This window comes from Hydra vulgaris, chromosome 06, assembly GCF_038396675.1.
Source record: "Hydra vulgaris chromosome 06, alternate assembly HydraT2T_AEP".
In the NCBI taxonomy this organism is placed as follows: Eukaryota; Metazoa; Cnidaria; class Hydrozoa; order Anthoathecata; family Hydridae; genus Hydra; species Hydra vulgaris.
This window is the reverse complement of record NC_088925.1, coordinates 19,998,895-20,143,073: the sequence shown is the minus strand read 5'-3', so window position 1 is coordinate 20,143,073 and position 144,179 is coordinate 19,998,895. Positions and strand designations below refer to the sequence as shown.

Sequence of the window (144,179 nt, the reverse complement as noted above, 5' to 3'; positions counted from 1 at the left end):
TATTTTCCTGCATCCATCCAAATAAATTAATGGTAATGAAAGAACGTGAGATCATAAGCTGTGCAGAAGCCATTCAGAGAAAATATAGTGAAGATATAACAACTGAATTTCCGCTGCAAATGGTTATGGTAAAGTCAATGCTACACAATGAAATCTCAAAAATATCATCTATACGTGAATTGGCTGACCTTTTAATAGTAAAATTGTCAACTATAGCTGCAAGCATTCCACAAGTGATAACAGCATTGTTATTGTTTCTTACATTACCTGTTACTGTTGCATCAGCTGAACGTTCTTTTTCGAAACTTAAAATAATAAAAAAATTATTTACGAAATACCATTGGTAAAGAACGTTTAAGCGACCTTGCAATAGTTTCTATTGAGGCAAAAGCGGCTGGAAAAATGGAAATGAAAAACATCATTACCGATTTTGCCAATATGAAATCAAGGAGGAAAGTTTTCACTATTTAAGTTCGGTTAAGTTTTAGTTTCGTTTTGAAGTTATCTTTATCTTTATTTAATTTTTTGTTTTTAAATATGATATATGAAATAAATATCTATTTAATATGTGAAGCTTTATTTTTTTTAAAAAAAAACATTCTTTGGCGGGGGGGGGCCCAAATTTTGAAGTTCCGCCACTGAGTATATATATATATATATATATATATATATATATATATATATATATATATATATATATATATATATATATATATATATATATATATATATATATTCTTTTTCCTGTCTATATTTATCTAACATTTTTAAAACCTCCAAATTAACTTTAGGACTATCCATTGATACTTGAATTAGTTTTCTAAGATCAAACACCTCTGTTGCTTTAATGAGTTTGTCAAATAAATTTTGTGACTCGGAAATCTATTTGTTCATTTTTGAAGATAATACTCATACTCTCATCATATGACAAAATAAAGATTGGTTATGCTCTGATATTAGAGAAAAGCTGTTCTCGATAGTATGGTGCTAATCCAAAATAATGTAACCCCATTTTGTTTCGCTTAATGCAAACTTTGATGCTATTGTGTTGTCAGAGAATATGATTTTGAATATTTCATTTATATTTAAGCACGATCTTAAAGAAAAATGTGACATTACTACATTCAAGCTCCATATCATTTCTGCCTTGGTAACCAGAGCTGGAGATTGAAGATCCTCAATAGCAGGCTGTGCTGATTTTACCTAAGAAGAATACTTTTTGTTATATAGCTATTCTGTATGAAAATGACAGTTCTTTGTTTTAGGCATTATATTAGTTATATGTTACATTTTTTAAATAATTACTAGATGTTAATAATACTGAAAGTAACAGTTAACAAATTTTATTTCAGAAAATGCATAATTAATTCAGAAGAAATTTACTATTATATATCTATTATAGAAATCTAATATTAATAACATTTCTGTAAAAGATAAAAACATGATAACGAAATATCAAACTTTTTTAAAAAAAAGTTCAAGGATTTCCAGGTTTTATTGCTAAAAAGGGTGTTTTCCCAGGACCTCTCAAATTCCAGGACATATCCAGGTTTTCAAGGACCGCTGGCCACCCTGGCTAATGGATTAAGACATTTTATCAAAAAACTTATTTGCAAAGATTCGATGTGACCCCCTGTTTAAAAACGTGAATATATTACTAGATTTTGGGGCAAAACCAAATCTTGCTTGGCGTTGCTAAGCGAATAAAATTATACTTGATTTTTAAAAAACCTTAAATCTCCTAATATTAATAACAAAAGATATCAAAGTTATACATATTTAAATCAGAATTAAATTTTAGATATATTAAATAAAAAACCCCAAATCGTTTTTTTTAATGATTTTAATGCTTTAGTACCACCTTAACAACTTTTTGCAAAGCATCCTTATTTGAAATAAATATAAATGTTTGAAGTTTGCTCCATGTCTGAAAGTTAGCTATCTTAAACATAAAAAAATGCTGCATCCACCTCAGTATACCTAGCCTTTATTTTTATTCACCGCGTTACAAGTCACCGAATTTACGGTATGTAATAGCTCTTTACAAACGCGGGACGAAAAAAAGAGTTGAAAGCCTAATGTGATGATTATAACGTTGTGTTTTTAAAATATAAAACTAACTTAATAATAAAATTGTCTCAGAAATTATCCCTAGCATATTAAACAAATCATACATCCATAAAATGTTTTTATATAAATAATGTATGTTTAATTAACTAAAAGCATTTAAAGTAAATGGAAGTTTTTCAGAACATGATATAGAACCACAAAAGCATTTTTTTCTGATTTCTATCTCTTCGACATCTGCACTTTCGGGTACATTTCCTGCATAACTAAATGTCAATTCTTCACCAGCCTCAATATTGTGCAAAGAGAATAACGCTGCATGTGGAATCGAATTGTTAAATCTCACAGGAACAATGGACAAATTAGGCTCACATGAATGATTTATAAAACGAGCATAATTGCCATAACGACCTGCATCGATACATGTTTTTAGAACTTTTTCTCCAAAGTGCTCTCTTAGTACAAGTATGTAGTTCGACTCAGTTGGTTTCATGTTTGCTGATCTAAATCGGGCTTCTGCATCGCACAAAAGTTCACCAATGTATTCTATAACAAACGCACCTTTTTTAATAAACTCTACAGTTCTTAATCCCATACCACGATTTTGTGTAGTAAAAACCTCATATACTCCTTTTGAACCCTGTTGAAAAATACGATTTCCACAAGATGAGCCGCAAGAACAGCAATCATTACACTCATACAAAGGCTCACTACCTGCAAATATATAGCTCAATTTATTTTAAATAGCATTTAATATAATCTCTCATCTTTCTAATTAAAGATATAAGAACAAAATAAGAATATAAAAAATAAAGCGATAAAAAAAGTTAATTATATGGAGTGTTTTTCTAATAATGATTTCTAAATTTAGTGAAGTATTTTTAATAATATTTCTTTAACTTAAAAACCCCACTTAACACAAAATTTTCTAAACTTTTTAAATCTCTTCTATTTAATAATCCCATGACAGCTTCTTAAATTAAAAACTTCAAATTGAACTAGAAAAATGAACTGAGATTAAGCACTGGCGTTACCGCATTAGCGATTAGAAAAGCGATTATGCGATAAAAAGCAGTAAAAAATCGCATTAAATCGCACTCAACTTTTCGATAAAAGTCAACTCACAATAAACCGCCTAACGATTCACTCCATAAAAATGACAGCATCGCGATTACCAAACTAAATATCGCATTTGTAACTGAGCGCCCCCGATTTCTCATCTAATTATCGGAATTTAACGCATTGCCGAAATTTATCGAATTACGGTAACGCTTGTGCTTAACTGAGATACTTACAAGGTTAAAATTTAGACTTTACTAAAAATCTGTTATAAAATCGTTCTATGAGAATTGACTTAAAACGTATACAACTAAGTTCTTATTTGTATAAAGGGTAATAAAACTATAATGTCCTTAAATTTTCAGCAATATTTTTTCGTGTAGTTAAACTTTCCCTTGTAGTTGAATAAAAATCCCTTGCCTTGGGGCTTTAGTTAGGTAAAGACTAGAGATAGTGTCTCGATAAAAATACTAATTTTAAGCATGCTGATTGCATCCAGCTTACTATTTCTCTACTGTAGAAGGACTCCTAGGCAAAAACTTTAAGGAAAAGCATTTTTGTGTTCCAGTTTTTCAACCCTTCTTCACCTACTAGGCTAGCATAGATGTAAACATGTGTTACATTTTTTCCTGTTCAGAATGATGAATGCTGGATCTTTTTAAATTTACTCATAAATTTTTGCCTCTTTGATAGTGACTATGCAACTCTTCCTGTTATATACTAATGAGGGCACAGTTCTAAAACTCAGTTAAATAGTTCTGAGGCTGGTAGTAAGGTTTCCAAAACTCTGTAGTAGCTTTCAGAAAGACTGATTCTACCAACAGCTGTAAAATATCAGAGTATTAACAGTGCTATGTTTCACATTTTGGTGTCTCTGTTAGTGCTTTTGGTGTACTTTGTTGAAGCCACATAACGAACACTTAGTTACAACTTTGGATTAATTAGCAGAACTGAGACAATTGCATAGCTATGACGTATTCTTGTTTTAAATAAAAACGGCCAAGCCCTTGAGCTCGTTGTGATTTTGACGTCAAAAAATTATCTTTATTATTTTTATTAAAGACATTAACTATCGTAATAAAATAAATTACCGCAAAACAAGAATATGTTACTAATTAAGAAAAACAATTCTTGCAGTGTTATTTTGTAAATGTACATATTGTGGAATGCCTATTTTGTTTCAACTTTTTTTTTTAATTTTAAATAATTAAATTTACTATTACATTTTTTGTTATCATTTAACATAAATTAATTTCTTTCTTTTCTCGACATTTCTACAACTGAATTAAAATACGCTTTTTTTTTTCATTATTTTTTTAAAACTGCGACTTCGCGAATGACTTTTTACTTTTAAAAAGTTATTAACAAACAAAAAATATTACTAGTTGCAAAGAAAAAAACTCAAGTTAATTACTTTACTAGTGTTTTTTTTGTTGTGACAAACAAAGATTTAAGTTTCCAAGTATCATTTATTAAAAAATATATACCGTTGCGCTTTCGCTTGCCTTAAGACCAGGGCCGCCATAAGGGAGGGGCAAAAGGGGCTTACGTGCCCTGGGTACCAAGATAATAGAGGCGCCAGATCACGAAGGACAAAAAAAAATTGTACATTGCCTAATATTAAAATTTTTTCTTTTTTAAATGATTATACAGTTTCTTTAAGTGTCTATTTAGCATCTATATAGCTAAGCTATTTTTGTAAAATAGCTTAGCTATATATAAAAAAAATAATTTGCAGTTTATTAGCCAACATCTATGTAAACTTAAATATCATAATGAGATTTTAATTACTAAAAGTTTTAAAAAACTGCTTTTGTTGATTAGATGTAAGATTTAATTGATGATGAGAGTAGCAATTAAATAGCGTTATTTATATTACCAAAGATAAAAAATGTTAAATAGTTTATCTCATTTCGATGGCCAACCAAATAGAAAAATTGAGGACCAACCAAAGAGAAAAAATGTTGACTTGTTTTTTATATTGACAACATTAAAGTAGACGCTAGATCTTATCCGAAGAAAATGTTTTATTATTATAAACTTTTTCATGACACTATATTGTCATTTTCGATGGGATGATAGATGTATTATGTTGGCACAACACCAAGTAAAAGATCATCTTTAATTTCAAACTCTGGGTTAGTTACAGATAACGATAATCTGCAGTAGTTACCTGTCTAGTGTCCTGCTCAATATGCTATAAAATTTTACTATCAAAATGAAAAATAACATCTTAATAGCCATTAAATCAATATATTCATTACGTATCTGGCCTCCTTCCTCTTCTAAAAATCTGTAACATCGCCTTCTGACAGATTCTCTGCTTAACTTTAGTTGTTTAACATCTCTTCCTAAATAGTTTATTATGCTTGCAATAAAAAGGGTTTGATCTCGAATGCTGAGACCAGCCCTTATACTAGTGAAAGTTGTTGCTGCAATGACACCCTCACTGGTTATCTCCTTTTCTACTCTGAAGTATGCTGGTCTAAACTGATGCCTACTTTTTGAGCTTCCTTCGTGAAAGTTAACATTTTTATTTGGGAAAAAACTTCTGACTCGGCAATTACGTTTCCAGCATCTGAGGAAATGTAATTGCTCATCATCTTAATATAAAGATTTTTAGCTCAGTTATACATTTACTTCAAAAAATTAATAATTTTACCTAAAATGCCTGTGCATTATTAGAAAAAATTGTTTATATTCTATCTTTTTATCTAATCAGAAGTTTAAATCTGCGAAATCGAAATCTATACCATTGTCAGGAAAAAAAGTTATGGTTCCATTGTCTTTTTTCACCAATGTCCTCTTTATTATCCTGAATTATTGAATCGTTGCTCTTCTGTGCTCAATATTTGTACTCTTCTTTCCTCTTGCATCTATCAATCTTTCTCTGAAACCTTGCTTCAAGCTCTGTGTCAATTTTAGAAGATATGGTGATATATAGAAAATATCTTTGTTAGTTCTGTGCAAAAAGTTGTTAAAACACTTAGCATATAAATTTTAATAAAAAAAAAAATTTCTCAAAAAAAAGATTTTTTTATATTTGGGAAAAATCAGAAGATATGTCATTTCAATAGGTTAAATCTTCGCAAAAAAATTTAAGCAAAAAATACCTTTGAACATCTAAGAAGGCCAAATCCTCTTGTAAAGCAGAAGTATTACGAAGCATTGATTCATTGTGTCTCAACTTCTTCTCAAAGTCTTTTGCACTGATGTCAAACAATTGCTCTACCATATTGTCATTTTTGTAGCATTCGGAAATTTGCTTTTTGATTTAAAAGATTTTACTGTTGCACAAAATTTTGTATTTGCTGTATAGAGATTTAATCTTTTCCACTATACTTCTCTCAGAAATCAAGTAATTACTGAAACCAGCAGACTTCTAAATATTTACAATTTGTTGGAGTAAACAGTTTTTTTTGGTGATTGAATTACAAAACTCGTCTTTCCCTTTGCATATAACATCCTCTCGTGCTCAAGAACATGAAAAATTTGTTTTTATAGGTTTGAATTGTTTATTTCTAGCTGAAGTTAGGAACAAGTAATATCGAAGAACAATTCTATTCGATGGAAGTTGGTTTCTAGGTAGATAGCTTAAAGACGAGTTTAGCAGGTAAAAAGACCTATGAGTGTTATAGCTAATTTCTTTTGTTTTTGTTTCTATGGTTTTCAACATATTGTACGGATATGTAAATAGTAAAAACAAATCAAAGTTTAAAGCAAGATAATTAATAAATCAAAAGTTGCCAAGTGATTAAACACAAACCAAAAAATTTATGCTGCAATTAAACTTTTTTTAAAATAATTGTGAATGATCACAAATGTTTTAGAAACATCTTGAGTTTTTGACACATATTTTAAAAACTTGCTGAATGATGTGAAGATAATAAAATAATGCGAAGAAATAAAAAATGCTTGGAATGTAAAATTTTCAAATTTACATGTAGCTCTTCCTGATCAATAAGGAATCTGAAAATTTTTTTGTAGACTTCCTAAGTTTGGTAGAACTGGAAAATGTACTGCAGTTTTTTTTATTTTGTGTCACCCTAGTATCCATATCAGAAATTTTTTTTTTTAATTGTAAAAAAATAAACTCTTTAAAAGATATCGTTTAAAGATTGTAATAATTGTTTTTTCATTTTTTTGATAAAATCAATCATTATAACAAATAAACAAAACTTAAAATATTAAGAGTGGCGCTAATATAAAATAAAATTTAACGTGTATTATTATATTATAACGTATAACATGTAATTTATTATAAATAATTTTTAGCTAACAATTTTTTTTTTTTTTTCTAAATTGGGTAATTATTTTTGTTATTGTTTGTTATGAGAAATTGTCTAAATAAATATTCTTGGTCTTGCAAAATGATAAATAAAAAACTTTTTATTATGTTTATTTTATGATTTGTGATCCATAAATTACGCAATGCAAAATAAATTTAAAAAACTGAAGCAGGAGATATTAAGCTTTTTTACACAGCAATTTTCATTAAACTTAATACTCTATTTTGATTTTTTATTTAAATCAAGACAATGTGAGGGAAAACTTGATCTTTTTTGTTTTGTTTATTGTGAAAGTTTGTGTTACGTAATTTATGGACGATCCCTTTCTTTTTTATGCGCCTATCTTTTTTTTTACTTTCAAAATAAAATTTTGTTATGTCTATTTTATGATTTCTTTTTTTAACCGTCTATAACATCTTTTTTTTTACTTTTACTAAACATTTTTTGATGGAAAAGTTACGTTTATAAAAATAAAATTTGCTTCATTTTTTCTTTATTTTGTAAATAGCGGGAATATCAAATGTAATTGTCATGCAAACTTTTTTAGGCAACCGTCATTCAAATTTCATAAGTGGTTTTTACAACATTAACTACTTCTTTTATCTTACCCCCTAAATGATTTCTTTAGACTTGTTTAAATATTAAAAAATGATAACAAAATGGCTTATGTGAAATGGCTTTTAAAACAAGGCCTGTCGTGTTAATATATATGTGGATCTTATAGATCGGTTCCTGATTTTCCAAGAAGATATATTATTATGAACACAAAATGGTGCTATGAGTATATAAATAAACGTGTAAAAAAAGTTTTTTAGTATTTACTGATTATTATGTTTAATCTTGTATAAAAAATAACAGAACTAAGGTAAAGGTGGTGTTTCTCCCCCAATGTTAGATTTGGTAATTATTTCGCTCATTTTGAATGTTTTGACAAAATATTCTTGACATAAATAAAATTATTAAGTAAAAACGGAAACTTTTATAATACAGCAGATTGTCTTGGCAATTTATTAAGAGAAAAATTGTGTCTGAGATAGGATGTGACAATTTTTTTTTTAATACTCATCTTCCCAAGGCAGAAAAGGCCACTACAGTCAAGGAGACTACTTTTGTGGTTACAACCCTCTTTAACTCTATAACTACAAAACACAAACCTTGACAAACAAGGCTGCTGCGTGGAGAAACAAGTTGAGCACGGTACTACCAGGGACGTGGTGGGGATTGAATTCAGATCTTCTTGCTTATGAGGCGAGTGCTCGACCACTACACCACTACCACAAATTACGAGAGAAATTACTTTCTGAAAAGTCATAAAGCAGTGGAAATTTGTTGTTTTACAAAAAAAAAAAAAGCACAATATGTTGTATCTCAATTACAAAACAATAAAAGTGAGAGTGTAGAACAGATTGGATAACAATTAAACAGTAAAACAAAATTTAATTCACAGACACAGAACACTGGCAATAAAAGAAACATGAATTAAAATTTATTAGCATGTAAATTCTGTTTAAAAAAATATCCCTTTAGTCGAAGATCATGTCCAGCATGGGGTAAAAAATGTAGAAACTGTAATACTATGAATCACTTCTGAAGTAGTTCAGTTTACTTAAAAATAAAATCAAATATTACTAATAGATATACTGATCAGTAAAAACGAAATGAAAAAATTATTTTGTAAAATTATTTGCATTGCCAAGTAATTTTAAGGAACATGAAGTTACCCTAAATTTAGAAAAGTGTGTGTTTAATCAAAGTGAAGTGGAATTTTTAGGACATTAAATTTCAGCAGAGGGAGTAAAATCTCAGAGCAAAAAATTTGATGCAATACAAATGTTTCCCAGACCAACAAATATTACGTCTTTGTGCAGTTTTCTAGGTATGACTAAGTTATTAAAATTTAATCTATTACTCTCTAAATAAACTTTGAGAGATCTTTAAATATGGACTGAAAATCAAACTAAAGCATTCAATGAGGTAAATAATAGCTTGAGAAATCCACCAATTTTGGCGCACTACAATGTGACAAATCCAGAGAACAGATGGAAGTTTCTTAAATGAACTTAGTGTTGTTGTTTACCAGAACTACGATAAGTATATAAACCAATTAATTATGCATCCAGATTTTTAACAACAATAGAAAAAAATATTATTTAATTGAAATGGAAATACTTGTTGTAACACCAAGGGACACCGAGTTTTATATTGGAAACAGATCAAAAACCTTTAATTCCAATATTAAATTATCATTCACTTATTAATATGACACCAAGAATTCAACATTTAAGAATAAATTTATTAAGATTTTCATTTAATGCAGTGATGATATGTCAATACCAAGATGCAATGTCTCATAAACATCTATTTCAATCTACAAATGACAAAGAAATTGCAGAAAATGATCTTAACATATAGGTTAATTCAATAATTAAAAGTATGCCGGCAACAGTTAGTAGGTTAAAAGAAAATAGGCAGAAAAGTGAGGATAAACTTTTAAAACAATTGCAAAAAAGTATAGTTTCCGGATGACCGAATTTAAAAAAAATATTGCCAAACAAATATTCAGCTTTCTTAAGATTTTAAAGATGAAATATTTAAAACTCATAGACTAATGATGTATCAATTGAATAATTATCCCAGTTATTATGTGTAAAGAAATACTTTCAAAATTGCATGAAAGTCACTTAAAAATGGAGAGGTGCAAGCGTCACACACATGAGGCTGTTTTCTGGCCAGGTTTAAACAACTAAATTGAACAGTTAATACATAAGTGCAAAGCATATATGAGATATCTACCATCAAAGCCAAAAGAACCTCTGTTAGCTCTTAACATTCCAACTAGACCATGGCGAAATGTTGAAGCTGATTTGTTTAAGTGGGTTAATAAAAACTATTTAATTATTGAAGTTTTTCTGCTTTCAAATACCAATTCAATGAAAGTAATACAAACATGCAATAAATCACTACCCACAATCAAATGTCTTAAAGGTGAAACCACTGTGAAATTAAGTAAAAATTATGATGAAAAAGTATCATATGTCAAACGAGGAAATTTTCAAAGGTATCCTAATATTACATAATACTCCAATAGAATGTGGAATATCTCTAGCAGAACTTCTACATCGACAATAACTGAGGGATAAATTATCTGAATTTCAAAATCAAATTGAGGAGTTATGTAAAAAATCTAGAGAGTTTAATCTAAAAACAACCATAATAAAAATATTTATACTGTTGCACTATCCTTCTTAAAGCAAATTAAAAAGTGGCAAATCAAAAATAACTTGCATACAAATCAAAATAACTTGCATACAAATCAAAAATAACTTGCAAATGGAGTCTTACAGATAAAATAATGAATTCTGTTCATATCATATGAAGTCAAATTAAATCCCAATAAACATAATTTCAGCTGAAATTAAATTCATCTTAGAAAATTTGTGCCATGTATGCATGACTCAAGATAATGTGGAGATGATGCACAGGAGAAATCTTCCTTTCAAAAAGATTATGGCAGAAGCAAAAAATATACCAGATGAGATAAATGAGAAACAAATAAATAAGTATCAGGTTGTGAATGAAAAAATAAAGAGTAAAAAGCCACTTGATTATGAGGATTTATAAACTAGGTTGACTTTTTAACAACAGTTATATTTGGTTTGTTTTATTCGGAACATGATATATTTTATCACAACTTGATCTTATCAATCAGCGCCAGACTATTAAAAGATATATTATGAACACAACAATAGTTTAAAGCTTCTGTTTTATTTATAATTGAGTCAAGGTCTCTTTAACTTAAACATGACGAAATTACACAAAAATATTAAACATAAAAAAACCATCACCACCACCTAACTATTTTAAACTGCCTCTTATAAATATTTATGGTCTCACAAAGAGCATGTAAGTGTGATTGATTTTTCTAGAGTTAAAATTCAAATAATGAAAAGTTACTACAAAGACTTAACCTTACTAAAATAGCTGTCTGAAGATCATCATATACATCATAATACTGCTGTATACATAACTTACTCTTTTATTTTTTTGTCTTACAAGAAAATGCAATTATATTTAAATGTATTTATAATGTGCATAAAGCATGTTTATATGTGCATAAATATTTTTTTTATTGACAAAAATATGAGGTTAACATAGAAGCTAGCTTCTCAATAACATTTCAATTTCAATAAAAAAAATCTAGTTAGATCAATTAGAGTGATACTAATTAGTGATCACTTAGAGTGATACTACTTAGTTAGGTCTACTTAGAGTGCGTACTAACTACCTTTAATGCTATTGACATTATAAAAATTCATCTTTTTTCAAAATATTATTAATTTAAAAATATATTACTTAAAGTGAGATAGATAGCTAGCAAATAAATTTTTTTAAGATCTGTATCAATCAAGAAAGTAGAAAAGTATATGAAAATATATTTTTGATGAAAAACTAAACTATACATACAACTTTCACTAATTAGTCACTAAACAACTGTCACAGTACTCAGAGGCTAACTGTATTTCAATAAATAAATATATGAGAAACAGTAAAAAAATAAGTTAATTTCTTACTCTGCAAATTTTTTAATGTTCCATCATTGTTATATGCTACAAAATATTGATCAAAGCAAAAACAATCATTTTGATTCAAACAATCTCCTTCACAACTGCATCCAAACCAAAAATTATTTATTGGACTTTCTTTAGCAAAAGAATCTGTAATAATGCATTCATCTATATGCTAAATAAACAATGACTTTATGATAATGTAAAATTACAGTCCCCTATACGACAAGATAAATAAAAAATGTTAAAGATATGCAAATTAAAATTTTATATATTATTAAATTAAATTAACAATGCCTTTATATGTATTCCAAATTCAAAGTTTAAAAATGCTGACTAATATCAAAATGGTGTTTTAGAAAAAAAAAAAAAAAGAACAATTAAAAAAAGTAAAAAGTTTTTTTTGAGCCTAATTTAAATCCTTTAACATTTAGATATCTACACAAACCCTCTGTCAATTAATGTATTGAAGCCCCCACAACTCACTAAATGAGCATGACATCAATAATATTTTATGCTAAGTACATAAAGGTGTGTCTATGTGCATGTGTTTGTGTGTAAATATATATTCGAATATAACAGAGGTTAATAAATCTTTTAGTATTACTTAATAAAATTTAAACAAAGTTGTCTTGAATAAAAACTCTCAAGTTCAATAGAAAGCACTGTTATAAATATGAATTACCAGAAATTGAGAAAATTAGTCGAAATCAACCCAACCTATTGAAGCAGGAGTTGAAGCTCCTTTAAGTAACATTTTTTATATATGAGCATTTATCTATATAATAATTCAATTTCAATAAAGTAAATTTGAAACTTTCATTACACCTCTAATACATCCCTAATATATATATATATATATATATATATATATATATAATATATATATATATATATATATATATATATATATATATATATATATATATATATATATATATATATATATATATATATGTAATGAAATGAACTAATGAAAAGAGCAAACTATACTTGATAAACTGCATTTAGATTTTTTTTATACATTTCTAACAAAGTTGCAAGAAGACATTCAAGATGAGTTTGTTTCAGTTCACTAAACAAAACAGAACAAATTTATTTTAAACATTTTTTATATTTAAAACAACTTATATTTAATATTTTGTAATTGAGAGCTTTTTAATATAGACTTGTTTTTATATTTAAAACAACTGTATACTAAAAAGCACTCAATTACAAAAGTTCTAATAGGGAGGGAAAAAAAAATCTAAGTAACAAAAATAAAACGCTCGAAAATTAAACTAAAAAATTTATTGTTTTAGCATTTAATTTATAGTACTTTTTTTATTTTGTAATGACAACACTGAATATTATTTTTCATAAAAATGTTTGCTTTTAGCTGGGAAAATTAAAAACTGGTTTTTGAGAGCACAGAATGCAACTTGGTGAATGAAACTACTTACTATCTCAAGATACAATTAAAAATTAATTGAATTTATACAACTTATTTAAATAATTTTAATTTAAATAGATTAAATGAAAATAACTGTCATAACAATGTATGATAGTTTAAATGCTATATACAAAAATGTAAGCGTGTGTGTTTGTTATTTATGCATTCTTACATCCTGAAGATGGTACCCTGAAACTTTTTGAGATGCCTGCTCTTAAACCAGAAAACATTTAGAGTTTTTTAAACAAATGAGGTTTTGAATTGTCTAGAGGACTTATTACTAAATTGAACTTTTCTAAACTTAAATTTGACTGTAAAAAGTCATCAATAGACTGAGCTGGTTAGGGATAGAAAGTTTCAGTTTGCATTTTACTACCCAATTACTCAAAGTAAGGTAAGAAAAGACAGTTACTTTTTTTTTGTAGTAAAATCAAAAACATCAATGTCCTCAAAATAACAATTTTTTAAATGATTATTTTGCTCCCTCAATACAACAGAACTGCAAACTTAAAAAATTATACCATTTTTATAAGATAGGAATTTTCTTTATTTAAAGTACGCTGTGTTGAGAATAACTCAGCATACTTTAAGAAGAACTTGAGATAATTTTATTGTGAACCTTTTGAAAAACCCTGAAGAATTTATTGTAAACCTAACAATATTTGAACAATACTAAAATGCAAGATATTAGCAAAACTTTTTAGTCACTATGCTCTGAATCATTTAACACAGGAATTAGGTGAATAAGGAATTAGGAATCTACTGAAAAAGTTTTTTCATCACTGCACTGTGTAACTAAACATAATCGTTGTTTTAATAGTTTTATTATCAAAACAAAACAAAAAATGTTTAGCAAAACAAGAAGCAAAAATTTCCTTTTCTTTTTGCTTAAATTTTGATCAAATAAGTCAGCTACAATCATGGCTGTAAACAAATCTATCAAAATAAAAATTTAATAGTAAAAAATTATGCAAATCACATTTTGTCTGTGGACCAAAAAGTAGAAGAGATCTCTTTCTTCAGAATAGTGTATGCAATATAAATACATTATATATGAATAATTTTTTAAATTTTTTACTTCATTATAAATTACATATAAATTCTTTTTTAACATAGTGTATATGTATTGCACTATTCATTATTTATTTTTATTTCTATACATGACATCATCTGTTGACCATAAATCTATGATACTTAAAACTGTAATATGCTTAACAACAAAAAAAAATAAAAATAAAAAATGAGTAAAATTAAATATACAATTATTTTGACTATTCATACTGGTAAACAGAAGAAAATTATTTGCAATATAATCAAAATTAAAAATAAAATAAAAAAATAGATAAAAATTTTTTATCATATACATATAACATAACATATATTTCAATCATTTTTCACACAGGTAATTATTCTTGCTCTTGGTTATAGTTAAAATTATAGAAAAAATCTGAAATAAAACTAGTTAAATATAACTCAAGGTCATACACACAACTTGCTTATAATATTTGTATGAAAATAATAAAAAACTAAATCAATTCAAAACTTGAACGAGCTTTCTCCATTTCATGCAAAAATGTATAAAACTGTGGCAATGTCAACTCCATGTTAAGACTTTCTGTTTGTTTGTTCCCTTTGTCTAAGACAAGTTTTAATTGCAAGAATGATTGACCTGTTAAATTGTTTTCTGATGTTGCTGCTGTTACACCAAACTTCCATTCCATATCCACAAGTTGATTAGTTGCAAATATTTTGTCTACAGCGTGAAAAAGCAAAGTAAACTTCTCTTTCCACACTTCACAAACTGCTATTGATTTTTCTTCGGATAAACCTAAACAAAATATTTTGATAATTTATTACTAAATATTTACAATGGTTCTATTTGTTGAAAAGCAACTAAAGATTTACTTGGAAAAATAAAAAATAAAGAAATACTTGAAAAAAGTAAATCTAAAAAAGTATTAAATAAAAAAGGTGTGGTAATATAAAAAAAAAGAGGATTTTTTGAACTTTTAGATATGGAGCAAACTCAACATTTATATGTTTATTTTATATTGAGGATGACTTGCAAATATAACTACCAAGAACAAATTGATAAAACATTTTTCTTGCTATTCTTAACTAAATTTATATTTATTGATAAACTTTTAATTTCAAAAAATAATCTTTAAGTGTTCAACATTTATGATCTTATAAAATTTGTAACGCCCTCAATTTATGGGTGGTTCAAACTTTATAATGTCAATTTTTTGAATGCTAAGAGATTATTGTATGAATTTTAAAATTTATCGATGTTATAATCTATAAACAAAATTTTAGATTTCATCAAAAAATGCTGCATCTGCAAATTTGTGTTAAACTGAATACCTAGATAATGAAAACTTTTTTTTTTTTTTTAATATTTCACATCCATGATTTTATACTTTGCATAATGTCATTTTGTTATTTAAATACTTAAAAACAACATTATTTTAGTTTGCATAATGCCATTTTGTTATTTAAATATTCAAAAACAACATTATATTAGAGTTGAAATATTACCATTTAAAGTTTTTTTATCTCTTCTTAAGTTGAATTAAAACTGATGACTAAAAACTGTCTATCAAACACAAAAATAAAGTGTTTAAAAAATATATACAATCTAAGAACCCTGTAAATAAAACTATTTATCATAATGAGTACAAAAAGTACAGAAATACTTTAAATTTACTACTTAAGGAAAAAAGTTATATTATACTACCTAATTTACTAAGAATATCAAAAATATTAAATCAATTTGGAAGGGTATCTCCAGTATTATTAATCTCAATCCAAATAATCACACTGCACCAACTATTTTACAACAAAACAAGGATTCAATATCTAATGCAAAGGATATTGGCAATGCTTTTAACATTTATTTCACAACTGTTGGTAAAGACATCCAATCTAAAGTTCCTACATCCCAAAATCACTTCTCAGATTATCTATCCAATCCCAATCCAAGGGATTGGATAGATAATGAAATCTCTATGATTTTTTCTAATATCTTTAATATTTCATTCTCCAAAGGTATATTTTCTAACATCCTAAAGACTGCTAAAGTTATACCTATCTTCAAAAAAGATTCTAAATTACTTGTATCTAACTATAGGCCGATATCTTTATTATCAAACATTGACAAAATCTTGGAAAGGCTTATGTTCAATCGAATATATGACTTTCTTAAGCAAGCCAATATCCTCTCCGATCTTCAATTTGGTTTCAGGTCAAGTTATTCAACATTTCTTGCATTAATTAATTTCACTGAGTAAATTAGAGGTGCCCTTGATAAAGGAATGCTTGGGTGTGGTGTATTTATTGACCTCCAAAAAGCATTTGACACGTAGATTTATATATTCTTCTCAGAAAACTATCTTATTAGGGTATAAGAGGTGTCTCAAATTTATGGCTTAAGTCATTTCTCACTAATACAAATCAATTTGTTTCTATAAATGGAACAAACTCGAATACTTGAGAAATTATTATAGGTGTACCACAAGGGTCTGTACTGGGACCATTATAATTTATAATCTACATAAATGATCTATTTAAAGCAATTAAATTCTCTAGAGTCCAGCACTTTGCTGATGACACAAATCTTGTTTATCTCAGTAAATCTATTTAAAAAATGAACAAATATGTCAACTATGACCTCAAAAAACTTTGCAACTGGTTAAATGCCAATAAAATATCTCTTAACAGTAACAAAACTGAGCTAATAGTTTTTAAACCAAGGTCCAATAATATAGATAGTCAACTCAAGATTAAATTAAATGGTAATAAACTAATCCCTCAAAAGAATATAAACTATCTTGGAGTAAAAATAGATGAAAGCTTAACTTGGAAATGCCATATAAATGAATTATCAATTAAACTAAACAGATCCAATGCTATCTTATCTAAACTAAGATATTATGTTAATGAAAAAACTTTAAAATCTATTTATTTTGCTATATTCAACTCTTACCTAACATATTGCTGCCTATCTTGGGGACAAAAGTCCTTTCTAAAACAACTAAATATTATTCAAAAAAGAGCTATAAGAATAATTAAATTCCTTCCTTATAATTCTCATACTAAGAGTTCTTACAAAGATCTTCAAATCTTAAGTTTTTATGACCGCATCAAATTTGATAATTGCCTGTTTATACATGGCTGCCTAAATAAGTCGCTTCCATCTATTTTTAGTGAATGGTTCTTTAATAAAAAAGTTGCATACTAAATCAACAAGAATCTCACATAGAGGTGGATTATTTGCTCCATCATATAATACTAAATTCTATGGCAAATCTTCCCTTATGCACTCTGCAATAAATGACTGAAATTACCTTCAAACTAAGCTTAATAACTGTCCATTTTACGAGTTAAAAAAACACGAATTAAAAAACAAACTCAAATCCTATTTATAAATCAAAAATTTTTATGAGTCAACAATTTTATTGGTTGCTATGTTGAAATTTAAACTTTTATTTTTATTTTTTTAAGTTGCATAAATCATATTTTAAATGTTTTATAACTTACCGCATTTTCGAAGACGGTCAAAAATAATATCATAAGACAAGCATCGTTTTGTTGCGTCCTGAAGAAAGGATAAAAAAGAGGTGACCAAGCTTTTTGTTGCCCCAAAATTTGCCCCAATATCGCTGCAAAAATTTTCAAGATCACATAAGATTTTTTCTGAATCCTTCGCATTTATAAAAAGTTCAAATATATATAGAACAAAACTTTTGAAAGAAGCTTGAGGAAATTTATTCAATGCAACAATTTCTGCATCTGATAATTGAACATGTTCATCCATTTTCGGACTATTGCGAAAACATTCATAACAAAGGCAATAACAATTAACGGATGTTACGTCTTAGCAGGCAAATTACCTTCAAACTGTGGTAATCGGTTAAATATCATAGTACTTTGAGATCAGTGGGTTAAACTGAAAGGAGTTAAATAATTTTTTAAACCGTTCGTCATTTTCTCCCTCACTTATTTTTTGTGATAACAAATATAAAATATTTTCGGTGTTGCAGCCTAAAGTGACTCTTCGTAATTAAATACTCCCAAAGCATTTATTTCCTCGTAATAAAATACTTATTACATAAGTCATTTTAGGCTAGCAAATAAGTACTCTAGTTAGTAAATGAGTACTACCCAGGAGTGGATCTAGGTCGCAGCAATTGCAAAGTGAAGCAATTGCTACAGTTAGCTCAGTTTTTTTCTCTTTTTATTTGTTACATACATATGTATGTAGTTTTCATTTATTAACTAGAGTATTTATTTGCTAGCCTAAAAAGACTCGGGTTATGTAATAAGTATTTTATTACGAAATAAAAAAGAAATAAAAAAGTAATTTCTTTTTTATTTCATTTTAATGCAAAAGAGAAAATAATTCAAACAAGATATGGAGGTTAATTGTATTCAAAACGCAGCGTTTCAAAAATTTATTCAAAATTGTAGCTGAGCCAAGTTGACTATGTTACAGAAATATTTCATTCTGAAAAAAGAAATGCTTCACTGAAATACCCTTGTTATAAATGGGTTTTGTCCCACAAGCCCATACATTTTTGAAAGAATGTCAAACACTTTGCGGCTTATTAACTTAAATCAAAGTTATATAAAATGGTAAATTGACTCTTGCAACTTTAGCAAAAGTCAATTTGTCATGTTTTGAAACAACTTTATGCATACCCCCAATAATTTATTATATATTGAAGCTATTTAACTGCAATCTTTTTATTAACAAGAAGGTCTTACGTAGTGACTAAAAGTCATCAATCAAGAACCTGAATCAAAACAAACTTTGTGTTGCAAAGGCAGAAACTTTGTTAGATATCCACTCTCCATTTATAAAACTTTTTTTAATGAAGTGGATAGCAATCATTAAATGAAAACGATAATGTTTTAATTACAAATGGAACTCATTCGTTGTTTGACTTTTGTAAACGTTATCAAAAACATATGAAATAATGGATTCAGAAAGCAAAAGTTTTTTTCTGATAAGGGATCTTCCATAAATTATGCCACGCTAAATTTCACAAGTAAACAAAACAAAAAAGGTCAAATGTTTTCCCTCGGAGAGCCTTAAGTTAATAAAAAATCAAAAGAGCGCCGCGTAAAAGAGCTTAAGACCTCCTACTCCTGTTTTATAAATTTCTGTAAGTAAATTTAGCGTTGCGTAATTTATGGACGATCCCTAATACTTACAATTTATGGACGATCCCTAATACTTAAACGAAGGATTAAATTTATGGACGATCCCTAATACTTACAATGCTCTTTTTAATCACCCTGAAACCTCTAACATCTCAAACGTTAGCAAGAAAGGTGATTTTATTAGACTTGCTGTCACATAATTTTTTGTATATTATTTGGCATAAATATATTGAGTGGCAATAGGAATACCAAGAACTAAATTTAAATACATCGACTGAGGATAAGGGTTCGTTTAGGGTTTTAGTCATGATTAAAAGTCATAAAAGACAAGTAAACTATCATTTCGTTAAAAAAGTATTCAGCTTAACTGGAAGGTTTTGACGTCGACTAAATCAAGTAAAGTTCTTCCGCTCTAAACGGACGGGTGAAGAGAGCAGTGGTAGGACCTCATGTATCACTATAAGTCACTGTAAATCCAAAGCTGGCGCGAATGGTGTATGACCTACCCTCCCCCTCCCTCCCCCTATCAATGAATTTTAACATTAAGTCTGCAAATTTATATGTAAACCATATAGTACAGTTAGCAAACTTGGACTTTTAGTACTGACTTAAAAAGTGGGGGGCTGTAATATCAAAAGTTTTTAAACTTTTCAAAGTAAGGGGGCTGAAGCCTTCAAAGTCCTGATGTTCCGCTTTCCTTTAACTACGAAAATACGAAAGCAAAATTTATTGGAATTCGAATTTACCGGTTTCCGGCGCCGGAAAAAAAAAACATCCGGTCAATCCTAAATGTAGTACACGTTTTTGTTTATGGAATGAAAAATACATAAGCTGATCAAATCTCAAATCTATTTTATTATTATGATCATTGAAGTAAATTCAAAGTCATGGTTTTATTAGAGAATGAAGGGGTTAGTTGAATGAAAATTTTATTGACTTTTTTGGCTTTTTTAAAATGCTTGCATAATAAATATTTTGATAATAAAAAAAATTTAGTAATAAATATTATTTTAAAACTTCAAAGTACTTTAAATTTTTTCAGATAAAAGTTACCTTATAAGAAAAAAATTACATGAGAGATATTTAATAAAATCATAGTATGATGTAAAATATATCTTTGTTACAACTTCTTGTCATCTTGATTTTTAGACTTGATAGCAATGATAATGACACTGAATGTCATTGAAGTTTAGATTAAGTTTTTCACTGTCACTGAAGTTCATCTCTTTAAATATTTCTCATATTTAATTTAATGCTCAAGTTTAACCTGCTTGATTTTGAATTTTAGCACAACAGTTATAAATTGTTCAAAAAGCAACACTTAGCTTTTTTAAAAAAATGCAGAAGCTAAGTGTTAACATATTAAAAAAATTTACATATGCTAAATTAGAATGCATGTTTTTCAGCATTAATAGAATTAAATCTATTGAAGAAACCAACTATCATGCGATCTCTTGAATCCTTTTTATGAATAGGAAAAAAAGGATACAGCTTGAATAAATTTTACCCAAATTCTGCACTGGATGCATGATATAAATATAAAATAAAAAGTCTTTATGCTGTACTTCATTGCTATTTAGATATTTTTAAAAAATCTACTGATGCAAAATGTGTTGTTGACCTTTCTGTATTGATAATATCAGATTTAGAAAGAGAAAGTAATAATGATAACTCTGGTGTATAATGTTTATTTGCTTTATCTTTTTTAAATGAAGTTTTCTATTGACTAACTTTATTATTCATTTATATTTTATAATTAAAGTTGTCATCAAATTGCTTATTAGTGTAGAAGAAACATAAAAAATCTTTAAAAACTTGGTTTGCATGACAAAATGTTTTGAAAATTTTTGTTAAGCAACTTTTTATCATTTTTATAACTTTTCTGAGCAGTAAGATCAAAGCTTTAAGCAGTAAGATAAAAGAAGTAATTAATTTTATTAAAAACCACTTTGATGATTATGTAAAAAAGTTTGTTACAAAAGTTTGAATGGCAATTGTTGGATATAACTGCTATCCAAAAAAAAAATCAAATTAAATTAAAACAAGAAAAAACTAAAGCCTTGTGAAGCTTTTTATTAAAATCTATAAGAATATCAAAATTTTTTTGTATATGAAGTTATTAAACAAACTTAAAAACAACCCATAAAAAAAATATTTATGATAAAAAAATTTATTTATCATCTTGCAACCTCAAGAATATTTATACAAGTTTCTATAGAAATAAAAAAAGTTTACTTAAATTTCTATTTAATAATAAAAATATGTTAATAACAAAAAGACACTCTTAGTGATATAATTATTTGATTATCCAGCATATGAAATTTGAAGAATTTCAGGTCGGCATGGGAGTACTGTTCTGACGTTAGTTAGTGACAGCTAAAAATGAAAGTTATTTCATTCCCGGCGCTGGCTAAACTATAAGATTAAGCAGGGTTAATAGCTGGGGCTAGAAAAAAAATTTATACTATTTTATATATTATAATTTTATGCTTACATTTACTATTTATTAAATACTGGCATATAATTATATATTTCAAACTCTAATTTACTTCCAACAAGATTGCAAGCAACCACTATTAAGTTATGAGATACTTTAAAATAGAGAATAAGTAAAAATACTAGGAAATGTTAAATGAAGACTTAAAAAGTTGTAGGTTGTATATAAATGAAAAACATGAAGATGGCTAATAGTTATAAGGTTTTTTTTAAGTGCAAGGAAAAAAACTGGAATAATAAAAGTTTATATAGTATGAAAGGACCGATACAATAAAAGGATGCAACTTGTTGAATAAGTAACAAGCAAGAATGAGTTTTGGTTTATCGTAATAGAGATAATAGTTTGAACATTCAACATGATTGTATTTGTAGAAAAAGAAAGAAATGCAAGCTTACTACAATGGGAGCTTGGCAGATAAAGTAGGTCTAATTTGTTATTATTATTTTTTTATGTTCATTCACCTCCCCAAGGCTGAAAATGCCACTACAGGCAAGGAGGCTACATAATTGTGGTTATAATTCTCTCTGAACTATATAACTCTGAAACACGAACCTTGACAACCAAGTCCGCTGCGCAGAGAAGCAAGTTGAGTGCGGTACTACCAGGGACGTGGTGGGGATCAAACTCAGTATGATATGAGCGCTCTACCACTATACCACGACCGCATTACATTTACAATGTGCTTTTAGACTTTGTCTTAGAGTAAGAGGGTTGTTATTAAATGAGTTTTGTTGTCTTACAAAAATTACAGATTTTAAGTTCAGAGTTTGCCCAAAAATTACAGATTTTAAGTCTATAAGCCACAGCAAGCCTTAGGGTGTTACAGAAAAGTGATCAGATTAAAAGTCAGCTGCTTGTTCTAAGCAATCAAAAAGTGAGGATTTTTTCTCAAGATAAGAGTATAAAGTTGAGTCGTCAACAAATAGAGCCACTTTAGATGTTTTTCACAAAGATTGATTTTGTAGATAAGAAACGATACAGGAGCAAAGATTTAAGGGTACAACAAGATACCTTATGGTACCCTTAAAGTTATTTGAAATAAAGAAGAGTGTAGGCCTTCAAGAATAACTTTATTACTGCAGTTAGTAAGAATTAATTTAATAATCTCAAAACCTTTACATAAAGAAACTAATAATAGAGTGAAGACTATTCGTAGGATAGTTAGAGAGGTCAAAGTGATTTCTAAAGTTTTGAAAAATTGGAACCACTGATTTAGCACTTTTTAAAAATTAAATATTATATAGTTAATAAGATTAAATGTTAGACTTACTTTAGTTAATGACATTGTCATTAACTAAAGTAAGTCTAACCAAAAGTCTCTAGAACCTAACATCTGATATAAGATACAGGATTTAGTAAACTGCGAATAACAGAGCTTAATGAGACTTTTTTACATTGGCTTCTTGAAATAATAAAAGGACATTTGTTCTTAAGTGAGATGTTTTTGTAAAAAAGATGCAATAAATGATTAATAAAGCAACTGTTCAAGATGGTGAAAAATATGTTGTAGAATGAGGTTTGAAGAGTAGTAATAAAAGCTTCTAAATTTTTAGTTCAGAAGGAATAAAAGCTTCTGAGTTCCACTTTATGCATACATGTTATGGACATAAACATATATGTTTCCTATTTATTTAGATGCTGGCATACAATATCCTTTCATATTTGTATAAACTTTAGTATTTATATGGTGTAGCATTTGCAGAAAGAGAAGAAGATGATGATGATAATGATGATGATGGTAATGATGATTATGATGATCATGTTGATCATAATGATGTTTATATATGCATATATATATATACAAAATATAACATGAATTTTGAATAAAAAGAATATACTTTAGGATGTATAAATGTTTATGCAGCCCCAGTCACAAATTTTATCAAACCTGGCACTGGCCCCGAAAATTTATTTGGATTTTATTTGCTTTTTGTTACAAAAAGGGTTATGATTATTTGATTATAAAAGCATTGCTTTATAAGAGCATAGCTATAGACAATAGTATTTTTAAAAATGTAGCAGTTAGACTTTATGTAAGTATATTAAATTATAAATTACTGATCTTTTAGTTTCCAAGTTGCTTTTTAACAAAAAACTTTGAATGGATTTGATGAAAACCTTAACTTGTATCCAATTTTAAAAAAGAATAATGTTTTTTAATTAATATGTTACTTCTCCACATGTGTTTAACATAACTAAATCAAGGCTAAACTTAATAGACTTTCTTAAATATTTAAAAAACTATAAACATGTAAATGTTTATGGTTTGTTTATTATTATTTAAGATCAAATGTAAATTATTTAAGATCAAATATGGTTATGTTTAAATTTTAACTAATAAAATAAATTATTAGATTTTAAAACTTAATAAAATACAGTTATATAATTTCTGTATTTTGCACTATAATTTCGAATAAAATGGCGTTAGAACAACAGACATTTGAAAAATAATTTTTATCAACTTTGAAATAAATTAATAACCTTGCTATGCTTGAATAACTTTAAGAAAGAAAAAAAAAAGAATTAAAAATAAATATTTTTTTTTATAACAAAACTTGTTAAACTTGAAAAAAAAACTACAAAAAATAAACTTGAAAAAAGAAAAAATTGTTAAAAATTACAATAAATAAATTATGAACTTATAATGAACGAATATTACATATTTTTTATGTATATTTATTTTTGCATGCCAGCACTTTAAGAGATTTAGGTCTGCAGCTGAATGCTGTCAAGCAAAGATAGGTCAGCTTTTGAATTGGTATTGCCCAATGCCGACCTGAATTTTGCAGGCTGATTATATACATACATTCATATATATATATATATATATATATATATATATATATATATATATATATATATATATATATATATATATATATATATATATATACATATATATATTGTAATATTATTCTCAATCTATATAAGGACATAATTTCAAAATATCATTTTTAAGCTCTTAATATAAAAATGTGCATTTTATTTTTTCAGAAAAATAAGAAAAGAATAAAGAATTATGAAAAAAAAGATTGCTGCCCTATGACAAACTCTCGGTCGATATAGCAGCACTCCTTTGAGGCAACAGGCTATAAGATAGTCGATGTATGTACTGAAACCCCTGCAACTTTCTGTTGCTTTTATATATGTGTATATAAGTCATATAATATATCAATATAATATATCAAGCCTTCCCAGGAAACACCTGTGGTCGCACACCTTATTCATTCATATTTAAAGTAATTTTTTTTTATAATAAAGCTATAAAAACTTTATTATTCCGCTTTATTATAAAAAATTTTATAATAAAGCTATAAGAAACTACAGAAAATAAAACAGCAATACTCGAAGAAAGGAAACAAATACTATACGAAAAAACAGCAATACTCGAAGAAAGGAAACAAATACTATACAAAAAAACAGCAATACTCGAAGAAAGGAAACAAATACGAAAAAGAAAATCTAAATAAAATAATCTATAAAAAATTGAAAATTAAAAAAAGAAAAATTTTGTCAAAATAATATACCTAAATAATTTACTGCTTTTGTTTTCTTTTTTTTAGGGCGTTTGTTTTTTTCACAATTAAAAAAGTAGAGGAAAAAACATATAAGAATATTCGTTATTAAACAAAAATATTTTTAAAACTATTAATTAAAGTCCTTTTTTTATTAATCACTTTTAAATCTTTGTTCATAAAACAACATATTTTGATAATTATTTTTCATTGAGGTTTCAACACTCCTTAAGAAGTTGTTGAATTTTAACTATGTAAATTAATTACCATTAAAATTGTAATTAAATTTGCTTTTAAAAAAATTATAAAAGTATTTATCTAAATCTTATTTTTTTCTAAAATAACCTTATCAAAGTTTAATTTTCACAATAATATTTTCAATGACTCTCTCTCTTTATATATATATATATATATATATATATATATATATATATATATATATATATATATATATATATATATATATATATATATATATATGTATATATATATATATATATATATATATATATTTTATATATATATATATATATATATATATATATATATATATATATATATATATATATATATATTAGGGTGGAGCGGTTTTCATAGCAAAAAAAAAAGAGTTTAAAAACCAATATTACTGAGACACAAATCAATGTCTATTAATTATAAGATAAAAGTAAAAAATTATTTTTTGATTTTGATGAGATCTTGAGGGTCCTCTTTGGAATTTAAATTCTTGACAGGTCCTAATATTTTTGAATTTTTTTTTTTCTAAACCATATCAACCTTGGACTCAAAAAAAGCAGAAAAAAATGCTTGTTTCATAAATAATAATTCTATTAAAAAAATTTTTTAGTGAAAAAAATACTTGCAAAAATATACCCTAAAACCCCCGTTTTGTTGAGGACGGGGGTTTTTAATGAAAAAAACAACTCTACTTTTTTAATTTTTTAATTAAATTAAATATTATTTTTAAAATCAGCATATTATTTTGCTTCTTTTAAGTATCAAGTTGATATAGTTTAGAAAAAAAAAATTTAAACAATATTAGGACCCATCAAAAATTTAGAATCCAAAGAGGAACCTCAAGAACTCATCTAAGCTAAAAAAAAAAAGAGTAAGATTCTTTTTTCACCAAAAGATATTGATTTGCTGCTCAGGCAAATCAAATTTCAAAAATTTTCAAAATCGCTCCACCCTAATATATACAGAGGCGTGGTGGCCCCAGAAGCTAAGCGGGATTCCCGCATGGGCTTTTCACTTTTTCATCTAAATATGGGCCTTTTGGCAAATTTTAATTTTTTCTACATTTTAAAGAAATTCCAGAATCATTTAAAATATTTATGTTAGCACAAATTAAATTTAATTAATCACTTGATTTTTAACTTGATTTCAACTTTGAGCGCAATTATATTAGTATTTTGCATAATAATAATATTGCTCTGAAAACAAAGTAGATGTTTTAAAATGTATTATGATATTTTTTTCATGAGAAAAATAATGAACCCATAAACGGTTTTTAACGATCATAATGTTGACAAAATAAATTTAAGAAAGTCCGCAGACCCAACAATAATAATAGCTATTATTATTGTTGGACTTGAATTATTAATTCAATTATTAAATGAATTAAAACGCAATACAATTACTATAAAGTAATTGTATTGCGTTTTAATTTATTTAAGAAAAATATTTTGGTGTTAAATTTTAAATTAAGTTTTATATAAATAAGGATCGAACTCATGTTTTGCATTTTTGTAAACTTTTGAAACTGATATAAACTTCTTTAATAATAAATAAAGTTTTTTATTTTTATACAGTTTATATTATTGTATGTAGATAAAGAAATCACTCTGTAATATCCTGTCCTCAGACAGATTTAAAATAGGATGATGAACTGCTAAATGAAACTACATTATAAAAACTTTTATGTTTAAACTATGTCAATAACGGCACCATTTTTAGAGAGGGCATTTTAGCTGTTGCGAGTTTATCCTAAAATGTTAAAAAAAGTTAAAACACCGAATTAAACCAAGAGCATAAACTAAAAAGAATTTTCTCATAAAATAAAAAGAATTTTTTAATTTTCAAGATTTTGGATATTTATTTTAGAAAAAAAATTATATATAGTTTAAAAAAATTTATATTATTGTACAATAAAATAAATATCATTATATAGTAATAAAAAAATTAAAATCTTTGATTTTTAATTTTGTGTTAAGCTATGTTCTTCGAACAATAAAATACTAATTGTATTTGCTTGCGGTAAAGTTGTGTTTTAAGAAAATCAAAACAAAAACGTGGTCGCTGCATCGTGTTGTTACCATTTTTTATTTTGAAGTATTACAAACAATATTATTAATTACAAATAGTATTATCACAACTTGTTGGTTTTTATTAAGGATTTATTAGAATAAGGTCAGTTATTTATATATATATATATATATATATATATATATATATATATATATATATATATATATATTATATATTTTCGTATGGGCCTTTCCATAAAGCATATATGGTGAAATCCCGCATATATAGGCCTTTTTATAAAAATTCTGCATGGGCTTTTTAGAGCCACCACGCCCCTGAATATATATATATATATATATATATATATATATATATATATATATATATATATATATATATATATATACATATATATGTACAGTGATCAACCCTTTTTATTATATTTGGGGTACTGTTTTTTTTTTGTACAATTTTTAATTTATATTTACAAATAACACAGTATTTTCAAAATTAAATTTAAGGTATTTCAGTGGTGTACACCTGATTTTTAGATGTTTGAGTTTGGACACCTACAAGCATTGTGCAAACTCCAAACTTTTGTATGTTTATGCTTATATCAAAAAGAATGTTTTGCAAAGAATTAGGGTGATTCAGGGCTTGTGATGAAGAAAATCGTCAAGCGTGTTATATCGTGCTCGTAAAATTAGAATATGTTTTCATCGAGCGTGATTATGTGCGCTCGAGATATCGTCGGCGAGCGCGATCATGAAAATTGCTGAAGGTGATGCTCATAAAAGCTTTTTATTTTTTATATCTTTTTTTATTTGCTACATAATTTTTTCGTCAAAAAATGTTTGAATTAGTATCACACTCATGAAACTACTACAACGAAGTAGATTTTTATATTTCCAAACTTCTTGTATATTGTCAGATTGCGATTTTATTTTTAACTATTTATGTTATAAAAACATAATATCAAACAAAAACGCAACTTCTTATTGATTTAATATGGAAGTATTATTTAGTGACTTAGTTTCGCTTTGTTGTTTTGACATATGTATTTTAAAATGTTACGCTGTAAACTTAGTTAACGGTTAATGGTTTTTATATTTCTTGATATTTTTTATTCAAATTAATTATTTAATTTTTTTCTAAAATTTCTTTTTTAAATTATGTTTTTTTTTATCTTAAAAAAATAACACAAGAATAATTTGATAATATTCTTTTTCAAAAACTATTCATTATAAGTTAAATAACAGATTTTCCCCTCAACTTTTGTCAACGGTGTTTCCTCTTCTACATTGTCGAAACTGAATGCAGCTAATTCATCAGTCATGTCTTTATCAGCACTGTCTATTTCATCTTCGTCATCAAAAATTTGATTTGTAATCAATGTTGTTGCTGTTGTCATATAGTCAACTGGATCATCATCAACTTGAACCACTCGTCTCTTATTCAAATAAATTTCTTTTGCTTGCTTTTTAATCAGGATTATTTCTTCTTTTGACCAGCTTCCATGGTTTCCTAATATCATAATGCTATCATTTAGAGTGTCGTGATTCATAGATAAACGTTGATCTGATAATATGCTAGTTACTGTGCTAAACATTCGCTACACACTTGAGTTTGATCCGGAAATTGCGAAGATAATCGATATAACTTTTAATAAATTAGGAAACTTTGACTTTTTGTTCAAGAACGTCGACCTCCAAATTTCTCCTGTCTTGCGATTGCGTACCATTGCTTCAAAATTGGTTCTTGAATGAATCAAAAAATGTTTCCTATCCTGGAAAACTAATTTTTCATTAAAATTGGAATGTTCCAATGGTGTTTTAAAATGCATGGATAAAAACTTTATTTCTTCTAAGCCAAACTAGTTAATAAATGTTGACATCATTACTTTGTTTCTTTTTCGAATGTCCTTGATTGTGAACATTCTAAACAATAGAATTGTTTTAAATTTGAGTTAAAATAAATAATAGTTGATAAAAAACCTATACTATGAACAAAAACTAATTTTAAAAGTTACTCTAATATTAATATTTATTCTTATTATTAACGATGTGTGGAATATTACAAACAATAAATCAAATAAATCTTACTTGATATTTTCACAAGATTAAAAATACTCTGCAGTTTCAATTTTCTTATAATGGTTTTCTAATTTTCTATTCTTATTTTATTGCACATTTTTGTATTCACATTGTGTTTCCATGTGCACATTCCATTATTGAAATTAGTGGCTATTAACGACTTCAAACTGCTCATTCATTACGTTATTGCAAAAGAGAACGACTTAGTGCTTTTTATATTTTATATTAGTGCTTTTGATAATAAGAATATCTTTAATAAAAAATATTTTAAATATTTTATGAAAATAAAAAAATAATCCCGAACTATTGGACGAGCGTTATTTTATACGCTCGTTATAAGCTGAACAAGCGTTGTTTATCGCGCCTAGAGCGTTTGAAAATACCGTTTTCGGGCGCATTTTACGAGCAGAGCGCGATCGCGCTCGCTTAATCGCAAGCCCTGGTGATTGGAGCTTGGGAACAAAAAACCCTAATTTTTGGGCCCACCCAGGCCTTAACGCGGAGCAATGAGTTTATATAATATTTTCTTTACTATTTTTATCTAAATTTATATTCATCAACAAATTTCAAATTTCATGCAATAATCTCTTATTTTAAAAAAAAATATGACCATATAAAGTTTTAACCCCTCTCAATTTGAGGGGGCTGTAAACATTGCAAGGTCATAAAAACTGAACACTAAGAGATTATTGCATGAAACTTGAAATTTGTTGATGAATATGAATTTAGATAAAAATATTTTATAAACTCGTTGCTCCCATGTTAAGGGCTGGGTGGGCCCAAAAATTAGGGTTTTTTTGTTCCCAAGCTCCAATCACCCCAATTCTTTGCAAAACATTCTTTTTAGATATAAGCATAAACATACAAAAGTTTGGAGTTTGCACAATGCCTGCAAGTGTCAAAACTCAAACATCTAAAAATCCAGTGTACACCACTGAGGTATTTACACTTATACAAGGCTTATGTCTTGTTGTCAAATAATAATTGTCTACATAAAATATATAATACAGACATTAACTATTTGAATACAAAACATAAGCCCGTAATAAACTTTACTTTTATTTCAATTTACTATTATTTTAATTTTCATTTCGATTCTGTTTACACGATAATTTTTTTTCATGATAATTTTCACTGCTTTAAGGCACCTTTTAATTAAAAGAGATAATTGCGATAAACTTAACAATTAAAATATATGAACCTGTCATTTCAAAGACACAACCCTATTTATTAAAACTTTTCAAAATCAACAAAAAAATTATTTTTATTGAAAAAATGTCTACACTGCTAAACAAATTAAACATAGTAGATAAATAAAGAACATATATAACTTATGTAAGTTTTATTTATTATTAAAAAAAAAAACATTATACAGGAATTTTTAATTAAAATTTATAAATTAACTGTTAAAAGTTTTAGACTTGTGTCCTTTTCGAAATGGCGGGTTTATATATATATATAACTTTAAAAATGCGTACATTGAATAAGTTGCATTTAAAAATTAAAAACTATGAAGTTTAAAAAGAAATAATAAATATAAAGAATTTTATACATAATAATGAAATTACATAATATAATAATGAAATTAATAATAATGAAATACATGATATAATTAAATATCATATTATTATAATATATTATTATAAATAAATATATATTTGATATAATAATGAAATTACATACATAATAATGAAAAAGTTTTTGTTTTATTTTTTTTCTAAAGTAAAATAAAATAGTGAGCTATAGATCAAATGTTCATTTATTCAAAAATTAAAATTACTGTATTGTTTTTGAGACTGAAGTATTTACTTGTTCATTTATTATTAAAGATAGTTAACTCCTAATTGTCAACTAGCAAAAGTTAACATTACTCTTGAATATTTTGAAATCGCTCTATCTTTCGAAAAAATAATTTTTTCATGCATTCAATTGTCTTTAAATTAAGATTCAAGTTTGATTAGTAATTAAACGACTGTTTTTGCAATTAAATCAAAATTAAATATTAATTTGTATTGATTTTTATTATTATTATTATTTTTTTTTTCATGATAATTGTTAGTATTGTTTTGATAGTATCATTTATAAATAATGGTTTCATTTGTTGTTCAATGCATTAATGGTTTTATTTAATGACATTTTATCTCACACAGAAACTCAAAACTAGTTTTATGATGAACAAAATGAAAACTTTTCTTTAGTTTGTTAACTTTGATAAGTTCATAAAGTATTATACTTTATGACTAACGATTGCACCATATACTGAAATGAAGTTTCCTATTTTTAATTTTTGATGCTAATTACTCGGAGTTAAGGCAGTGTCTTGATAAAAATGATCATCTTAGAGAAAAAACAAATATTATTTGTTGTTGCTTTAATTTGTTCAAAATTAAATTACCAAAGTATTTTATACTTCAGTACTATTTGAACTTGAACTTAAAAATTAAAGGTGTCTTAAATGGTTTAATTTAATTCCTAGTTATAAAATTTGTTTTGTAACCATGTTCTATTTTCTATCTATTTATCAATTATAAAAATTGTTCTACTCAGCAATCATTTATTAAATGTAAAAAACTTTTTTGAGACATTTTAGTGACCAGCCGAAAGATATATCTTGTGTTTTCCATGATGGGATGAGATTAATTTAAAGGGGCTTGAAAACAATATGGCCACAAATGATTTACAAAAGGTTTTTTAATCAAATTTAAAATTTATTTTAGTTTTTTGTCTTTATATTTTATGAACATTAAGGCCAAATTAGATCCATTTTTTTCATATGGTAAATAGAACAGTTAGAATCAACTTTTGGAGTTTAGGAAAAACCGTTGATTGTGCTTAAAGGATAAGACAGTGATTTTTTCTTCTGTTTATGTTAAATGTTGCAAAATAGCATAATTTGCATGTTGAAAGTCTGAGTTGAGTTGAAGTGTTCACTTGCTTCATTTGGTATTTAATTCCAATGTTAAATTGTTAAACACTGGTAAACTTTATTTGTAAAACAGAGGATAGCAGTCATACTTATGTACTTTTTTTTTAAAAATCTTTTAAACTTAGTTTAACAGATTCACTTTAAAATAACTTTTGATGTGTGCAATCCTATTAACTTGAAACAAATTAATCAATCTCTTAACCTCTACATTGCAACCTTTTCTTTATCCCAAAGATGAAGTAGTTGAAGCTGGATAACTTTGTAAGCTTATTAAAGATCCTTAAAGTTTTAATGATTGGGGGAAACAACAGAGCTGTTAAAGGAAAGCTCTATAAAAGCTTTGTTAAATTCAAGTCCTTCATTAAACCTGTCTCTGATGCAGTTCAGACTAATAAATGCGCTTTTATTTGAAGCAAACCTTTTTTTTTTTTTTTTTTCAAAAAAAGCATCCTTGTTATTTCCAAATAAGGAGGATGCTTAAAATAAAAGTAAAAATTTTGTAGTGTTACAAATTAAAAAAAGCAAACATTAAAGTAAAAAAATAATTTTTTTTTACACTTTTATAAAAAAAGGTATTTTTAAGAAACCTCTATAAAAATCTTTTTTTAATTGTTTTAGTTTCTCCTCCAACTGGCCAATCTCTATTCAAAAACTAAAATCCAAGGGAGTGTTTTAGTTACTTTGAAACAATGTAAGTGTTTGTTCCAATCTTGTTAATAAACTGAAACTGTTTGTAATATTAAACAAAAAAATCATCATTTTTGTCTTGTTTTATATTATTTACTGATAAAGATGAAAGTAGTTTGCTGTGAAATATTTGTGCTCATTCACTTTTCTTATCATTGCTTCTTATGCTTTATAGATCATGGTGAAACCAAACCCAAGCCGCGTGATCTAAAATCTACAGATCCAAATCCTCATGCAAACGGTGAACCAAGATGTCTATTCAGAGCAACAAATGGCAAAAAGAAGTACAGTACAATTGTAAGTACTTAATATATACTTAATAAATACTTAGTAATACTTAAATAGCTAATTTAAGCTGATTAAATTAGGTGTGGTGATCGCATGTATTGATGTCAATTTACTGGTAAAATATAAATTTGAATTAAAATGTTTAGAAATTGTAAGAAAATTTTCAATTTTCCGGAAATACCTGAATTTATGGTTATTGATACTAAAATAATGACTTTGAAATAAGTGTTATAAAATTTTGTATTTCAAGTTATTTAAAGTTTCACGAAATTAACCAGAAAATTTTGGAAGTTTCCAAAAGTTTAGACAAAGTTTCAGATTGTGGATGGGTCTGGAAAGTACCAGAGCACTCTGGAGGATTCCAGAACCTTTTGAAAAGTTCTAAAATATACTGTGAGTTTCTAGAATATTTACATATTTTAACTTGTAAGTTATATTTTTGTAAAAATATTTTGTTTCTTTTAATGAAACAATACAGTTTTGAGTTATGCCCGGTCAATTAAAGGTGTTATTTCGTTAGTCGAGAACCAAGAGGCCTTATATCCATTTTTTGTGTTTCCAAGAAAATCAAGTTTTAAAATTTAAATTGTAAAACTTACTGCCAGAATAAACTTTAGCTATGTTGAGAGGATGTTAAGGTTAGATATATCACAGAAAAGCCTCGACATTTAAGTACAAGAACATTTTTTCGAAACAACCCTAATGGTTTGGACATGATAACTGTGTTTTTGCAGGGCAGGAGTAAATTTAGTAAAATTAAATATTTTGCATCTGTATCTGTACTTAAGCTAGGCAATCTATATGATTGGTTTATTTTTGAGGACAAATTTTTATTTGTGTTTCAAGATTTTCATGACTGTGTTTTAAGCAGTTTTATGTTGTTTATAAATAAATCAGAATATTTATAATAAAGCAGAAAATGTCAAAAAATGACATTTTGTTTAGAAAAATCATTTTTTATCATTTATAAGTGTCATATATACCCGTTAGGCTGTTAGGACATTTTGAACGTTTTTAATGGTGCACTTTTTATTTTTTTTAATTTTTTAGACCATTATGGCTTAAATTTTGATTGTTAAAAGATAAAAAAAAAGTTCAAATTATAAGGAAAAGAGACACATAAATCAACAAGAAAGATATAAATAATGCTGTTCTCTAAGTTGTAAATAGCTTTATGAAGCAGAATCAAGTTGCTAATATTTATAATATAAAATGCAATACTTTATATTACTAAATAAAGAAATTTTAAAAAGATGTGTTATACAAGACCAATTTTTGGGTTCACAACAAAGTATACTGTTTCACAAGTATTTTATAAGGGTGAGGAGAGGATATTGAAAGACTACCTTATAAAAAAGCTCAAAAAATAATTACGGCTTACATATAAACAAGCAACATTTCAACTTGTTTCTCTGCACAGTAGCCTTGTTTGTCAAGGTACGTGTTTCAGAGTTATAGATAAAAAGCGAGGGTTGTAACCACAGTTAATGGAGTTTCCTCAACTATAGTGGCCTTTTTGGCCTTGGGATGTAAATTGTAATGAAAATATATTTATAGTAAAACTTTCATTTTACTATAAAAATCAGCAAATGGATAAAAATGTAGAGTGGTTAAAACAAGCAGGTATAGAGTGGTTAAAACAAGCAGGTATAGAGTGGTTAAAACAAGCAGGTATAGAGTGGTTAAAGATTTTCCTGAAAATCCAAGAGAACTTTCATTTTGAAAGCATAAAAATACAAGTTTATCTTGCTCAACAAGTTTTAATCAGCACAATGTAAATCAATTGGCAATTAAGTATGAAATTTAAAATTTTACTTCTAATGAAATTTATTGATAAAACCAACATAGTGACAGTACAATAATTATTAAATGTTATGTTGCCACATGAAACAAAAAGAGTAGGATAAGCTGTGTCCGCTTAATATTTCTCATAGCTAGATTTTATGACGCCATAATTATAGGATGACCACCTGTATAGGTAATGCAAACAGCCCAACAATTTATTGTATCACTGTGTTCTTATTTTTAAAATTTCTAGAGCATATAAAAGCAATAGCCAAAAGATGATATACTTTCATCCTTAACAATAAAATTTTATTCCTAATCATAAAAGTTGTTCTACATTAGATGCCATCAATTATTGTTTTAAAAGTATTATGATAGTTTTAACATTTCCATTGCACTGCACCCCTTGCATGCAATTTTCAACCTGTCTTCTTTTTAAGCAAAAGTTGTCAATGTGATGGAATGATTAGCTTTCATCCAATCAGAAAACAGTATAAAATTAATTGTCATATTGACACCAACATATACCACAACATATTGTCAAGAATGTTTCTTTTTGGAAGATATCTTTTTTTTGCAAAAAAATATATATTTCTTATTGAAACAACTATATAACAAATTATTCTAATATTCCTTATTGGAATAAAAGCAGCCTCCGAAGTAACTAATCGTTCTCTGACAGAAACATTCTTTATCTATACTATAACACTTAAATCTGTTAGACAAAAAATGCTTTGATTTTTGTAGACTTAAATTAGCTTTAAATTATTTTTATTTTTAATACAGTTCTTAAAAGTTCACACGATGTAAATGTATACACGATTTCTACTTTTTAACAAAAACATTAAATTTCACGAGTTTAAAAAATCAAAATTCTGTTATGTAACAGAGATATGTCGTATTAACATAAAGTTTTCTTGTTTTTAATGTTTTAAAAAATTTATGCGTTGGGGATAAAAGGGGCTTGATTTTGTAACAAATAATGCATACCTAAACAGAAGGAGGGGGGATGTTAAATGCATACAGGTGCATTATAAGGGCGGAGGGTCCCAAATCAGTGGCTTTACTGTGTACATACTTTATGGATGCCCTCTTCTAGATTTATTTTATGTCTTTCATTTCATTAAACTACTCATGTTTAAATGTTTGTTTTTTAGGTAATGCATAAAGATGTAAACAAATTTCAATTGGTAAGTTAATTCTATATCCTAGTTATAACAAGTGGTAGTATTGCAGTTTGTTTTTTTTGACAGGCAAGGCCAGTTTATAAACAAACAAAGACTTGTTCCCCTTTTTTTAATAGAGAGGGCTATTATGTTCAATTTAATCATGCTTTTAGTTTACAAAAAATGATAATCTTTTGTGTAAAAATAAGTTTACAAAATGTTTTGTGATGAATAGTTTTGTTCTTTTTAAGCTATTCTATATGCCGTTTTCTTTTTCATCATCACTCACAAACTTAACTGCCTAAATTAATGCAGATGCTCAAACTGAAATTTTAAAATTTACTCGTATTCTCAAACACTAAATTTCAAAACTATGTGTTTTTTTTATTAAAAAAAGGAGAAAATCTGAAATTAGTTTAATTCTAAAAATAAAATTTTATTTTTAAGGTGGAAGATCCCTGAAAATTATTTTGTGAATAATTTATGAGTAAATCAATATTAATTTATAATTATTATAATTGTTTTAATATTTTATAAATTTAACTTAATATAATTAAAGTAATTAACAAAATTAACTAAAAAAAACCAACAAAATTTTTTTCTTGGTAAAATGGCAGGTGTAAAAACACCAAAGTATTGAAAAATCCTGGCCAAAGCATCTAAAGATGTACATAATTATAACAAGATCTTTTTTGAATACTTGTTCTTGCAAGGTTGTTCTGTGAGCGGAACAGATTTTTCACTATATTTTTTAATAGGCTAATGTATTGGGCCAAGTGGGGGTAAAAATTTGGACTAAATTTTGTGACTTAGTTGACCTTTTAAAGGGGTGGTTTCATTTTTAAAAAAAATCTGTCACGCTTAAATTACAGAAGACAACAAAATGAGTTCATAGCAAAAATTTCATTTTACACCACTTTTAGTTTTTCAGATATGCTGGCTTAAAAACCCTTTATCCGAGAAAAACAACTTTTAAAAATCCCTACATAAAAAAACGTCAAAGTAGTGTAGATAAATATGCAAATCATCATAGAATAAAAAAGTTAAATAATACTATGCACCAGTTTGGGATGGGTTTCCCTCTCTTTCAAAGGATTTGTCATATCCATTCTTCATTTTTCCACAAATTACATTTTTACGTTTTTTTGCAAGTTCTGTATTTTTATATCTGACCAAGTATAATCGTTTTTGATTAATTTTTCTACATTCTTCTAACAAATACTTTCCAGGTCTCACTTTCATTTTTTTATAAAACTAAAACACTAGCTTGCCTACCAATGTTAAAATGAACAACTGTATTATTTAAGTTGCCAAATTTAAGTTGTATAAGCTTGAAATAATAGCCTTTTGGTATACTCTCTATATTGTCATGTTAAAAGATTCATTGTTATTTTGGGGAAGGTCATAAAGACATTCATTTAAAAGTCACAACTTAATTCACCATAAAATGGCTTATTATGATAAAAATATGATTTTGGCTTTATTATTATGTAAAAGTAAAAAATAGTGCCGTTTCTATGGCGATTGTTAAGGAAGCTAAAAATAGGGTTTAATAAAATTCAATTTCGCGTCAAAGTTCAATTGTCATAATGCTGGACATTAAATCCAAGGGTATGACTTCAAAGCTTTATCAAATGATTTTCCTTGTAATGCTTCGCTGCTTGTAAACCGTTACTGTCTTCTTGAAGTTTCTTTGTTAATTAAAATATGTCGGCACCCTGGTATACAAGTATCTAGATAAAATTGTTTAACTTTCTCACATAATCGTACTTGAGTTCTTTTCTTCGGTTTTATTGTAGCATTGTTTATTTCTTTTTAAATTTCAGGCCTATGCTGCTGTGCTACGACAAAATATAGACAATATGAAGAAAAGAGACAAGAAGTCAAAGAAAAATAAAAAAGCCAAAGCAACCCAATAATTATTTTTAATGTCATCAAATGTTATACGATAACTAAAAATATATATTTATGTTTAGAATTTATTCGATCAATAGAATAAATAACAGTTTTAATCGAACAATAGAATAAATAAATAAAATGTGTAAATAATATTTAAATTATATATACATATATTTTCCACTAATTTACTCCCAACAAGGCTGCAAGGAACCACTATTTAAGTTGGGAGTTATATTGGGAGAATATTGATAAAAAGCAAAGTAAACGGGTTGACAGAAGTCTTAAAAAACTGTAAACTATGAGTCGGGAAAATATAAAAATTGGAGAGAGTTCCAATGCATTGATATGCAAAGAAAAAACTAGACGAATAAAAGTTTTTGGAGCATGAAAGGGACAGATACAGTAAAGAATGCAACTTTGGTGATTGACAAGTCCCGCAAGAATGAATTTTAGTTTATGGAACTAGAGATAGTTCGTTTGAGCAGCGACCATAGTAGAAAGAGACCTTAGGGGTTATCCATAAATTACGTCGCGCAGTCTTAGACATTTGTTTTGACAAAAATAGTTATTTATAAATATAATTTTTTATAACTAGCAAAGTTAGCGTGGCCGAGTGGATTCCGCTTCAGGCTGCTAAACGGAAGGTGCCAGGTTCGCCTCTCGATATCGATTTTTTTTAAAAAAAAAAATTAGTGCACAAACGTTTTTTTGTTGCTGCACACTTTTGTGCACTAACTAAATAAAGTTCTTACCATATAAAGACAAAGCGCAGAACGTGCACTGCACATAGACTGTTACAGCTGTAACTAGTCTGTTAACGGAGTGTACGCATCGATTAAGTAAGATTTAGGCGTAGTTGATTTTACAATAAGCATGTAGATGCATCAACTGAGGGATTTGATTTGGTTAGATACTCTTAATTAAAAGTAAGTCTTCTCTAGATTTAAAATTAGAAAAAAAAACTGTTGCGGCACAAAATCGAGACCCACCCCCCGTCTCCCCCTCGTAACAAATAGCCACAAAATTCCCTACCCCTAAAGCGTGACGTAACTTATGGACGACCCCCTACGACGATGGGGCAGTGACTAAAGTTTGGCGGGTAGGGTTTGTCCATAAATTATACCACACTCTTGGGGGAGGGGTTTACGGTTTTGTGATGACTCTTACGGGACTTATTAATAAAGAGTTACGATGTTGCACAGTGATTTAGAAACACTTGAAATTTGGCCAAAATATAGCTTTTTGAGTAGCGAAATTTATACAATGTTATTAGCTAACTATTTTCTACAATTTATTATATTTCTAACGGTATAAAAAAAGGTACTGAAATTATAGATTTAATTGTTAATTTTTGTTTGAAAATGATCGAAAACAGCTCTTTTTTATCGTTAAAATTTTATTAAAACTTAATTTTCTCCCTAAATACAAAACCTTTCACTTTAATTTTCATTATACACAAAGATAGTAGATAAATTTATTTTAATTTATAAAAAAATGTAAATATGTATTGATACATCTTATAAAAAATGCAATTTTTATGAGTTTATACTGATTTTTATAGTGCTAGGACTTTTTACCTTAGAATTCCTTCGCGAAGCGAAGGAAGTCTAAGGTAAAAAGTAAATAAGGTAAATAGTTTCTAACAGAATGATACAAACTCTCTTTAAAAAATTTCAATCTTACTGTAATTTGTTAACATTTAAAACAGTTATTTCTAGTTAAAAAAGACATATAGTGATAAAATATTAGCAAATATGCAAGTACAATTGCAAGGGATATGAGAATTTATAAATGCAAACCAGGTTGCAGAAGCCATGCAAAATGACTTGTTAGATATCTCAACGAACAGAATCTTCAAGGCATCAATGCTGTATGGTATACTATATGGTACTCTGCACAACAAGAGCAAGCTAAGACATATAAAAAAACCTGAAGGCAGACTAGATTAAAGCCCAATACCAAAAAAATATAGTACAAACTCTAACCATTTTGACAGATTAAAAAATACTTTTGGATTGAATGGCTATACGTGTGCTAGTGAAAGGCTATTTGAACAAGAGAAGTGTTACTGATTTAAATTTAAAAACAACTTCCATACCCTTGATTGGATGAAATTTTTTATTATTTGCAACAATCTAATAACCAAAATTTTTGACAACGTAAACCCAGTAAAAGCCAAAATTGATAGAGGTTTAGTTAGTTCATATTTTTATGAGTTACCCATTACACTACAAAATGTTCCTTATACTAGTATATTCAAAAAAGATAAGACAATTGTAAGCGATAACCCAGGCAAGTAAAAAAGTAATTTATAAACCTGGCCTTAAACTGTAGAATGAAAAGTGCAGCATTCTTAATGAACTGTTAGTATTATGCACTGCAGGAGTGCGATTCTGCAGAGTCCGATTCCTACTCCCATGGTTGTTTATAAAGCAAGCTGTTACATAGAGTGGACACGTGGTGGCTATCCTAAAAGTATATTCGACAGCTCTAAATCTGGTTGGTTCATCCTTAGAACAATAGAACATTTGTTAACTGAAATTTGTATATTTGAAGCAGTAACTTTTATAGAAATAAAGGTTATTATTGAAGATAATTTAACTTCACATTTTTTATCTGATATCATCAAAGTATGCTCGGAAAATAATATCCGTTTTAAATTCTCAAAATTTTTAAATTCCAGTTCCAGAAGGTGTTGTTGGTGGTGTACTTTTCTAATACATATTGCACTATCTTTAAACGCTAAAGATAAATAATAGATAATTATAGATAAGAACAAATAATAGATATTAGCTACAATTCGCAAACATAATAAATATTGATACTTTTCATTATGCGCGTGAATCAGATATCAGCAGATATCAGTAATATTTAGTAAGTAGTTAAATTTAGAGCATTTGCTTTAAGAACATTGACATCGAGACTTTCAAACATTTATTTTTATAATTATAGTTATAAAAAAGTACAAGTTGTTAGGTTATTTTTGTTTTGTAAATGTCTCTCAAAAATGTGCCTAGCTATACAAAATGTTCGTTTTTAATTTTTAAACGTGGGTAAACAACTAAAGGACATTATTATAAGCGTTAGTATTATTTTATAATTGCTATTTATGCTAATTATGATTTTCTTCTATAATGATGCTATTGATATAATAAATTGCTATGTTTAATATATTAACATAAAAAACAATTTTTTTTTTAAATTTTAATATTTACTTCAATAGGGTTTATAAATTAATTAAATTTATATAAAATAATTAGTAAGTTAAATTACACTGGATTTTTAGATGAAAGAGTCAAAATAATTCTAATAAATTATGTTTAAGTAAGCGCGTACAAATAAGAAAAAATTATTTGTACGCTCGTACAAATAGGCCAACCAAAAAAAAAATTTGATTGATCAATTATGTAATTTTTAGCTGTTTGTTAAGTATTGGTTTTACGTTACCAGATTTCTGATATTTTCTGACAAGAAGGGGTATTACATGTTTGATTTAAAATTTTCTTTTAAAAAAAATAAACATGAACTTTTACGAAGATTTTAACAAAAAGAAATTTAAACCTAAACTTGCTTTTAGAAGAATGTGACTAATTATTCAAATTACTAATATAATTCGTGTGATATTAGTTTAGCCATTTTAGAATATCTAAATAAAAACATACTGCATAAGAACTATAATAATAATTGCGGAACAGTCAAGAGGCTAGTTTCTTAAAATTTAAAGCCGAGAAAAACTAGCGGCTCCGGCTATCAAAAAAAATAAGAACAAACTGAAAGCAAAACTTTAAACTTCCATAATTGCTTGACAAGTGTAAGATTGAGAATTAGCGTTGTGAGGAATGAATAGGGGGCTACAGGTTTTGGGGATGGCACATTAAACCCCAGGAATATTTTTTTTTCGAAAATCGCACTTGTGATAAATATATTTTATCGATGCTTTTATGTGCCTTTTATCATAATTATTAGGTATGTCTAAGAAACAAGAAGACACTAAACAATCTAAAGCTCGAGTTATCTAAGTTTGCTTTGATTAACACTTATCGTTAAAAAAACGTTAAATATTGTAATTTTTTGGTTGCTTAATAATATATTTACACTACACTTATTACCAGAGTCGTACCAAGGGCGGGGCCGGCCGGGCCGCGGCCTGAGGCGCCAAAATTGGGAGGGCGCAAACGTCGTATTAGTTTTTATGTCGCTAATTTTTTTATAAAATGAGCTTTTTAAAACCACATTATTTCGAAATGGGGCAAGTTGGGGCAGCTAACTTTTTTAGTTTCTTATAGAATGATACAAACTCTCTTTAAAAAAAGAAACAGCTTCGCAAAGGAAGTCTAAGGTAAAAAGTCCTAGCACTATAAAAATCAGTTTAAACTCGTTACAACTGCATTTTTAAAATACATTTCTCGCAACGTGTATAAATACATATTTCAAATATTTTCATAATTTAAGATAAAGTTATCTATTATCTTTTTATATGTAAAAAATTAAATTGAAAGGTTTTGTATTTAGGGAGAAAATCAAGATTTAAAAATGATAAAATTTTATGGATAAAAAAAGCTGTTTTCGGTCACTTTCAAACATAAATTAACGTTTGAATCTTTTATTTCAGAACTTATTTTTTATACCGTTAAAATCATGAGAAGCTGTAGAAAATAGTTAGCTAATAACATTATTTAAATTGTGCCACTCAAAAAACTGTATTTTGGCCAAATTTTAAGAGTTTCTAAATCACTGTGCAATGGTGAATTTTTTCGCACTTGGCTGCAGTACAGCAATGAAAAAGATTCTTTATTTTGTTTTTGCTGTTTGTTATTTTCAACAACAAAAACCAACAATTTCTCAGAAATTTCTAAAGGGTTTTGTGACTGGAAAAAACTAAACCCAAGAATTGCTGAGCATGACAACAACAATGAACACCAAAGATGCTATTCTGATTGGAAAACTCTTCAAAAAAACCTCAAGGAAGGAAAAACCCTGGATTCTGATCTGCAGAGAGTTACCAGTGGAGAGATGAAAAAGCGGAGAGACATTTTGAAAGTGATTGTTGATGCAATTTTGTTCTGAGCCAAGAACAATCTTGCCCTTCGGAGAACAACAGAAAACATCGGTCAACAAAACAGTGGCATTTTTCTGAGCTTAATTAAGTTGGTTAGCCATTATTATCCGTTAAAGCAAAAAAAACTACAACATCCTACTTTTCTCCTTGAATTCATAATGAGCTGATTGAGTTACTTGGGCAGAAAGTCAGGAAAGAAATTTTGTCAAACATCAAAGAAGCTAAATACTACTCTGTTCTGTTACCTCTCACAAAGAGCAGATGACTCAGATCATCAGATATGTCCGCATCAGTGATGAAACTTGCACAATTAAGGAAAGCTATGTGGACTTCATTGAATCTCACCAAAAAACCGGAAAAGGTCTTGCAACAGAGATAACTGAACAATCGGAGAAGGATGGTATAAGCATTTCCAAATGTCGGGACCGAGGCTATGACAATGGTCTGGAAAATACAATGGCGTCAAAGCTCACATCCATTCTCTTAATGAGTTAGCAAAATTTGTTTCATGCACAGCTCACACTTTAAATCTTGTTGGTGTTCATGCTGCTGAGGTTTCCCCACTCATGATTACTTTTTTTGGAAAGGTTCAAACCATCTTTAACTTTTTTTCAAGCTTCACGTCAAGATGGGAAAAACTGATGAAAATGCTGACCATCTCATTAAAGGGAAATAGTGACACAAGATGGTCTACCAAAAAAGAAGCAATCACACAATTGCACAGACAAATCAAAGATATTCTTCAAGTTTTGGAATACATTATCCACAATCCCATGACAAATGCTGTCACAATTAGCAGTGCAAAAGAACTTCTTATTCATATTGATTTCAGTTTTTAGTGTTTGTTGAATTTCTGGTGTCAAATTCTTTCTCTAATTAACCGGGAAAACAAACTGCTTCAGTCAAAAACCATTTCAATTGATATTGCCGCAAAAAAAATGAAATGGTTGAAGGCTTCCATTCAGAATTTTTGAGATGTTGGGGTGGACAATATTATCAAAGATGCCACAGAAAAAGCTAACCAGAGCGGAACTGATGGTGGCTTTCCAATTAAGAGGAAGTGCAACCTTGTGTTTGACATTATTACACAAATAGAGTGGCGGTTTGAGGCTGATGTCTGCTGTATCCTCTGATTTTGACTACCTCAGTGGGCATTCACTCTCTAAAAGTTCAGTGGATGAACTCAAGAAAAAAGCTGCAAATTTATCTCAAATTTACAAGGCAGATTTAGATTCTTCCGATTTCCAGTCAGAAGTGGCAAGCTTTGAATATCAAGCTGCCGCAATGATGGACAACTTTAAAAAATCTAGCTCGATCGACATTTTGCAGGTCATTCATAAATATTCTTTGACCGATGCTTATCCCAACACAACAAATGCTATTCGCATCTTCCTCACCTACCAGTCACAGTTGCTTCGTGTAAGAGAAGTTTCAGTAAACTTAAGCCCATAAAACACTACATGAGGTCAACAATGGGCCAAGAACGTTCGTCTAGTTTGGCTATAATTTCAATTGAAAATGAAGTGGCAAACAACATTGATTTTAATGATGTCATTAGTGAATTTGCCTCAAGAAAAGCCAGAAAAGTGGCATTGAACTAAAGTTTGTGCAACCTTAATGACAAATTTTACTTATAATTTGATGTGATAAATTTTGTGATCAATAAATCATTTTTTTCGTTTAATTTTCTGCTTTTTTTTTTTTTAAGGAGGGGGAGGGGAAAGGGAGGGGAAGAGGGAGCGCAATTTTCTTTTTTTGCCCGAAGCGCAATATTGGCTCGGTACGGCCCTGCTTATTACTAAAAGTAAGCATTAAGAAAAAAATTTACTTTCCTACTAGTTTATACAAATTTTTTCTTGTGAGATTTCAATTCCAGCGGGCACAGAACGTTCATTGGACGTCTTAAGAATATCATACGGACTTGTGACGACTTTAAGACGTTGTAAAGACGTCTTACAAACGTCTGTGCCCGCTGGGTTGAAGCAAAATGCTTTATTGATTACTTAAAATCAAAACTCTCAACAAGCTCACATTTAATTAAAAATAATGTTAATCCAAAAAGACATTGTTTTGTCATTGTTGATCACAGATAATTTTTGATAACTTTAGTCTACTTCATAATATAAAAAAAATAAAATTGAAAAAAAAATTACTTTAGTCATACTACTTTCATTATAAGCAGATATAAAAGGATGAGTCGAGTCGATTTTGTAGAGTATAGACAAGTTAGGAAAAATTGATTTAATCTATATCTTTATAAAGAATGGATGTATGTCTTCCATTTTTAGTTCAGTCGTCATTGTTGGAGTTATTGATGCATACACATTTTTAAAAGTTGGGCTGGCGCGAGTAGGTTTCAAGTGGAGAGTGGGTGCTATACGGGTTTCGCCAAATTTATTTTTAACTTGTTTTTATTTATATCATAAAAACAAATTTAAATTGCTCCACAATGTTGAAAATCAGTTAATTTATAATTTTTTGGTTTTTCTCCTTTAAAAAAAAATGTCGTTTTAATACGATTTGAAATATAATAGGTGCATTGCGTATGTTTCCGACGATGATAAAGACGTCACAACTTACTTTTACCTGTACTTCCCCAAGTCTTCTGTATTTCCTACACCTGTACTTTCTTCCAGTAACATCTTCTATTCATCCAGTAACATGTGATTACACAAAAGTAAAAACCTTTAATGCAGTCACACAGCCGCATTTGAGAGACATTAAAGCAACCCTTAATGAAAACAAAAAAGGTTTACTATGCGAAATAATATGCACCGATATGACGTATATAAAAGCAGTCTATTAAGACGAATAATGATTTTATTGTCCAGTATAAGTTTTTCAGCAAAGTTAAAAGAAATAATCAAAAATGTTCAGTACATCGGAAAATTAAGTAAGCTTATCAAAGTAGAAACTCTTGTTGTTGAAAAAAAGATGGGACAAGCTTTCCGTTTACTACAAATCAAAGCATTGTTATGACAATTCCATGTTTAGAGGATATTGAATTGAAGTTAAATCTTTTGCTAATTGTAAACTTAGTGGGTCTCCTACAAAAAAAGAGAAGAAAAATTATTTGACATGACAAAAATGAAAGTTAAAAAGTTGATTGTACAATTTAATAAAACATTTAAAACATCATTTTTTTTTTTTAAATACATGCTGATCTCCTGGAAATCGGATATGCAAAGCCATTAGAAATTAAAAAAACACGAAAACTAATAATAAAAAGTACAAAAAATTGAAATTGAAAAACAATGAAAATCGACTTTCTGTGGAAAGGTAAATAAGTGAAGAAAGGTAAAAATAGTGTGAAAAGTGTAGTGTGGGTAGTGTGGAAAGGTAAACAAAAAAAAAAAGAATGTTTCTTTCATTTTTAAATTAAATTTTTTATGATTTATAAATATATCTATCAATGTAATATTTATATTTCACTTGTCTATATCTTAGAGTTTATGATACAAATCTTTTACTTCCAATAAAAAACAAGAATTTCATCAAGTTATGGAGTCATGTCATGAAGCTAAAGACAGAAAAATAGAAACTGAGAACCAAATTAAAAAAAGTATACTACATTTATGGATAATATTGAAAAATGTTAAAGTTCCATAAAAATCAATAACCATATATAATATCAAAATCCCACAAAAAACATCCTAATTTAAGTTAAGAAATGAAAATCTATTATATTTTTTAGATTTCAGCCAAGTTACTAAAAAAAAAAAGTCGTTTACCGTTTACAAAGACAATATAGTTTTATGAATATCTGTCATTATACAGTCATAGTAGTTTTGATACGACAAATTATGTTAAAAATGCATCGACTGTGTACATTATGATTATAAGAGGTATTTTCTTTAAATAAAATGTCTCCGTTTTGTTTTTTTCAATAAATAGGGGTAAATTTAAAAAGCAGCTATTTAAGCGATGGTTTATTGTTGTCTAGTTTTTTATTTCCGTTTAAAAGAAAAACCCAGAATTTTGTAATGAGAAACTTATATTTAAGGGGGTCCCTAAGTCACTTAGGAGGGGGATATGCTTAGGGAGTGCGGGGAGGGCAGTTTTCCCCTCCCCAGGCCTTATGCTGAATCCGCCACTGCGTTTGACTGTTGCTTTAATTATTTTTTGAACTGTTAAAAAAAGTATATATTTATTTATTTTTTGAACTGTTTGTAATAAAAAAAAAATACATATATTTAAAAACTAAATCTTTAGAAACAAAGTGAATTTTATTTGAATTGTCTATAAAAATACCCATTTGTCTTTTTGGTCTTAAGGTGGTACATAACTTTTGGTTTACAGAAATTAAAAAAAAATCAAAAAAAATTAATATTATCTTATTTGACGTAAAATTTAATGAGGAATACGTATTAAAAGTTATTTTTCGAATATTTTTAACAGAAAAACTGATTTAGGTACTCTTTTTTCATTCCTGAACTAAAAAGAGATTGATAGAGCTACACCTTTCATGTATTTGAAATTCTTGTCAATGGCATCAAACATTCGAAACTTACAAGAGTCCTATTGCTTATATATAAATAAAAAAATACTTTGGCAAAAGGTTCTTTGCTACTAATGACTAAATAGTGATAGCATTTAGAGAAGATTATAGAGTTCATAGAGCTATAAAATCTTTTACTTCAATATTTGCTATTCTTTTTGCTACCTTCTTTTTTTTTAAAGCTTACAACAATATTACTAATGTTTAGCATGGTATATATACTAGTGTTTGTAAAGCATTTATAACTAAAATAGCCGTGGAAACAGCAAAAATAAGGAAGCAGAAGAGTGAAGAAACAATGACCTGTATAGTTTCTGTTGATGGGTAATGACAGAAGAGAGGACACAACTTACAAAATATCCAAAGGAGATTTTTGTATCAAGAAAACTTTTCAAAATGAGCATTTGTGAATTTAATGATGATAAATCTGTGTTAAGAACAATAATACAAAAACTTGGATTGCCAGTTTCACAGTTTATGCTTAATGCGTTTACCTAAAGTTATAAAGAGAGCATAAAGAGCATTCATAAAATTCATAAATCAAAGGCGTAAATGTTAGAAGATTTTAACATAAAGAGAGAGAGTATGAAGAGACTTATGTCTATTTTTCAGGCTTATATTAATGAATTCATAGTATTTTTGTCAGGTTAACTTTATTTTTATATTTTTCTCAGAGTTTAATATTTAGCGACTTTGTTAATTTTAAAACACGATATTTCAAGATCAATATAGGCAAGCTAACTCCAAGGGCCGACTGACCAGGGCGGAAATGCGTAGAAGTCCACCGGCCGGTCAATATAGGGGCTCTAAATTTAATTTATAAATTTGTGTATTAGGGTAAATTGGCTGTCTATCATGCAGCTTAGTCTATTATTTTAGTTTCGTATCCGCTATAATCATCAATCATATAATAATACGAATATAATTCTTTATATAGTGTTATATTATTCAGTTATCAGCTTTGTGTGTTGGCATTGTTGTCAATAAGTATATTTAGATAATAATAGCTCTTGATATCTACCTTATATAATATTGTTATTGTATTAGCCGCCACTCAATAGCCAATACACATACACACAAATGCATGTAAATATACTAGGCACTTCAATTTCTGAGAGCGTGATATCGAAAATTGATAAAACACGGCTAAAGATAAAAGATCTGACGTTTTATGCCGACAAAATAGTTTGAGGTGTATGTATACCATGTGCGCACGCGAATACTTAAAATAAAACAAATTATTTTTTGTTTATTGTAAAAAATAGAGCCGTAGCTTAAAAATAGTAACAAAAATTATTTTTTAAGATTTTTATTTTTATATATAATTTGATTAAAAAAAAAAGGTCGTTTCATAACCTTAATAACTTTGAAAATACTCGGTGTTTTCTTGATTTTATAAATTAATCAACTATAGCTATGTTGATTAATTTATATATGTTGATTATGTTGATCTTGAGCTAGCTTAGCTCAAGATCAACATAAGCTTTTAGATTGAAATTTTCACAGTATATTCTTTATTTATGACAGGAGGTGAAGCAAAACTGATCTTTTAAACCAAAAGATTGTTAATTTATGTTGTTAAAAAATATCAATTTTTTTTTAATTATTATCTATTTTATGACTTAATTTTGGATCAACTACTGCTTTACTATAAATGAAAAATTGGTGAAAACTCTGTTTTAGTATTTTATATATTTTGTTTACTTAAATTCACCTTAAATTGATTGGATAGAAATAAAAATGTTGATGATATTACCTGTTTATTACTCTCTAAGATTTACGATTTGCAATCATTGCAAGATTGCTTTCAACATTCAATTGCCAACTTTTCCACTACAAAAGAAGAAACTGAAGAACAAAAGCATATTTTTCACTGCAAAAATTTGGAGGATTTAACTAACAAGGTGCTGTTGGACATAGATTAAAGCAACAACCATTTTGTCAAACTAAAATTGATGGCGGAGGATCAGTTTCAAAAATGAGCTCGGCTATTTTTAAGGTAACTGCCAAGTGTGACGAAACTAGCAGTTTTCATCAAAAAAAACGTCTTATCCTAACAGATTCAATAGCTCGAGACACAGGAGTTAAACGTCAACTCATTGCTGCCATTGTTGAAAATCTACTTGAAACATATAAGAACGTCAAAGCATTGTTGAGTATTATTCAATTAAATAACGTGGCATTTTACATTTCATGTCATCTAAAAATTTTCAAAATTATTTGTGGGAATTAACCCCATTCAAGCAAGCATTCTTGCTACTGGTGCAATGTCAGCTTTGACAACTGCACCAGCAGCCATAAGCACATGCTTGTTCAGAATGTCATTGTTTTTAAAAATGCTTTTTAAAAACATTGACATTCTCCAGCGAATGGCTGAACAAGCATGTGCTTATGACGTCATTGGTTTTATTGAAACTCTAAGAAACTATAAAGAAGCCGTTTTTAATTTTTTGGAACAGCGCTAAAAAAAGCTTTAAACAAGCAACTGAAACGTTGCACTCAAAACTCATTTCTCATTGGAAATAATACAAGCACTTCTCTGATCATCCAGAACATGGAAAACAACTTTTTAATTGTGTTTTAAAAGTATTTTATGAAAAAATAGAATTAAAAACTAAAATAGTTAATTTGAATCTGTAAAAAATACTACTTATTTCTAATCTCTAATATCGCACACCAAGGTATCTGTATATTTTTGGCTATATGTAATATACATACATACATACATACATATATATATATATATATATATATATATATATATATATATATATATATATATATATATATATATGTATATATATATATATATATATATATATATATATATATATATATATATATATATATATATATATATATATACATTAAGTAATTCAAGTATTCCACATTAGGAGACGAAAAATTCAGAATTGAACTAGGCAATTTAAAAAAAAAATTGCCTAGTTCAGTTCACAGGAACTTTTTACGCTTCAAATTGTCCTAAATAAAAAACTATGTTATAAAGGGTACTTTCAAAATGACGTGTTCGTCTAAGAAAAGAACAAAACTTTGCTTTATTGTTTTTTCCTTTTTTTACATTTTTGATAAAATAAAATTGGTATTCCACAATCGACATATTTACTCTAATAATAATAATTTATAAATAAGTTTTAAGGTTTATAAATAAGTTCTTTTGCAATTCTTTATGTTTGGCTACGGTCTAATAAATGTAAAAACAGTATACCGTGAAATCGTCTGAGTTCGGTCACCATGTAACTTTGATCATTTTTTTTGCTGACTCAGCATTTTTTTGTGACAAATAAGTAAAAAAAATGGTGTTTATTATATTCAGTTTTTTAACTACTATCGAAAAATATTTATCATTTTAAGAAAAAAAAAAATTATTTTGGAAAATAAAGTTTGCAGGGTAGTACCACCTTAAGATTATAGTAAACTGGGGTAAGTGTCAACGGTTTTGCCTCAAATTCAAAAATTTTTTTAAAGAAAAAATATTTTTTATTTTTTTTTTGTTTTAAAGAGAATTTTTTACATTATACAAATGTATAAAAACTAAGAAAAAGTATTTTGTTAATCTTTAAAAAAAGTTTAATTTTTCTCTTATAATTGGGGAAAAGTAAACTAGTTAATTTTTAATAACAATTTTTTAAGATTTTAAGAAAATCAAAACTAAAAATAAGGATATAAAGAAAACCAAGCAAAATTAATTAAGAATAAAATGAAAACTAATCTTATAAGAAATTAAGTTTACAAAAAACTATTTTAATCAAATATACGAAAAAAATATTTATTAATATAGAAAACAACTCTGATTAAATATTAGCTTTTATAAGGATGGGGAAGGGATGGGAAATATAAGCTCTTATTATTACAGATCAAACGTTTCAACACTAACTGATAACATAGATGATAATGCACTATCCACCCTGCATCTAAATAGAATATAAATACAAAAAAAAATTTATACATTTAAGGAATTTTTATTTAGCGTCAAAATAAATTTTCAAATTATATGCCTTACAGAACATGATGCCGAAATAAAGAAATTAAAAATAACTCTAACTTTCAATTAATAATGATAAAGTTATTCATCAAATGAGAGAATCTGAAAAAGCAGGAGAAGGAGTGTGCATTTTCATACACAATTCTTTAGATTTTAAACTTCGTAATGAATTGTGCTCAAAAATAAAAGATGAGTTATTAACCATCGAGATGTTAAATAACACCAGCGAAAACATAGTTTTGCACACCACATATAGACCGCCGTCAAATAATAATTACAAAAAATGATATTTTTGGTAAACTAATTTATTTTGTAGGCAATCTCAGTTTAGACTTGCTCGATTATGAAAAAAATAAAAGTTTATTAAAAAAAGAACTTATGAAAACGGAACAAAATATAAAAACTGCAAATGACTCTTCGAAACAGTTATAATGTATTCAAAAAGGCAATATTATACTAATCAGTTACTTAACTGCAAAATTGATATACAAAAATGTGGCGCATAATGAAAAAGGTGATAGGTAAAAAAAATCATAGGCACTAATGGATTTCCAAAAAAACTCATTATAAATAATCGTGAAATTACTAATGATTCTTTAATCGCTAATTCTTTCAATCATGCGTTTGTTATTACGGGCCCGAGTTTGGCCTCAAAAATATTAAATAGTAAAACTAGCTCTGAATCATACTTAATCTTTAATAATAATCTTATGTAAAATAATAAGTTATCTGAAAAAGAACTACTTGGTGCTGTAAATTTATTAAAATCAAATAAAGGTAATGGAGTTGATGCTGTAAGTAGTAATATAGTAATTAAATCAATATTTTATTTAAAAACTCCGCTTTTGCGCATTTTCAGTCTTTCTTTAGAACAAGGAATCTTTCCTGACAAATTAAAAGTTGCAAGGGTGATACCAGTTCTAAAATCTGGAGATGCAACTTGTATTGCAAATTATAGACCTATTTCAATACAACCATGCTTCTCAAAAATATTTGAACATATTATGTATAAAAGACTGTACTATTTCTTAGATATTAATAACATTCTTTATAATAAACAATTTGGGTTCAAAAAGATCAATCTACTGACCAGGCAATTGTTCATTTTGTTCATGGTATTCTTAAATCTTTTGATAAAACAAATATACTTTAGGCGTTTTTATCGATCTCAGCAAGGCTTTTGACACTGTAAATCATTATATTTTATTGACTAAATTAAAAAACTACGGTATTAAACACTCAAACCTTAAATGGTTTAAAAGCTACTTGTCAAATAGGCAGCAATGTATTTCTCATAATTACGGAAAAACTAACAACATGAATATATCTTGTGGAGTACCACAAGGATCTATATTAAGACAGCCCTTATTTCTAGTATATTTGAATGATATAAGCAAATCTTTAATGTATTAAACACAATCTTGTTTGCAGATGATACTAATTTATTTTATGGTCACAATGATATAAAAATGTAAATTAAAACTGTAAAACAGAACTACTATACCTTGGTGAATGGTTTACAGCAAACAAGTTATCTCTAAATTTAACTAAAATAAAATATACTTTTTTCCATTGCTTTCATGAACGAGACAAAACTCCATTAAAACTTCCAAATCTTTGTATTAACAATTGCGAAATAAAAAGAGAAGTATCATTAAAATTTCTAGGAGTACTTCTTGACGAAAATGTAACATGGAGAGATCATATAAAATATATTGAAGGTAAAACACCAAGGAGCATTGGCCTACTTTATAGGGCAAAACCTTTTTTAAATTCAAGTTGTTTAAAACTCTTATATTTTAATCTCTTATTTAAAACTAATGAGAATAAATTCTTAACTAGATATTCAAGTAACACCTATATACAACCCAAAAGTTATTTTGCGGCAACTGAGTTTTCAATTTCAATTAGAGAACCAAAGGCATGGAATAAAATACTCACAACTGAACTTAAAACTCTTACAATGTTTAATGAGTTTATAGCTAAACTTAATGAGTTTATAAGTTTAATGAGTTTATAGCTAAACCTAGACAGTTATTACTAAAAAATGATCTATCACTAAACTATTTCTAAAAATGCAAAATATCCTTATGATTGATCTATCAATTAAATAAATAGTATATTAATTTTAGAAACGCCTAAGTTAAATGCAGTTGATAACCTTTTCAAATTTACTTATGTTTTTGTTGTTTAATATGTGTTGTTACTCTTTTTATTTTTTCATCGTTAGACTTTGTGATCTGAAGTTTAATATTTAAAAAATAATATTTATTATAAAAATTAATTCATGATTTTGTAATTAATAAAAATTAAATTTTTCCGTGCTTTTAGAAGAATATTTTTTACGGAATTTATCAAAGGGCTTGGCGATAAGACGTATTAGTCTTCTTCTCGCCCCTGCTACATATATATCTTGTTATTAACATACGGTTTGTATATATTTACACGGCAAAAAAAATAAATAAAAAAGAATAAAAAATAGAGTTGTTTCATCGGCAGAAGCAGGTTCGCGGCATTTTATTATGCAGAAAAACTCTTCCCCAATTTTGAATTTTTTGAGTAAACACGATTGACAAACCCAAGACTTGCTACTAAAAGCTTCACATTGGTACCACATTTTGTTTTAAGTTGGCAATGCTTCTTCCCAAACTCTGCGACACTTTTTGCACCTCTTGATGTCTTTGTCTTTTCTCGGTTTTTTTGAACGTTGCACTTGCTTAGTTTCATCAAAAGCTTCACAGAAGTGAATTTTGCGTTTCCTTAATTGCTTTGAATTTTTGACCTCATTGTCTTGCTTTAGTTTTTCGAGCATCTCAGATGTACTTAGACACTGACCTTTAACTCTCAGAATGCTGACTCTTTTGGGCTTTTTTTGAGTGTCAATATGGTGGCGCTGTAAAACATTTTAAAAATTGCCTTAGAGTTTTTCTGTGAAGTGTTGCAACATTTGATACGTTTGAGCAGAAGTCACTGGTGTTGTTGTTAAATTTTGAAGTTGGCGTATAGTTGAAGTTTGATGGTGACTGATGTTAGATAATAATATAGGCTGGGATGAGGATGATGAAGCAGGCTTGGTTAAGAATGATGAAACAGACTTGGGTGAAGATGATTAAATAGACTTAGTTGAGGGTGATGAAGCAGGCTCGGATGAAGATGATGAAGCAGGCTGAGATGGTGCTTGAAATGTTTGAGCAACTTGTAATTTTGATTGATCAATTTTGCTAATATCAAGTGGGAACAAATCAGTGTTTTGAAATCCAGCGATTATTTGTGTTCGTGTAAATGCGTCACTGGAGCTAAAAAGTTTTGCTTCTAGTTGAATGAAATTTTTTGAGTTGTTGAAATTTTTAGCTGCATAAAGTTATGTAAGTAACTTGCGTCAAACTCGTTTAACGTGACAATACACACCTACGTCTAACGGTTGAAGTATGTGGGACGAATGAGCTGGTAAACATATCAGCCTGATGTTATTGTCAATGCAAATACGTGCAACATTGTAAGTAACATGTGTGACGTGTCCATCCAAGACTAAAATGTGAATACCTGTAATTTAAAAAAATATTTGATTAGTTGATTAATTGATTAAACAACTCTATTTAAGTAGACCAAACTAATTACCTGGAATTAATTTGATTGCCGGTATAAATCAGAGATAAAACAATCGAGGTCGGTGTGTTTCGAAGTCGAAGCTTCGACGTCGCTTAAAGTCGTGTGTGAACGCGTTTCAAAATCATAAAAAGTTGCATGAAATTTAATTTGACGGTATTCAAAATCGAATTATTTCAAATAAAGTATATTTTCGCGGTTTTCCAAATCGTAAAAAGTTGTGTAAATTCGAAAACGACGTGTTTTAAAATTGTTTAAAATTTCTAAAGGCTTTCAAACTTGTATGTGGCTGAACTAGTACTAGTACTATTATGCTCTTTCCTTCTATTCTCATAGACTCCTACTCTATCTCTTAGATTTGGAAAAAATCACAATCGAAGAAAAACTACCAATGTTCAGGTTCAAAGACACTGATATAAAGTAAAGTGAAGTGATAACTGGTTTGGTATATGCTAGCAATCTCTGTCCTTCTAAGTTCTAATTTCTTAATAACAAAAATTTGAAGTATACACTACAGTAACATTACAGAAATAAGGAATATACAAAAGATATGTTAAAACCCTTGCATTTATGTAATAATCATTCTAGATTTCAAAAATCTATTTCCTTAAAAGTGTGAAAAATTATTTGCATATTATCGATTATCTAATCTAAAATAACCCTAACATGCTACCCTAGTAAAGAATATTTAGTTGTGCGCTTCCAGTCTTTCATTCTCATTTTTTTGTTCTAGTTCCTGGCCTTGGGAGCCCAAATGATGTCTGTCTTGCCTTTCCAGTTCAACAAGAACAAGAGCAACAACAACAGGAACAACAACAACAAGAACAACAAGAACAACAACAACAAGATATTTATTTTCCTCAAAATTTACAATATAATTAAAGTAATATACTATTGATAATAATAATAATAATAATAATAATAATAACAATAATAATAATAACAATAATAATAATAACAATAATAATAATAATAATAATAATAATAATAATAATAATAATAATAATAATAATAATAATATTAATAATAACAAAAATAATAACAAAAATAATAACAAAAATAAAAAGAATATATATAATATGATAAATAATATTTATTTATAAACTTTGGCATATATATAATTCTGACATATATAAAATTCGCCGAATGGTCACACACGAGCAGTGAACGCCTGAGGGAAAAAATCAAAATATAATTTTAACAATACTGGAGGTTTCATTTTTAATGAGGTGATATCATCATCATCATCATCATCATCCTAGTCTGAGTCATCATCATCATCATTTTGATCTCTGTATAGAGCAGGTATAGCTACCATCTGCTCTTCCATGGAGCAGAATTCCCAAACAGGTACAAATGAGTTTAACAAATCGAAGTTCTCGTTGATGAAGACCAACTTCTCAGTGGTTTTTGAAGACAACCTGCATCTCTTTTCGTGGACCACCTGTTCAGCTTCAGTAAAGGCCCGCTCATTTGAGGCACTTAAGGTTGGAAGGCAATAATACTCCCGTGCTAGTCCTACCAAAATGGGCATCTATCTGCGATGTGTCCCCCACCAGTTAAGGACATTAACCTTCGAAACTATTACAGTTGTTTCTCTGAATTTTGCCCACTCAACGGTAATCGGAGGACCCTCAGCTGTAGTATTTGTCTGCCTGAATTGACTGGACACAGTCTAAAAGGAATGAAAGGAAGTTAAACGTTTAGTAAACTTCGTATAACTTTGCTTACTTTAATCTCAAATTGTTTAAACTCAAATATTTTTTGAAAAGTTTGTTTAACTTTGAACCGCCCCCTCTCCCCGTATGACATCGTATCCTCAAATCAAAATTTTTATGATTTTGTTTGTTCGATTGCATTAAGATTAATAGAAGTATATTTAACTATTTTTAAAGAAATATATTTTGTATGATGCTTAATAGCTATTATCTTTGCTGACGCCTTCCAGAATTTAGTCTCACTATTATCTTTAAGAAGCTCATGGGTGATCTCATCTGAGACATTGATTGTACCTTGCTGGTTTGACATCCAGTCTGCTGTTGTAGGATGACTGACTTTCAACTTGACAAAAATCTCATCCCTTACACCATAAGCGTGCAGTTGTTGGCCTTTCAAGAAGGGGTGTAGCAGGCAGCCTACAGCATAAGGCATGATGTCACATCCTCCTCTTGGGAATCGTTTCTCGATTTCTACAATGAGCTCAACCATCAAAGGACCTACTCCAGTGACACTTTCTAATTTCTTTGACCCTCAGAGAAGCACACCTATCCATACGATGAACAATGACTGTCAGTGCTCTATCCATTGTTATTTTCTTATCACTCGACATTGACTCAGAGATGATTCGGCATGTGGTCAGGAGTGGCAGAATGGTTACAACCAGCTCAAATTATTTATCCGTAGGAATGGGTATGGTCCATTCCTTTTTGTCAGCCCGGAGAGCAAACAGCACACTTTGGAGATGGTTGATGTCTTGGAGTATCATCTGGAAAGTGTTCCATCTGGTAGCACAAGGAGCAGTGATCTTTCTGCAGTGTACTGAAACAAAAACTAAAATAAAACTTCGCAAAAAACTTCGCATGAAATCGTAAACTCTTAGAAAACTTTGTTTAAAATTAAAAAATATTTGCAAAAATTTAACATTAAGTTGTAAAACTTTGTATCCGTATCTACTTAAAAAGTTAAAAATATTACCAGTCATCTCGAGGCACTTCTTTTTCAACACCGCTTCAGCAAGAGGAGAGTGATGGACTCAGGTGGAGATTGTCCTGCATGCATCGATAGCAGCCTTGATATCAGGTTGTTTGTTGACAGTCCTTTCCAGGGCCACGCTAAGCATGTGGTCAATGTACGTAATTAAACCACTTTCAAGATCAGCAATAGTCTCTGACTTCCTCAGTGCAGCTTTTATATTTGAAGCTTGATCACACACAACAACCCGCTTCTTGACCATTTTGAGTGACTTAAAACTTTTAACCAAGTTGTCCAATGAGGAAACTCCTTGTCAAACATGCTCTTCATGGCCATCTGCTGATTCCTATAGAGGAGAGGTAACTTGAAGCGAGCCATGCAGGCACCACTTTTAACCTTAAACTTCGAGTCAAAGTGGGCAAGCAGTCTTTGGAACGGGATAGAGTCACACATGGAGAAAGGCTGATTGTCAGTTGCAAGATAAATCATGAGCTCCATGTCACCACAAAGTTGAGTGGTGTTCTATGTTGGATAGCACAGATTTTTTCTGGCTTTTAGATTTCTTTTTCTTTTCCTGTGACCTAAAAAAAAACGTATACATTTGTTAACATTGAATTAACTTCGGAAACCGTTGTTTACACCAATAAAAAATCATTCATAAATTTGACATGAAGTTGTATAACTTCGCTACATTGCATTGTAACATCAATTACTTAACAAACCAACCGTTTCCAATTTATCTTCTGCCTCTTCAATTTTGTCCTCCTTGGCAGCTTCTGCCTCATCTCGTATCTTTTGATTCCGACACATTTCAATGTACTCATCCTTATGGTTGGACCGCAGGTGACCACTTAGAGTCAATGTTGACCCAGAATTCATTTTTAGGTTCTTTTTGCAGATATTTCACACACCATGGGTCTTACCTCCCCTGTATTCCTTCAGGAAGTACTGCCAAACGAGCGAGCGATGGGTCTTTGGCAGTACTTCCTGAAGTTGGGTTTAAATCGTGTTAAATAACATACACAAAGTTATAAGGTTTTCAAATTCGTTAAATATAATGTAAACAAATTTATACGATTTTCATAACCGTTAAATTTGATTTACAACTTTTTGCGGCTTCAAGCATCGTTTTAATTAAGTTTTAACAACTTTTAAAGGTTTTCAAAGTCGATTAAAATTAAAGTTACGACTTTTTACGGCTTTCATAACCGTTTAATTAGCTTTTTTTCGAAGTTTAACGGATTTCAACTTCGTTTAATTTAAGAAACTTCGCCTAACTGAAGGCTTAACTCAAAGTCGAACAAAAAATATACGATTTTGAAAACCGTAACTCGATTGTTTTATCTTTAGTATAAATACTTTAGTGAGCCATTGAATAAATTGTTTCTCTACCATCCAACCCGACTTGGATGTTGTTACGGTGTTTAGTGGTCCTCCTACACACCAGTCTTTGTATAGATTTGCCTTTTTTGTTTAGTAAAATTTAATTTTAGTTTTGGGAGTTTTGAAGTTGATTTTTTAGAAAAAAAACTTTTTTTTTACGAGGGTGAGAGTTTTGAGGTTTGCTAAGACAAAATTCAATTTTTTAAAATAATTTTTACATCTTTGGATAGAGCAGAAAATTTTTAAAGATTTTTTTTTAGCTTTCAATAAATGCAAAAGGAACAAAATTGCTTAACCGTTCACTTTTTTTTTGTTTGCTCTTACCCCAGTTTACTCTATATAACAAAATAAATATTTCAATTTTTACTAACTTTTTTTTCTCCAATAATATTTGCATATTTTTTTCTCAAATAATATTGCAATAAATTAACACTATATGCATAAGATTTATAAAAAAATAATAACATTTATTTGAAATCTGCTCAAATAATTCGTTTGTAAAACAAGAATTTTGAAATTAATAATTTTAAATGCATCATTTCAAACTATGCATTCAGTTAAAATCTTAAATTAGCAAACTAATGAATAAAATGACCAAATTTAGCACTAGTTTTTTAGTAGGTATTACTAAGAATCACCAAATAAACAAGATTGGAATAAAAATTATATTGAATTTTAAATATTAAGTAATCTTTTCCTTCAAAATCAGTGAAATTTTAAAATGCTATAACTTTGTCGCTAAATAATAAAAACAACAATTAGCAGGAAAGCCGCGAAACATTGATCGTAAAAATATGGTTACAATTACAAAAAAAAAACAAGTAAAATTAAAAACGAATTTTTAAAACCCAATGCTTTTATATTTTATTAAAACACAAGTTTTGCAATCAATTTTTTCTGATATTACTATTTCATTTTATTAACATTCGTGTAAAAAAACAAAAGAAATTCAGGAAGAGGCAGGTCTTGAACAACAAGCATTCCATTTCTGAAGTCAACGCCTTATCCAAATAAGCTAAACGCGCATATAAGTAGACACAAATTATATAGATATTTAAAAAATTCTTCTTCTTCTTTCCATATAAAAAATAAACTTAATTAAAATTAGCTAAATTAATTGACTTATTGCAAAAATAATTATTGAATATTGTGTTTTCATCAAACAATAGTATGTGTGCAAAATTTGAAGCAAATCTATCATCAGAAAGTGACTGAAAAATTGATTGCAAGATTTGATGTTAACAGACAAACAGACCGAGTTTGATTTGATTTTGATTCCGAGATTTGATGTTAAAAGACAAGCAGACCGAGTTTGATTGATTTTAATTGCGAGATTTGATGTTAACAGACAAATAGACCGAGTTTGATTAATTTGATTTTGATTGGGAGATTTGATGTTAACAGACAAACAGACCGAGTTTGATTTGATTTTGATTGCGAGATTTGATGTTAACAGACAAACAGACCGAGTTTGATTTGATTTTGATTGCGAGATTTGATGTTAACAGACAAACAGACCGAGTTTGATTGATTTGATTTTGATTGCGAGATTTGATGTTAACAGAGACGAGGAGTTAATAAAAGCATTGGGAAAAAAAAAACTTTAAAAAAATTGAATTAAACGATTTTGTTTCATAATTTTATTATAAAATAATATTAGCAAACTAGTTTAGGTTTAAAAAACCGCTTTTTATATGTTTTTGCTGGAAAAAGAAAGTATTGTTTTAAATGTGACAGTACATATATTTAAATAGTTTAAAGGTATTCATACAAATACGTTTCTCTATTGAAATTTTAGCTTTAGCAACCAGTCTTGGCAACACACATAATTTGAATTATGTACAAAAGTAAATTATGCATATTTTAAAAATAAATTTTGTAACGATTTACATTTACATTGAATATTTTCTGTGCGTTAATTTTTACAAAATTAAACTCAATGACAAGAAAAGGAAAAAAAAAATTGCAGAAAAAAAAAATAAGTAAAATTTCGAAATATAGTAAAAGAGAAGGAAAATGTTTAGAGGCATTATCAAAATTATTTTGATTTTGTTTGCACATCCTTCAAAGGTAATTTTGTAATCTTCATTTCTTATTTTTATGATAAAAAATTCCATCATATTTTTTGTTCAATATACTTTTAGATTTTTGGTGATACCATTGTAGACCTTTCTGGCGATGGTAAATTTATTTAATTTTATAATACTAAAAGTTAGTTATAAATACTAATTTTCTATTAGCTATTTTTATTTCAACGTCTTTTTTTTATATTATATAAACTTTTATACTTTATATGAAACACTCTAGAATAAATTTATTTATTCAGTAGAGTATCAATTAGTATAAATATACGATTCCATGTTTAAAAAATAATAATAAAAAATTAGTAATTCAAAAAATGTGTGAGGTCTAAAGTACATACTTTGGCATGCATATCGCCGATCAGAAAAAGGGCCCTGAAATGGACACCGCATTTCAGATGCAAATATTACAAAAGAACTCTTAAAGGTAAGTTGTATACCTGTTTTTCGCTTCGTTGTGCTTTATTTTGTAAAATTTTAAAAGGTGGTAATTGAAAAAGTTTCCATATATATCGGCGTACTAGATAAAATTATGTTAATACTATACCCTGTATTAAGTAATATATAAAACTTTCTTTGAAGTTTTATAATTATTTATATGTACGATGTTACAGGTTTTGTAGGAGAGAAAAGAAAGCCGTGAAGTTTGCCATCTCGCAAGTTTGACAAAAACCAACGAACCATTAAAGCAAATGCTACTTCTGCATTGTTGATCCCTCAATTCATAAAAAAACTCAGGAACAAATGCGCCTCAAGTTGTTTATCCAAACATTTCTTTGTTCATTTTCCTAATTCCGCACAGCCCAAAGCTATCTGTTCCCACTTCTTCCAGGATCAGCCGTCTTGAAAGCAGCAGGTTCGACAGAAAGGAAGATATTGGAAATTCAAATTACAGTATTGACTTGCGGTTGAAGAGACTGTATTTCCTTAACCAGAAATACGTCAACAGTTTAATCAAAGGACTTTCTTCGTCCAATACTGAGCATCTTACATTCAGGCATAAATGGAGCGGACTATGATGCTCTTCAGTGAACTGAACACGTCTTCGGAGGCCTTGGTATGTGGCCTCTATATGGTAATTAGCCGGAGGAGGATAAACCACAATACCAAAAATTTAAACTCGTCTCAGTGGCCTCACATACTAAATTTTTAACCACCGAACATTTAGACTAGAGAGCGGACAACCGCGATTTTCGATTAATGACCAACCAAATTAAAAAACTAATGATTAATTCGATTAGAGTTGTGTGACCGTTTTAATCAGTTTCGAGTAAACTATTATTCATTTTAATCAAATTGTCTAACAATTAGTCATTTTATTCATTTTAAATCTAGTTAGATTTTTTAAATTTCTAATACTCCTTGTTCATAAAAAACTCGATAAAATATTTTTTTTTATTTTAAGAGAAAAACACAAAATGAAAAACACAATGAAACACATTTTGTTTTAAAATTTATTGTACAAAAATCACGAATACATTAAAAGATGGCAAACAAAAAGTCTCTCAGTTAGTTTAGATATTTTTGTTGGTTTGTTTAAGAGGCAAGGTTTCAGATGATTTAGGAATTTTTCCTCTTTTTTGAAGGCTGTCGTGTTGGCTGCTCTGCCAAAGCATTATCTTCAAGTTCATTTAAATCTGAGCTTCTTCCAGGATTGGTTGAGTTAGAACTTGTGGCAGAAGAAGGTTCAGACTCTGAAATATCATCCAAACTCTCAGCAGGGACATCCTCCTTGTTCAAATACCACTTTCCTTTTACCAAGTCTTTTAAATGATCATAATTTTTGTTGATGTAAATCATTTTCTCAGTTGTCTTTGGATTTAGATTATGCCTATGTTTTTTCAGCAGTTTCTCTGCAGTGGAAAAAGCTCTCTCTGATGAAGATGAAGTTGGTGGAATGGCCAATACCCCTTTGGCAATTTTGGCAAGCATTGGAATTACCTTTTCATTATTCCTCCACCACTCTGTGTTTGTTCCAACACGTGGCAACAGTGCATAGTCATTGAACTCTGATCTAAGAGGCTCAATTTCCATTGAACTTAGAGACAGTGACGCTTGGGCAGCTAACGAAGTGTTAAGCAACTCTGCCATGTTCTCTTTACAAGGATCATCACTTGGTTCAAACAGAAATTCTGGTTCAACACGGACAAGTTTGTTTTCTCTGAATTGAAGTGTGGATTCATGTTCCTCTATTAACAAGTTAATCATGCTTTCTTTTAGATCATCTGGAAGAAGTGAACCTCGTACAACTGGATTAAACAAGTGTCCAAGAGCAAGTGCACTAATCTTTGCACCTTCCAACGGGAATTTTTCTGTCAAAAGATCAAGTGCTTTGTTTAAAAAAGCTTTGTATGAATGAGAGCCTGCATCTTTTTGAATCTCTTTTCTGAGAGTCAAAAACAAAGATTTGATTCGCACAAGAGCAAAATCATTTCTCACTTCCTTGTCACAAGACATCCACTCACTTGTTTTCTTGATTTTTTGCAAAATGGGGAGAATTTCCTCTAGTGGTGTGATATCCCCATGAGTCAAGAGAACTTTTTCAAAATGATTTGAAATGTCATACACATTTAGATTTAAAATTGCCTCCTTCATCTGCACCATTGTTTGAATCATGATGCAGTGTGAATTCCACCTCGTTTTGCATGGCTTGGGTATAACTTTGTAGGTGAGTTGTGTGTCTTGGCACACCTCAGAGAGAAGGGCTCGACATGGTGCAGAATGTGATAATCTAGTGGTGAATTTGTTTAGTTTTTAGATAGCTGCTTTAAGTGTTGGGTCTGCTTCAACAGCTATTTGAAGAATATCATTAAGCTTGTGATCAATGCATTGAAGGCTTCCACTGTCTAAGCTCTTGACAAATTTTGTATTGCTCAAACCTGACCTCATGTTTGCTGCACCATCCACTACACAAAAAATCTGATCTGAAGTTTTGAGAACAGGGAAGTCCAGGGAAATCAGTTTAACAATTTCTTTGCCAATGTTTACACCAGTATGCTTGCCTTTAAACTTGGCAACTTTACGTGTGTATGAATACAACCTCCACATCGGACAAATGTAATGTATTGTGAAGGATTGAAATGAGTCTCCAGGCTTGGATGTCCAGTGATCTGTTGTTAGTGTAACTGCCTGGCCATTTAAATCATTCTCAAGGTTTTTCTTCATGGCATCACGAAGGCAATTATGAAGTAGAGGTACCTTATACTTTGCTAAAGTACTGCTGCACTTTGTGTTTGCCTCAGGATGGATGTCAAAAAGAAAATCTTTCCATGCATCAGTATCCACAATATGTAGTGGTAGGTTCAAGCGTACAAGAAATCTTGTGATAGACATATCAATTTCTTGTTGGCGAGGACTTTTGTATCCATACTTTACAGATGACTTTTTTGAGTCCAAACAACTTCCTGTTTTTTGTGACAAATATCGTATTTATCCTCCACACTTTTCTTCTTTAAGTCTTCCAATTCATCATTTTGTTCTGGGTGTTTGGTTCTAAGATGGATTTGCATGGTAGATGTTGATCCACTTTTGTAAGAGAAATACACAGATAGACCTTTCTCATGGCATGTATCACATCGTGTTCTATCACCTAAAAACACAAAAATTACTATATTTGTCTGCGGCAAAGCATATGCAGACCTAGTAATTACTTGAGTTGTCGATGTTAGATCCAGAGGACGGGCTGAGGGCTGGGGGGTCAGGGGGTCTACACATGGTATGAGGCCGTTATCATTCATTCTATGCAATTACCTTCTGTTGTCCAACAATCTTTAACTATATATGAATCACTTTATGCACTATATAGGTAGTAAATAATTAGTTTTTTAACTTTTTGTCACTAATTTTGTTGTAATTTAAAGATATTGTATAGAGATGGGCCGATTCCGAAAAATACCGATTCTAATTCCGATTCCGATTCTCTGTTGCGATTCCGATTCTTTACCGATTCCGGTTCTTTTGCGATTCTTATTATTTTAATTAAAACTGGTAGTTAAATTAATAATTTAACCGTTATATCATGTTAATTTAATACTTATGCAAATTTTAAAAGTGAAAACACCAAAATTAGCTATATTGGTACAGGTGAAACAGGACCAAAGACACCAAGGCCCAGGGGCATGCCCCTTTTTAAAAAAATTTACCTATAAATAGACTTTTTTTTTCGAAATAAGGGAGTGTTCCCCCTCTCTTTTGAAAACCGTGTCGTCAGCCCTATGAAATAATAGCAACTAAACAAGTAACATATTAAACAATATATATGTTTGTATGGAACTTATTATTATTAAGAAACAAATAGTATAGTCATAAGTAATGGTAAAAGTGATCAGATACACAGATTGTTGTCTTTTCAATCAGCTTTTACATATGATATTAGTACCGTTAGTACTGATAGTTAAGAAACGGGAGGTTCTTGTTCAAAAACACAAGCATTTGCACTCGGTCCGGAGCTAACCGGCTTCTTTTCCGGTCGCAGATAAGACCCGCAGTACTAAACAACCGCTCCGAAAACACTGAACATAGAGGCGTCCCTAAATATTTCTGTGCTAGTTTTTTCATGTTAAGAAATTTGGATTTCCTCCAGTATTCAGAGACGTCCTCGTGACTTGCAAGTAGAGGTTCTTTCAAGTACACTGTTACTTCGTCTGAGATTGTGCAATGCGCAGTATAAATCTAAAACATTAAAATAATTTATAGGCTTGCAATATTTAAAGTACAATACTAATATAGAAGCACAATACTTACTACAGAATTTGTGTTGATTAATTGGTTATATAATGTCCAGACAGCACCTGGAGCAGGTGTGGTAGGTTCTTGATTTTCAGCAGCTTTAATTTCATGACCCTCGTCTATGTCCAATGCATTTAACTCGCCAATTAATAAAGTAACAGCTTTCTCAGCCATCATCCTGCTCCTAAAAATCTTGTTTTTAAATCTGTGATCTAGTATCGTTGCAAAAGCATATATAGGTTCGTTCTCGCAGTCTCCGTAACGTCGATGCAAAGATTGTCAAGAGATTCTTTAAAATTTCCGTAGTCCTTGATGCGATCAATTGATATGTTAACTGCATTTATTATTGGGATAACTTCTGATGTGGTCACTTTCGATGAACTTGCAGTAAGCGTGACCTCTTCAAACACTTTTAAAGCAGCAACGAGAGGAACCAAGTTATCCCATTCTCCGGTTGACAACTCCTTGTTTTGTCGAGTAGCTTTTGGGAAATGTGGCGTTACCAACAGAATCGCATCTTTTTGTTCAATTAAACGGTTCAGCATGTGGAAGGTGCTATTCCATCTAGTTGGCTCATCTTGAATAATGCTGTGTTTAGGCAGTCCCAGAATCTCCTGAGATTGTCTCAAAAGTTTGTATGACTTAACCGAATGTTTAAAGTGTCCTACTATTTTCTACAGGTAGTAAAGATATGCGTTCATTGTTGAGGCAGCCGTCTTTCACAACCAACTGAAGTGTATGGGCAAGACAAGGAATATTTGTAAACTTCCCGACTTCCATAGCAGAAACAATATTTTTGGCATTATCTCTTACTACTACATTGAGTTTTTCAAGTAGTCCCCAACGCTCAAATGATTCATTCATAAAGTTAACAAGATTGGTTGCGGTGTGGGACTCATAAGGAAAAAATACCACACCGCAACCAATCTTGTTCTGTTGGCTCCACATGTAGGTATTTATACTATCATGATTAGCTTTTTTTGCCAAGAACTGAATTTTACTTGATACCTTCTGATAAATGCTAGGAATTTCAATAGTCGAGAAGTATTTTCTGCTTGGCATCGTCTACCTTGGCTCCAAAAACTGTAGTAACCTCTTGAAACCGGGATTTTCTACTATACTAACAGGTTGGTTATCTGTGCATATCATTTCAGCTATAAGCCTTGTAATTTTTATTGCCTTCGGATCTGTAGATGTGAGAGGCCTGGTCTTTGCAAACACTTGGTGTATAGTTGGTTGTTTAGTAGATGAAGATCTAGGCTTCATTTTTATAAAACTAATTGTGGAAGAAGAGCTTCTAGTATTGATCTCCGCATCCTCAGACTTAGGGTTGAGACTTGTGAATGCGGATGCAAGTGTAGTAGATCGAGGTTCCCTTGGCATAGGAGTTTCAAAAGCAGGGTTAGGACTGGATTTACAAGATGGTCCTGCGGTAGAGCTATCCTCGCATATATTAAAATCGGTAACGCTAGCTTTATCATGTTTCTGATTTTTGATTTCAGATTTATGAAAGGTCTTTAAATGATTTAGCATGTTCGATGTTGTGTATGACTGACAAACTCTGCCACCACCCCTGGATATAACAGTTTTGCAAAAGTTGCAAAAAAAACTTAAATTTAAAAAAAAAAAATCTCAACGGCAAAGAGTGTATAAATTAACTTAAATTATCAAGGGAGTAATAATAAAAGAAGTGAAGTCGTTAAAAAGTCTTTTAAAAAAGAATCGGAATCGTTAAAAAAAGTTGAGAATCGCGATTCTTGAGAATCGGTGGAATCGGGAGAATCGGAATCGGAATCGGCCCATCTCTAATATTGTACTTACAAAGGAGAGTCAATACGCATTATTGTGTTACATTAAAAAGTGCCTTTAAAAGCTTTTTCAATAATATCTTAAGATATAAAATAGTATGGAATTATTTATTTTGTTTAAGAAAAATCTTAATTTACATTTTGTGGAAAAAAGCTAAAACCATTAAATATTATTTAATTTTCTTTAAAGAAAAGTATTACATTTACATTTTCTGGAATGAGGATGAAAATCATTAAAAATTATTAAATACAATTTATTTTTTTTATTATACTTTAACAAAAATCTTACCTTCACATTTTGTGAAATATTGCCAAATCAAAGACGACATTTTCTTCTCACTTTTTACAGCACAACCACTTCAACAGCCAAAAGTAAACTGAACAATAATTTAATCGAGTTATTGCAGCTACTTTAATTAAAAAAATCAAATCGATTAAAAATCAAATTTCATGAATATTATTCGGTTTAATCATTTAGACGCTCTCTTGTCGCGCGATCGTTTTTAGAAAACTCGCTCTAATTAACTTTTTAATCGTTTGATTTTTTTTTTTATCATTAATCGAAATAATCAATATTAACGAATGAAATGATCACATAGGACGGTTGGCCAGTCTCTAAAACAAACCGTTTAAATAAGAAGACATTAAAAGACGTAATATATAAAAACCAATAAAATAATATAATGGTGACGCCAGTTAAATTTTTGTCATAATTGGTCGCCAAGTTCTTGTTTTAACGCTATCCCCGTCAGCTCAGTTGAGAACAGTTTCCCAAATACCTATCTTATGTCAAACTCTTGTTTTGTTAATCTCCAGGGATTTATTAACTATTATTATCCAGTATTCTGGAATAAATGCCAAACTTTAGGATTTAGCAAGTTACAACGGCATGTTCTAGAATGTGGTTTCTGTGGCTCCTGAAATTGACCATTTTTCATTTTTACAAGGTCTTGTGGTCTGCATTACTTGAAATGGATTTTCAAATTTTAGAGAATTTAAAACTAAAAAAGACCATTTTTCAAATACTGTTGCATAATGATTCACAAATGTAATGTAGAGTCGGTGCAATGTCATTTTTTTGATCATACAATGGTATAAACTTGACTCCAGATAAGAAACTTTGCTTTGGCAACTGTGCATCTGTGTGACCAGTTTAAACATGAATGTAGCAAACATTTCAGAGTTAAAAACTTCAAAATTTCAGGTATTAGAAGAAATTATTACCACAGAAAGCATCAAAGCTGAGTCAAGTGTACAATAAAGTGTATATCAGAATCAAGTGTTAGACAAAATCAAGTGTATAATAATTTCTCGCTTGCCTCTGGGCAAGTTTTATAACATCGGTAAGGAAGAAGGCGTTTACTTGATTTTAAATGCTCTTCCGCAGTGCTCTGTGATAAGACCGTAGGTACTTCGTGGGGCAAATAAATTAAAAAAAATATATAATAATAGTAAAAGTTCAATCACAATACAAGTGCAGGGAAATCTTAAAAAATGACCGAACCTGTTATTAAAACTATGGAATCCGCTTAGCATATAATTGGTCATTATGCATTAATTGTTTTAAAAAGATACGAAGTACATTAGGTTCGTGGCTTATATTTATTATCATGCTGAACGTATTAGGTTAATAAGTGAAAAAGAAGAACTAATATGTCAACATAAAATTATTAAAACTTCTTCTTGGTTGTGTGAAAATACAAAGTGTGAATATCTTTGCGATGTGCGAACGATTGGAATAATTGAAAGAAAATATTGTTCAGCATGAACAATATTTATTCCTATCCCAAAGTCACCGTTTTGTTAATTCGTCAAAAGACTTATATGTCTGCTTACGTCACAATGTTAACTACTTGCTATGCTATATAAAAATTACATCATTTTTATTTTACTTTACAGGAGGCAAAATACTTATTTAAATTCAGAAAGTATTCGATTAAAGTTTTAAAATTCTATATATATATTTATTTAGAATTATTTATAACTAATTTTTTTAATACCTAATGAAAATTCACGTAATTTCTATTCAAGTATTAGTGATAACGTAGCAGATATATTCCTTACATTGCAAATATAAGTTGAATAAATGTATAATTATAAGGTGCCTCAAGCTGCTTATAATTTTGCTGCTAAATATTCAATGAAGTTTGAAGCAAAATTTTTATTAAATGAATGTTAAAACAGTTGAGAAATCCGTGTTATATAAATTCAAGTTTTTCTTGATGGTACATAGATAAATGTTGACATTCTTCACTTAATGTGATAATTTCCATTTGTGGTAGTGGATGTGGTGTTGCAAGATTTGTAAAGTAATGTAGTGATAGGAATGTATTAAGCAAGTATTGGTTTTGAAAACTGAAAATCAAGCCGTAGTAGTTTCTTAAACATACGAGCAGTTTTTTATTATCACATTAGTTTCAAAACTTAATCACATTGCCACTTATAATGTCCTGTATGCCCTGAAGGTTGGCATTAGTGGAAAAAAACCTGGGGATGGGGGGGGGGGGGGGTGCGCAGCAATTCTAAGGGGCCCATTTGGAAATATAGGAACCCTTTTGTAAATTTAAGGAGCTCTTTTTTTATTGAAACCTTAGTGAAGAAACTCTTAAGATTTTGAGCCTTAATGGCAAGTTTATTTTTTTTGGTAGGAGGTAGGGTGAAGGGAGGGGGGTGGGGTGGGAAGTCCTTCAACCCATTTGCCACGGCACTGGTTATGCTTAATAATGTTGTGCAAAGTTATTACTTGTTAATGTAAAAAATACAGAAATGTTTAATTTGTTTGAAATGTTTAAAGTCTTTTATTTGTTTAAAATGTAAAGTCTTTCAGTCTTATTTTATTTTTATTTTAAGTTTAGTTTTTGTTTCTTAATATTACAAATTCGTGATTACATAATAAAGCTTCGTTAACAGTGAATATATAAATAAAAACAAAATATTGCAAAGTGGTTTTACAAAAATAATAAATTCACTCAAATACTGTAAAAAGAACGCGGAAAACTTGCAGAAGACCAAATGGTCTTATCGTAAAGAACAGCTCTACGTTGCAACGTGAAGCTGAGACGCGTTGCCGTAAATATAAAAACATATTCATAATTTTTTAACCTGAAATCATTACATTGTAATGGTATTAAAATGTCAAATAACAAGTATACAAATATATTTGTACAAATGTCTATTTTTTTTTTTCAATAATATTTACACATTTATTACTAATGCAATGTTGAATAATATGATAAAAAAAAATTATTCAAGAAGCTTTCAGAAAATGAATTTAGAAAAAATTAATAACTAAATTTTTATACTTTAAAATACTCTTTTTAATTGTTTTTTTAAAGCAATTTAAGTCTTTTAAATCAATATTATTTAAATTATTTAGTAAAAACTTGTTCCAGATATGAGATGCATGCAAAAATAAGCTTAAGCAATTCAAAATGACTTATTGTGCGCACGATAAGTCATTTTGAATTGCTTAAGCTTATTTTTGCATGAAGGCTTTGACTGGGTACTATTTGTACTCAATAAATATTTATACTCTTTTGGATATTTTACTACCTAAATAAGCTATATGTCTATTCCAATTTAGGTATTCGTCAATAAAAACATCCAAAAATTTTGTAATAGCATCCCTACTTATTTCTCTATTTTCAATGAACAATTTCGGAAAAGATTGAACTTTTTTTTGATAGGAAGGATGAAATAAAGAAAACTTTGTTTTACTTGAGCTAATTGAGAGCTTGTTTGCCCTAAACCATTCTGAAATTTTTCTAATTCGTTGTTCATTTCTACGCACAGTTCGCAAATAAGTTTTCCAGAGATAAAAAAGTTGTCATTGTCAGCAAGCATTATTATTTATTGACGATGTCTATATTTTGACATCGTCAACTCCAGTTGCCTTGTTTCTTTTTAGGCTTTTAAAAGCCTCTTCAATTTCTAACACGGTTAGTTTTTTGTTATTTAGTTCATTTTTATTACGACTTAAATATTTATCAAAAGATTTATTTACACGAGGAATTTGAGATGCAAGTTTAGATCCTATATTAATAAAGAAGTTGTTAAACTTCATTCATCAACATTAATCGATAATATACTAACAAGTTCTTTATTTGAAATCTCGCTAGAAAAAGGAGTAATTAAAACACCAATATCGGATCACTTTCCGATATTTATTTCAATAAAGACCTCAAACAAAATTAAAATAAGTCAAAAAATGACAATCACATGGCGACATTTTTCTTTGGACAGCAAGCCCCGACAATAAACTTTCATGTGGGCCATATATGGCAATTGCATATTAAACATATATTTACCACTCTCCTTTATGGGATGGCTTTGGTGCGTTCTATATGTGGCTATTATGTTTATCCCACTAAAACCACACTAAATAGAAACGAAAGCCACACTTCATTTTTGCGTGAAAGTTTCATGTGGCCCACGTGTGGTAAGCATATGTTAGCCATATATTTACCACTCTCCTTAATGGGATGGCGTTGGTGCGTTCCACATGTGGCTATAATGTTTATCCTACTAAAACCACACTTAAAATGAACGAAAGCCGCATTATTTTCATACAAGAAAGTGTCAATACACATAATAAATTCATAAACAAATCATAATATAACAAATACATAAACAAATCCTCTGACTTGTTTAAATATTATATTTAAACAATTCAGTAGATTTGTTTATGTAAAGAATATACAAATAATTCTATATATATATATACCTATATAAATAAGTATTATACTGTATGTATACTTATTTGAATAAGAATACCAGTAAAAAAACTTAAATGGAAAAATATCATACATTTTGCTTTTATTTATAATTTTATTCACAGATAAATATATACATATAGCAACTTTTCATAAAATCGAGAGAAAAAAACCCATAAGTAACGAAAGCTTGCTTACATTGCCCGCTAATTTAAAATCTAACGTTGTTTTCTGGTAGAAAACTCAACGTATTAAAATATTTTTATCTTCGTTGAGTATAACTCTGATTACAATTTTTTTTTTCGTTAAGTATAACTCTGTTTACAATAAGTATAAGTTAAGAATAACTCGTTAAGTATTACAACAAATTTTATTCGTTAAATGTAACTCTGATTTACAAATTTTATTGAAAGTTTATTTTGAATAACAATTCTCAAATATATTCATTACAAAGCCGCTCAAACATACTTACAACTATGAATTGAATATTATCTAAACCGTAATCGCATGATATTATGAAGTATTCTAGAGTTTACTACAATGCATTGCAGTGGAATCGTAGTTTACAATTGGTTAAAATACAAAATTCAAAATGAGGCAAGATTGCGTGTTTTATATGGCTCATATAATTGCGTGTTTTATACGGCCCATAGCCACACCTAATTTAGCTCGTATTTATTAAGGGATTATACACACTAAGTGGAATAATTATGTGGATGCATTATGTGTTCCACATGTGGGCCACGCTGATCATCAGTATATATATATATCAATCATCAACTGGAATATAGTTTCACACTTTTATTCCACTTGTAAGCACTATGGCCACATGTGGGTCACATATACCTTTGTTGTCGGGTATTTAGTCGCATGGTTAGTTCATTGTTAGACATCTTAATTACTCAATGCTTCAGTTACTATAACTATTTCTTTTATTTGTGATTGCGAAAAAACTCCTATCACTATCTTAAAAAGTATTTTTCAGAACCTACTTTAGTACTCTCTACTCAACACATGGTTGTCATATTTCTGGCTTTTACGTAAGGTGACCATACGTACGCGTTTGACGGTAGTTTTGCGCATTTGGGGTTTGTACACGTTTGTGTACGCGTTTAAATATATATAAAAAATGCAAATAAGATTCTTTCAAAAAATATTATTTGAAAGACTTTAATAAATGATTAACTTTGTTCCGAAACTAATGTAAACTCTAATAACTCAAAAAACTCTAAATAACTTAAAAACGACAGCAATAACAAAAACACAAAAGCAAATAATAGGCTTATTTATCAACACTCGAACGAATATATATTACCTATTTAGCAAATCGTTTACCTACTTATATTAATGTGTATTGAATTAAAATTAAAAACTTCTTTTTGTCTGTATTCTTTGTCTTTTGCATTTTGGATTATTATTCTCATTCTGCCGAAAACCGATAATATTTTTTTGTTTTTTTAAAAAAAAAAAAAAAATGTAAACTTATTTTAAATAAAAGCATCCAAAAATATTAGTAACGCATAGCGGTTTCTTGACGACAAGACCGTCGGTCTTCTGCAAGTTTTCCGCGTTCTTTGAAGTAATTTCTAATACTTTACAGTTTTACTTAATATATTTTTTCGTATAACGTAACTTTGTAATTTTTTTTTTTTTTCAAATTTTAGTTACTCTTTAAAAATTATATTATATTTTACGAATTTGTAAGGATTAAAGAACAAAAAAAATTGAATAAAAAAAAAAAAAAAAAAAAAAATGAATTTTCTAAATGATAGTTAAATAGCAAAATGAATAAAATTCCAATAAACTTAACATAAAACACGAAACTAAATGAATTAAATTCCCGTAAACGTTAAAAAAACAAAACTTTTAAAAACCCATAAAGGGTCGTCCATAAAGTACGTACGCATTTTTTTCGTCCAACCCCCCCCCCCCCGCATTTTGCAATACGCTTTTTTGAGTACCCGCCACCTCCCTAAAAGTACCTATGCTTTTAATCTATTTATCTAACATTACATGATATTTTTTTAATTTAGTGTCTCCTTTCTTTTACAATTGACCCACTGCCCTCCCATCTCATATACCCTATTTGCAGACCCCCTTTTCCCCTCCGAGCATACGTACTTTATAAACGATCGCTAAGAAAAGAATAAAAATTACTTCGAAAGATTTTTTAACTACAACAAAGAAAATGCGCTCGTTTTACTCAAATTTTGTTTGCCTTGTAATGTCTTTTTGCCTTGTAATGTCTTTTTAAAAGTAATTTAAGGTTTTTATAACTACTTATACATCAAATTCAAAAAATGAATATTAAGAAGAGAAGGTTAAACACGTTTAATGATAATTTAAAGAAAATGTTTCCTTTCTTAACGCAAATCAAAGATGAGCTCCTCAAAAGTACTATTTATCATTAATAGTCCACGACTACTTATGTCAAATAGGCTTTCACAAATACAATTTCTGGTACAACCAATTTCTGAAAGAAGGAGACATTTTTACAGTGTCTGTCTAGAGTATGTAGATGAGTGGACGTGTCACTTTTATCAGGTTCAAGTTTTTAAATGGGTTTTACTTAACTATAAAGTTGAATGGTTTGAAACTATACACTATAACTTTTTTGAAAAAATTAATAGAAATCACATTTAATGACAATGAACTGTACGACGAAATTCGAAGAACTAATTTATATTGCACAAAGGAAAGATTCTTCTTGGAACTCACAGTCTGTTGAATGTAACAAACGGGTTAAAATTTTTTCTCATTTCGAAAATAATCACGTTCCTTATAACAATTTGTTAAAATTGGTGGAAGCCGCTTTATGTTTGCCAGGTGCAAACGCTTCCGTAGAGCGATTGTTTTCGATTGAAATGATATTTGGACAAAAGGGAAATCCCAACTTACAATGAAAACTTTGGCAGCTAATTTTTTTGTTAAATATAATTTAGGAAAACATAGCTGCTCAGAATTTGCAGAAAAAATTAAAAAAAGATGCCATGCTATTGAAAACAATTCATTCTTATGAAAAATATTTGTGATTTAAAAATGCAAATATTGTTTAATATTTTTTCCCATGATTTAGTTTATTCGCATGTTATTTTAAAATAAATAAACGAGTATTTAGTAAAACCCATTTAAACCAAGCCCGTAGTCAGGGCGGGAGCAAGGGGGGTACGTGCTCCCCTGCGCTTTGTCCTGTTTGGCCATTAAAAAATTAAAATTAAACAACATATTTTATTTTATTTTTGGCGCCTCTTGAAAAAGTGATCCCCTTTAAAGAAAATGGTATTTATACATACCAAAATTATTACTTGTACGCGTCTGGTATTTTTCAAATATGGTCACCTTATTTTACGAAACTCTCCAGTGAATGAAGTTCTCCAAGCTAAAAAACTTTCAGTGTAAACCAACCTTCTAAATAAAAGAAATAGTTACGTCAGAAATAGTTTTTTCTCCCCCCTCCCCCATATTCCTGTTTGTTAGATCTAGACAAAATGTTCCACCCATCCCTTTATTCCCACACCACCATGTATTAAGCACCAAAGAATAAGCTATTGAACAGGTACTTGACCGAATATTGTTTTTTTTTCTACTGAAAAATGGCACCTGAACAAATAGAAACTCAAATACAAATATATGCAATCGGCTTTTTCCAAATACAAATACAAATATTTGTACTTTAGGTACTTTAAAAAAAAATGAAGATTTTTTCGAGACAAGACTGATAAAATAATATACTAAATAAAAAGAATGAAAGCAATTCTTCTGAAAAATATTTCTTGAAAACAAATTTTGAGTTTATTTAAGTGTTAAATATTAAAACCAAGCTTTTTGTTTTTTTTCCAAAATCACACAGATTAACCCAGTTTATGGAATTGCAAATACACTTCAATCAAATACAAATGTTTAAGAAAATTTTTAATCAAATATTCCATATTAACCTATTTTTACTAAATACAAATATGTAGTTGATCCTAACTCTTGCCTAATGCCTTCTTGGATAATCTTTCACTACTGGTCACTCATGAAAATCATATATATAATCCATTGCATAGTTATCTGTGAATGTTATATTTTGGTTGCTTGCAGCATTGTTAGGAGTGAACTAGTAAAAAAAAAGGAATCGAAATTTTTAAAACTCCATCAAATGACATTTAAATGCTTCCGTGTTATATTTAAATGACATTTAGTGTTCTTTCATTTTTATTGAGTTTTTCAAAATAACAACTGGGATTGATAAGATATTGTGGTATAAAGAGCTTCATAAAGTTTCTTCATAAAGTCTAAGAGGTCATTCAATAAAATTTGAAAGAGAATTTGCAAAAATTATAGACTAGATAAACATAAATATATAGATAAAAAGACATAGATAAAAAAAAAATAGACTAGATAAACATTTGTTAACGGCTGTTAAAGTATAAATTTTAAACTTAATGCTCTGCGACAATAGCCGTTACAGCAGCTTGTATTACTATTACTATTTGAAAGAACGTTCTTTTTATTTTTTAAGCATTTAATAAAGTTTTCCATAACAAATTTGGTTTCACTAGTACATAAGCATATATGGCATACCACTCCCTTTCTTGAAAAATAATAACTCAGTGCCACTTTTTTAAGAGAAAAAAAAAGAAAGATAAATATCTTAACATTTCTACCTGTGTATTAACTATAATGTAGTAAAAGCAATATGTTGCAAATATAACATTTATTAAAGTTACTCAAATTAAATATAATAATGGATAGAAATTAAAATTACAAATAACATTAAAAATAATTTAAAGGATAATGCTTTAATCTATGATTTATTCATCACATACAAAAAAAATATGTTAAGAGCAGTTTTTTAAATTGACATATCTTCTCTCCTTTTTTATGTTTCCACCGTCCACTTATTATTAAACATTATCCCCCAAATACACACAACACTACTATGCCCCCTGAGTTAATCTAGAGCCCTCCAGGGGGTATTGTAAGCCACATTTAGAATCATTGCTTTATAAGAACCTTTTTATTAATTGTTGCTAATGCCTATTTGAAAAATTACAACATTAAAAATGTTACAACTACTTTTAATTTATTGTTTTTGATAAAATTACTTAGTTCAATTGCATTTTAAACAGAAACCTTTTTTTTTACAACAATTCAATAACTATATTAAAGTCTTATTTTAAATGAACAGGATTGAATACATAAAACTAAAACAAATAATTTAAAACATAATATTAAATATATTGAATATATAAGATTAAAAGCATCATATTAAAACAATAGCAAAATATTATTAACATAGCTCTTTTTATACTTAAGAAGCACATTAATTGATTAAACATATCTTAAGCATGGTTGATTCAGAGTAAGATTTTTTACTTAGTGAGTGTAAAATTATATTTTTATTTATTTAGTTTATAATCCTGATTGCAAACAGTTGAACATTAATAGCACTACAGTAATAGCTTCGCCCAATTTTGGTTCTGGCAGCTACCCACCAAATAAAATATGTGCATGGAAAATTCAAACTAAAACAGATAGTGCAGACTTAACATTGAAAATTGATCAGTTCAATTTAGAGAGTAACAAACTTTGCTCAAAGTATGACTATTTAATGATATTTTATCAATATGCAGGAGAAGAAACAACAAGTAGTTATCGTGTGGTAAATTTTAAAATAATTTGTTAATTTCATTAAATTAAGTTGCTGTAAATATTTGTGTCCATTAATTTTGATAATGATAAGCAGTGTTCAGCTACAAGATGTATCTTCATCTTTTAATATCGAGTATGTTGATGTTTATTTCTCCTGCACTCCAATTTCTATGTATTAGTTTGAAATGATCAGAACAAAAGGTTTTTTTGCTTAAACAATTTATTTATTATTATGATTGCCTGTTTACAGTTATTTAAAATCAATGTAAAAAATAGTACATTGCACTTTATATTATTTTTACATCCTTTTTCTTTTAAAAGCTTCATGACTTGATTCTTGAATTCTTTTCTCTCAAGCGATTTAAATTAGTTTGGCAATTTGTTGTACAACTTAATCCCATTGCAAAAGTCTTTTGTCCACTTTTTTTGTTCAGTATTTTTTAGCGATAATTATTTGCATTTCTTGTAAAATAATTGTGTACTTCATTGTTTTTTATACAAAATCCTTGAAAGACATTTATTTTCTGTAGTTGAATAGTAAAAATGTAAATACTTTTATTTGAATATTTTCTTTTACAGATAGCCAGTTTTTTTTTTTTTTTTTTTTTTGTTATTCACCTCCTCAAGGCCAAGAAGGCCACTACAGATGAGGAGGCTACTTAATAGTGGTTATAACCCTCTCTCAACTCTATAACTCCAAAACACAAATCTCGTCGAACAAGGCCGCTGCGCGGAGAAACAAGTTGAGCGCGGTACTACCAGGGATGTGGTGGGGATCGAACTCGGAACCTCTTGCTTATGAAGCGAGCGCTTTACCACTACACCACTACCGCAGTTTAATCTAGACAACATATCATTACAATGTGTGAATTATTTTAAAATTGTTCTCATAGCTGTTTTTTGTTTTTTTTGTAGCATTTGAATATTATTTTCATTCAAAGAATAATGAAGCACAAAATTCAAAATGAGGTGCAATAATTGTATTAAAAATTATTGTTTCGATCCACCTAGTTAGATATCTACCAATTCTTATCAGATAACCAGTCATCTTAGCGATTTTAGCTGCAGTATAGCTAATGTGTTCAGAAAAATTGTAGTCAATTTTAATACCCAGGTATTTTACACATTCACTAAGTTTAACTCATTTTGGAGCTTGACATATCTGTTCGGATATTTTTCAGTGAATGAAACTTTTAATCAACATACTCATTGACTTACTATCATTTAGTTTCAATCCATTTTCATTAAACCAGACACTAAGTACTTCCAATTCATCATTTAACTTTATCATCAAATCTTCATAATTTTTAAATTAGTAAGCTTTACTAGAAGCTTTTAATCCATTGAAGTATTACTCCTCCCACTTTGTAGTACTTTAATTTTTCAATTAATATTTTTCTATTGATTGTTTCAAATGCTCTCTTTAAGTCTAACATAACTGTAATGATGAACATGCCGCTATCAATTGCTGCCCTCCATTTTGAAATGAATAGTTGAACTGCTGTTTCAGTAGAGTGATTTTTTCAGAAGCCAAATTGATTTTTATAAAATAGCATATGTAGACATAATTTCATACACTGCTCACATATTTAGTGGTTTCATGTCTTGTGATAATTTAGGTGATGTTACTCTCTGTATGGGTATTATAGTGGATCTTTTCCAAGTTTTAGGTACAAAACCTGTTTTTAAAGATAGATTAATTATTCTCAGCAAGTTTGAACAGATGACCAGATATACTTTTTTTTAAATTGGTACATTCATATCTTCACACATTTTTTTTATCTTTAAGGTCATTTACTATTTTTTCAAGTTGATATTTAGAAATTTCTTTAAATTCATTCATTTCTTTAAATTTGTTTTAATTCATCCACTAACATGCTGTGATGTTTTTATGTGAGCAGCAGCCAGATAGTTGTTTAATTTTGTTATCGATTTTTCAATATCAAGAATACTCTTAATGAGAAAGTTATTGTATTTATCAGCAATCAATTTTTATTCTCATTGTTTTAAATTTACTCCACTCAAGACTTGCTTTTTTACCTGCTGTCAACAACTTTGGATCACTCATCCATTTATAGTAAGAATTCCTATTGTTATAGTTTATAGTTTCTCGAATACTATTAATGAATTGTTCAGCCATTTCATCAATATTTAGTTTCCTGAATTCATACTCTTTTTCTGCAAGCTTGACTATCAACTCTTGATTTAATTTTTTGTAGTCTAATTTATCATATAATTTAATTTCTTTGGAATGTTGTAGGTTATTATTTAAATGTAAACTCTTTTTAAATTTGTATTTGTAGCACAACCATTTCATGGTCTGAAATTTTATGAGATTCATTTTGAGCAATTTCAAGAGGTAAATTACTTAAAAACAGGTCAATCACTGTACTAGAAGTTGAAGTAATTCTTGTTGGTATAATTTCATTGTTGATTATTTTTAAGCTTGATTTTCTTATCACTTCAAGAAAACTTTTAGAATATGGTGAGCTATTTAGATTTCTAAATGGATCAATATTAAAGTTAAAATCACCCATGACTATAATATCTTTGTATTTATTTTCAATCATGTTGATCCAGTTTTTATAAAAGTTTATAAATTTGATCTCATTATTTTTTGAAGGTGATCTATATACACAACTTACAGATATAGTTTTATTTATAACTTGAAGTAAAACACTTATAATCTACTACTTCATTTCTACTAGTTTGCTTAACGTCTAAAATTTTAATATCTTCTCTGATCAAAATTGTACATCCACCAGTATGCGTGCTAGAAGATAATACACTTCTGAAGGTGTATTGCTCAAATTTAATTTCACAATCTAAGTTTTTATCAATAAGACTATCAATATTTAACAACACACATTTAACTTCTCTAGGTAGATTTGGTTGCTATTGAACTCTTGACTTAACTTTCTCTCTTATGTCATTGGATATTAGACACTGTCTCTCATGTGCAAAGTGGTTACATGGATGATTAGTGTTGTTTTCTTTATTAAACCAACAGCAATGAATGCATAACTTGTCTTGATAATCATAATTATAAGACTTGAGGTTTCTTGCACAATACTTACAGGTAGGTTCATCATGTCTGCAATTTTTTGAAATGAGTCCATAGCCTGGACAGTTGTAACAAATAATGACATCTATATGATTCCAAATATGAACTATGTGCCAATTCACAGATAACTTGAAATTTCTTTTCTCCTCAGGTCATTTTTCGTTTTTTCATCTACGTCAAAGATGATCAGTTCACTAGTTTTGTTTCTGATGAGTTTTCTCTTAAGGATGTTTAGGGTAGCATCAGGTACATGTAATAGGATTTAATTTTCTTCAATAATTTCCTTCTTGAGCTGTTCATTATTTTCATTTAAATCTAGACTCATTATTTCTACAGACATCTCTAATCTTCTGAGCTTCTTGCTATTATCTTGATCATAACCATGTATGACCACTTTGTCACCTATTTCCTCATTAATATAATCAGCTAATTTTTTCATAATTTCAGGATTCTCACACAGCACTACTATGTCTCCATTAAGTTTTTTCCTAATTTTAACACCACTTTTTAACTGTTTATTTTTTACATTATTAGTTACAAGTTGGGTTGTATCATATTTCTTATTTTGAGAAATTTGCCTTATAACCATTTCACTAAAATATTTTTTTTTTCTTTTTATTTATTTCATTCCATAGTATTCCTTCATCAAGGTAGTACTACTTTTTGTACTTTTTTGTTAGCAGAAAGACATGAAGGTGTGATGTTATCTGACTCTACAGAGACTTTACTGATTTGTTTATTTACTTGGCTCTGTAATTTGGTATTAATTACTAACATTTTATTTCATCATTTAGTTTCATATTTTCGTTCAGTAAATATATTAATAATTTGTTGCTGTTGTCATTTATTTTGATTTTGTTTAGATTCTTTGGGATTTGATTTATTGTATTATTATTTTTACATTCGTTACAAAACCATTTTAAGTTAACAGAACAATCTGGTGCACAGATAAATTTAAATTCCTTTTCTGATAAATAAAAACATTCTTTTTGAGACCAAGTAGCACACACTCCTTCACATTTTATGGACTCTTAATTTTCTTTAATTATATCATCTAACTCATTACATTTGTGTATGATGCTTTGTTTACTATCATTATTCTGTCTATCGATTGGTATGATTGTGATTTTATTCTGATTCTTCTTCTTTCTCATGTTTGGTTTACTCAAATTAATTTTTTTCATTTTAAGATTTATTTTCATTTTTATTTATATATATATTTTTAAAGTTCTTTCTTAATAATTTACTAATAGCTGTAGTTTCTTTTTTTAATATTAACTTTCTTTATATTTTGGTATCACAAAAACATGTCTGCCATCTTTATAACTGCAATTTTTTGTAATTTAGTGTACATGCATAAACAAATATAGCTATAAGTAAATTAGAGTAAAAATCATTGACTTAGCCATTGATATAGCCATAGGAGAAACAGAGTGTACATATATTGACATATAAACAGAGACATATATTGACTGAGGAGTTTTGGTTTTGCCAGGCAATTTTTTAATAAATAATTTTTTTCTTATTCTACTTGGGTTTTGCATTTTATTATACCATTTAAAGCGATATTATGGAAAGTCATTTAGACTACCGTTCAAAAGTATATATATATATATATATATATATATATATATATATATATATATATATATATATATATATATATATATATATATATATATATATATATATATATATATATATATAGGTATATATATGTATATATAGGGTAGATTAGGTAATATGAGCCTTAAGCAAAAATTGGAATATTTTTAAAAGTAACTATGCTATATCCAAAATTTATGCGAATAAACAATTTTTAGGGATCTCATGATCCACTTAAATATTTGGGCACCCAAATTTTTTCTTAAAAACACAGAGGTTTTAAAAAAGTAGTAAAAGTGTTTATATTACCCAGACCACTTGGTAATATGAGCATTTTAAATTAGCTCAAAAAAATAACATTAAGTAAAAAAATACCAACCTAACAATTTAACTTATTTTTGGAATATAATAATTCATTATTAACAAAACTTATCATTAAAAGATCAAATCTTTTGCTACTTTTTATTCAAACAATACTTCGTATTTGTATTTGTAAAATTAGCTCGTTATATTTTCAATTTTATAACTCAAACCTTTGAGTGATAAAAATTCAAATGTTTTGAGTTTAAACTGCAGAAAAGTATTTAGTAAAATTTAGTTAAAATATTAAAATTTTTTACTATGTTTTGCTTTTATTCAAAAAGCAATTAAAACAACTGGGATTTTAGGATTTTAAACTAGGTAATTTCAATGAAAAACACTGGGTAATTTGAGCATGCTCATATTACACAAAAATCGCATCTTTAAATAAAAACCAAACTAAATGTTTCTATGCATTGTTTTTCAAACAAAAATGGAACGGATTTCTAGCTAACATATTTTTCTTTATGAAAAAATTTATTTCATTATTTAAGCACCAAAATTTCACGCCACAGATTTATTCATGTGTGATGATATTATTTTAACAACACAAAATATTTAACAGCGTTTTGATTAGATGAGAGCCACTAATTACTGCATATAGATTTACGCTAATTATACTAATTAATAATAAACAGATTTATAATTATATAATATATAATTATAGATATAATTATAGAGCCACTAATTATAGATATATAATTATAGATATACATATAGATTTACGCTAATTATACTAATTCCTGTTATCACCTTATAAAGTCGAATCAAAAAATACAAAGCAACTTTAACTTTACTGCTTACATCTAAGAAATCTTTAAGTATACTCATATTACCAAGATGCTCATATTACCTTAATCTACCCTATATAATATTAATATAATATTAATTACCTCCTTTACATACTGCATAAATATCTTAAATTTTTTGTAATTGAGAACTTTGTGTCATATAGTTAAAATATTAGCAGTCAGTTGGCTCCGTAGAATAACTAAACCCATTTTCTATGGGTTTTCTAATTCAAACTGCTGCGCAAGTCAGACACTTTAATTTATAATTTAAACAAAACTTGGTTCTGTGGTCATATATTAAAGATATATATTCATAAATCGGCAGAAATATATACTTTTTAAATAAATAAGTAAAAAAATAATAGCATTAGCTTTTACCCCTGAAAAATGGGTAACAAAAGCCATTCATTTAATATCAATGTTTGACTTTAGTTATAGAGTGCTACGGTAACTAAAAAAAAAAAAAAAAGCTTTATTATTTAAGAAAAAAACATTAAAAATAAACTAAAATATTATTTAAAATATGTCTGTCTGACATATTTTAAATAACAATTGGAAATATAAAGTCAGTTTCTTTGATTTAGTGCTTCTTCTGAAAACTTTACTGTAACTTTGTTCTTTTCAAACAAGTTCTAACCATGACTCCATAGAACTGTCTGGTAGTTTCTTCTTTGTGTTCTTATTGAAGATGAGTGTAATGACGTAAACATCAAATTTAAGTTCTTCTTTAGAGAATCTTTTTTTGGGGTTTTCTTTATAAGTTGCTTCTTCTTGACATAGATCTATCTCCAATTTCCAGATCACTAAATTTTTCAGCATTCATATCTGAATTAGAGTCTCTTAAATGCTGGTCATCAGTATTGTCATTTGCAAGTTTCTTATTATGTTTAAAAGTCTTTAGTTTGCTGTGGTTTTCCTTTCGATATCAAGTGTTTTGGAGATATTCTATAGTTTTATGTCTAGCAACACTTTTTTAAGTTAGAATGAAGTGTTATTTTGTTATGAGTTTAAATATTTTTTGAAATAATAATTAATAATTTTTGAATCGCTGTTACAACCTTAGGTAATTTATATTGAGTATAACAGGTTTTAAACAATATCTGAGATAATATTGACTAATAATGTTATCGGCATATATCCCAAATAAGTAAATCAGTTGCTGTTTTGAAAAAGATATAGTACAGTTTGTCTTACAAACCTGGCATATTTTACTATTGTTATCGTACATTCACATAACCCAACTCAAGTAGAGTTAACTAACTTGTATCTGGCTTGTCTCAAATTAAACCACAACTTATCCACTGTAATAACATCATCTAGTCTTAATAGATTGTTTTTGAAATTAATAGAATAATAAATAGAATTAATAGATTGTTTCTGAAGGGATAGATGTTCCTTATATTTCTCAGCTCTATCCTTTTGATATTGTTAGGTTAATTTGTGGGGTATGTCATTTGATCTTTATTTTCTTTTTTTAAGAGTATTGTAAACAATACCATTGATTGCAAAACATTTAATTGATTTCAGTCTCTAAGCTATATTTACACTTTCTCAACGTTCTCCACCTTTTTATATCTCTCTTAACAATGATTAGATGGTTTTTTGATATCCATTTTAGCATTTGAACTAAATATTTTCATAATAACTTGATTTAGAGTTTAAGCTAGTTTTGGGAATATTGGGAGTTGCACAAATTATTTAATTAAATATTTGTATAACTTTATTATTATACACTGTTTCTTTCACCGTTTATTCCACGCTATTCTATTTTAATTTTTTTATTAATATTTCAATCGTAATTTGTCAATATATCGTTGTTTAACATTTTATCAAAAAAGATTAGATTTGCTGTTTATTCTCCAGCTGTTTATTCTCCAGCTGTTAAAATCTCCAACAACTAAATCCTTCACCATCAGTTATTTTTTACCTTATATATATGAGAGCCCGATAGTTAAAATATATGAGTCCTTTAGTTAAAAAAGTTCTTGTAATTAATTCGCCAGTAGCTGATGCATTTAACAATCCTTCAATATCCTTCATAATTCTAAAATCTAAAGATTTAGGAAACTTTTTTTTTAGAGCTACCTTTATGCTTTTAAATAAATACAATTATATTAAACATTTACATTAAAGATTTAAATTTAAAGAGTTAAATTTGTAAATCTATTCATTTGTTTTACTTTAAATAGTTTAAACTGTTTGGTTTAAACCTATCAAAGTTGGTGTGGATTAGGCTTACCAAAACCCTTAGTTGATGGATTCGGACAGCTTGTATATATATCTTGCATATCCTACCCTCAATAGTGTAGCATATTTTTTCAAGATTACTGGTTTGATTTACAATGAAAAGGAACAATTAAAGACACTTGATTGGTTGATAGTTTCAATAATTGGTATAGGTTGTTCTGTTTTTAAGTTAGCAAATAACTGTGGTGCCAAAAAAACTCCAGAATTAAAATTCGTCAAAAAGTGTGTTAAAGCAACAAAAATCAATTTAGAAAATCCTTTTAAATTATGCTATCTATCAAATTACGTCTGTTTAAAACTTATTGTATGTAGTTTTATGGCGGTTTTAACATGACTTAAAAGAAACTCAAAGCTGCATATATATAGGGTTGCCAGATGTCCGGCTTTTACGAAGAAGAATATCATTAAAATAAAGGTTGGCATTTGGCAATGCCAACCTAACTGCTGACTTAGATGTGTTTGAGGTTAGCAAAAAATTGCCAAACTTGTTTCTATGTTTTATGGTAAAACCTTTGTATAAAATTTTTCTTAACTAAATAAATAAATATGTATGTTTACCCACAACTACTATGTTTTGCCAGAATAGTGGATAAAGTTGTCAAAACACTTGCTCAGCTGTTTAACAAATTATTATATTAGTGAAATTTTTGATATTAATGTTCAAGAGATTTTAATTTTTTTTCTTTTAGTTTTAGTGGTCTTTCTAAAATTGAGTAGTGAATTAAATTGCATAATGACATTGGTGCTTCCAGAATAATAGAATTGTGCATTAGGGTGCAGTGAATTTTAGTTTTTTTACAATTCATTTAGCCTGGGTGTGCAAAAGTTGTCTATTCATTTCAGAAATACTCTGGAAAAATATCAATGCTCTAGAAAATTATCTTGAGGTGCCCCAATACCTTTAGAATTTTAATCGGTCCCTAATATTTTATAAAAAAAAGTTTTTCAAAAGTATGTCATGTTGGGTCTCAAAAGAAGCAAAATTTTATAAAAATTTTAAAAATAACAAATATTTTATAAAAAAACAATTATTTTTAAAAAAAAATTGTTATTTTATAGTTTATTGCAGAAAAAATGACCTTTTAAACTAAAAATGAAAAAAGTTTATTTTTTTGATAATAATTTCAAAAAAATCTTAAATAATAATTTTTTTATAAAATAATTGTTATTTTTGAAATTTTTATAAAATTTTGCTTTTTTTGAGACCCAACATGATATACTTTTGAAAAACTTTTTTTTATATAATATTAGGGACCCATTAAAATTTTAAAGGTCTCGGGGCACCTCAAGATAATTTCCTAGAGCATTGATATTTTTCCAGAGTATTTCTAAAATGAATAGACAACTTTTGCACACCCAGGCTAAATGAATTATAAAAAAAACTAAAATTCACTCCACCCTATTGTGCATTATTAAAAAAACCTTGAAATATATTCTGACTCTAATTTTTAGCTAATGCAATTTACTAAATTCCTGGTCGTTTACATGATTTTCTATTCTAGTTTTAAATACTATTCTAGCTTCACAATTTCAAACAGACTGCCAACCTAAAGCAGATTAAGGTTAGCAAATAATTGCTGACCTCATTTTTCCTTATTCCTAGGGGCCCAAGGGCTGTGTGTGTGTGTGTATATATATATATATATATATATATATATATATATATATATATATATATATATATATATATATATATATATATATATATATGTATATATATATATATATATTTATATAATATGCATATATATATATATATATGTATATATATATATATATTAGGGATATGACTTTTTAATTTTTTTTCAAATAAAATGTTTCCTGTATCATAAATCGATGAACTTTTACCTAAAATCATGAAAAAAGGCCCAAATAGCTTTCTGCAACAAAAAAAGGTCACCCCAAAATAAAAATTTGATTTACCATTTTTATACATTCATTTTTGACCGATGTTTTAATCTTAAGCTTAATTCTCAGCTTAATTCTATTTATTTCATTATTTTGTTATGAATTTATAAATATAACGCCACACGTTACCATGGCAACGAAACGGCCGTGTGCCGGCAAATACTTGGAATTGTTATGTGATGACGTCATTGTGTTACCACGGTGATATAGACGACTGTAACAGACTGTAGAAGATTATAGAACTTAGTAGAACATTCTGGAAGCTCTAAATAATTATATAAGCGAGCTGCTGTCAGAGCTCAGTGTTGATAATGTGAATAGTTCTATGAAGTACTCTGCGTGTAACTGAGCTAATAAGGAACTACTGTAGCGAACTAAAGACCCTGTAAGTGTACGAAGTATAAGTAGTTGTAGCATTATCGTTAGGATACGGACTGGATTATCGAACTGTTATCAACATTGACTGGATTATCGAACTATAATTGGATTACAATACAGTTAAAGTATTTTATTAATTAAACGACTTTATTAAACGGATATTTACAACAATATTATATGATGTAACAATATTATATGATGTCTCACAAGAAAAGTCATACCACAGTAACAAAGAACAAGAAGACTTGGACTAAAAATTTGGTGAGATTTCAAGAGTCACACAGAAGAAGAGGAAGCGTGGCTGTAGAAGAACATTCACTCGATGAAAAATCCAGAATACCACTTCAATTGCAGATCGTAGGAAGATACCAGTTTCTCGGAGCATATGTTAAAGGAAGAAAAGAACGAATAGACCAAATTTCTAAGGAAATTACAAAATTGTGGGACAATAAACTGAATTTTCCACGTGTGTCTGATCAAGTGATAAGAGCAAAGCTTATGAAGGTGCTGAAGGTCTATGATGAATGTGTCAAGCGTGGAAAATATGATGTTCTCAATGCATTATTTGACATCACGAAAGTGAATGGCCAGTGGTTATCCTCGGAAGATAAACGTCTATACCACCTACAAAATAAAAAGTAAAGGACAGGTGGGGTACTCAACAGGACAAGTGGCAAGTAAAGAAACCATTCACCCTTCCAAGAGAAAGAAAGTCCAGTCTGGAACAGCAATACCTTCCACATCACAAGTCCTGTCTACCACAGACAGTGGTACTGAATCTGAAAACTGCAAAAGTAAGAGTGAAGATGATGAAGACGACGACGGTGATAAAGACGATGATGAGGACACTCAGAAAAAAACTAGAAAGCACTACAAAAGTAAATTTGCTGTAAGTATGGTTACATCAAGTGGAGTTTCCACAAAGAAAGCTGCTAAAATATGCAATGTATTATCACATCAAGGTATTGATATTCCAACTCCAAGTCAATCAGCAATTTACAAGTCCATATTCAAAGAGGCAGGTAAATTAAAAAAAGAAATGATACAACAACTTAAAATGGAACAGTGGTCCTTACACTTTGACGGCAAACGAATAGATGATAAGGAATATCAGGTAGTTGTACTTCAGAATGAAAGAACTGACGTGAAACTTGATGCACTGCGTTTAAAAGATGGCAAAGCTGAAACTGTTGCTGAAAAAATTGCCAAACTTATTGATGAATACAATTTGTGGAATTCAATTAAGATGATCATTACTGATACAACAAACGTCAATACTGGGAAGAGAAATGGAGTTGTTGTGAAGTTGCAACGTATGTTTAAATTAAAGGGTGTCACAATACCACAATTTATCGGTTGTCAGCATCACGTACTAGACAGGATTCTCCGTCTGGTGATGGACGAAGAACTTGGGGGTGATACCAAATCTCCAAACATTGAATACCCATTTGTGTCTGAACTGTTGAATAAGTATGATGAACTGAAGGATAAGTTTGTGAATGGAACTGTAGAAATTCTTGATAAATCAGGGTGGAGAGACGATATGAAGTTTTTGTACCATTTAACAAGAGTGTTTAGGTTCTATGAAGAACAAAGAAACTTCCCTCTGATTCACTTTCAGAACATTCCTAATATGAGCAATGCCAGATGGAACTCAAGAGCCATTCTCGCCATTCTGGCGTTCATTCTTATGCCTGAAGCGAGAAAGAATTTGGAGAAGGTTTGCAGGTTCATTTCATATGAGTGGGCAGAACATTGGTTTAGTAGTCAAAAGTACAATGACAATGACTTCAAGAATTTATCTGATGTATTGAAGCCTTACAAAAAGGCATTGCAGTCATTCAAAAATCACTGGAAGAAAGAGCCATCCGTCATCGACATACCACGAAGTAATCAGATAGCTGAACGTGCAATCAAGGTGATGCAAGACCTGTATGCTTCCTGCAGAAAGAAAGACAAACTGCAACTTCGATTCATTCTAAGTAATAAGCGCTAGACTCTTTATGAGACGTGAGCATCATGTGACCCATGTACTAAACACAGTAGGCCTATAGACACAGACAGTTATGTATATTGTTGTACTAGACGCTTTGATACTGTTAATTTTGTAATACTTGTATAATTATATATCACATAATGTTTTTTGTTATATCACAGTACATGTTGCATAAATAAATAAAATAACAACAGGAGTATGACTCTTACAACATCTTCAGCCTTTAATATTCATTTACTGTACAAAAGTGTACCTATTGAAAATTCGATTTTTTGGTTTTGGGGTGACCTTTTTTCAAAATATGTCAAAATGAAACATCTATTCGTTCTTTTTACATAAAAGTTCATTGAATTACGATACAGGCCTAGTAGGTTGCAAAAAAGTCATATCCCTAATATATATATATAATATGCATATATATATATAATATGCATATATATATATATATATATATATAAATATATATATAATATGCATATATATATAATATGCATATATATATATATATATACATGTATATATATATAATATGCATATATATATATAATATGCATATATATATATATATATACATGTATATATATATATATATATAATATGCATATATATATAATATGCATATATATATAAGCGCATGTTTTAAAAATATTAAAAAAAAAAAATGCTATTAAAAAACTTTCTAGTCATTATTATTGCAGTTTTTTAGAAAACAAAACTTAATGTACTTCCGCATTATTTTAATTGTTTTAACTTTTAGGCAACACTAAAAGCTTAATTGTTGAAAGAGACTTTTTTTTTTACCATTAAAGTCTCTTTTGACTACAATATAAGGATATATATATATATATATATATATATATATATATATATATATATATATATATATATATATATATATTTATATATATATATATATATATATATATATATATATATTTATATATATATATATATATATATATATATATATATATATATTTTTATATATATATATATATATATATATATATATATATATATATATATATATATATATATATATATATATATATATATATGTTTTTTTTTGTTCTTGGTATTATATTTTTTTGTACTTGGTTTACCTCCATTTGACACTATCAAAGTCTTAGTTTACACCATTAGTTTGAATAGACAACAACATATTAGTTAAGAGCTGCTTGTGCTGTTCTTAACTGTTTTTTTTCTCTTTTTGTTGTAGTTGCGTCTTTGTTTATTTTATGAATCTATGTGATCTAAAATAATTTAATAGTAATAATAATAATATTGCATTTTCTAAAGTTGTATTTACTGCTTGCAGCTTGAAAATATTGAAGGTTATTGTGGTGTACTTACCAACATACAACCATTTGTCGTAAGTGCTAAAACAATGCTTGTCAAATTTGTTTCAGACGGTTCAAGCTCTAAGAACTATCCTGGGTTTAATGCTACACTTTCTGTAACTGTCACAAGAGGTAATTTATCTGCTTTTAATTTATTTTCTGTGAAAAAATTTCTTCAGATAGAAAAATAAAATACAACCTGAATAATTAGCAACAGAATACAGGCATAGATTTGAAATAATAAAACTTTTTAATCTAGCATGCTTTGTTTTTAATCTAGCATATATGTTTTAACTTAACTTATTATTTATTTGTTTTATTTATTTTAGTTTTATTTATTTTATTTACTTAGCTGTAATGAGCCAAAAGCTCACTAAATGGAGGGCTGCTTTTGCAATAAAATACGATTTAAATTCATGTAACAAAATTTGTCAAGATTTTTATAAGAAAGAAACTTAAAATCAGGAAAATTAACTCAATTCAGTTTCTCAGTTTAAACATTGTGAAGTTTTCCTGTGGTTTGTAATAATTCAATGTTTTTTTATTTAAGTTTGATGTTAGAATTATAAATAATTCTCTGAACTTGTTGAAATAAGTTATTTGAAAAATGTTTACTAGGCAGAGCTGTGCTATCACAAGTGCAACTAGTGCAATCACAATTGGATTTTAATTAATATTTGAGGACCTTATAATTATGGGGCCTCAAATATTAAGAAGATATTTTTCTAATAAGACTTGTTTATATAAAACTAGCATTAGTAGTCAAAATCTTAAACAACTTTAAGTACCAAGTTACTTTTTGATAAGAAACTATTTTATTAAGAATTCTAGGAATATTTTTCACTAACATATTATATCAACAAAACACAAAATTAAAATGAAAGATTAACTACAGTGTACTAGCATAAATATTGAGAATTTTATATCTAACAATATTTCAGAAATTGGTTTTTCAAAAATAGAGAGAGGTACTTTATCAAAATTCAAGTGGACTGATTATGGACATAGAGGATTATGGTTATTTGGACATGAGTCTTTAAAAAAATATCTTGAATCAACAAATGAAAAGTTCTAAAATTTTATATTAAACACAGAACAGGAATAGAACATTTCATGAAAGATGTTTTGAATAAACAAAAACACAGGTGGTGAATAATTTTGAAATGAATCAAAAAAGCAGTATTGTTTTTAAGTGAACAAAATTTAGCTTTTAGACGCAGCAACAAAAACTCATTGAACCAGCGGTAGTTTTTTAGTTGTAATTGAATTAATTTCTGATTTTGTTCTTGAACTGAAAGTGCTTTTAAAATCAATTACTAAAATGAAAAAAAAAATAGTTATATCATAAAATTTTTTGTGAAAATTCAAAATGAAATTATCTTATAACTCGCTTCTAAAGTTTTACATATAAGTAGTAAGTAATATAGCTAAAATACTTTCCTGTACTTCTACACCTGATTTTTGGCAAAAAGACTAGTTGTCCTGTAGGTATCAGCAATTTTTAGTATTATATTGCTTCTAGATGGAGTAGATAGTTTATAAGAAAATAAGACTCAAAGATAAAAAATTTTAAGTTAACTAGTAGCTATCTTATTTAAAAAATAAGAAAAGTTAAAAAAAAAAAAAAATTTTAAAGGCCATTTTTTGTAGAATTACAAAGAAATGCGTCATTAAAAATAAGTAAACCTAAACAAAGCTAAAACATTTCATCAGTTTACTTTTTTTCTTCATTAAGTTAAAATTATCAGTTTCAAATTTTCAAATAATGAATTTTTTTTTCTAACTTAAAAACAAAAACATCTGAATTTTTATTAACTGTCTATCTAAACCCAAATAAGTTGTAACAATTAAATCATGTTTTTTTATAAATATTTTATTTACATAAGTTCATCTAGTTATATGGTTTTTATGCAAAACTACCCTTTTTTACAGGACCCAAACATATCTTTAAAGTTATAAAAATTTAAAAAAAAAAATTTGTTTCATTGCATATGAAAATACCCACAGGGCCGTCCTAGAGAGATCTTAAAGAAGGAGGGGGCTTTCATATCTGTTTTTTGCTGACTAAAAGTTTAAATTAAAATCCAAGCTTTTAAATGCATCTTATATTGATTGCATAAACTTTCTACTAATGAAATTGCCTAATTATGCTGAGGTTATTTGAAAAGGAAATTTAAATAGAATTTACTATAATTTTTAAAGATATTTTGTAGTCTATGAATACAACTTTATCAGCAAACGAGTGGAACTAAAGATTAGATTTTCTAAGGCCTAAGCTACATGGTGGCTAATTTAAAGTCAGAGAGTGTTCAAATTGGCAAAAAAATATTTATATGCTTAAAGATTTGTTAATAAAAGAAACTGGAAATGATGATAAAAAGATGATGATAGCTAAGAGAAATAAACTCTGACTACAAGTTCCCCTGCCTTAAGGCTCTTCGTTAAGCAAAGTCTAGAGATGGTTTTTCAAATAAAATACTCAGCTTTGCAGATGTTAACAGCACCCAGGTATGTATCAATACTAAGATCTAAAGAAAAAAAACGCCAATTCGGCTTTTTTTTCTTTAGATCTTAGTATTGATACGTACTATCCTTTGATTTGTAAAAACTCCAATAGTCACATGCTTGACTTGTGGGTATACTTATGCATCAGTTCATCTGTTTATCAAGAAATCTGGTTTGAATTATCTGGCCATTCTTTTATTTAATTTCACTTAACACCTCTTCACTCCATCACTTTTTCGCTTTATTATTTATTGTTCTCCTTCTTCTTAAGATAAATGCGCCTCCTGGGCATATACGGCAATAATATACTATACTATACAGTAAGTATAGAAGCTTTTATTCCTTCTTGTTGGTTCCAAGTCAAGCCTCATTCTACTTCATGATTTTTACTTTCTCATGCAGTTGCTATATCTAATCGTAATCTTTTTTTTCATCTTTTTCAAAAAAACGAATCTCTTGAGAACAAACAGTTATTTATTTTTGCAAGAAATCAATGAAACAAGGTGCTGTCTGATGCTAAGCTCCATTATTCCCAGTTCACTAAATCTCATATCAAAACTGGTTAAACAAGTTAGTTTAGTCATTTAATAAAGTATAATTTTTTTTATGTTGCTTTCATGCTTAAAGGTTTTTGACATTGTTTAATTTTCTTTAATAAAGTTTAAAAATTGAAAGATTAAAAAAAGAAACTAATATATTTTTAATGTAGTTTTCTTTATGCATTTTTTAAATATATTTGTCATAATATATATTTTAAAGACATAAAAATGTATTTGGATTAAATATTATAAACTTATTTCAGTTGAACCGAAGATCGATTTTTTTTTCCGGAATGGACTAGAATTATTAGCTCCTAACTATTTAATTAGTGTAACTGCAGGTGATACTGTAAAAATTTTATGTCAAGCATCAAAAGCTCTTCCACCAGCTACATATACTTTTGAGCAAATTGTTAATGGATCCTATATAAGTATTGATCCATCAAAAATGCAGGTATTTATTAGTTTTTTTAACATGTATTTATACATACATATATATATATATATATATATATATATATATATATATATATATATATATATATATATATATATATATATATATATATATATATATATATATATACATATATATATATATATATATATACATATATATATATATATATATATATATATATATATATATATATATATATATATATAAATATATATACGCACACACATATATATATATACATATATATATATATATATATATATATATATATATATATATATATATATATATATATATATATATATACATATATATATATGTATATACATATATATATATATATATATATATATATATATATATATATATATATATATATATATATATATATATATATATATATATATATATATATATATATATATATATATATATAATAGCCTGGGCCATTTTTGCAGTCACATCAAAATTTTAATGTAAACTGTTTCCTAAAAGTTTTTTTGTAAGGTAACATGAGGATATGCTTTTTTTTTTTTTTAAGTTGTCAACTTAAGCGCTAGTTAATGGTTTTAGAGTTTAAAATTCCTTTATTTTAGGATTTTTTGTACGTTTAGTGAGAATAGTAAACTAAATCCAAATTCATCCATTCAAATGCAAGATGAACTGTTAGGTCCTCATAAATCATCAATTAATTCTAACAAAGGATCGACGCATATATAAACCTCTTTTTTAGTATTTAATTGTCCCATAATCTATCAACTTAATGGTTGGTAGGTTTCGTGATTTCTAATATTTTAACTTGTTCAGATTTAATACTTAATTAACATAGTAGTTTTTGGCTTATTTTGATTAACAACATAGTTTTTGGCTCCATTATTGCTTTTAGTTTAAAGAAAAGAATAATAAATCCACAATAATCCCCCAAATGCCTTCATTAGCTGATAAATGTCTCTTCGTGGGTACTTTAGTGTAAATCATCCTTATCAATTTGTCACATGTCTTATTAATAGTTAAATTGAATCATTGTAAAAATAAACTAAATGTAATTATAATATTTGTATGATACTCAGATTGTTGTAAATCTTGTCTTTGCATCAGATACAACATACAGTGAATCTAGTTTTTATGACGATAATTTTGAAATACCCCAGGAAAAGACTTCAGAACAAATTTTAATTATGCCAAAGTATATTTTGTCTGAAACTGCCGGAGCTGCTATTGGCATGGGCATCAGTCCTTATCTAGCAAATGCTTTATTTACTTTTGTTGTAGAGCAGTCTGGTGGAGATATAGACAAAGTAACATTATCTAAGACTTCTGAACAAAGAATCTCAGACAAGATTATACACCAGGGTGCTGCTGCACTCAGAACTAACCTAAAAAAGAAAGTTAAGGAAGCTGATAAGCCAATTATTGTGCATTTTGATGGAAAAATTATCAAAGGTTACACAGGCTCAACAGATGAAACTAATGATAGACTCTGTGTTTTGAGGTAAAAATAATACTCTAATTTTATTTAGAGTTAGTTTTATTGGCAAATGTGTCACTATGCCCAGATTAAACTTGCTGCTGAGTCAGTACTGAAGTCACGAAGAAACCACACTTGGTATTTAGACCCTTCCTTGGTAGTAATGGTCTTGGTTTCCAAAGACAGTTATAAGTTTGTGCAAATGAAGGAGATGGCCAAGGTTCTATTTTTCACAGAAAGAAAGTCATTCGAAAGAGATAGAGTAATGTTTGAGATGCCTCCACTGCATGCTTACCTGAAGGAGTTGAAGAAACCTCTCTCATTAACCAATTTCATCAAAAAGGAGAGTTATACTCTGTTCAACATTCTAGGCCTTACCATGGAGCTGTGTATTTGGATGGAACCACTGCATCAGTTTTAGTATAAGTTTCCCGGATGCATCTAATTCCAGGAGTTTGTGAACTTCATTGATGTTGTTTATAATTGTTTTGAGCTGTCAAGCTCATCCAGGCAAATGTATAGAAGGCCAAGAGTGAAGACAAACTGCAGAATCTGCTCCAGGTCAAAAATGCTTAAAAGAAACCAGCTTGCAGAACTAATGCATCATACAAAGAATCCGCTAACTCTGTGCCTCCAACTCTAAAATCCTCTACTAATGAAGAAATTGAAGTTTCTGTTCTATAGAACTGTTCTGCTCTGTGTATATTATTGGTTTTTATAAAAAGAAATTAAGGAAATAAAGATCTTAATTCATTATATAATTTATTTTATTTACTTGCTCTGAAGAAAAGTGAAAATAAAAAAATTCCATCCACACAAAAAGTTCCTTGCTATAACTTTGCTGACACATTAGTATTACTTGGGGATATTTCTTATAATCTTAGTGTTAATATGTCATAACATTTTAATTTACCAATGAATAATATTGGATGATATTTACTATTCCTGCCAATAAGCCAAAAATGGTTTACCCACTACATAACAGGCAAATTTCTAGGCAAAATTTTTCTATAAGTGACTGGCGGGAATAGTAAATATTACCCAAAAAAATTAAAAATTTTATGTATAAAAGTGACCCTAGAAACACTGATTTGCCACTGTGTGTCACAAAATTTTACTATGAAAAAAAATAGCCAAGGCTAATATATATATATATATATATATATATATATATATATATATATATATATATATATATATATATATATATATATATATATATATATATATATATATATATTCCCATATTATCATACCTCTTACAACTACCTTAAAGCTGACTGAGATTCTTTCCGTAATTTTCTTCGCAATGGCCCTTGGGTAGAAATCTTTCATCTTCCTGTCGACAAATGTGCTACTTACATAACTTCATGGATTCAGACTGGCATGGAATCTTTTGTTCCCTCTCGACGATTCCAGGTCAAGCCTCACTCTCCTCCATGGTTTTCCTCACACTGTGCTGCTGCGATTGCCAATTGAAACTGTTACTTCCATATCTATCAGCAAAACAATTTTTTTTCTCCGGAGAAAACTGTCTTGCAGAAGTGTTCTCTGGAGCTGTCGTCTATACTCTCAAAACTATTCAATAATTGCTTATCAGAGTCTTGTTTTCCAGCCTGCTGGAAAGCGGCATCTGTTATCCCTATCTTCAAAAATTCTGGAGAGCAATCTGATTCGTCTAACTACCGTCCCATGTCCCATTAGTCTTCCTATCATAAGCAAGGTTTTTGAATCTTTAATTAACAAACACTTAATTTCTTATCTTGAATCTAATAACTCACTTTCTGACCATCAATATGGATTTCGATCTTCTTGTTCTACAGCTGATTTGCTAACAGTAATAACCAATAGGTTTTACTGTGCATTAGATAAAGGTAGAGAGGTTAAGGCCATCGCTCTTGACACTTCAAAAGCTTTTGATAAAGTTCGGCAGGCTAGTCTTCTCCATAAGCTTTCTTCTTATGGTGTATCTGGCAACATCTTTAAGATTATTGAATCCTTCCTTTCCAATCGTAGTATAAAAGTTGTCTTCGATGGACAGCACTCTTCTTCTTATTCTGTAACTTCAGGGGTTCCTCAAGGTTCTATTCTTGGCCCTATACTCCTTTTAATTTACATTAACAATCTTCCAGATATTCTCACATCTAAGGTGGCTTTGTTTGGTGATGATACTACCATTTATTCTTGTCGTGATAAGAAACCAACACTCTCTGATTGCTTGGAGGGGGCATTTGAGCTTGAAAAGGATCTCACTTCTGCTACAGCATGGGGCTCACAGCGGCTGGTGAACTTCAATACAGATAAAACTCAATTTTTTTCAGCCTATCATTATCGCAATAAGTTAGATCTTTCTATATTTTTGAACGGTGATGTACTCGATGAGTCATCTACTCTTCATCTTCTAGGATTAACTCTTACTTCCGATCTTTCTTGGAAACCATGTATCAAATCTGTTGCAAAATTAGCATCTGCTATGGTTGCATCTCTTTATCAAGCTCAATATTTTCTTACTTTGGATTCTATTCCCTATCTCTATAAATCTCAAATCCAGCCTTGTATGGAATACTGTTGCCATATCTGGGGCCGATCTTCTAATGATGCCCTTTCTCTTTTAGACAAGGTGCAAAAACACATTGTAAACATAGTTGGACCTGCTCATGCAGCCAACCTCCAACCATTATCACATCGTCATAATGTTGCTTCTCTTTCTCTTTTCTACAAATACTATAATGGGCACTGCTCTAAAGAGCTAGCATCTCTTGTGCCATCTACAAAAATTCATTCTCGTGTTACTTGTCATTCAATTAAGTCTCATCCTTTTTCTGTGACTGTTCCTAAGTGCTCCAAAAACGCTTATTCGTCTAGTTTTTTTTCCTTGAACATCAGCTCTTTGGAATTCGCTTCCTTCATCTTGCTTTCCTGATTCATATAATTTGCAATCCTTTAAGTTGTCCGTCAATCGTTATCTTGCTCTAAAATCTTCATTTTCTCCTCCAGTAACTTCCAATTATAATTAGTGGTTGCTTGCAGCCTTGTTGGAAGTGAAGATGTTTAAAATATATATATATATATATATATATATATATATATATATATATATATATATATATATAATATATTTGTATGTATGTATGTATGTATGTATGTATGTATGTATGTATGTATGTATGTATGTATGTATGTATGTATGTATGTATGTATGTATGTATGTATATATGTATGTATATACATACATATATACATATTTACATACATATATATATATATTTATATATATATATATTTATATATATATATATATATATATATCTATATATATATATATATATATATGTATATACATTTTATTTTTATTTATTAATTTTTTCATTTAAAATATGTCAAGTAATAAATTATAAAATATTTAAAAATACTAAATAAAAAAAGTATATAGAATGATTCTGAGACAGGAGAACCTTATCAAGAAAAGGTTTTATCATCAGTAACCTTGGTTTAAAAATGTATTTCAAAAATCAAGTAATGAAACATGATTGACAATAAGTTCAATAATGTAATATTTGATTTTTTGAGCCATATTGATTTCTCTAAATTTAAAACTCAGGTTTCTAAATTGGTTCCATAGCATTGGACCAAGAAAAAGGAAAACCTTATAACTTTTGATTTATGAAAAGTTTTTTCAATCTTCCTGCAGATTGAATATTGTATGGTTTGATGTTTTACGAAAAATATTTTCAAAAGCATTAGAAGTTTTTTCTATTTGATGTTGAAACATAAATTGCATGGTTTTGAAAACATTTATTATTAAAAGATGCTCGGCTGATTACTTTAAATGCATAAGTGCATGCTTCCTAGAGTAATTTGATTGAAAAGTATTGTTTTCCTGCAAAAATGAAAATAGCCTATTACACATAATACACTCAAGGATTTTTTATACTAATGCTGAGATATAGATCTATAATTTGTTATCATCTCCTATTTTAAAAATGATTTTAATGACTTCTGCTTTTAGTTTATCAGAAAAAAAAACTTTTAAGGGATTTGTTAAAAATGTTTAATCAACTTTCTTTTATAAATCCAAAGCATTCTTTGATTATGCTATCTGAAATAGAATGTGATAATTGTTTATTAGTTTTTAACAATGCAATTTTTAGACCACAAAGTTTCATTGGTAACACATTGACTTTTTTTGATTTTTCTATTTCGATAGTTTTTAGCTTTTTTAGCTGCTTGTTTACTTTAACACATTCCACAACCTCAGTTTTTAATTATTTTATTTTATCTATTTAATGTCTTTATTTTATCAGTGAAAATTTTACTTACACCATCTTGCATCTTTTTTATCTATTTTTCTTATTGTCCTGTTAAGTTTGTCATTTTTTTGCTAATTTCCATGTTAGATATTTTAATTAATTTCTAATGTAATTATGAAATATGTATTGTTAATTTTTTTCTGTTATAGAAATATGTATTGTAAATTTTGTTTATAGATAAAGTTCAAAACCTGATTGAAATTTCAAAATTCGAATAAACTCCAGATGTTGTACAGAATTATTTTTTTTTTATATATTTAAATTAATAAAATAATGAGATCCATAAAGTAAACTGTAAAGCAGATTAAACCAAAAATATTTACAATTAGTATTTCCATGAAACTAAGCAATTTATAACTCATATTATAATTATATGAATATTTTAATATAAAAAGAAGTTTCAAAGCAAAAGTACCATTCTATTATTCGTTCTAAATGCCTTTTTCTTTTTAGTTGGGTAACATATTTCTGTTGTTTTCAGAACATGAATTGCACAATATTCTGGAACTTTACGTTTCTTTTATGTCTTTTTTAGCATCTCCCACAAAGTTGCTAAAAAGCTTTATCATTAAAAGAGTGATAAAGCTTTTATTTTGTTTCATTTCTAAATCAGGTTCTCTGAGAAAACTGTTTATGTTCAATATAGTGAATATAGTCAATTCATTCGTAGCCATAACAAGAAGCATTCATAGCCATAACAAGAAGCATTCGAAATATAGGTTTACTAAACCAAGAAATTTTTCTTTTTGAGTTTTTATTTGTTGTTACAATTTTTTAGTGATGGTATTTTATTGACAATCTTTTGTCTCTACTTGTCTTTAAGGTTGTTATTAAAGAAAAAAAAGTTGTGCTAACTCCTTAATGAGGTTCTACATGTGATTGCTGAAGTACTACATGTGATTGCTGAGGTACTGAGGTACTACATGTGATTGCTGAGGTACTACATGTGATTGCTGAGGTACTACATGTGATTGCTGAAAGTTTTCTGAGCAGCATTAGCAACAGTTAAATCAATAGCTTTATGCTCTGTTAATGAATTCAAATAATTTAGTCTGCTTATTTTCTTTTTAAGTCAAGATAAAAAAATGTGTAGCCATTAATGACTTGATGACTATTTTTTACTGTAGTTATTAGTTACAGATGAAAAAAAAACCAATAAGTTTATATCTTTTGACTAATGCTAACTGTAAAAATTATAAAAGTCTAACTTTATAACCTTTCTGTAAATGTTAAAATCAATTACTGTCAATCATGTTTTATAAATATGAAAATTTTAATATTATTGATTCTTTAATTTTAATGCATGTTTAGAAACTGCCAGATGGAACCATCAATTTCCTAAATCTGTATACAAATGACACAGGAACATATGCTTGCAATGCAAGTAACAATGTAGGAGCTGATTCTAAAAACTTTCAACTGGTTGTAAAAGGTAAATAATTTTAATTATTGCTTTTTTTTAACTGTTACTTATTTTACCATTCCACTTATATTATTTTTATATTCTACTGTATTATTTTACCATTCTACTTATTATTAAGTTTAAAATGAGGTCAAAATAAAATAAAAAAGCAGAATAAAATTTTTTTGCCTTTTTTTTCTTCCAACTCCCATCTTCATAGCTAAATAATAATATTAGGTTAGTTTACTAGAATTTTTAATTTTTCCTTTGTTTATTTATCAGGGTTTTCATCTCTGGTTAATTATTAAAAATTAGCCAGAGATGAAAACAATGATAAATAAACAAGGAAAAATTAAAAAAAATTCTAATAAACTAACCTAATACTATTATTTAACTATGAAGATGGGAGTTGGAAGAAAAAAAAAGGCAAAAAAATTTTTTTTTTTGCTTTTTTTTTTTATTTTGACCTCACTTTAGATAATTATAATCATCAAAATAAGGTATTTAATTAATTAGGGTAATTATAGTAGAAGGCTTTGTGAGTATTAAGTCTTTTATTATTATTTTTGTCTTATTTTTATATTTAGCATTTATATTTAGTTTAACACTCGTGTGGTTCGGATTATAATTTTTTTTTCTTTTTTTTTTCTTATGTTAAGAAAATATTTTTTTACAACTTTATATGCAATTTTATATGCAATTTTTTTTCACAAGTTTGTTTTATTAGTTATTAAAACATACTAATGATAAACAAAAACTTTATGAATTATAAATGTTTGTCTTGTAATTCATAGAAGAGTATAAGTATTCTGAATGCTTTGACATCTTACAATAACTTGTGATATAATAGCTATAATGAACGTAATTTTTCAGGGAATCTATTATTTCTTATTTTTGATATAATTATTAGTTGCTTTTAATTGTGATCTACAGTTAGTTATCTTCCTTCAGTTTTTTGTGCTGATGAACATCTTTTTGTAGCTGATAATTGCTTACCACCTTATTTCCTTATCGTTTATTAGTCAGTCATTTTTTAATTGAGAAAGGTTTTGTTAATAAGTTTACTATAGTTTAGTAAACCAGCTTATTAGATCACTTACCTTTAGAATTTGATGTTTTTATTTGGTTTCTTCTTTCTTTAATGTTTATCCATTTTTTACAAAAACAAAAAATTTTGTCACCAAAGTGAAGTTTAATAAACTGTCAACCAACATGATAAAGAAATATACTCTATTGTCTTTGACTCTATGTCTTCAATCAACTTGATAAATTTAGCATGTTAGGCAGATTAATTGCTTTTTAACTCAGGCGTCATTTTATTATTTTTAACATAATAAATCTGAGAAAATCTATGCCAGTTCGAACAGATGATATAAAAATATGCTAAGAAGGGTGCTAAAAATGCTAAGAAGGATAGAAATACTAAAAAACTAAGGGTGCTAAGGAGCTAAGGATAATAAATCAAAAATTATGATTAAAAAAAAAATGAAACTTTTGTTTAAAAGTTATTGTTTTATTTTATACAACATATCCTATACCTCATAGTATAAATAATTAAAGCTATTGACGTTATAATCTAGATCAAAATAAACAGATCAAAGATCTTATTTATATTCATGACATTGTATTCATTTTTATTATCATTATTACTATTTACTATTTTTATTACTATTAATAAATTTGATTGATATTTTTAACTTTTAAAGCAATTAAGAAAAAAAAATTTTTTTAGAAAGATGTTTATGTCCACCAATCATTCGTACCAGCTGGTATTCCTATTCACCATACACTAGTTCAATCCAAGCACCTAATGGAACAATTTTACCTTTGGGTATATTTCCTGCTGTTTTAAAAATGATGGTGGATGATGTTTGCGGGAAATGTGAGAAGGTATCAATTTTTTTGGTATTTTGTTATATAAAAATAATCTTATGCTTGCATTGTTATCTTTCACGTCTAAGATATTTATTATTTTTGTCAAAGTATTCAACGTAGTCTGCAAACTGGAACATTAATAAACTTTATGTTTAAATAAGGTTTGAGCTAACATATGTTAATGTGATTTAGTGTTCAACAATATTTTGCAAACAAATTTATTTAAAGAAAAGATCTTGCTTACAATTGGTTAATTAAAGTTGTATTACTGTTATAAGAAAAGAACATCTTTGAGCAGTTCATTTTGCCTCATGACATCTCCTTACACATAAAGTCTTTTTGTTATTACAGTTAACAAATTAGCAGTAGATGTAGTTTGAAAGATCTCTCTAAAAAAATCTCAAAATCTTTGATGTCATCTATTCTTGAAATCTTAGATGTCATCTATTCTCGAAATCTTAGATGTCATCTATTCTCGAAAACATAACAAAAGTGTTATCTATTCTAGATAACACTTTTGCAAAACTGTAACTAAAATAATAATAACAATAATAAAAGTGGTAGTAGTAGCAATAATAACAATACAATAATAACAATAAAATGATATTAATAAAAATAAAATGATTAAAAAAAAAAAAAAAAGCCTGCAAAAAGGAAACTTGTAACAAAAAATTGTAAAGAAACATCAAGTATTAAATAAACTAGAAAATTCAATAATTAAAAAAGTAAATAAAAAAAATATTTTTTTATAAAATTTTTATACAACTTTTGTATTCATTTTTTTTAGGGTCGTTGTTGAAAAAAAAACATCTTTTACAACTTATACACAGATACACATATCTTTGGATTTATTAACTGTATTTGATTAGGAAAGAGTGGAGTAGGTTACTCTTAAAAATATAGATTGAATGGAGAGCTTTTAGGTCATAGGGAAGATTTCAAGATTTTATACTTTGGTTTTTTATGGACTTATATCCATAATAACTGAACAGTATTTTATGACTGCTAGGTTCAGATTATCAATTGATAGAAGATAGTATCGGCTATTTACATTTTTAGGGAAGAAATTGTTGAAGGTTGGTTTTTGTGTTGGTGATTCCAGACAAACTGGCAATTCAAGAATTGAACTTTATTTAGCCATTTAATAATATATTTAGCCATTTAATAACATATTTATCTGAGGTTTCAGGAAAAGTGTAGTCATTAAAATCAAGCAATAAGTTAGTAGGAAAGTTCTTTGCAAAAGATTTTGATCCTTGGTAGTGGTAATAACATCAGATTTTTATGTTATGATAAAAAAAATTTGTTCTCCGGAGAATTGTTCTGGTGAAAAAGATGAAAGAAATGATAAGGATTAAATATGGTACCTGCAAGAGTATATTTGAGTTAGTTTAACCATGAACTGACCATGAAACATGAAACTAGGTAATTAAGTATAGGTAGTGAAGTAAATAAAATTTCTATGACTACTAAAGACATCAATTGTAAGATCATTAAAAAATAAAATTCCCATTCAGCTTTATTCTAGTTATAAGAAATATGATAATATATTATTTAAATTTCATTAGATCTCATTTTATTGTCATAGATGTCATCTACTTCAATTAACATAACAATAAAAATAATCAAACGTTAACTAGTGAATTAAAAATTTTCATTTTTTGAAGACAAATATTATTATATACATTTTATTGTTACTTTTTTTTTTTAAGCTACAATTTGTCTTAATGAGTTTTTTTAATAACTTTTTCTCTCACTCATTTAGGGTCATGGACCTACTCAGATTTTTTGGGATACACCATCCAATTCAAAAAAACAACGTTTCAATATCAACAGAGATGTGAATGGATTAAATAATGGAGAAAATAAATACGATATGATATTCCCTGTGAGTAATGCTAAAGATGTTGAAATATATAGGTAATAATTTTGTTTTTATATTTGTAAATATAACCATTCTAGGTAAGACCAAGGATAATAGTAGTTTGTTATGTTGTGGTATAAATTATTTTAAGTTTTAGTTCAGCTTTTAAATTTTTAGTTCAACTTTTAAATTTTTTTAGAAGTTATTAAAATATTGTACCCATAGTATTTTAAATACTAATATTTAAATAATATTAGATGGAGGAATTAAAAAACCCTTAACTAGAATGAATAATGACCAACAAAAGTTTACAGCTGAAATTTGAATTTTAATCTATTAAAAAATTTCAGTAGATAAACTTTGCTTGCTTTCTTAAAAATATCAAAACCACAAGTAATCAAACTATCGCATAAAATTTTCATAGCTTGCGCATCTGATAATGTATAAAGAAAACAAATTTAGTTTTTATAGTTGAAAAGAAAGTGCACTCTTGGTATGTTAAGTAGTTATTTTGTTGAATAGAAAGTAAACAACATTATTTTGTGGATGCAATCTTTTAGTTATTTTTCTAGATCTTTTCTAAGAGTTTTTCAAAATTAATTATTTATGATTATTTATTCATTATTATTATCTAAGAAGGAAAGAGTTCTCTTAACAAACTCAAACAAGTTTTCAAAGAATCTAATATTTCTAACTTGGACTTTCCTAACTTGATAAAAACATCATTGCTCAATTTCTCAAAATTTCAGGCTGACCAAAGAAGTGCTCAATTGGGAAGAACTACAAAAATAATTCAATTAGTGAAGTCAGGCTAGCCTTTGCTAATATTGTCAAGAAGTTTATTATCCATGCACTAACATCAGCTGATGTGAGAAGATTTTTTTTAACTGTAGGAAATATACTAACCAATGAAAGAAACAGACTATTACCAGATAATTGTTAACTTTGGCTATTAGTAGTACTAGTATCATTTTATGTCTTAAAGCCAACTTTGACAAAAAAAATTTCTGTTACTGTTTCCTATGTTTCTCCCATATCTCCCTATGTTTCCCTCAATATTTTTCTATAAATGTTTATTTCAAAGTTTCTTTTAAATTTAAATTTACTTTTTTACAATTTTATTACCCTAATAAATATATTTATAATATATAATAAATACAAATGTATTTATTATATGCTATAAATATATTTATTAGGGTAATCCAAAATATATTTTTTTTAAAAGTGCACATAAGAACCTCCTATTCTTATCCACTAAAACAAAAATTTGGTAAAAATTTTAGGTGATTTGGAGCATTTTCAGAGATAGCACAAAATCTTTAAACATCAGACAGGTCCTTATCGTTATCAAAAAAATTTAATTTCTAAAGTTTATTTTATTTTTATATCTTTTGTTTATTTTATTTATTAAGTTTGATTATTTTTTATTTTATTTTTTTATTTCTAAGTTTATATATAGTATTTTTGTTTCATTTCTAAATTTAGGTCTCAAAAGAAGTGAAACTTTATAAAAGATATAAAAATAATCATTTTAAATATCGATTATTTATTTAAATTTTATGACTTTTTTTAACAGGAAAGTTAATTTAAGTTTTAAGTAAAAATTTAAGTAAAAGTTTTTTATAAAGTTTCACCTCTTTTGAAAATATTTTAATTACTTTTATTTTACTAATTCTTTTGTTACTCATTTATATTATTATTTATAATTTTTACTTTTTATACTTAATTTATTTTATAATTTTATTATGTTTTCAGATTGTAATGATAAGTAAGGACAAGTATCAGAGAAACAGTTTTTGTAAGGCTTGTTGGGTTTTTAATGGATTCTATAAATAGTAAAAATAAATTTTCACAAAATTAAAATTTATTAGTGGGATTTATACTCTGGGGTGGCTTCATTTTTTTTGCTTCCCTAAACTTCTTTCATAATCCTGGGGTGGCTTTGTCCCACCTCAGTGTTTTTGCTTCCCCAAACCTCTTGCATAATTCTGGGGTAGCTTTATTCCACTCCAGCAATTTTGTTGAATTCATTATTTTTAATTGCTTTTCATTAGCAGTTGTTTAAAAGGTGGTATGATTTTGGTTGCTCTACAATAAAAATTTTCAATTTTAATAATATCCTACTTTAAATCTGGTTGAATTATGACAGCAAGATTGCAGCCTTGTTGGTAGTGAAGATGTTGAAAAAAAAAATAATTTAGTTATCACTAAGTGTAACCATTATTTTTATCAGAATTTTTTTTTTTTTTTTCAATTTTATTTAGTTGCCCCAAGAAGTCTTTACGGTCTTATCACAGAGCACCACGGATGAGCATTTAATTGGAAGTTCATGGCTTCTTCCTAACCAATGTTGCAAGACTTGCCCAGAGGTGGGGTTTGAACCACGGATCCTTTGTTTCTCAGGCAAGTTCTTGGCAAGTCATAGGAGGCAAATGAGTTGGAATTTGTGAGTTTAAAATCTGAATGTCTATCGAAGCCAAACTTTCAACAGCAGATACTTTGTAATTACCATGATGATCTTTAATTTTTGCATAGCTGATTCGGAATCTAAAATAGCAAATCCAGTTTCTTTATCAAAAGGGAGGGCACGATAAATTGTTTTTTTTTTAATAAATGTTGACATTTGTATCTTTATTTATGACGAGCGTCTAATTCAAAAGATATATATCAAGAAAGTTTTATTTTTAAATAATTTTTATTCTAGTTAATAAGTTATTAAATGAAAGATGCTTTTACTGAACTTAATCAATTTTTGTTTTTTCAACACAATTTTTCACGCATTAGCAAAGTGCACACAAATTAATGATAATTAGTATGCAATGATCTAATGATTGTAAAATGTTTCCATTGATACAAAATAGTGAACTTTTCTCAATTTAGTTAAATTTATTTACTAATAAAAAAATGTATTAATTTAAAGAGTTTAAAATAAAAGTTGTTTTGAAATTTCTTTCAAAATCTTTAAAAATAATATCATAAGTAAATAATAAGTTAATATTTTGTTTCGACATTATTAAAAACCTTTAAAAATAATAGTATCGAAGTATTTAATAATAAGTTATTAAAAATAGCATATTATTAGTGTTGTTAAACACACAATAAAAAAACAAAACTATAATAAGTATAATAATTCTATATATTCTATTAGATTATATATATTTCAGCAAAACTTAAAAATTCTTTTCAAAACTTTTAAAAGTGTTTTTAATATGCTAACATAACTAACATTACTTCACATTAAGGAAAATAAGGAAAATTAAAAAAAAAGCACTCTATCAAAGAAAGCAATAATATAATAATGTTTGAGCATGGTTTCTATTAAAGTAATTGCAAATGCATTCATTTTAAGTATAATTTCAAATGCTTTTGTAAACGCATGCAAAAACCTTGCTAAAACATAATTACTTACTTCTATAAGGTGCTTAGTTATTTTAATTAAATGTAATGCTATTGAAGAAAGAATCATGTTTTAACATGATTTTGTTTAAAGTCTTTAAAAATGCGTTTTAAATATTAGTAACTAATTGCTTTTTATTATAAATGGTAGCAGTACTTTTTTCAAAATCCTTAAAAGGAAAATCCTAATCAAGAATAAGTTGGAAACCATGGGATAAGTTCAAAAGTATCATAATCGAAAATAATTTTAAAAAAGCTAATTTTTTTGAGCTGCAACTGTGAAAGCATGATTCAAAATAAAGATTTAAGACTTAATTTAAGCAGAGCAGTAGGCTTTTAACAGTTTTTTTAAATTATTATTTTTGACTGCCTGCTCAACCCAAACCCTTGGTACTTACAAAGTATCAAGAATTATAACAACAGTTAAAGATTCCACAATAAATGTGTTTATATGGTTACATTTTTTTTTAGCAAATCATTTAGTTGCGCATTATAGTGTATATAAATACTTAAATTTTACATTTTGTTAATATTTCCAAAAATACGAATAAGTTTAAAAAAAGATAAAAAAGTTCAGATGCCAGTTAGCTATTACAACAATTTAAAGTAGTTTTTAATAATAAATGTTTTAAATAATAAATGATTCCATTTTAAATTTATTTTTTTCACTACTGATTTGTTTATCACTATAACTTGATTCTAAACTCATCTTCACTTTCCTCACTAAAGCTATCACAATCTTCAAAATTATAAGGTCTGCTGTCACACTCAAAAGTAGATATGCGGCATTTTTTAAGTAGGTTATCGACAACACGCCCTACAAGATTTGCTCTATCACTATATGTAAAATTTTTGTAATTAATTTTTATAGTTAAAATATCATTTAGAGTTATGCGATAGTCATTGATCTTACATCATTATTGTTAGTAAACTAAATGCGCGTTCCACTGCTGAGTTGCAGTGGAACATGCATAAACATAGAATTAAACTTGCTATTTTGCACAAGTGTGGATACTCTTCCCTTCTAGTTTTTAATGTAACCTATATGTGGCAAGCTTCTTTATCTTGAAAGTTAACTTATTAAATATTAATTAGTTATATCTCTTATTAATTAGTTATATCTCTTTGATTGATGCGTTAACAACATACCAAACACAAAAATGGATATTAGTTACATTTATTTAGCTACCCCCCCACCCCACACCCCTGTCCGCTCCACAACCCCACCCCCATAACTTTTATTTTAACTGCTGATGTGATCATTTGATCTGCCAGAACATTATCAAAAACAGTTATCAATGATTTCCATAAGGCTAAAAGTCGTTTGTATGCTGTTCGATGATGACTCACAAACCTAGTATCTGAAATAATAACATTTTACTCCTAAAGTTAATATTTAATGTCATATTTAACAAAAATCAAAATTAACAACATATGTTACATATCAAAATATTTTAAAAATTATGATTTCCTTTCATAGAAGTTAAATTTAAATGCAACAAATTTGAAATAAATGAAATAAAAAAATGCTGCATATTTTTAATGTTTCCATACAATGTTTTATAATACTTGTAATTATGGTAATACTTTATAATACAATGTTTAATAATACTTGTAATTATGGTAATACTTTATAATACAATGTTTTATAATACTTGTAATTATGGTAATACTTTATAATACAATGTTTAATAATACTTGTAATTATGGTAATACTTTATAATACAATGTTTTATAATACTTGTAATTATGGTTTATAATACTTTATAATACAATGTTTTATAATACTTGTAATTATGGTTTATAATACTTTATAATACAATGTTTTATAATACTTGTAATTATGGTAAGACTGTAGTGTTGAACATTTTCAGTCTCTGATGCTGCTTTTACCATATCTTTGATTTTGCCTAAATTTTTTTAACAACTTGAAAACTGTGGAATAAGTTTCCTCAACCATTTTAAATGCTGAATCATGATATGCATATTTTACAGCTAATTCAACACTATAGTTTGAGCAATGAATTTTAAGCAGCCGTTGGCAGTTGACATACACATTATTAACCCTGTCTTTATTCCCATGTTAACAGTGGCATTGTCGCTTGAGCATGCCACAACTTTATGTTGATAATCGTTGTTAGATAAAAACAAAGCTTCTTGCTTTAAAATAATACTATAAATATTTTTTTTGTTCTTCTAAACAAATCCCTATAAGGTTAGTATTAGAGATTAATTTCTATTAGAGATGCGAAGAAATACACTGGTGCGCTTAAAAAAGAACATATAAATAATAAATTTGAACAAGTGTAATTATTTTTTTTAATATTTTTTTATTTCATTACCATTTACCTCTGTCCTGATTAAAACTATTTCTTTCTCATTTTCATTTTCTTTCTCATTTTTTGTCTTTTCAGCCTGAAATCCATTGCTCAATACTGAAAAAAAAAATTGTTTTTTTGTAAATACTAGTATCATTCTCCATTATCAGCAATTATATGTATTATCTCTTGCTGAGCTTTGCTACTATCATCACCTTAAAAAAGTTAACTTATTTCATTAACTCACAGTAAATTTTGTAGCTACACATTTTCATCATTTTTTTTAGCAGTGAATATTTTAAAAAGATGAAAGTTCGTGATTTTGATGAAAGTTCGCATACAATTTCTGTTAATTTTTTATACGAGTCTTTTTTATTTTTATGCATGATATTACCCAAAGTTTTCTGTCCTTTACTAGGGATTAAAACATTTGAAGCTGACATTACTTTTTCTTCTTGAATACAGGCATTTTCAAGCTGCAGAGGAAGTTTATGGCAATTTCCTTCTTCAAAATACCTTTTAACCTAAAAAAAAAAATTAATCATATATATTTATATGTATCTTATGAATAATTTTAAAATTTAGAAATTTTTTAAATATTTGTTAATAAAGATACATACATTGCTTAATTTCACATTTGCTGTTCCATCTATATACCCAACGCTGATATTCTTGCTTGACCGGTAAGCTTGCAAAGTAGTTCTTTTTTATATTGACAACAATTTTTAAACCATATTTTTACAACAAATGTTGTTTCATTTTCTACTATTATTTCTTTGCCACAAACATCATCTTTCTCCTAACTCAAAAATGTTGCTAAAGTAACTCTAGAGGTTTTCTGAAAAACTGCAACTTTGAAAAAAAGTCTGACTCGATATCATAAACTATTTGTGACTGGAACTTTTACAATAATTTTTTTTTTCATATGGCCAACTATTTTCTTTGTAAAGTAAAATGGAAGCGATGTTCCAAAAGTTACGTTTTTGTCCAAAAAATACATAAATTTTAATATCTCCCATGCGCATGCGCGAATCCTAACAATACTATAGTGAATGATGAAATGATCAATTAGTAAGGTTCTATGTAATTTTTGTCACTTTCTGATGAAAGGCTTTGAAGATAAACGGAGTTCGTCAACTTACCCCTGTGGCTAACTAGCCCCGGCCTCCCCTACAAAATAATTTATTACATAATAAAAAATTATTAAGCAATAGTTTAGTGCGTAATAATTTTATATTTTATGATGACTTTGAGCCAGAATAAAATAGGCTTGAACAAAAAAAAAAATATGTATTTTGAAAAATGTTTACATAATAGCTTTAATATGAAGATTATTGACTAAAAAAAAGATTTATGACAGATTATTATTATTCAATTTTTTCATAGTGTTTTATTTTGATTATTTTATTCAGAATTTAAATAAAATGTACGTGAAGTTGGCTAAAATTTGTAACCTCGTCAAAATAAGGGAGTTCAAATTTGATATGGTTCTTAAATTGAGGGGGGTTTAAATTTGATATGGTCACTAAATTGAGGGGGTTCAAATTTGATATGGTCCTTAAATTTGGTCATACTTTTTGAATGCTAAAAGATTATTTTATAAAACTTAAATTTTTTTGATGAATATTTAGTTAAGAATAAGAAAAATATATATTTTATCAAATTGTTGCTTAACGTTTGAGACAAGGCACAAAAAGTTTGGAGCTTTTTTTGTTACCAGGCTCCAATCATTTAAATTTTTTCCAAAAGTATCCTAATTTTACAAAACATAGAAATGCTTGGAGTTAGCTCCATGTCTGGAAGTTAGCTCAAACACCAAAAAATGTTGGATCCACCCCCGCATCTACTCACTTATCCCTGCTTGTGAGAGATTTTTTTGGCTAAAAACAACTTAACAATTATGTCTCAGCCAAAAAGTTCACTGGATTTGGCCCCTTGCACTTTTTTTCATGTTCTTAAAACTAAAGTGACTTATGAAAAGACAGAAGTTTGCTATGATTAAGAAGATAAAGACTCTATTGCTTGAAAAGCTTAAGGCTATATCTAAAAGTGCTTATCAGAATTGCTTTAAGGATTGGAAAAAAGTCTTGGTAACTAGTTAGTACAAGTATATTATAAGAAGGGTTACTTTGAATATGACAACTTAAATATTGAAGAATACATAAATATTTTTTCATGAACATATAAAGTAACCTTTTGAAAGTTGGTATAACAAAATTTATTTTAGATAAAGATATTTAGTGAAAATTTTTTATTCATCAAAAATTTATTTTAGAAGTTAATTTCTAGGGGTTTTTACTGTGTACCAATTCTGAGTTCACCTGGTATTGCATTGATTGTAACAAAAGAAGATCCAAATGCTTCTTCTAATGCAATGTTTGCAGCAATAATGAATGCCTGGCCCATTTTGATTTTGGTTATTGTATTCACTACTTTGGCTGGTATTGTTATCTGGATTCTTGTATGTTATTATTTGTTATGCCTTTTAATAATATTTACATATTTATTTTAGTAATATAATTTTGATTGTCAAAGTTTATGATACAAAGTTACAGTTACTGTAGTCTCATTACCTTTTTTGAAATTTACTAGGAAGAATAAAACACGTATAGAAAAAATGTAATTTAAGTGTTTTTTTTTTTAAATGTTACTAATTTTTTAAACTATTTTCTGCATCTTATATAAATGGTAATTTATACTTGTTACTTAAGTTTGATCCGAATATTTTATTGATTCTTGGTAAACTTGGTGCATAAAAATTTTCTAAATAATTTTTCTCTTTTAATATAAACTCAAATAAAAAGTATATGATGAACTTATAGTGGTTCATGGTCTGGATAATATCTTTTATAACACAAGAAAATCTTAAACTGAGAGTAAAAGTCTGTACAATCTATTTGTAATGTTCAAAATTAAATTTTATATTAATCATTTTTGATCTAAAATCAATTTAGTACTAACTTTAAAAACCATTAGTCAAGACCTTTAAAAAACCTTTAAAATGTTGCATGAGATCGTATTTTGATTAACAATTAAAATTTTGTGTGATACTTTGTTGTTTAACTTTAGGACAACCTTTAATACGTTATGTGATATGTTATTTTTCTTCTTTTTGGAAAATCTTCTATATGTAATGTGGTATTGTGTTATTTAACTTTTGGGCAACCTTTGATATCCAAAAAGCAAATCGACAATGAAATAACATTGAAAAAACGTTGAAATTTCAGGTTGAAAAATGGTTGATTTTTAGTTAAAATGGAAACACAAGTCTAAGTTGAAACCAAATAGTTGATCAACGTTGAAAACAAACCAAAAATTAACATTAGACTAACATTAATTTAGTATTGATTCAAATAACTTATATACGAGTTTATGAACTTTAAAAATATAGCATCTTTTTGTGCAGTGACTCTTTAAACCTTTTGTTGTTGTGAATAAATTATTATAAAGAAACAACAGTACTTCATAGACTTGTATAATAAGCTGTTATAGTACAATATCTTATGTTACTATGACAGCTACTCCACATCTGATTCTCAGTTGTTACAGCTTTCACTTGTTAATTGATTTTATTAACTGTTATTATTTTTGTCATTTTTTTAATGCAGGTAACTAGATTATAATTGAAAGCAAATGAAGCCAAAATAATAATTTAAACATTTTTCAAAAAAAAGTTATAAATAATTAAAATTATTTTTAAAACGACAATTAAAACAACTTTTGATAAAATCGTGTCATTGTTGTTTTCATTATCAATATCAAAATCATCTGTATCTGTATTGCCTTCTGTCATCAGACTCTCATTTTGATTTGATGCACATTTTCCACCATCTGTGGTACAAACTTAAAACAGTCTGCAGTATATCTTTGTGCATCATGTTTTTTTTTAAAAATATCAGGTAACTGATGTTTAAAAAAAAAATACACTAATAAAAACATCTTTAAAGTAAGGTATTTGTACATTTTACAAGTAATAACATACTTCACATAACATAAAATTGTTCATGAGCAAATGTGATCAATGTGAAACATTAGGTGATCAATATCAGTGGGAAAAATAACTACTCATTACTGATCCATGTCAATTTACTTCATTATTATCCAATATAGCAACCCTTATGGAGTAGGATACATTACATAAATACACACAGAACATAAATTATATATGTATATATGTATATATATATATATATATATATATATATATATATATATATATATATATATATATATATATATATATACACACACATATATAAATATATATATATATACATATATATATATATATATATATATATATATATATATATATATATATATATATATATATATATATATATATATATATATATATATATATATATATATATATATGTATATATATATATATATACACACACACATATATATATATACACACACACACACACACATATATATATATATATATATATATATATATATATATATATATATATATATATATATATATATATATATATATAATATTTTAATGACATCTTAATAATATGATGAAATTTATATATAAAATTCAAAATACATCATTTACGGTGACATACTATTTATTTAACTTGAAAGTTTTTTAAATTTCAAATGTAATATTTCAGGTCATATAGTTGGAGGCAGTTTCAAACTGAAAATATTTCAAATTTTTGTTATGTTTTTAGTTTGAAAATGGCCCCAAATATATGAATTTCATTTTTAGTCTGAATTAATTGAATAAAATTTAAACACAAAACTTCCATTGCATCTGTTCCTGCATTTGTTCCGCTTTTTAATTTGTTTGGTTTAATACTTACTAATAGTTGTGTATTTCTATTTTTCTTCATACAAACAAATGCATGATATGCATGTTGCAATATGCATTTTTTTTTTTTATAAGCTTATCATATTTTTCATATAATTTATGTTTTACATAAATTATATGAAAAATTTTTACATAAATACCACCAGCTTGGATTAAAAAACATATTTTGCAACAAAAAATCTACTTAAAAGATTATATTAGGATTATATTATAATAAGAATAATGCATACGAAACTTTACATAAAGAAATTTCTTTTGCAATGGCTTCCCTATACAGTGTATTTTTTCAAAAAATGTTTAAAATGCTGAGTAAGATTAAATGTTATGCTTATTTTTAAACAAATTGTTTTTAAGAAGAGTTGAATAGCTAGGAGGAGTAGGTTCAATGATAAAAATTCATTGATTGGGTCGTTGTGATTGTGAGGTTAGGTGGAGATACATTTGAGCTAGCACATTGTTTTTTCACCAAACAGTTTTTAATGGATAATATAGCAATGATAAGATGGTATTTTGAAAATACGATGTTTTTATAGATAAAATTAACTAAAATTGTAATTAAAAACTTATTGTTTCAATAATTATTTAATTTCTGCATTTGTTTTAAATATTAACACGTTCCCCATTCTAATACTTTTATATATATATATATATATATATATATATATATATATATATATATATATATATATATATATATATATATTATATATTATATATAAATATATATATATATTTAATAAATTTGCCTCCCCAGGGCTGAGGAGACCACTTCAGTTAAGATAAACATTTTTCTTTTTTTAAATTGTGATTAAATCCTTCTCTCAACTCTTAAACATTGAAACCTGAACCGTGATAAACAAGATCGCTGCCTGGAGAAACAAGCTGATTGCGGTACAACCAGGGGCATGATGGGTGGGAACTCGGAATTTCTTGCCTACAAGGTGAAGCCCTTTATCACTATACCACTACCATATTGATAGTGGTCTATATTAGTCATATACATTAGTAATATAAATTCAAACTATTTTAACCATGGCATCTCTTATAAAACAGTGAAAATATGAATGAATAAAAAAAAATTTAATAAGAAAATATACTTAATTTTTATATAAAATTAAAAAAGAAAATTTACAAGTAATTAATGGATAATATTTTTAACATTCATTTTAAAAATAAGAAATATTATGTTAAAGCCAGACTGATTCATAATAAGACATTGTCTAGTTTGCAGCTCTCAAAAGTTGACACTTGATGAATAGGCATGATAGATAGTTTGTAAAAGTTCATTTTCACTTGAGATTCTGAGATACAAAATCTATGAACTCACATCTCTGGTTCACTTGCCGTCATCATACTTTTAAGTTATTCTTTGGATCATTTTGAAAAACTATATTTCAAAAATAGACAACAACTGGTGTTACAATACATTTTACAATTATTAAAATCACTAGAAAAACTTTCCTCTTGCATTTTTCATTAATTCCCTCTATATGAAAAATCTTTCTTAAAAAAGTGCAAATGAAAATTGCATTTACTTTTAAAAAAGTACAATTTAAGTATCACACTTAGGAGATTTTTAAGATGCTGCAGAGTTATCAATTTTCCTTCAGACAGTGATGTGTTTTTATAATTTAGAAGGCAATAGAAAATGTTTCGTAGGAATGGGACAAAAATGTAATTTATTTAAAATGAAGCTATTTTCAAACCTTTATGGTAACTAACAATACATAAAAGTTAGTTCAAAAGTAGTTCAAAACACATACACAAAAATAAACATATAGAGCAAATTCAAATAAAATTTTTTATCTTCAGGGCAACATTATGCAAAATGAAGTTTTTAAAGTGGTCAAAAATTGCAATAAGTAGCAATTACTCACTGGTTTAGCACAATACAAATAATGACTGCTTTTATAACCCTCTAGATCTATTTTATAACCCTCTTTTAATAAATGAAATAGCAAAAACAAAAGTAAGTTGAGTAACAAAAAAGTTATTTTACAAAAAAACTTTTCATAACAAATATTTACTATTGATGTAAAAATAATCTTTTTTGACTTTCTAACAAAATCCAATAAAAAACGTTTGAGATAATAAAGTTAACCAGTGTTCAAGATATATATATATATATATATATATATATATATATATATATATATATATATATATATATATATATATATATATATATATATATATATATATATATATATATATATATATATACATATATATCGGTGGGAGTAGCACAAAGAAATATAATATACATACCAATAATACCTATTATTATATATTAGATCTGGTCAAATTAAGTTGCAGTTTATTTGTTTATTTTACCTGCATAGACAAAATAAATTCCATCAAGAAAATACAGTAAGAATCACAAATAAACTAAATTAACAAAATACTCAAATTACAAATAAACAAACAATTGATGAAATCATTGCAAAATTATGTAATAAGCAACAACAATAGATATCTTAATTAAGATCTAAAAAATCAGGCATGAATACAACTGAGTCATTAGAGTTAGTAGACACACCCAATCTAGAGTAGTCTATATAAATGTGATTTGATACTCAACAGGTATATTGAAATATACCTGTTTTATACATTTGTCACACATTTCTTTGTGCTGCTATAACTAATCAGTATCTGGAATAGCAACATCTTGTCTTTAAATGTCTTCTCTATCTGTAGACTAAATAAATAAATTACAAAATGACTTTACAATAAAGTTGCAAAATAACTTTCTAAATATATTTCTAAAAGTATTATTTCTAAAAGTATAGTGTAAGTAGTTTAGCTCAAATTCACTAAAAAGAAAAACATTTTCAACATATTAGTTTTCAATTCTGCAATTCTGTTTTCCTTTAAAATAGTTATAAATTTATATGCTAAATACTTATTAGCTTTGTTTTGTATTAAAAATAACAATGGTTAGCTTTATTAAAGTTTATTGACTTTGTTAAAATAAGCTAAAACTCATTTGTAGAGAATCTTGAGCAAATAACTGTTGTCTAAGTTTGTAATAAATCTAAATGAACCTTAACTGTCATATGATGACATGTTAATAAACCTTGAAATGCATATTACTTTTACAAATAACTTTTAAAAAAGATGAGCTTACACAACTTGTAAACTTAAAATAGAGCTTACACAACTTGTAAACTTAAAATAGAGCTTACACAACTTGTAAACTTAAAATAGAGCTTACACAACTTGTAAACTTAAAATAGAGCTTACACAACTTGTAAACTTAAAATAGAGCTTACACAACTTGTAAACTTAAAATAGAGCTTACACAACTTGTATTACATAGTAAAGAATAAAAATCGGAGCGTTATAAAGTATACAACAAACATGAGGTGAGTTGAATGTTTTATTAAGTAGCCTCCTCAACTGTAGTGGTCTTAGGGAGGTGAATTAACATTAAAAAAAAATGTTATGTGATATTATGTTATTTAACTTTTGGATCAACTTTGATATGTTATGTGATATTATCTTGTTTAATGTTTTGACAAACTATGATATATTGTGTGATTTTGTGTTGATAACTTATGGATCACCTCTGATATTATTTTATTTAACTTATCGACAATCTTTGATATGTTATGTTATAGTGTGTTGTTTAACTTTTGGACAACCTTTGATATGTTGTTTGACATTATGTTGTTTAACTTTTGGGCAACCTTTGATATGTTGTGTGATATTGTGTTGCTGTGCTATAATTAAATTCTTGTTTTAAACTTTTTTTATTAAATTTCTCTCATTTAACTCAAGTCTTTGTTTGCTTCAAAAATTAACTTGATGCACTTAAAGAATAATATAAAGTTTTTTTTACCATTGAAACTTGTATGAATTGTGCAACAATGGTTGGAAATAGTTTTTCCAAAACTTTTTAAATATTTATTTTTTTGTTACACAATTTTCTTTTTCTTCTCATTTTGGTTTAATTGGGAATTATTTGATCACAATTGATTAAACAATAATTTATTATTAAATATTAATTTATTAATTTATAAGTGAGTTAAACAATAATCAGTGGTACTTGCCAGTAGCTAAATGCACATATGCTACATAAATACAACTGATACATTTGGTAATTATAAGTATTTGTGCATACATATTATATTTATACATAACATTATTTTATTAATGTTATGTATAAATATAATAGTTGTATAAAATTATTGATGTGTTTTAATTACATAAAAAACTTAAGTTAAAAGCTAATAAAATAACCAGCGCATTTAAATACAAATAAAATAACCGACGCATTTAAATGCAAATATGTAAACACATTTAAACGCAAAAAAATAACCAACCTATATTAATGCAAGTATATAAACACATTTCAACGCAAATAAAATAATCAATAGGTTTAAATGCAAATATATAAACACATTTAAACGCTAATAAAATAACCAACGCATTTTCTTTATCACTGTATAAACAACATAGCACTTCACTTCACAGTAGTTTATGAGTAAATTAAATTGAAATTAATTAAAAGTTTAATTATTTGTTTTTTTATTAATCAAAAATAAAATTAATTATAACACAACTAAAAAAGTTTATTACGAAGCTTTCAAAAAAAAAAGATAATAATAACAACTATAAAAATACTAAAAAAACAGTTATATACTTTATTCATTCATTAATATTTATTCTAAAAAAAAATTTATAGTTATATTATTAGATAGTAATTTTCGATTTTGTTTCAGGAAACATACTGGAATGAAAAACAGTTCCCACGAAGTTTCACCACTGGAATGGGAGAAGGATTTTGGTGGGCTTTTGTTAGCATGACAACAGTAGGGTTCGTGAATCTTGAAATATTTTTTAATTTTTTTTATGATTTATCTACTTCTAATTTAAAAGCTCTAATTTGAAAAAGTAAAAATTTCATTGCAGAAAAAAAACTTTATTAATTTGTGTATTTATGCTTTTTGTACACTATATTAATATATACTATTTATAATTATATAAGTATATTCTTTTTAAACTTTTAATTAATTTTTAAAGTTTATCTTTATTGGTTTTTGCAATTTATTGTGATTTTCAGATACGGTGATATTGCTCCAGTTTCAATACCGGGTCGTCTTTTTGCAGTTTTATGGATTTTGACAGGATTAGTTCTTATTGCAATTTTTACTGGGGTTATAACCACATCACTTACTATTAAAGCTATGTCTAATGATATTATTTTATACAACGCTACAGTAAGAACTGTTTTTGAATAAATTATAAAAAATTGTAAAAAAAAATTATTGTAGTAATTAATTTTTTACAGCACTGTTTATAATTTTTTTTTAATGCAATGGGAGTTTTGTTGAGTCGGTTTTAATATATATATATATATATATATATATATATATATATATATATATATATATATATATATATATATATATATATATATATATATATATATATATATATATATATTAAAAAAATTTTAATTTTGTTCTCATTATATTTATTATATAAAAATTAAAAAATTACCACTAGAACATTGGTCTACAGGCTTTTGCTCAGCAAATCCAATCATTAGTCATATTTTCAGAAATTTTCTTTAAAGCCTTGAATCTTTACGTTTGTAGGTTATAGCTTATCCCATAGTCACGTATTTGTTCATTTGGTTGTTCTCATAGTTGTTCACCTTGTTTTGTAAAAATTGTGAAGGTATATAGTACCTGTGTTGGGCTCCTTTATTAGAGAATACAGGGCAACGCATATGTCTCCTTAATACAATGTACAAATTTGTAAATTTTTAATAAATAATACAAAATACTAATTTTTTTTAGTATTTATTTGTCAAAAGAAGTTTGTTATTACGTTTTTCAATGATTTTACACAATGAAGGTAAATCCTGCATGACTTTAATTGCAAGTTCAACACAAATATTTTGCCTTTTAATTGGAATTAGTGGAATTTGGGCTCTACAGCCCAAAAATCTTTAAAATTTTTTAAAACATTCAATTTTACAAATTTTAGATAGATTTTCATAGTTGTCTTGATTAAAATACATTAGAAAACCACGCACCACTAGTAAACACCACACCACACACCACTAGTAAAGTCATATGATGATTGATTATCAGCTGTTGAGATTGTGAAAGTAAAATGAAAACAAATAGTATATCTGGTTTTTGGGTCATTCCAGCTCAATTCAATTTATGCTCAGCACCATACCATCTCAGATATTGATGATTTTCGGAATATAAGCTCATATTAATGAAAGAAAACTTTACTCCAAATTTTAGTGTCTGACTCCTTACAATTTCAAAGATATCAATACTCAGTCCCAATAGCTTTTTTGATTATTTTTTTCAGTGCCATTTACTTTTTATGCTAATTATATAACACAATTAGCTTTAACTTATGAAATACTTGCTCAATAGTGTTGAAAATTTGTACCTAAGTATTTTTTAGAGAGAGGAACTCAAAACTGATACCTAAAACACTAAAAAATTATAGCTTCTTTATGAAAATTCAATTTCAAAATGGAGAAACACTTTTTATAAGTTTTTTCATGCCCCATACAAAAAAAGTATGTCTTGAGATGCCTAAAAGATATTATTCTGAAATTTTTTCCAATGGTTTTATTACAACACAACTACTTATTACAAAAAAATCTGCAGATTTTTTGAATCAATCTTTTTTGAATCAATCTTTTTTGAAACAATCTTTTTTGAATCTATTTATTTGCATTGAAAGTTTTATAAAAAAGTTGTGAAAAATTGATATTTAATAATATAAAAAAAATTATATTCATTAATTTTTGCATCGTTTTAAAAAGATTTTAGAATCTCAGGTACAGTTCTAATATATAAACTTGTTTGCATTTCACATTAAAGATCTTCACTTTGTACACTTTGTACTTACTTTATACTTTATGTTTAATGAAGGATTTTCTATTTACGGCATTATTTTAGGGAGAGGAACTTGAAAATGATGGCTAAAACACTAAAAAATTAAAGCTTCTATATGAAAATTTAGTTTCAAAATAATGTAAAGTTTTTTGTAAGTTTTTTGATGCTCCATACAAAATATGTTGAGATGCCTGAAAGACCTGATTACAATTTTTTTTTCTAATGTTTTATATATAACAAATGCCATAAAACAAAAAACTGCAAGGGTAATCTTTTTTAAATCAGATTTATTTGCATTTAAAGTTTTATATTTCTAAACCCTAAAAATATTGAAATTCCAAAATAAACCATGGAAATAATTACATCGTAATAAAAAAAAATTAAAATAAGGCAATAAGAATTAACAATCTTTAACAGTTTCATAAAAAATTAGTTCTCTGGTTTAAAGTTTACCCAGCTTTCTTTAATGCTTTGATGATCAATTTCACTGATTTTGTATTGTCTTCCTGTGACAGTTGTTGGAATATTAATCATTAAGAATAAGTTTGTTGATGGAACCCAGCACACACCATCTCTAGAAGGCTGGCAATATGACCTTGAAGGGTAAAATAGATAATGAATCTAACTTGAAAGTCTCTAATTTCAACATCAATAACCTCCACTAGTCCAATCTATGGGTTGTTATTATAAATCAAACTAGTTTTGTAGTTGTGTGAATGCATTGAAAGATTTTCTTTTATTTGTTGCAGTTGTATCAGAAATAATAATCTTAATTGCAGGCCGTATCTTTATTTACCAAGCACAGTCTTTATTGCATTACATACTGTTTTTTTTTTCTATTGTTTTATATCTTTTCTAATGTTCTGTGAAAGAACAGCTTAACTTCTCTAATTTTAAATTTTAGAAACTGATATTCTGTATTTTTTATGCACTTCCTATAAGCTGCGGTTTTTTTTTAGAAATTTCCTAAAACATTTTTTTAATTTTTCTCTAACTTTTTAATTTATTGTAGTTTTGTAAAACTTTGGTGTTAAAATTTAATTCCTTCCTACAAGGCTGCTAGCTATTAAGTTGGGAGTTACTAGAAAACAAAGAATAGATTTAAGAGCAAGGAAACAGTTGACAGAAAACTTGTATAAGTCAGAAAAACAAGATGGGAGAAAGCTATAAAGGGTTTAAATGCGGAGGGAAAAACTAGGCAAACAGAAGTTTTTAGAGCATGCACAGACAGATACAGTAAAAAAATGTGACTTTGCTAAATGACAAGTTAAGTGAGAATGAGTTTTGATTGATGGAACTGGAGATAATAGCTCCTTTGAGCAGTGGCCATGTTAGTATTTGTGGAAAAGAGATGATGCTAAGTTTGCAATCAATTGTGTATATGGTTTTCATGAGAGGTCAGTAGTGAATGATAACCCAAGAAGATGCAAAGAAGAAGACACAGAAAAGGTTGTCATTCATTAATATAGGAAAACTGACAGTATTGTGATATTTTTTTGCAGTAAATAACTGTGTTTTGTTGGAGTTCAAATTCACAAGCCATTACAAGCCCCAAGCTATTACAGAAGTGAGATCAAATTTAATATCGGGTTACTATTCTGAGCAATCAAAAAGAGAAGACTTTTTGTCTAAACAGGTGTTTTTGTCTAAAGCTGGTTCATCAGCAAATAGAGCCACTATAATTGTAGGATTGTCAGGAAGATCATTAATGTAAATAAGAAAAGTACAGAACCAAAGATAGAACCTTGAGGTTCCAGAAATTATTGAAGAGATGATGAAGGTAATGAAGAAGTTATTGAAGAAGATAATGAAAAAGAATATATAATAATGACTTTAATAAAAAGATTAAAATTAAATGATTTGATAACCCTAAACATTTAAAGCTAGCTTATGGAGAAGACCAGCCTGCTAAACTTTATCGAAAGCTTTAGATATTTCAAGAGAAATAGCTTGCCTTGCTGCCCCCATCAAATGCACAATAGAACCTTTCAGTCGAACAAGAAGATCAAAAACCATATTGATTGTCAGAGAGTAAGTTATTATTAGACTCAAGATGGGATATTAGAAGTTTGTTGATCAATTCAATTCAAGGAGTTTAGTTTAGCAATAAGGTTGGCTATTGCCAACCTTATTGCTAAACTAGATTTTTTTCTTTTAATTACTGTTGCAATCTATAAAACTTTAAAACCAAAGAATTACAAAATACTTATCTTTCTTTTTTTGTCATAATATTTTCTTCATCTTTACTGCCTAATTCACTGTTGCAATCTTGACCAAATTTTTGTTTAATGAACATTTGTTTTTGACTACTTCAAACTTTAAATTTAATTCTTTAAATTTTATTCTCTTTCTTATACATATCAGAAGGAAGTTTCTGTTCATTTTGAAGTCTTTAAGATTTGAAGTTATATCTAAAAGTTTGATAATTAATTAGTTGCAAATAAAAATAAAATTTCAAAGCAAAAAAAAATTATCAGATCATCAAAATAAGTTAATGAAGTTGATAATAAAAATATCAATAATCACCACTTTAAAGTTGATAAAAACCGCTGGTTTTACAAATCACTAAATACAATTACAATTAATTAATCAAAGTAATTACAATTATCATCATCATCTTAATCCAATCACCAGGGTTATTAAAACAAACCTAATTGGTCAAAAAAAATTTTTTTATCATTTTAAAAAGTATTTTAATGAAATTATTACCATTACTACTTCAAATTAAATATATCCTGATTAAAAACTTAGTTTTAAATTCAAACTTAAAATAAACAACAGTGTAAAGTATACAAATAAGAATGTAGTTACAATTCGAAAGCTTGGGATTAGTTACAGATGTTACATTTGTATCACAGTACATACATTTTTATAATAAATTGCGGTGAAAATGTATACATTTAAATGATTTACATTAACCATTAAATGTTGTTATGAAAATGCTAGATTACCTAACAATAGAAAGATATGAATATGTTCAGCTTAGATGATGATTTATTTTCTAATGGTGTTTTTTTGTTTAAAAATATTATTTCTCCAATGAAAACATGAGAAAAAAATCAAAACAAAAATTATATGTGTGTGTGTGTGTGCCTGTGCGTATGTATAAAATTAAAAATTTTTATATATGTGGATACAATTAAAATTAATTTATATGTTTATATTTAGTTAGGTGCATTAAATAACTCTAATGAGTTTATTAAAGGTGTTATGCGTAATGGTATAATGAAAAGTAAGTTTTATTTAAAAAAATAGTAAATGTGACCATGTTTTGCTTTTATAAATATATTGTAGTATTTTTAACAATGACACTGTTGTTTTTAAAAATGTTTTATGTGTAGATTACTCCAATTTTAATGGATTGGTAGCAGCAATGAAAAGTAATGAAGTGAAAGGAGTTTTGTTAGATTTGAATGTTGCAGCCTTTCATTTGCGAAGTGATAGCGCATTTCGTGTTTCAAAGATTTTTTCCTCAACTTCTTCATATTGCGTAGTTTTGGGGAATGATTTGTCTCAAAAAAAATTTTATGATACTTTTGTTCAATACTTGAGTAATAACAGTGCAAAGGTTTTAAAAGTAATCCAAGAAAACTCTTTTACTTTGTCTGTAAGTTTATTGTTGTATATTATTGTTTTTTGCCTCATTTTAGTATAATTTTGTGAATCAGCTATTAGATTGCGAATCATCCAATTTTTGAAAATTATTTTATAAATTCAGGCTTCTCAATCTAGTGCTGCACAAGATTCTGCAAGTAGTATTTTTTTTTCAAGCAACAGATTATTTGTTAGCTCTGTAATTACTACTACACTTTTACTAGTATTTTTCTTCATTTTTGGTGTTATATTTGAGTATTGGTATCTCCAACCTAGAAAACGTATGATTCAGGCTGCTAAAAGTAAGTACTGCAAAATAATATAATTTATAAATTTTTTTGTAATTTATTTTTTTCTTTTGTTCAGAGCTGTGGATAGGCTATCCTACACACCCCAATTTGGGGTGGGGGTGGGGAAGTTGGTGTCTAGCAAATGTAGGGGTCCTTATGGAAATTTAAGAAGCATTTTTTTTCTATTTAGTAATGCCTAATGGAAAATTTTTTAAGAAATTAGGGCCCTAATAACAGGTTGGGGGGGGGGGGGGAAAGGCCTCTGACCTACTAGCCACAGCACTGTTTTTGTTAGTATATCAGTATCAATGCTTAAGTATATTATTATATGATGTTTGGTGATAATAAAACATCTGCTTGAACACCCTTTTTTAAAAATATGTTCCTAACATTTTTTGTGAAACTTTTATTCAACCAGGGGGTAACAAGACAATCATATAATGAAATGTTAAGTACTACACCTTTTCAGGATGCAATTGAAAACTTGAAAGTTGTAAATGAGAAACCTAAGATGCAATTAGAACATTATAGTTGCAATTAAGAAAAGTTTATGCTATAGATTCTCAGAACAAAGTTCTGTATTTTTGTATTTTGTATCTAGTTTTGTATTTTTTTTTTTTTTTTTGCCTTAATTCAACTTGTAATTAAAGGTTAGTTCCTAATTTAGCCAAGATGGCCCTAGGTTGGTTTTCAAGCCCTATAGGTTGGTTTTTAATAAGTAATAATATACTATCAATAAAATAAAAAATTGATGACAAATTGTGGAAAAATCCTATCAGGTATTAGTTAAAACTTTCTTTTTTCTTTTTTTGTTTGTGAAAAATTCATTTGAGAAATCAGATGAATAATAAATAAAACACAAATAATTTATTTACAAAGAAATATAAAGATTTAAATTGTATTTAAACAATTTCATTAAAGTTCATTATAATATTCAGTTGAACACCGACTTGGGCATCTTCTATATTTAAAATTGTTGCATAATGCTTTGTAGAATATTGAGCAGCACGTGCACAATCACCTCCTATTATTGTATTTCTTTCACAGTACTTATTCTTTCCAAAAACTCCCTTCGTTGTTCCTCAATCCCAGTACCAAATACAGATGGAAAGGAAATTGCATTTTTAACACTACTTTTAATTTTAGACCAGATTGTTTCCACCGGGTTTAACATTAAACTGTAGGGTCCTAAATATTACAACTGAGCTGGAGAATTTTTAAACACACTTTCCAAACAAGCATGACATGGAACATTGTCTGTTACAATGACTAAATCCTCTAAAAGATTCCTAGATGTAACCCACTGATGAAACATAACCAACATCTACTTGTTACAAGATTCTGCATTAAATGATACTCTGCAAGTTTCCATCATGACAACATTTGATGTTGATATAACTGCAATCAAATGTATGTTTGCACCTTCTGAAGCAGGTATTTTCATTATTGCTCTTCTTTCCTGTTTGGCACATCCTTGTATTTTTCTAAAAGAAAGTTAGAGTTTGTTTCATCCAACTAAACTAACTGATGACCATTTGTGATTTATTTGTTGATATTCCTAACATATTCAGCTCTTTTTTGTGTGTTTTCATTACTTTTTTTGTATAAATTACTTTGTGCACTTTTTTTAATGAAAACAATCTGCCTTCAAGGTAATTGGCGGTTGTTGTTGTGCTGACACTAATATTAAATTGTCTTAATATTTTTGTTTTTATAAATTGTCATAACATTTTTGTTTTGATCCTCAGTCAATTTTTTTGGTTTAAAACCACCATCATTTCACTCAACACATTCAGCAACTCTTCTTCTGTCATTTGGTGCAGATAAAACCTAATGTTTTCTTTTCAACTTGTTTGGTTGTATGTATTTCATGCTGACAAATTGGAAAAGTTAGTTCTGGTTGTTCCAGAAGTAGATGTATGCTAATTTGGTGAAATAAATGCTGACACAGATTTAATTTAATAGCAGACTTTCAGGTTAGAGTGTATTGACAAATAACACAATGATCTTTCAATTCCATCGTTATTGCTGGTGTATACAAATGCTTTGATATTGTTAACTTATTCAAATTCATGTTCCAGAAAACCTTTTATAATAAACCTATAAGCTTACATTGTAAATTTGCAATTACAAATTATGTATTCTCATTTGCATATGATTTCTTAATTACAATTCATGTATTCTTAATTACATATTACAATTTCTTTTTTACTTGTTGTGTTTCTCAATTACATTTTATGATTTCTTGATTACATGTTGTGTTTCTTGATTACATATCTAAATTACATGATATCTAAATTACATGTTGCATTTCTCCATTACATATTGCGATTTCTTAATTACAACTTTCATATTCTCAATTACATCTTGAAAAGGTGTAGTTCGGGTTACAATGTACAAATGTTTATAATTTATGTTACACCGCCCGCATAGCATGAGATCTTTATAAAAAAATCTAGAATATGAAAATAATAAAATAACTGAGAACCTTATTTTTATTAAGACTTTGCTTGAATATTTTTATAAGTAATATGTAAATATATAATATTTATAAGTATATGCTTGACTTTAATAATTATATTTTTGATTAGAACTCTTCTAAATTTTATCATATCAAAAGGTTTTGGTTTAAGTGATTATATTTTTCAAAATTTAGTGACTTTTTTACATGTAGTCAAGTTAATAGCAATAATAACAATAATAAATGTAAATAATTGTGAAAATTGTTTGTTTAGACCCAGTTTAATTATAAACAGTTTAGTAATAAAAGATCTGCTTCATTTGCTGATCAAGTTTGTTTGTTAAATACAGAAAATATATTTTTAGTTTGAAACTATATTTCTTATATTCATTTTTATTTTTTGATACATTTTTTTTTTAAGTAAAAAAATTAGTACTAGTTTGCCAAACTGTTTTTTCCAATAGTTTTTGCAGGCACATTGATCATTTGCTTAATCATTTTTTCTAGCAAAAAAAAATTCTACAAGTTAGATTTTTTTTTGGGTTTACATTTGTTCTAGATTAGTTTTAGTTTTTTAACTTATATACAATAAACTTTGTATAAAGTTTTTTTAAATTTAATTTACTGTAATACTGTATTTTTTTTTTCTATTGCAGATCTTGAAATAGTTCAATCATCAGAAGTTAAGGAGAACGCTAAACGTGCAAGATTTTTAAAAGAATATTTATTGTGGGAGGTGAATGAGTTTTATGACAGATGGTCAAAGAAGTTGACATATTTATCAAGAAAGCATAAACTGCAACAACAGGCATTTCTAAGCAGAGGTAATTGACGTTATATTTTTAAGCAGAGGTAATTGACATTGAATTTTTAAGCTGAGGTAATTGATGTTAAATTTTGTTTTTAAATTGTTCAAAATTATTTTTATTGTTTTTTTTAATTTTTACTTTTTATTTCAATAACTGGTTGTTAAATCAATAAGAATAATTTGGTTGAAAATCAAGGGTAAAATAAATTGGAAATCAATAGTAAATTGAATTGAAAATCAAGGCCAAAATAAATAGAAAATTGAGTGAAAAAAATTTGCATTGCAGTATTATTGAATTTTAACAGAAAAACTTTTTTATTTTTTACTTGAGCATTTTGTTTTGAAATTTAAACTATTGTTCAGATCTTTTTTCTAACATTTTTTATTTGCAACAGTAACATTTATATATATATATATATATATATATATATATATATATATATATATATATATATATATATGAGTACATCAAACACCCCTTATTTTTGAAAATCAAAAGGCATGGTTTTCCATGTGCTGTGGGCGTACTCTGTGATCAATAAAAAACAAGATTTAATGATGAGACAGATGAGACCTCTGTGTCATCATATAAAACAATAGTTCAACAATAATTCAAGAAACTATTAGGACAACTTTAGGTGTTGTTTTGTAAGTTTTTTATGCTAAAATTTCGACCTGGTTTCTCAAAAAAATCCGGTTTTTACACAATATTAGACTTAATAGCTAGCTATCGACAGTAGAAGAAATATTTAACTAGGGATACTTTTCTTATTATTTTATGTCCATATGTGGGTTTAGAGAGGTTTTTTATTAAATTTTTATTATTCATTTATAAACAAAACTTACAATTTTTTTTTAATTTTTATTTTAAAATCATGTTTTAAAAATATAAATTTTTATCAATTATAATATTGATAAAAATATAAATTTTTATCAATAACATAAAATTAGGAATTGACATAAATTTATGAAACTAACTTTTTACAATTTAACAATCACATAAACAATAATTACATATGTCAAAGAATTTTTGACAACTTGTCTTTTTGTCTTTAGACTGAAAACTTGTGTCTGTGAGGTGAAATTGAAAGCATCAAACATTGCTTTAATTCCTCATCCTGGCACTTGTGTGTAAAGTCTTGGATAAGCTTTACTCCTCTTTCAGCCCAATCATTTACTACAGTTAACTTTCCTACGAATTTTTTTAGGACTCGGTATCATAAAAAATTATTCCAATCTCTAAAATAAAATATATACAGACATTTTTAAATATTTTAAATGTTAAAAAAAATATAATAAACTGAATTAATTAAGAGAAATATTTACGTTGAGCTAACTTGCATCCATTCTGTTTCTATTGCAGATAGATTTAGCTGTTGAATTAGAATTCAATTTTGAGGGCCATCCAGTTGCCATAACTGTGGAACTTTTGTTATGTTGATGTTTAGAAAAGGTGGTTTTCCCAATGTTAATCTTGAAGGGCATAAAAATAGTTTTTGACAATTTTTGCTCTTGTGTTATTGTCTATTGTCGTTTCATCACATATAGAAAGTACAACATTTTGTTCTGTAAGAAACCATAAATGGTTTTTAAAACTTTCAGTTGCTGCAGTTAAAATTGTTTTGTTAAATGACCCATACTTGGTCATGTCCCTGATTGCACATAAACCTAAGCAAGGAGAAGAGGCTGCCAGTGGTGCTTTCAGAAACCATCTTGCATGAAATAGCCCAGTAAACTTAGCAACTTGATGAACAGTTGCTATTTCTTTTGCACTAGTTATATCAAATGGAAGCAGTTCTATTTTCATGTAGTAGATAGCTTTTGATAAAAATCTTGCATGATGAAAAGCAAACTGCAAGTGCTGCATGCTAGATAATAAAAAAGCCATTTGAACAGAACTAGAGCATAAGTATTATATAAATAAACAATAAATAGTTTTAACTTAATATGGAGCTCATATCCAAGCAAATATGTATTTAAAAAAAGCAAGCAAACCACAGTAATTGTCTACACATCCATTTTTCCAGCAACATACATCCAGTTTTAATTTGATTCATTTATTTGGAGAGAAAAAAATAAAAAAGTATAATGAAAATTATCAAAATACAAAAGTATTCTCAATCATACTATTAAGTGCACAAATTTTTCTCAACTGCATTTGAAGATGTAGTGTCAAAACATACATTATGTATTAAATCCCAGAGACTCCAAGATTTTAAACCATTATCACTAATCACATCATTTGAATGGAACTTTGCTGAGTTGAGAGAAATATCAAAATTCTTCGTACTGTGGCTCTTCACTGCTAATCAGATTTACAAGTAAGTTGCTTAAATATTCATAAGCTAATATTTTACTATTTGAGGTAGTCACCTTCTTCTTGGTAGATTTAATTTCCCTTTGCTTTCTTCAAGCAGTAAATAAGTACTTTTTGTCTATTCCACCCATCACAGCTTTACGTTCTCCTAGTTGATCATTCAAAAAATTTATATCGATATTTCTTCCCTCTTTAGTAATTTGTTCGTTTGATAAAATATTTTGCTGCGCATCTTTCACACTTATATCAAGTAAACACTTTTCACGTTTGTAGCTATCTATAGTACTTAAGTTTTGAGGTGTATTACGTGATCTTTTTTTTGATAGCTTCTTTCTACGATCTTCCAAGCACAAGATATTACTTCTATATAAAGAAAAACAACGTTGTAGTGTTATGGTAAGATTCTTGGAATAACGTAATAAGGTTCTTATTCTCTCTCAATACATATGCAAATATATAATATAAAACTTTATGTTTCGATCCTGTATCTTTTCCCATTTTATTTTAAATATTAAATTGTATTTGTTTCTACTCTTAATGTATATATATATTTTTTCCTGCTAAAATAAAACATGAAATAAAAAAAACTAAAACTACTTTTGATTTTTCTCTGCGAAAAAATCAAAAGCTTAAAAGCGTCTTAAATATTTGCGATCGTAATAAAATAAACAGACCGGAAAATTAAAGATATAGTAAAAACCGGTCAAATATTTAAGAAACCGGGTTAAAACTCAGGGTCCAAAACGCTGAAGTGCAGTCTAAGTCTTATTCATTTAATATAAGGTTAGGCTTAAAATGATCACATATACTTATAAAATTGGATAAAAAGCAGTGCCTCAAAGATATTCATTTTTAAAATTATTTAACCGGTCATAATACACCCACAGCACACGGAAAACAGAGCCTTTTGATTTTGCAAAATCAAAAGGGAGTTTGACCTACCCTAATAAGTTGTTAATTAGTTTTTTGAACTATGAAACTCAATTTAGATTTCTTTGTTTCAGGCACAACAAGTCAGAAAGTTCACGATACCAAACCTATTTTACACTCGTCAACGTCGTCAACCACTCTTCAATTGCATAATGAAGACGAAGTTGATGGTACATTGAGTAATCGAAGCACGATAGAACTTTTTAAACGAACAGAAACAAAAAATTTATAAATTTTTTATTTTCAATAGACCCAACACTGAGATGTGAATAGTTAGAAGTAGAACACAACCCAAATTTTAAAATTTAAAAATGTTCGCGCAAATTTTAATGCAGAAAATTTTTTTTCTATTGTTACACTACACGAGATACTTTAGCTTACAGATATCTCATCCGTTTATAATTAATATTTTAAGTCTTTTTTACAACTACTTAAAAATGCAACAGTTTTTTCTATTCACGTCGCTTTTTATAAGTTTTTTAAATTACGACTTGCACATGTTTGATTTTATTATAACCTAATAGTGCACCTAATCAGTGAGAGAGGAGATTTTAGCCGTAAACTTTCTCCTAAAAAAATACAACTTGTAAAATAGATATTATATATCATTTTAAAAGCTTTGTTAAAATCGTAAATGAACCACAAATGCAGTTTTTAAAATACAATTTTTGTGAAAAAGTAGTTTTAACCGAACAGGTTCTACTTGCTTTATTCATTTTTTGAATCTGTACAATTTTTGTGTGTGTTTTCTATAAAGCTGTGCCATCTTTTATATAAAGTTAATCATCGTGAACCTGCTTCAGTTCACTATACTGTCCCAGCTTCAATGTAAATCTAAACTAGGTGTAATATGGTAGTGTGTTAATCCATGCGGTAATGGTGTAGTGGTACAGCGCTGTTAGTAACCATAATTTAAAATAAATAAAAAGAAATTGCTTCCGTGATGGTATTGTGTTGCAAATGGATGCAACTAATCACGCGAAGAATGGTCCAAGTCAAACTATACTATGTTTAAAGGTTACCATGGAAGTGGTTTGGATGGTAACAATTCACAGAGACTTAGGTATATTAGACGATCTAAAAGTTAACATTTTAAAAGTGCAGCTTCTATAATAACAGTTATGATATTTTAGCAATCTGCAGTTATTTATTTTAAAATATTTTTAATTTTGAAAAAAAGTTTTAGATTAGTGGTTTGAGAACCTTTTGCAGAATCAGTTTTAGATTTTGAATAAGTTTTTAAAAATCTGCAGATTTATCTTTGATTAAGTTTAACTGTCAAATGCTGGAATTTTAGTGCGTCATTTTATTTCTTTTCTTGTAATTTGCTGTGGACTTATTGTAAACCAATATCAAGTGTGAAAACAATACTAATATTCTGTAAAGTAAAAAGGTTAGCTGCTTTAAAAAAGTGTAATTGAGTTTGAAATAAACAATTTAAAGTAGTCATTTTTCTTTTTTTTTAAAATCCTTACCCAAGGTTCAATTTTCAAACGAATACCATTTCTTTTGAAAGTCTCATTGAATTAGCACTCGGCATATTTTTAAACTTTTATCGAGGTCGTTAGAAATACCTATAGATCCTTGAAAATATATATATATATATATTCATACTGAAACTCGTAAAAGTTAGGTGTTAATTTTAAATTATAAGTATTAACTTTAAACTCAAAAGCTATAAGCGATGTAGCTCAATTTTAAGCGCCTAATACAACATAGTATCGACTTTTTCGAGTAACTCAACTGCTAATTTGAAGCATTTTTTGTTGTTGTTGTTGAAGAAATGTAATAAATAATGTAAACTTTATTTTTTTTTTCAAAATGAGTTTGTGGTCAGATGGAGCTTCTTCAATATTGTAAGACTTAGGACCATTTGTGTTTCAATCTAGTTATAACGCGTCCCAGTGGCAGTTTAACATGACGCAGCAAGTACCCTGAACTGCTAAGCTTAGAATACTATAATGGGACTGGTGACTACCGTTTAAATAATGGGACTGGTGCTACCGTTTAAATAATGGGACTGGTGCTACCGTTTAAATAATGGGACTGGTGCTACCGTTTAAATAATGGGACTGGTGCTACCGTTTAAATAATGGGACTGGTGTTACCGTTTAAATAATGGGACTGGTGCTACCGTTTAAATAATGGGACTGGTGCTACCGTTTAAATAATGGGACTGGTGCTACCGTTTAAATAATGGGACTAGTGCTACCGTTTAAATAATGGGACTGGTGCTACCGTTTAAATAATGGGACTGGTGCTACCGTTTGCCAAAATAGCAACCAGACACATTAGGTATAACTACATGGTTCATATAGATTTATGATGTTGATCCACATTCAGCTCCAAATGTATAAATATTCCTTAGTCAAAATAGAAATAATTGGATCTTCATTTATTGGATCATTTACTTATTTCAGTACTTATATCTACCATTACCAATATTAATATATTGACACTCTTATTGATAATTAATATACTCTTATCAATATTGTCAATATTGCTATTTCTTTCTTCAAAATGAAAAAAAAAAAACTATTTTTTTCTCTGAATTACTTTTTTTGTTTTTCTATGTACTTTCATTCAGCAGACTCTTTTAAATAGAAATATTTTTGACTACTGACTTCTCATAAATCAAAGGACGCTTAGGATTTATTCCAATGTTTGATCAACTTACTTGCCACTTTTAAAATAATTGAAATAGAATTAATATTTTTTACTCTATACATTTTTTTTTTAATATATTATGCATAATGAATCAAATACCTGTAGGTTGGAAGATCACTCATTGGAAGCTCAGATGGCAAACCATTATGCTTCCTGTTTTCATTGCAATTTTTTATTGTTTTAGTTATTTCTATTTTATTATATATATATATATATATATATATATATATATATATATATATATATATATATATATATATATATATATATATATATATATATATATATATATATATATAGTCATGGACAAAGGTTTGCGGCCACTGCAACTTTTTACAAAAAACACTCAAAATTTAGAAAAACAAGTAGTAAATTATAAATCAGTACATATATTTCGAATGTTTTTTCACACTATACAGGTTAAACAGCATGTCTATTCATATTTTAGTATTTACAATGAAATCCTTTATTTTTGAGAATATTTTCAATACGTCCTGGCATCGATTCACACAGTTTCTTGCAATAGTCCGGCGTAATCTCCTGCACCCACACGCATTTAATCCAGTTGATGAGGTCATCTTCAGAAATTGGGCTATGTGCAGCAATCTTCTGCTTCATTACAGTCAAAACATTCTCAATAATATTGAGATCTGGACTGTTGCCTGGCCAAGGTTCCAATAGCGGGATGTTTTCAGAACGCAGCCTGTCCTTAACAGCCTTGGTACCATGACAAGGTGCGCCATCATGCTGGAAATGAGTTTTAACTTATTTATACTTATTTAAAAATTTTGTACAAATTTTTAAATAAGTATAAATAAGTTAAAACACTTTATATGTTTTAAATTATGACTTGGTTTTCAAATTATTATTGAAATTTTTTGCGTCATACTTAAAATATACTCAAATTTCAAAAGAGTCATCAACTTTTTTACATGTATACTTGTTGAAATTTATTTGTTTATACCAAGAGAACTTTTCCAGGCTAATTTTTATAGCAGTGGCCTAATACGTAAGGTGAATACTTAGAATAAGAGTGGTGTCTCTTTTCTTGTTCTGTTTGGAATTCTAAAATAAATTATTTGGAATTATAAAATAATTTATTTTCAAAACATTACTTGTCAGCAATCTCATGTACATCAATCAGCTTTACCTTGACACAACAGCTACTAGAGAACTAAAACAACTCTTACCCAATGTATTGAAACTAAAAATCATGTTTAAGTTTTTAACTTTGCAAAGTGAGGTCAAGATGCTATTGTTGGCCTTTGTTTATTTGTAACAGCAATATATAACACTTATAATAGTGCTTCCCCAACAACAAAAAAAGTTCAATTTTTAGTTCTGGATTTATGATAATAGTCGAACTTATAAGATTAAAATTTTATTACGATCGCTATCTTGATATCGTGGCTTTGTAGCTATTGATAGCTAAATATCGTAGCTTTGTATCGTAGCTAGCTCAAACATAACTATAGGTAGTCAATATCGCTAGCTAAATAGTTGTGGTGTATATTCACACAATAGCTTTTCAGTTTGCTATATTATTATTACAATATATATAATTATGAATTAAATTATTGTAACTAACTATTGCATAACGAAGTCTATATCCGCCAGGTAGTCGCTATTTTTTTCTCAATTAGAATAAGTTTTTAACTTTTATTCATTTGTAATTTAAATTAATATTAATGTTAAAAATTTTAAAACAAAAAACTAAAATTGGGGCTGATAATTACATCATACGGTTTTATAAAAATTTTTAAAAGACTTATACTACTTTACTAAGCCTTTACAAAGTTTGAGTGATGCTGCTGTGTCTTCCACCATTTTTGCATAAGTTGCTGTTCTTAGATATAAAGACGTTGCAAAATCCAAAGTAAAAATGTCCAGTAAAAAATCCAAAAACAGTAAACTGTGAAAAAAACTGTATTAAAAAACCACGTCAAAATAAGCAAGACGAAGAAGAATATTCAAAAAAAAGATAAAAATTTTTTTTCTGTGGATAGAGTTAAAACATCAGCAAAGTTTCGTCTGTCGTTAACCAATTCCTAAAATTTGAGAAAAAATGGAGTGACGAAAAACCAAAAACATAAAAAGGGCGAGCAGAAATACCAATCTTAACATATTATGAATAATCAAAATTTTTCTTTCAAATTTCAATAGAAAATTTAAAAATTCGCAGAGAATCATTTAATGCTGGTTCCTGCAACACGTGGATGTTGACTATGTTTGACCAGAGGGTTACATCTGAGAATCGTTTAGAGGCCATGGTTGTCGTAACAGACAATGCTCCTTTGGAAATAATGTTTAAAAAAATGTTGTATAAAATTTAATTAAATGGTTTTCAAAATCGTATTACTTCGAATAAAATATATTTTCGCGGTTTTCAAAATCGTAAAAAGTTTTATGAAATTTAGTTTGACGGTTTTCAAAATTGTATAAGTTCAAATAAAGTATACTTTCACGGTTTTCAAAGTTGTAAAAAGTTGTGTAAATTCGAAAATGGTGTGTTTTAAAATTGTTTAAAATTTCTAAATGCTTTCAAACTTGTATGTGGCTGTACTAGTACTATTATGCTCTTCCCTTCTATTCTCCTAGACTCCTTCTCTATCCCTTAGATTTGGAAAAAATCACAATTGATGAGAAGCTACCTATGTTCAGGTTCAAAGACACTGATATAAAGTAAAGTGAAAACTGGTTTGGTATCTGCTAGCAATCTCTGCCCTTTTAAGTTCTAATTTCCTAATAATTAATTTGAAGTATACACTACAGTAACATTACAGAAATATAGAATATACAAAAATAATATGCTAAAACCCTTGCATTTATTTAATAATCATTCTAGATTTCAAAAATCCATTTCCTTAAAAGTGTGAAAAATTATTTGCATATTATCGATTATCTAATCTAAAATAATCCTAACATGCTACCCTAGTAAAGAATATTTAGTTGTGCGCTTCCAGTCTTTCATTCTCATTTTTTGTGCCAGTTCCTGGCCTTGGTTGATGATGTCCGTCTCGCCTTTCCAGTTCAACAATACTTGAGATTTTATTTTTAATGTGGCGGGATCATCATCATCCTAGTCTGAGTCACCATCATCATTTTGATTTCTGTCTAGAGCAGGTCTAGCTGCCATTTGCGCTTCCATGGATCGGTATTCCAAAACAAAGAAGTTTAACAGATCGAAGTTCTCGTTGATGAAGACCAACTTCTCAGTGGTTTTTGGAGACAGCCAGCATCTCTTTTCGTGGACCACCTGTCAAGCTTCACTAAACATCTTCTCACTTAAGGCACTTGAGGCTGGCAGGCAATAATACTCCCGTGCTAGTCCTGCCAAAATGGGTATCTCTCTGCGATGTGTCCTCCACCAATCAAGGACATCAACCTTTGAATCCATTACAGTTGTTTCTCTGAGCTTTCCCCACTCAACGGTGTCTGAATTGACTGGACTCAGTCTAAAAGGAAGGAAGGAAGTTAAACGTTTAGTAAACTTTGTATAACTTTGCTTAATCTAAAATTGCTTAAATTCAAATATTTTCTAAAAAGTTTGTTTAACTTTGAACCGCGCCCTCCCCTCTCCCCGTATGACATCGTATCCTCAAATCAAAATTTTTATGACTTTGTTTGTTCGATTGCATTAAGATTAATAGAAATATATTTAACTAGTTTTAAAGAAATTTATTTTATATTATACTTAACAGCTATTACCTTTGTTGCTGCCTTCCGGAATTCAGTCTCACCATCATCTTCAAGAAGCTCATGGGTGATCTCATCTGAGACATTGATTGTACCTTGCTGGTTTGACATCCAGTCTGCTGTTGTAGGATGACTGACTTTCAACTTGTCAAAAATCTTATCCTTACACCATAAGCGTGCAGCTGTTAGCCTTTCAAGAAGGGGTGTAGCAGGCAGCCCACAGCATAAGGCATGATGTCACATCCTCCTCTTGGGAATCGTTTCTCGAGTTCTACAACGAGCTCAACCATGAAAAGACCTACTCCTGCGACACTGTTCTTTCTAATTTCTTTTACCCTCAGAGAAGCATACCTATCCACAAGATGAACAATGGCTGTCAGTGCTCTATCAATTGTAATTTTTTCATCACTTGACATTGACTCAGAGATGATTTGGCATATGGTCAGGAGTGGCAGAATGGTTGCAACAAGCTCAAGTTGTTCATCCGTAGGAATGAGTGTGATTCATTTCTTTTTGTCAGCCCGGAGAGCACACAGCACACTTTGGAGATGGTCGATGTCTAGGAGCATTATCCGGACAGAGTTCCATCTGGTAGCACAAGGAGCAATGATCTTTCGTAGGGTACTAAAACAAAAGCGAAAATAAAAATTCGCAAAAAACATCGCATGAAATCATAAACTTTTAGAAAACTTTGTTTAAAATTAAAAAATATTTGTAAAAATTTGACTTTAAGTTCGTATTCGTATCTACTTAAAAAGTTAAAAATATTACCATTCATCTTGAGGAACTTCTTTTTCAACACCCCTTCAGCAAGAGGAAAGTGATGGACTCGGGTGGATATTGTTCTGCATGCATCGATAGCAGCCTTGATATCAGGCTGTTTGTTGACTGTCGTTTCCAGGGCCACGTTTAGTTTGTGGTCAATGCACGTGGTTAAACCACTTTCATTCATTCGGCAAATTCCAAGACTCAGAGCCCAAACTCCCACAGCAGGCTTCTGAAAGTGCTGAAAAACGTCTATGAGAAGGGGTATGCTGTGCTGATTTGATATTGTTAATTTAATTTAAAAAAACGTTTGAACTTGTCAATCAAATATTTTAATAGGGCTAAATAGGCAGAGGCAAAATTAAAGTAAATTAAAAATGTTCCTTCAATATTCTTGATTGATTCTAATTTAATTTACTTAAAAAAATAATCTTATTATATTTTGTTCTAAATTAAATTCTCAAATCTTTATCTAGTTTAATCACTTGATTGATTTTGAACTTTCAATTTTTTTTGTTTAGGTTCATCATCAGCTCAGCAACTCTTTAAAGAACCTCTTACAACGGAAAATATGGTTCAAATACAGCAAATACTGGACTGTTCAACAATGGAATGCGAAAACTTGGCTCAGCCCTGAATCAATTTAGTCCTGTAAGATTGTTGGAGCCAAGTTTCCCTCTAAAGTTTGCTCAAGCTGGCCAAAAGCTTCATGATCAGTTTATTGTCAGCAGCATAACACTAGTAGAAAAAAAGGAATCAATCCAGGTGGTTCATTGCCGAAGTCTCAGCAGTCTCAGTGAAACCTTTAAATCAGCTCGAAAGTTAACAGAATCTGCCATTTTGAAGTTGGGAATTGATGGAGGAGACTCCATTCTGAAAGTAATCTTCACTCACATTGTTTTGGAGGAGGATGAAACGCCACCAAACAGCCCAGTTCAGAAAACTATCAAACTGATGTCTTAACCCTCTACTAAAGCAACAAGTGTAAAGCAAGAAATCCTGATAGCACTTGCACAAAAAACTTGAGAGAGCTACCATAATGTGAAGGCTATTTTGAGTCTCATTTAAGTTCAAGAAAAATTTCAGAAAGATTCTCTCATCACTTCTTGCGATCTAAAGCTGGCAAATATTTTATGTGGTCTCACAGCAGCAAGCATCCATGTTGTTGGTGTGATGTCTCATCACCAAATCTCCAAAACTGTAGCTACCTGAGAACTTTTGGTGAGATCAAAAGGCAACATTTCGAATTCATCAGAGCAGGAGGAGATTTGAGAAAATCAAAGGACTTCAAAAATGTTGTTACTTGCCAATACTCGATTTTCCAGATGACAAGCTTGTCCTTGAGGCTATCCCACCCATGGAGCTTCATTTGCTACTTGGTGTGGTAAATCACTTGATCAAAACTCTTTGTGATCTTCGGCCCAAAGCCAAGGAATGGCCATCATCACTTCACATTCCCATCCAGCCTTTTCATGGTGGTCATTTCAATGGGAATGACTGTATGAAGCTCTTGAGAGGTGTGAGCAAACTCCAACTACTTTAAGAAAAGGAAAATTTTGCTCAAGCTCATGGCTTCATTCAAACACTTACGCTATTCAAGAATGTTGTGACTTCTTGCTTTGGCCAGAATTTGGACCCTGACTACGAATCCAAGATTGCTCAATTCCAACAGAGCTACATTAAACTTCCAATTTCAGTTACCCTAAAGCGTATGTATTGTTTTTCCATGTGCCTCAGTTCATCAAGACAAAAAGAATGGGATCGGGCCTCTTCAGTGAGCAGGTAACAGAAGCCTTGCACTCTAACTTCAAGGTTCATTGGGATAGGTACAAACGAGATTCTTCCCACCCTGATTATGCCAAGCATCTCCTGAAATGTGTAACTGAGTATAATAGCAAGAAAATCTAAACTCTGCACTAGAAAGATTTTTTACATAATTTATTTCAGAAAAAAAAGTTTGAAACATTTGCTTTCCCATGTGTCTTTCCTTGAAAAGTATTGTAATCAATTATCAGAAAGAACATTGTTATTTATCTCGTAAGTGTAGTCTTGTAGAAAATAAATAAATAAAAATAAAAAGTCCCTATTTTTACAGATCAAGATATCATGTTTTATAAAAATTTGACGAAAGCAAATATTTTTGTCTTAAAAGCTATCTATAGCGTATATGAAAGGAACACTTTTGGATAAAAACTTAAATGTCATATAAGTCCGTTGGATTTTAATGCAGGAT

At 28.1% G+C, this 144,179-nt stretch overlaps 5 protein-coding genes across 6 annotated transcripts in view; 3 read left to right on the top strand and 2 right to left on the bottom strand.

Annotated features, from left to right (window-relative positions):
* The window catches only part of LOC136081266 (zinc finger MYM-type protein 1-like), a 1,083-nt gene extending 736 nt beyond the window's left edge, over positions 1-347 (top strand). The window contains exon 1 of the mRNA XM_065798567.1: positions 1-347. This exon is cut by the window's left edge and continues 736 nt beyond it. Coding sequence (XP_065654639.1) covers positions 1-347 — 347 coding nt within the window.
* Positions 348-2,125: 1,778 nt separating this feature from the next.
* LOC100211437 (histone-lysine N-methyltransferase SETMAR) lies at positions 2,126-13,068 on the bottom strand. The gene is made up of 3 exons (XM_065799492.1): positions 12,974-13,068; positions 11,987-12,155; positions 2,126-2,781 (listed from the first exon to the last, which is right to left on the bottom strand). The coding sequence occupies exons 1-3, from the start codon at positions 13,004-13,006 to the stop codon at positions 2,213-2,215; spliced, it is 771 nt and encodes a 256-aa protein (XP_065655564.1). The 5' UTR covers positions 13,007-13,068; the 3' UTR covers positions 2,126-2,212.
* Positions 13,069-14,426: 1,358 nt separating this feature from the next.
* On the bottom strand, positions 14,427-18,256 carry LOC100199529 (COMM domain-containing protein 7). Its single transcript, XM_065799493.1, has 2 exons — positions 17,952-18,256; positions 14,427-15,240 (listed from the first exon to the last, which is right to left on the bottom strand). The coding sequence occupies exons 1-2, from the start codon at positions 18,226-18,228 to the stop codon at positions 14,939-14,941; spliced, it is 579 nt and encodes a 192-aa protein (XP_065655565.1). The 5' UTR covers positions 18,229-18,256; the 3' UTR covers positions 14,427-14,938.
* Positions 18,257-20,335: 2,079 nt separating this feature from the next.
* Positions 20,336-38,759, top strand: LOC105846241 (signal recognition particle 14 kDa protein). The gene is made up of 5 exons (XM_065799491.1): positions 20,336-20,488; positions 33,474-33,546; positions 33,718-33,839; positions 36,773-36,805; positions 38,608-38,759. Exons 1-5 carry the CDS (start codon positions 20,465-20,467, stop codon positions 38,698-38,700), a joined length of 345 nt encoding a protein of 114 aa, XP_065655563.1. The 5' UTR covers positions 20,336-20,464; the 3' UTR covers positions 38,701-38,759.
* A 23,026-nt stretch (positions 38,760-61,785) lies between these two features.
* On the top strand, positions 61,786-135,516 carry LOC100210300 (uncharacterized). 2 transcript variants are annotated; one of them, XM_065799489.1, is made up of 16 exons: positions 61,786-61,990; positions 62,065-62,101; positions 78,646-78,896; positions 92,554-92,707; positions 95,883-96,073; positions 103,169-103,289; positions 104,992-105,149; positions 106,900-107,054; positions 115,002-115,173; positions 122,268-122,362; positions 122,609-122,765; positions 127,587-127,650; positions 127,760-128,025; positions 128,137-128,314; positions 131,420-131,587; positions 134,893-135,516. In XM_065799489.1, exons 1-16 carry the CDS (start codon positions 61,937-61,939, stop codon positions 135,048-135,050), a joined length of 2,379 nt encoding a protein of 792 aa, XP_065655561.1. In that variant the 5' UTR covers positions 61,786-61,936; the 3' UTR covers positions 135,051-135,516. The 2 variants fall into 2 exon arrangements, with proteins under 2 accessions (XP_065655561.1, XP_065655562.1); XM_065799490.1 differs by lacking the exons at positions 61,786-61,990; positions 62,065-62,101 and adding an exon at positions 76,557-76,805.
* The last annotated feature ends 8,663 nt before the right edge of the window (positions 135,517-144,179 follow it).

What these genes read in the sequence shown, in the direction of transcription:
- LOC100199529 (XM_065799493.1), bottom strand. Translation starts at nt 18,228, where the DNA reads ATGGATGAACATGTTCAATTATCAGATGCAGAAATTGTTGCATTGAAT. An exon ending in TGACCGTCTTCGAAAATGCG is followed by an intron (nt 15,241 to 17,951) that starts GTAAGTTATAAA and finishes TATTTTGTTTAG; the next exon opens with GTTTATCCGAAGAAAAATCA.
- LOC100211437 (XM_065799492.1), bottom strand. Translation starts at nt 13,006, where the DNA reads ATGTATAAAAAAAATCTAAATGCAGTTTATCAA. An exon ending in ATCTAAATGCAGTTTATCAA is followed by an intron (nt 12,156 to 12,973) that starts GTATAGTTTGCT and finishes TTGTTTATTTAG; the next exon opens with CATATAGATGAATGCATTAT. An exon ending in AACATTAAAAAATTTGCAGA is followed by an intron (nt 2,782 to 11,986) that starts GTAAGAAATTAA and finishes ATATATTTGCAG; the next exon opens with GTAGTGAGCCTTTGTATGAG.
- LOC100210300 (XM_065799489.1), top strand. Translation starts at nt 61,937, where the DNA reads ATGTTTAGAGGCATTATCAAAATTATTTTGATTTTGTTTGCACATCCT. An exon ending in AAAGATGTTGAAATATATAG is followed by an intron (nt 107,055 to 115,001) that starts GTAATAATTTTG and finishes GTTAATTTCTAG; the next exon opens with GGGTTTTTACTGTGTACCAA. An exon ending in ACAGGCATTTCTAAGCAGAG is followed by an intron (nt 131,588 to 134,892) that starts GTAATTGACGTT and finishes TCTTTGTTTCAG; the next exon opens with GCACAACAAGTCAGAAAGTT.
- LOC105846241 (XM_065799491.1), top strand. Translation starts at nt 20,465, where the DNA reads ATGGTTTTATTAGAGAATGAAGGG. An exon ending in TTTAGTTACTTTGAAACAAT is followed by an intron (nt 33,547 to 33,717) that starts GTAAGTGTTTGT and finishes TATGCTTTATAG; the next exon opens with ATCATGGTGAAACCAAACCC. An exon ending in ATGTAAACAAATTTCAATTG is followed by an intron (nt 36,806 to 38,607) that starts GTAAGTTAATTC and finishes TTTAAATTTCAG; the next exon opens with GCCTATGCTGCTGTGCTACG.